The 135,495-nt window shown below is 38.3% G+C and overlaps 1 protein-coding gene across 1 annotated transcript; it reads left to right on the top strand.

The window, feature by feature from the left end:
* Positions 1-24,037: 24,037 nt before the first annotated feature.
* Positions 24,038-119,578, top strand: SYBU (syntabulin). The gene is made up of 7 exons (XM_044668833.1): positions 24,038-24,061; positions 25,818-26,019; positions 50,414-50,611; positions 99,726-99,834; positions 113,055-113,255; positions 115,579-115,728; positions 117,133-119,578. The coding sequence occupies exons 1-7, from the start codon at positions 24,038-24,040 to the stop codon at positions 118,244-118,246; spliced, it is 1,998 nt and encodes a 665-aa protein (XP_044524768.1). The 3' UTR covers positions 118,247-119,578.
* The last annotated feature ends 15,917 nt before the right edge of the window (positions 119,579-135,495 follow it).

The following is a 135,495-nucleotide window of genomic DNA, read 5'->3' as shown; positions in this document are numbered from 1 at the left end:
AGGGAAACAACAAATTGGGAAAAAATCTTTATAATGAAAAACTCTGACAGGGGTCTAATCACTCAAATATACAAGGAGTTAAAGCAATTGTATAAAAAATCAAGCCATTCCCCAATTGATAAATGGGCAAGAGACATGAATAGGCAATTTTCAGATAAAGAAATCAAAAGTATCAAAAAGCACATGAGAAAGTGTTCTAAATCTCTAGGAATTAGAGAAATGCAAATCAAAACAACTCTGAGGTATCACCTCACACCTTTAGCAGATTGGCTAAAATGAAAGAAGGGGAGAGTAATGAATTCTGGAGGGGATGTGGCAAAATCGGGGCATTGATGCATTGCTGGTGGAGTTGTGAAATCATCCAGCCATTCTGGCTGGCAATTTGGAACTATGCCCAAAGGGCTATAAAAAAATGCCTGCCCTTTGATCCATCCATACCATTGCTGGGTTTGTTCCCCAAACGGATCATAGATAAACAGACTTGTATGAAAATATTTATAGCTGTGCTTTTTGTGGTGGCAAAAAACTGGAAAATGAGGGGATGTCCTTCAATTGGGGAATGGCTGAACAAATTGTGGTATATGCGGGTGATGGAATACTATTGTGCTAAAAGGAATAATAAACTGGAGGAATTCCATGCAAATTGGAGAGACCTCCAGGAAGTGATGCAGAGCGAAAGGAGCAGAACCAGAAGAACATTGTACACAGAGACTGATATACTATGGTAAAATCAAATGTAATGGGCTCCTGTACCAGCAGCACTGCAATGACACAAGACAGCTCTGAGGGATTTATGGTAAAGATGCTACCCACATTCAGAGGAAGGACTGCAGGAGAGGAAACATATAAGATAAACAATTGCTTGAATGCATGGGCTGAGGCAGACATGAATGGGAAATAGACCCTGAACAAGGACACATGTTACAACCAGTGGAAATGTGCGTTGGCCATGGGTGGGGGGAGAGCGGGGGGTGAAGGGGAAAGTAGGGGCATAAAGTATATAAACAGATTAAAAACGAATATTAATAAATGTCTAATTTAAAAAAAAAGTTTGGCCTAGACTAGGTCAAAGAATTCCCTTCCAACTATAAATAAATGACTTTTTGTATTGCTTCCTGAGTGATTTTACTAATGTATTTTTATGATCACACTCCTCATTTGCCTAATAAATAAAGCTTAAAGTATTGATAACCAGTATTCAAGGCTTTTCACAGTATAATTCCAACAACCTTTTATCTTTATTTCACACCATTTTTTACATTCTCTATGTCTTATGTACTAGACTACTATGTACTCTATGCTCCAGCCAAAGAGAACTATTCTTCATCCTCTATTCTTACCCTCCCCAATCCTATCTCTGCATTCTTGATCAAATCATCAACCATTCTCAGAAAGAATAATTACTCTTCCCACCTCTGGACTATGGAAATCCATTCTTTCCTCCAAGGTCAAACTAAGGGGCCACTTTTATGAAACTTTCTCAGCTAACTCCCTTAGTTTGAAATGGTCTCCCCTCAAATTTCTCATAAGACTTTACCTGAAACTTGCCTTTATAGTTATTTACTACACTTGAGGGAAGAAGCTGCCTTGCTTTTCCAGGTCTATCTCTAGCACTAGGATGGTCCATTGTACATAGTAAGTCCTTAATAAATTATTTTTCATTCATTCAGTGCCATTATATCATGGTTATTTACATAATGTTCTCCATCATGTTCCTTGAGAATATGTGTTTGTTTCTATCTTTCTGTCTACTAACAACCAGAAAAGTTTCTTGAATCTAATAATTTAATAACTATAAACGAAGAAAAAAAACAGGCTGCCAGAAGTAAAAGAGTGAACATTAGGAATCTAATCAGAATAATTATTGTTTGCTCCACCTCAGCTACAGAAGGTAATGGGTAGTCTCAAAACATAAGAATAGTTTTGAGATATTAAGTTACAATAATTAAAAGCCCTAAATAAAAACCCTCAGACTCATAATTGCATTCTCCTCTATTCTCCACCTTTCACATATTTCTTCCCTGTGGATCTGCATCTTTGAAGTTAGCAGAGCTCTGTGGGAAGAGCTACTTGCATGGAGATGTGCTGAGAAAACAAATTAAGTAATGTATGTGTAGGAATTCTTGGCTGTTTCCTCTGAGACAAGCACAGTGGGTTTGTAGAATAAGGTCTACTTGTGAAATAGAGTGACTTGTTCAAACTATCCTTACTTAAAATACTACTTGATTTATTATTTAACTGTTTCTCAAGTAAATTTGCAATGTAGGAGACACAGAAATAAGAATCAATATATTCAGGTCCCAATCCTGGCTACAATGAAGAAATGCAGTTGATAAGAATTCAGTTATAGTTGCTGCATCTTTTCAGTATTTATTTCCTTAAAAAGCAATATAAATATGAATTAAAAAGAAACTGCATAATATTTTTATTGGACCATATTCTTAAGACTTCTGAGAACCTTGACAACTCTGAAATTCTATCATTTATTAATTTCCTCCTGAAAAACAATGACTAATTCTTTTCCCAGGAAAACAATGCCTACTGGAGCCAGTAAGAGGCAGAGAAAAATGGTGCCCCCCCTTTTTTTTTAAATCTTACCTTCCATCTTGGAGTCAATACTGTGTATTGGTTCCAAGGCAGAAGAGTTATAAGGGCTAGGCAATGAGGGTTAAGTGACTTGCCCAGGGTCACACAGCTAGGAAGTATCTGAGGCCAGATTTGAACCTAGGATCTCCCGTCTGTAGGCCTGGTTTTCAATCCATTGAGTCACCCAGCTGCCCCCTAAAACGGTGCTCTTTTTGAAGAGACCACTCCACAAGAATAGCTCAAGCACAAAAGAATGGGCACACAGGAGATGTCTTGGGAGAATCAAGGATAAAGTGAATATAGTCTCAGATCAAGAACAGTTAACAAACATGATGCAGTCAATGGGATGTGCCTGGTTAATAATTTTTAATAATAATAACCACCATAGTTGTAGAATTCTTTAGGGTTTATAAAGCACTGTACATACATTCTCTCCTTTGATCCTTCCAACAACCCAGCAAGGCAACAGTTATTATTAATCTTGTTTTTCATACGAGGAGACTAAGGCTTGGAGAACCTGCTTCATTATCATACAGCTAGTATCAGGCTAGGCATTTGAACTCACATATTTCCTAATTGCAAATAAAGCCTTCTTTCAACAACATTATGCTGCCTCTCAGGAGTAGTGGAATTAGAAGGAAATGGAATATTATCTTGTACAAGTATTTCATATTACATATAAGGAAACTGAGGCTCAAAAAAAAAGGTTAAATGAATTGCCAAAAGTCACACAGTAGTTAATGACATTGCCAGGATTTCAATCACTTTTCATCCTGAGCAAAATGGCTTTTGGTGATTTTCCTCCAAAAGAAAAAAAGATCTAATAGTCTGCCTGATCTTTTTTATCCTGGGTAGGTAGTCTAGAGGAAAATCATTGCTTAATTTTCCTTTTATTGGCATTTGAAAAGTCATTAAGGCAAGGAACATTATGACATAGGAAGGGAATAAACAATCACTGTAGCGGGAATAGATTAGAACTATGTTCCTGGAAAATTATAGGAAATTCAATTTTCTTCCATCTGAACCTTAAATTAAGAATCATTGCCAAAGGAAGAATGGCAGTGTGGTCCAAAAGGAAAAAAAGGTACTAGCCTGAGTCTCAGAAGACCCAATATGAAGATTAGCTATTATTATTTTTGAAATCTTAGGCAAGTTATTTCACATTGATAGGCCTCAGTTTCCTTATCTATAAAACAGTAGGATTAAACTAGGTGATATTTTCATTCTAAAAGTAACTATTTTACTAAAATAGTTATTAAACAGAGACACTGGCACCCTAGATGTTGAGAGTTTACACAAGTCTATCCCTACTTTTGAAGTAGGACAATTTATTCAGCTGTCTCCTAGTTAAGCCCACCCACTATACGCTGTTATCCCCCAGTGACACTAAAGCTGAAGCCAAACCCTCAACTGGAAATTTTGGAGCTCAATACAAGTAGCACAAAATATTCCCTAAATCAACCCTGTAACTCTTGATGATAAAATAATGAAAGAGATAGTTAAGGTAAATTCAGTTTGATGGATGAGTATACTACTGTTGTCTTCTGGGTTAGTGTGAAAGGGACAGTATAGGACAGGACTTAGAGGAGCTCCCCTAGAGTTTGCAAATCACTAAAGGAAAAAGTCAGGCCATTTATCTATTAGCTTCCAATTTTAACCAGTTATTCTAAGTAGATACTCAAACTTAGATGTTTCTAGATACTGAGGGAGTGTAATTACTTTCAGTGCCCCCTTAGTTCCAGTGCCTTGGGGGAAATGCCAGCTGACCTGTTCTAGTTACAACTTTAGCTGTGGCTCCCTTTAGTCCTGTGACCCAGAAAGTAACCCCTAATGCTAAGGGCTATACTATACTGACAGCTTGTTTCTAAATATGGTAACAGTGGCAGTAATGACAAATAGTACTGATTAGTGAATGTCATCGACCCTCATAAACATCTTCTGGACAATTAGAGGCCATAAAAACGTGAACAATTACATAAAGGATGATTCCAACTACAGACATCTAGAAATAGGCTTGAGAATGCTAAAAAGTATATTATATATAGAATTTTGTTCTTTTCATATCATTAATGATGTAGTTTTTCTAATCAACTACATAACAGAAATTGTTATTATCCATTTGTCCCAAATTTAAGGAGCAAAATGTGAGATGACTGCTCAGAAGTCTTACAAAGATGTCCACCAAGGTGTCATGAAGGAGGAGAGACAAGTCTGTGAAGCCAAACTTGCATCATAAGTCATCACAACTCACTTCCTCAGATTTACACAAAATCCTCGATCCCAAGCAGTACAAAGATTGATCATGGAACATGCAGGATACTCAGGAAAAGACAGAAAAGCTACTTCTTTCCCCAGGATTAGTTGCCAAAGCACAGTAATTCATATTACCTAGAAAAGTGAAAATATAAAATCCTACTCTCCAGCCCACTCCAGATGAGCCACTATACACTTCTTTCTTGATTCTACCATTCCCATAAGCTATTGTCCTATATATATCCTATATGTCCTATAAAAAGTGAGTGATAGAGATCATACCTATTAGGCAAGTAGGTGGCATAGTGGATGAAGCACTAGCCCTGGAGTAAGGAAGACCTGAATTCAAATCCAGCTTCAGGTTCTTACTAGCCACACAATCCTGGGCAATACACTTAACCTTTATCTGCCTCAGTCCCCTCCTCTGTAAAATTAGGATAATAATTGCACATATCTCCCAAATTGTTATGAGGATAAAATGAAGTAATATTTGTGAAGCATTTTATAAACCTTAAAGTCCCATGTAAATGTTAGCTATTATTATTAACAACAACAATAATTTCTTCTCTCTCATAGCCAAATTCCTAGAAAAGAATATTTATATTTGGTTGCTTCAATTTCTTACTCCTCAACCTTTTAGAATCCAATTTCCCACCTTATCATTCAACTGAAACTATTCTATCTAAGGTTATCAATGATCAATTAATTGCTAAATATGCTGGCTTCTGCTTAGTCCTCTTCCATGATATTTATGCAGTATTTCATATTATTGACTAATCTCTCCTCCTCAATTGTCTATGATATTGCTCTCTCCTTTCCTTCTACCTGTCTGATCACTCTTCAGTCTCCTATGATCCAGTTCACACCCACAGTTTTTTCCAGTACTCTATCTTGAGCTCTCCTTTCTTTTTTTTCTCTACATACACTGACTCACTCAGTGACCTCCTTTGACTTAATAACATTTCTATGCAGTTGTCTCCCAACTCTCTATATATCCAGCCATAATCTGTCCTGAGCTTGTCTTGCATTTCCAACTACCTACTAGAAACTTCCAGTCTGCATGTTCTTAAACTCAACATGTCCAAGAATCGCTTTCTTCCCTCTCAAACCGTTCCATCTTCCAATTTATTGGATGCAGTAAGATGCAGTTAAAGAAAACCAATTTGGAGTCAGGTGCCACTAGTTCAAATCCTAGCACTACCATTTGCTATCTACATAACCTTGGGTAAGTTTCCTACCCTAATATTGCTCATTTATAATATGAGGAGTAAACGGCATCTAGAATCCCTGCTAGCTCTAGCTCTTCGATCCTGTAATGATATTTTCTTTTGAGGGAACCACTTTCCTTCCCATACCACTCAGATTCACAATTTCAAAGTCATTTTTGACTCCTCACCCTCTTATCACCCACTTCAATTAGTTGCCATTTCTTATCAATCTCTTGTAACTCTCTCCACTCCCATGGTCAATAGCTTAACTCAGGCCTTCATTGTATCTGGCCCAAGAAAAATGCAATAGCCTTCTTGCTTATCTCCCTCCCCAACACCCCACCCCAGGCTCTTCTCCAATCCAACCTCCATGTAGCAGCAGATTATTATTGCTAACACACAGATTTGATCAAATATGTCATTTCTCTGCTCAAGAAACTCCAGTAGGTCTATATTGTTTTATGATAAAATGCAAACTCCTTTTTCTTGCACTTCACAGTCTGGCTCCAGGATTACTCTTAGACACTAAGCAGCTAGGTGGTGGACCAGGGTGCATAAAGAGGTGGGTCCAGTCAGGAATATATGAATTAAAATTCAGCCTCAGACACTTCCTATTATGTGATCTTAGATAAACCATTTAACTTCTCTCTCCCTCAGTTTCCTCAACTATATAGGTTGACTAGGACTCACTAGCTAAAATGCCTGCTTCTTCCTTTTGGGGCCTTATAGCAGTCCTGCTGCCATCTTCAATAGTTAATAGCTGCTTTTCTACCCATCCCACTCTAATTCTCTTGTTAAGAGTTGCTGAGCATGAGTAGCATATCTGAAATTCAACTCTGAGATGTAACCCAAACTGATCTCAACACCACTCTGCCTCCTCAAGCTACCATGATTAACTCCCTCTTGAGAATACTATTTTCACCAAAACCCTGGGAAGATACAATGGACTATTTGAATATTCTCAGTGAAAGCAGCTTACTGGTTCTGAGGAATATATGTGGATATATTCTAATTAGTACCTTAGAGCTAGCTATGGCTTGCAAAATCCTGTCTGCTATTCCTACAATATCTATAATTCAAATCTGTCTTATGCCTTAGATGAACATCCCTTTGCTTAGTTATCCCTCTGATACCTTTTTCCTTATTCAGTTCATTCCCAGCACTCCCCAATCCCTATCTTCCTCTAGCTTCCTTTTCCACTCAACACTCTGAAATTCTCCTCTCCACAACATACACCTTCACCCTGGCTCTCTTCCATCTTCCTTGCTCTTCCCTGCTCACTGAAGCTTAGCTCTATCCTTGAAACATCACATCTATAGATACCTTCTTCAAGGCTCTTGCACATTCCCTTATACTCATGGCTAGATAGACACTCCCTCTTCCCACCTCACTCAGCAAACACCTCTCTTTCTTTTAAGTTCACTCTATCTTATCTATATTCTTATTTTTGTCACATATTGGGCCTCTAAGTCTCTACTTCTGCACCCCAAAAAGTTCAAAACCTAGATAATGGTTTTCTCCACACCATTCTAGTCCCAAACTCCCTGAAAAATATATGGTATAGAATTTTACTTTAAACTTTATTCCACCTTCCATCTGATAATAATCTATGTTGAAAGCTTATGTGGCTCAACCACATTCTTTAGAAAGTACAAACTTGATTAGGAAGTAGAGCAACTTTGGACTCAGGATCAGAAGCAGATTCTTGGAACTCCTGACTCTTATCAAAACGCAGATCAAGGGCAACTTTGTTTGGGCGGCTTTTCCCAAACATTTGTTTCTGACCTCCTTGTCTTGTAGTGTTTCATATGTTCTCATCTATAAACATGTTATTTCCTCCTGAAAGAATATAAGCTTCTTGAAGGTTTCCAGATTTTATTCTTTCAGGATTAGCATACTACCTAATACAGAGAAGGCATTGGTGATTGCTTGATTACTTTATTTCTATCTGCCTTTTCATAGATGTTTGCAAACCAAAGGATGGAGTTATATCAATAACAAAATCTATTCCTACTCAGAACCAAAGTGCTATAACCTGCAAAGGTTTTAGAAAGAATCCATTGAAAATTCCACCTTCTGCAAGAAACCTTTCCCAGTCCTATATAGCATACTTCTAGTGTCTTCCCTCTGAGATACTGGCATTTACATTGCAGACATCTTCCATGTACTTAGTTATATGCATGTCATCTCCTCCATTAGAATCTGAGTTCCTTGAGGGGAAGGACCTTGTTTTTGTCATTCTTTGTGTATCCACGCCTTATTACGGTACCTAGCACATACTAAGCATCTCCAGGCACTGAGCCACCTAGCTGCCCCAGGAATTTCTTATTCAACTGGTATTTATATCAGTCCTTCATATAGTGCCAGATATTATAGAATACATCAGTAGTATCAATGGATTAATTCTTGTTTAATTATTCTTCATCTGGCCCATCATTAGATTATGGTCTAAATCACTGTTATTTCCTCTAGGGATTAAAGAGTACCAATACTCATTCACAAAAATATTATACCTTCAACTTGTGATGGCTTTTAATATGGCTGCACATCTCCTCAAAGTAAAAATATTCTATGTTTTTTTTCCCATCTTTCCATTTTTACTATGAGACAGTGTTTAACAAGAGAAGGAAATAAGCATTTATTCAGCTCTATACCAAGCACTATGCTAAGTGGTTTGCAAATATTATCTCATTTGATTCTCAAAACAACCCTAGGAAATAGGTGCTATTGTTATTCCCATTTTGCAAGTGAGGATGGAAGCAGCAGAGGTTAAGTGGTATGTTCAGGGTTATACAGCTAGGAAGTGTCTGAGACTAGATTTGAAATCATATTCCAACCTTTAGACCAATGCCCTTGATTCTTTGTAAATTAATTGATAGGGGAAATGAGGGTTATAAATATACCCACCTGGGAACTGTAAGATTCATATTGCAGAGTGGAATTCTAGCTGCAAAAAGCGGTTTAGGCCACAGCTCAGAATTCCATAGGACCCCCAGAGAACTCTGAGAGAGGGGGCAGTTAAGGTAGTTAAGGTGGTTGGAGTCCTGGGTGGAGAGTGGGCAGGTCACACTCTGCTTGCTGAGTCTTGGGTCCTGGGTTGCTCTTGGGGCTTGAGGCTTGAATCTGAGCAAAGCCATTTAGTTCCTAGCTGCCAACCTGCCTTACCTTGGTTTGACATTTAACTACATTACAGTTACCTCTGCTTCGTTATTTAGATATAGAGGAAGAATATTTATAGGGATAGAGAGTGGATTAGCTATTCAGGTTACCTTTCCCCTTTGGGGGGAAGGGCTACTTGGACATAAGAGTTTGAGGGCTTCCCAGACCTTGTCAATCCTTATTTGATCTTCCTTCCTTCCCTTCCCCATGTATCATTAAACCTTTAATCAATTGGGAGCAGTGCCTGGTTATATTTAGGGAAATACTCACAACTTCCTCAAGATGAGTTCCTCCTGCTTTGTAGTCCAGAAGTAAAGCTCATCCTCTGTGTTGTGAGCTTCAAAGACATCAAGCTTCTCCTATTCTCTCCTATTCAGTCCTGTGGGGAAATAGCTTAAAGAAAGTTATCATCTTTAGGAGTTCAGCCTTTCCTAAGTCTGTCCTGGCCCTATAGTTAACAAGTCTGTCCACCATTATCTTACAGTAACTGATTTTCCAGCTGTCTAGTGGGAGGAGAAAAGTGAAGGAGCACTCAGCAAGATCCTGCCCCTCCCTTCTATTCCAAGCCTGTTTGTGTGTGTGTCCCTCCATAGATCAAAAGATTAGTGAGACCTGATTGCTACAGACCCCTGGCATCTTACAGCTTCCCAAATACAACAGAACTGAACAGAAAATATGTCCAGAAAAATTTAAAACAAAATTAAAAAATCTTTTATAATCTGTGATGTCCTTTGCCAAAAAGTTAACCTCTTTCAAATGATGATGTCATATCCCCAGGGAACTTTAATTGCCAAAAGGATACAGTGAAGCTTAGGTTTATCCAGAACATGGAACAGAAGTCCAAGGAGCTGTGAGATATTCACAATAAATGCAGTAAAGATGATCCCACCAACTTCACTTAACTTTGTTTGCAATCAAAGAGATCAAGAGTGAGGTTCATCTTGGTACCCCAGCCTTTACACAGTAGAGTAGGTTTTCATTGATGGGGTAGGAGGAACCTTGAAATGGGTATTGGTGGCAAAGACATAATCAGGAATTAAATTAGTTTTACATGGAATTTTAAAACCTTAGATCAGATCTTTTTCTGTACACACAGGCCCCAAATCAGTACCAGGTAATTAATAGTCCCAAGAATAGATTATCTTAGCCTAGGACATTATACCAGAATTTTGTTAGCTTTTTTCACTTGTGGTTGCTCATGAATATGATAGCCTGACCTTGCCAGGGAGCAGTTTTCTAAATAATACTTCTCAGTAGATAGGAATAGAGAGCAGTAGCAGATAGGCCTGAAGACCTAAAGACCAGACGATGGTAGGAGAGAGTGACTCATCAATAACTAACCAGCACAAATACCCAATGGAATCAACATGACAGAACAAAAAATGGTATGCTGCGCAGTTGCTAATGGAAATATGACACTCAGTTGAAAACAGGAAAGAAGTGGAAAACATCACCAGAGGATACTAAGAACTCTGAAGTGTCTTAGATGGGAATTATTTTTATCTTATATATTCCATAGTCTCAGTATCCTTGGAATAAACCTTTACACATGATCCCTATGTATATAATCTCTATACATGTTCCGTATTTCCATAAAGTCTATGATCATGGATCCTTCCCCAATGGTAGTATAATAATTGTTATTCTGTTTGTGCATGGGGGAAATCTTTTCTTCATACTTTATTGGTTAGGCAGTTTGATTAAATATCTTTTGACAAATGTCTTCATTAGTATTCTATTTAAGATTTTTGCATCTATGTTCATTAAGGAGATGGGTCTGTAGTTTTCTTTCTCTGCTTTTGACCTGCCTGGCTTTGGAATCAGTACCATATTTGTGTCATAAAAGGAATTTGGTAGAACTCCTTCTTTGCTTATTATTGACAAATGTCTTTGAACCAATGTAGTCGCTAGCTGGCTGGTAAAATAAAACACATCATCAATGGGGGCTGTTAAGCTAAGGTTTTGAGTTGGTGCCAGGCTTCAGAATTGATATATTTTAAGAGAGGTACATTTCCTGTCTAGATGCCAAGCATGATAGGTTCATCTTTTCTCCTGTTTTTTGCCTTTATGTAATTCTCATCATCTGAGTGAAGCTGCTTCTGATACCATCCCTCTGTGCTAACCATGGCATTTAAACAATCAACTAAAATGTTTAAAAATAATAGCTTGTTCTTTTATAGAACTTTAAAGTTTGCAAAACACTTTACAACCATTATCTCATTTGTTACTCACTATCCCTGTGAGATCAGTGTTGTTATTATCCCTATTTTAGAGATAAAGAAACTTGGTGCCAGAAAGGTGCTGTGCTTACAGGGTTATACAGCCGGTATCTGAGGCAGAATTTGAACTACGGTCTTTTTCATAACAAGCCCCTAACTCTATCCACTGAGCCACCTACCTGCCTGAAACAGAAAGGAGAGTAGATAGCTAACAACCAGAAGTAGCCAGAACTGTATCTTATTCAACACATCCGGATCTTATTTAACTCCCTAAGAATCTACTAAATAGTCTGTCCTAAGATTGGAGATTAAAGGGAAAAAATGCAAAATTGACCCTGCATTTCATTAAGATGATATGATATATATTTGGTCATAGAGGGGAGCTTTGGTCTAAGTACTAAGTAGTCACAAGTGCTACAAGTGGAACTGTAGAGTAGCTCTTTCCAGTAGCAATGCTAATATTGATTGGATTATTATTCCCTAAATAAAAGATAGAAGGACTGGGGGTGGGCAGTGCTTGTGTTCACAGTACAGATGGAAAGATGACTAGGTTCTGGTATCCAGGTAGATGGCCTAGAGTAGCTAATGCATTGAGTTGAGGTGACAGGCATATGGTACTAAGGATGGAAACATCCCAGATACCTCTTCCCTCAAATTATTTTTTATTATTATTAAAAGCCTTGGTAATTGGACACCCATAGTGTACTTCCAAACCCCTAATCTCATCCCAGGGAAAACTAATCCATTCAGCTTTGGAACTCAATGTAGAGTGGAAATGATATGAATTTGAGAGTCCTCACCTCAACTCAATGCATTAGCTAATGATAAAGATATAAAATAGTATAGTTCTCTCTCCAAGGTTACTTCCTCAATTGTCACTCAAATTGGCAGGTAAATATCAAAAGTGACTAACTATATTTCCCTATTAGAGTTCCAGAGATATCCCTAAAGGGATGAATTTTCTAGTACTTTTTTCTGAGTCCTATCAATGTGCTTCCTATTGATAATCAGGTAGACAGCTTTTAGAAAGGATATTTGCTTTGTTATTAATAAGGTCAATTATACTTATAGTTTTCCTAGTATTAAACCAGCCTTACATTCCTGGTATAAATCCCAGCTGATCATATTGAATTATCCTTCTGATTTATTGCTGTAGTATCCTTGCTGATATTTTATTCAAAATGCTTGCATCTATATTCATTAACGAAAATTGGCCTATAATTTTCTTTCTCTGTTTTTGCTCTTTTGGGCTTAGGATCAGCATCATATTTGTGTCATAAAAAGAATTTGGTAGAATTCTTTCTTTGCCTGTTTCACAAGTAGGAATATAAACAATTTGAACTTATTGGATCTCTTACATTTTCTTTCTTGTTTACCATTTTTATGATTCTCCTTAGTCACCATCAAATTTTCTACTTAGGTCTGTTTTTTTTTCTCATCAAGATTGCTTGAAAATCGTTTTTATTATATGACCATTTTTTCCCCTGAAAGAATATACTCAGTTATACTGAGTAGGTGATTCTGGGTTATAAACCTAGTTCCTTTGCCTTACCAAATATCATATTCCAAGCTTTCTAAAGCTGTAATGTATGAGCTGCTAAATCCTGTGTAATTCTGACTGTGTCTCCATGATATCTGAATTATTTCTTTCTGGCCACTCATAATATTTTCTCCTTGGCCTGGAAGCTCTTGAATTTATCTATATTTTTGGGAGTTGTCATCTGGGAATGTGTTTCAGAAGGTGATTGGTAGATTCTTTCAATTTCTATTTGACCTTCTTGTTCAAGAATATCAAAGCTTGAACAATATTTTTCTTTTATAATTTATTTTAATATGGGGTCTAGGCTTTTTTTTTAACATTGCTTTCAGATAGTCCAATAATTCTTAAATTATCTTTTCTGAATCTGTTTTCCAGGTCATTTGTTTTTTCAGTGGGACATTTCATATTTCCTCCTGTTTTTTTCATTCTTTTTATTTTGTTTTATCATTTCTTGATGTCTCATGAAGTCATTAGCTTCTAGTTGCCCAATTCTAATATTTAAGAAATTATTTTCTTCTGTGAGCTTTTAAGCTTTCTTTTCCATTTGGTTAATTCTACTTTTCTTCATTGGATTTTTGTACTTCTTTTTTCCATTTAGCCAATTCTTTCTTTATTTTCTCTTCTCCATTTTTTCTCTGCATCTTATTTTACTTTTGAAATCCTTTTTGAGATCTTCCAGAGCCCGAGAATAATTCACATTTTTCTTTGTAAGATTTTCTTTGATGCTGCTTTCATTTCACTGTCCATTTCTGATTCTGTGCCTTGCCTTTCTTTGTCTCCATCATACTTTTCTATGGTTATGTTTTTTTAATAGTTGCTCATCTTCCTAGCTTTTTTCTCCACTTTTATTTTTAACTTAAAAGTGGACTCTGTTATCCTAGTAAAGAAATCACTCTCTTAAACTTCAGTTTTTCCTTTCTATTACCCTTAGCTCTAGTTCTGGGTTTCTGCAACTATCAGTTCTTTGAAAGTGGTATGATGGCCTATGGGCTGGGAGCTCTGAAAACCACCTCCAGTTGTTGATTCAGTTTCCCCCATGGACTGATAATGACTTACAGGGCTCAGAACACTGTAAGTTACCTTGTACTGGGTCTCAGGGCCTAACCTCAGGTTTAGACAGGGGCTTTGGGCCTCACTCTGGGCTTACACAGACCAGGTGCACTGCAAACTGCCTTGTCCTAGGGCTTGGGGCTTCACCTTGAACTTAGGTAGGGGCTTAAAGCCTAACTCTGGATAATGTGGGAGGAGAGAAGGAAGTTATTTCCTTTCCCCCAGGTCCCCATAAGAGAAATTCCCTTTTAGGAGTCCTTCACTGCAGGATTTGACCACAATCATATCACCAAACTATCTTTCCAGGTTTTATACATAGTACCAGTCATTGGCTGATTCTTTCTCATTGCATCCTGTGGGGGAAGTATTGGAAGGAGTGAGAAATTAATTCTTTTCAAGTTGATTAAAGACTTGTTCACATCTAGTTCACACTTTTGACTGGTTCAATCTAGCTGCCAGGTATTCTCTAATTAATGAAATTGAGGTAGAAATCCAATCCTACAAAAAGTTTAAAAGGAATGAGGTAGAGAAAGAAATTAAAAAGTAGAAGTTATTATGAACAGGAAATGAATTTGAGAAATCTAGACCCAAGAGTATTGAATTTGACATTAGAGAATAGCAACTTCAAAGTCTATCTCTACTTGCTACCCATGTGACCTTGAGACAAAAATCCCTGGACCTCTCTTTCCTTATTTGAAAAACATGAAGATTAGACTAGATGACCATGAAAGTATCATCAAATTTTAAGCTTCTGATTATATAATCTTATAAAGTAACACATTTTTGAGTGATGGTCAGCTCAATGCTATGATTATCTCTATAAGTGGAATGAAAGTGTAGATTTGGGAACTGGTTTTGATGAACTGGGAGGTAAAATAGTTCAAGGGAACACAAACATGAATATTGAACTCCTTGAAAAGGAAAGAATGAGTTGGAGGCTGAAATTCAGCTCTTGACAACTCTGGACCATGAAAGACTATTAGAGTAAAACTTAAATATAGAGAAATTACTGAGTAGTGGTTTCAAAGGAATAGTCTAGAAGTGGAAGTGAGGAACAAGGACCATGGATATTCATCATCCTGTCCCAGTGCATCAGGGAGAAAAAGAATCTAACAAGGGTGCCTATGAATTCAATAATTTCCAGAGAAAGTTAGAAACCTGTTAATGCAAAAATTATAGAGTCATATGAAAAAATTCAGACTGTCATGTTGAGGGAGAGAGGATGTTGTTAACAAGAGAGTAATTGGTTCCAGAGGATACAAGGAATGGGAAGGCAATGGGAAATATTAACTATGGAGCAATAGGGCCATAGTTGAAAGGGATGAGAATAAGGGAGAGGTAGCAAAAGAAAAGAGACTTTTGTAGGCTTAAGGGGAGCAGGATCTAAGCATTTGGCCACCACAGTATGGAGAAATAAGCAGATGTCAAAGTCTCTAACCTTCAGGTACTGGGATAACTGTGCATAATGTCTCTGGTTGCATAGTCACTTCCTCACAAAGTTGTCAACATTTTCATCCCAACAATCAATAACTAATGGTTGGTGAGAATCAAATCTGGAACCAAAAATTCCATCATTCTTTCTCCCTACCTTCTAAAGGATGAAAAAGACCATAACTTATCTTCTATCAATACAGTGAATTATCACATTACCCTAACAAGAAGCTACCTCTCTTCATAGGCAATATTGTCAAATCAAGCATGAACTACCCCAATTCTCCCAATGAGAAATTATCCAAGACTGATCATCTACAAAGACATAGGGTTACTTCTTAAAATTCACTTTATGATGGTCAAAAAATGACTGAATAATAGAGAAAGATGCTTATAGAATACGAGGAGCAGCACTGTTGAGTTGCTACAGGAAGGATCATAGTAATCATTCATAAGGGACATTCTCGATGCCCCATTGCAAGGAGAGTTCCTATAACTGTTATCTCAACTTATAATACCTTTTATAAAGTAAGTAGAAAAGGGGGAGACAGCATTAACACTTATCCTTGCTATAATTTGTGAGAAAGAAGCACATTGATTTCTTGCTTCCAAATAGGACAAGGACTTGAGTGAAAAAAAGGTAGACAAAAATATAAACACACTTCATAAGATGATATCCTAACTACCCTCCTTGGGGAGCTGACAGACAGATCCACTCATGACAATACTGTGGGATGTGGGAAAGTAAACCCCAATTCACCACAGCCAAACACTGCAAAATCATTTGGGCCTCCCCTGCGTATATTTTCCTACTCTCTAACACACCCTACTATATGAGTCCCAAAGATCAATTCTTTGTTCATTCATTCCTTTGCAATCTGGCTTCTCTACAATCACTATTGAAATCGTTCACTTAAAAGTCATCAATGTCTAGTAAATCATCACATCTAATGCATTTTCCCAGCGCAAAGATCTTTACTTCTTTGTAATAGATGACATTGCTGACCACTCCTTTCTTAGGGTTATTCTCTCTTCTCTTGGCTATAGCTCCCCTATTTCTCCTCAAATATCTTACCATATCTCTCTGTCCTTTGCTGGTCCCTTCCATCATCACCATCTTCTCTCACTCCTTAAGGCAGGCATTTTAAAATTCTCTCTTTGACTTTCTTCTCTCTATTCTTCATGGCAATCTTATTCACTTTCAGTTTCAACTCTCACATGTGCAAAGGGCTCCTAAATCTATATCTCACTCAATAAACTTTCTTTCAAGCTTCAGATCCTCATCTTCAAATTCCTGCTGGAAGGCTCCATTTGGATATACTATATGATTCCAATCTCAACATCCTAAACCAAGCTTATTTTTTTCTCAAAACCCACTATTCTGTCTAAACTTACTATTTCTCTCTGTGATGCTACCACCATTAATTTGGCCTCCTATGTTTAAAAACAAAACACACACACACAAAAACTTATCCTTACCTTTGATTCTATTCTCTCCCACCTCATAAGCCCACATCTACAACACATTGGGAGATGAGAAACAATATCTCTGTTTATTACAATGAAGCCAGAACAAGCTACTCTGAGCCTAACCAACTATCTACTTTGCTAATTCATTCAACATAATACAAGACTTCCTGAAGATGATGGGCATGTTAATAAGTTCTGTGGATTCTACGTGCACATCTCTTGCATTCATCCACTCATCTCCATTTCCATTGCCACCACCCTAGTAAAGACCTTATGTTCACCCACCTGGACTATTGAAGTTGATTACATAAAAGTCTTTCTGACTAGACCAGTGATGGTGAACCTTTTAGAATCTTTTTGAGACCATGAGCCATGCCCCACCCCACCAGACCAAGTGCCCCACCCCCTGCATTCAGGGACAGGGACAGGCTCCTAGCTGCTGATGCCTGGAAGGAAGCCACCTCCTGCCACCAGGGGATCTGCTGCTGCATCCAGCCACACCTGGGGTCAAGCAAGGAGGCTGCTACCAGGCTTCACTTGGCCAGAGAAGACTAGTAGCATCAGAAGGGTTGGGGAAAGCTGCAGGGAGGCAGCTCTTATTACAACACGGAGTACATGTCCTTGTTGAGTCCAATTCAAATGCAGCCCCACATGGCCTCTGCTGGGCTTTGTGGCAAAGATGCAACCTGGGTGCCTTTTAGGCTGCTTATATTTGCATAACAATGGTGCACCCATGACTCAACTCACCTTGCTGGGAGTTGGGCTGCCTATTGGGCTGTGAACCACCTTGGAGTGGGAGCAGGGGTCAGAGGAAACACAGTTAGCCTTTGGGGAAACAAGGTCATCTCCCAGACTGGTGGCTGGTGGAGAAGGAACAAAAGTGGAGATCTTTTAGGGAGTGGAGCTGGGCCCAGTGGCTGGACAAGGAGACCCCCCCCCTTTCCTGCTACCCTGCAGTCCCTACTCCCCTAGACAGGGGAGGGAGAAAAGGAGGAGAGTGGCCTGAGTGCTCCACTCAGAGGCATGGTGGAGAGGGGGAGGGGAACAGCTCCACAGGAGTACCTCTTCCTTTCTAGTAACTAACTCTTTCAGGGATGGCACATGTGCCCACAGAGTGGTCTCGGCATATCATCTTTGGCACACATGCCATAGGTTCACCATCATAGGACAAGCTTCTCTTCCTGCTCCAAACTATCCTCTACATTGCTACCAGATCTAACATCCTTATACATAGACCTAGTTGTTTTTTTGTATTTTCTAGAGTTGTAGGACTGCAGGAAGAGAAAAAAGAAAAATTTCTTCCCTTCATGTACTGAAGATTCCTGGGACATGTATATAACAGGGAACCTTAATAGACCAGGGCCTTAGGCAGACAAAGAAAGGAGATATTGGAAGACATATTTGCATACCCCCAACATGAACCTGAAAATTGGTCTGCACATGTATCAGCTTATATATCTGACAGAGCTGGGATCTCCAACTCCAAAGCCTATGCCTTTCCACTGTATTATGCTGCCCCTCATTTAAGAGGTGAGGAAACTGAGACCCAGGAAAATTAAATTATTTGTCCAATGCAGTAAAGAGCAAAGCTGGAATTAAAACCCTATTCCTTTGATTCCAGAGAAAAATGTCATTTCAAATGGTTTTTTTCCATTCATCCACACTGCTATTCCATGACACGTTACTTTCCAGCTTCATCCCACATTTCTCTTGTCCATGTACCCTGTGCTCTAGCCACATAGAACTTTGTGCCCACTTCTCATGCACTTTTTGCCTTTACTCAAGATAAACTATTTTTACCTAGAATGTTCTCTATTCTTCCCCTTCCACTTGTTGAATACCTAAGTATCTTTTAATACCCAACTCAAATACCACCTCCTTCTTTATCCTCCCAGTTTATAGCAACTTCATTCCCCTTCCGTATCTCTGCCTATTTGTATCTCTCATACATTTATATATTGTCTTTTGTGATAGTTACTGTTCCTATTTCTAGATGTAACTTCATAAGAACAGGAACTGTATCTTATCTAAATTTTTTAACACAATCATTACCACCCCAAAGACCCTACATGTAGTTAGTGATTAATAAATATTTATTGGACTAGCAAAAACTGGACATCTATGAAAAGCCTGATAGAAAATAGAAAAACTCATTCTGCTACAAAGGGAAAAAAACTAGCATGGCTTAGATTGCAATACTTTTCATGTCGATGATGTAAACCCTGTCAGCTGATCTGTGCTGCTGTGCCAACAGCAGGTTAAGTACAGAGACAGTACACACACACACACACACACACACACACACACATACACACACACAGCCTGTGCTACATCAGGGCTGAGAGAGTCCAGGAAAAGAATCCAGCATAAATAGGTAAGATTTGATGGGGAAATATTTTTGCTTGGGTGGGGCAGGTAGGAAGAGAGCAAGGAACCAGTTCAATTTTATGATGTGCATGTTTTATATTTGCTTTGCTGTGTATTTTGTATTTTTTCTTCTGGAAAATCAGTATTCTGAGGTTGTTAGGTTTTTTTATAAATAATAGCCTTTCCTTTCCTTGATTAGCTTTAAGATGACTTCAAATTATACCTTACAAAGTTACTGCAAGACTCAAATAAAATACTGAAAATGGGGATAAAAAAGTGATATATACAAACATCCAAGAAATGTACTATTAAGATTGACTGACTGTCAGGCTGACTGCTATTTACAAATACAAATCGACAGATGATCCCAATATCTAAGGCTGAATTCTATTTGTCACACCCAAATGCCAAGATGCCACTTCTCCTATACCTCCCCAGGATTTAGTTTTAGCTATTTTTTCTCTTTGGCAAAATTTAAGGGAGTTATTCTTCTGTAGCAGCTGATCTTCTATACTTCTTTAGATGAGAAATTAATCTAGCTTTAAAATAATTCTTAAAATCATAGCCTCTACTGTAAAAAAAAAGCAGCCATTGCAGATGGAAAGATTCTAGACAAGACGAATCTGATGTTCAATGTTGGATTACACTTTTTTGTGGTTAAAATTCTAAGACTGTTAGACATTTTAACTATAAAGAATACTTGAATAAGTATAAAGACCAAAAAGCCATTATGTGTCTAATTCACTTCAGAAAAAGAAGCAGGTATAGGTTCCCAAATTACAGAACTAAGAAGCCTATGAGTCCTAAATTATGTCCCTTTTCCTTGGCAGGGTTGCTATGGTGACCAGCCCGCTGCTGCAAAGCCCCTCTGATTCCTGTACTTCTGCAGTAAAAGCTTCCACTGAACATATGTTATTTGCTTGAAACACACACACACCTTATTATCAAAAAGAAAGGCATATTTGGTTCATTTTTTAAATGGAAATTAAGCCTGTGTGCTTTATCATATAATAGTCTCAATTCTTCCCTCTTGGATTTTTTTATTTTGGGAGGATTTACTCTATTTAGCCTCTGGGGAAATTTCAGATTTTCTTTTGTATTTTGTTCTAAAACTCTTCAAATAATCAAAATAACCAACATAGTCTCTCTCATGGATTATTGGAATTAGAGGAGACCTTAGAGACCATCTAGTTTAGTCTATTCTCTCCCCTGACCCCATCCTCCCCATTTCTCAGATATATAGACTAAGAATAGTCTGATGAAGTAGAAAGAACATTGTGCAGTATTTAGGGTCTGATGACTTGGATTTGAATCCTAGATCTGCCTCTTATTACCTGTGACCTTGAGCAAGACACTAAATAGAGAGATGATTACTAAGATGATTTTCCAACCCTATAGCTATTATCCTATTATTAATGGTTTTTTTTAAATTTTAGTTTCATACCACCTCTCAGCTTCAGAAGCTTATTTTGCTATTCCTCAAATATTTTTATGCCACTGTGCTCAACCCCACCTTGGAATATTCCCAATTTCGTAGTAATTAACTCCAGGCTCAGGCAAGGGCAGAGTATTGTGAAGTAGATAGAGTCAGCCTTGGAAGAAAAGAAGGAAATAAGATATTATTAAGCAGATACTATATACCAGGAACTGTACTAAACACCTTGTAAAAACTACATCATTTTATCCTCACACAGTGATGGTGAACCTTTTAGAGACTGAGTGCCCAAACTGCGACTCTTATGCCACATGTGAGCCACTCCCTTAACCCAGACAAGGAAGGGAGGAAGCATTCCTATTGGACTCCTCGGCAAAGGTGTGGGTGATGTGAAAAATGTCCTCAGGTGCAGTGGAGATGGGAAGATCAGCCTCCTCTTGCATGAGTGCCATAGGTTCACCAACATAGCCTCAGAGTAACCTTGGGAGATAAGTGCTATTATTACCTCCATTTTTCATGGGAAGAAACTGAGAAAGAAATTAAATTATTTTCCCAGAGTCACACAGTAAGTTTCTGAAGATGGATTTGAATTCTGGTCTTCCAGATGCCAAGTTCAGCACTCTATTATTCACCACGCCACTTAGCCATTTCTTATCTTAGAGTCAGGAAGGCTTGGGTTCTTGTCATGCCTTTGAAGTAGTCTAGCAGTTCTCTTGGACTATAAATTATGGATGAATTGTTACCTGCATTAATGTTAAAATCATTGGTCTACAATAAAAAAAATCTCCAGGTTACCCTTTTTGAAAATACTCAACTATACAATTCATCAGAAGCCACCATTTTTCTTAAGTTGTTTTCTGAGATAGCATTAAATTACATCAAATATGTATTATACCACTGGAAAAAATCCTAGACTACACTTGTCATAGATGTAGATCTCAAAAAAGACTTTAGAGATCACCTAATCTAACCCCCCTCTTTTTACAGATGAAGGATGATGCCCCAAAAGTAACTTGCCTAAGGTCACACAGGTATTTACATAAGTGTAATCAAGTTTTAAATCTACAATGGATAAGTAGCTATATCTGGAATTAGAAGACTTGATTTGAATACTAACTCTTCTAGCATCTGTTTGGCCTTGTACAAGTTTCTTTACTTCTCAGAGCCTCAGTTTCCTATTCCATAAAATAAGGAGAGTGAATTAAATCATCTTAAAAGTCCTTTCCCGCTCTAAATTCATAGTCCTGGTGTCAAAATCCGGTCTGCTTTACCTTAACCACTTTTGCATCAGGAAACCCAAATAAATGGGACAGTAGAGACACATTGTGGAGGGTTAGTGGGAAGAGATTGGATAAAGCAGTAGTTCTCTTTCTTTAGCTTTCTTTTTTCCCTTCTCTTCCTTTTCCCTGTCCATTTCTCCCACTTCAAATGTAATGATCTGGTTGGGCACTTGATTGAAAGTAGGGAGAAATACTAATATTCATGGGAAACATAGAAAGGCTATGACATTTCCACAGACACAAGGAAGTTATGGATCAGACAACATGGCTATCCACCATCCATCACTCACAAAAGTCACCTGAAACTCCAAAACCACACACTAAAACAAATATAACCCAAGCCCAAAATAAAAATAAAAAACTAGGGACAGCTAGGTAGCATAATGGATAGAACTCCAATCTTGGGGATTGGACAAGCCTGGGTTCAAATCTAGCCTCAGATACTTCCTAGTTATGTGACCCTGGGCAAGTCATTTAACCCTAACTGCCTAGTCCTTGTTTCTAATCTGTCTTAGAATTAATACTAAGTTAGAAGGTAAGGATTTAAATTTTTAATTTTTTTTTTAATTCAGAGGTTTGATAAGAGTGGAACATTTGACACCTTTCACCCTCATAACTCCCCCATCCCACAGTCATTTCTGGAAAATATTTCATTATAACAAAATTCCATCACAATCAAAACATTAAATGATCCAGAGAACTTCATTCACTATTCCACACATCCCTTGTTCTTCAATTACCTGACTCCAGGACATTGACTTGAAAAAGGATATAATATTGTGTCAACCTTACCTTTGTTTTATCCACCTTCCAAAAATGATGTTTAAACCAAAGTGCCTGGAGCACAGTTTGACAGTTTATATTTATGTAGAAGACAAAGACTGGGCCTTGCCCCTGTTGAGGTGGATTACATAGTTGTAGAGTTGAGTGGGAAAAGGCTAGCTAATCTGTCCCTTCATCTAGCTCTGTTTTCCCATCCCTGGAAACTGCAAGCACTTTTTCAGGAGGCAATGCCAAAGAACCAAGATCCATTTGATCCCTCAAAGGAATTCATGGAGTTAAGGGAATTGAGCTGTTGTCAGGCCTGCAGTACAGATCTGGGTGGGAACAGGCTTTGGACAGGGAGAAAGATTTCCTTCCCTCTCTTGGATGAAAAGATCAACCAAGTGGATAAATAATACAAGTAAGTGGCAGAGGAATTTAAAAAAAGGAGAGAAAAAAGAGGAATGAGATGAGGAGAAGCAGAAAAGGGGAGGGCGGAGAAAAGGGAAGGAGGAGAAAGCCAAGGAGGGAGAGAAGTACAGAACAGTTTAGACTCCCCCTTCCGACATTACAACTAAAAGCATTGCTGTAGCATTTCTCTTCCCCACCTACCCTCGCCCATCTTTCTCCCTCTCCCCCTAAAAAAGAAGTACCAAGAGAAGGCAGCCAGGGAGGATAACACCTCTCCTTAAGATACTGCTAGCCCTCTCCATCACACCTCCCATTTCAACTTCCACACGGATCCCAGAGGGAGAGAGGCGGCCCTAGTAGGCTGGTGATACCAAACTCCCCAATCTGGCAGTGGCGCTGGGCGGAGGAGCCGAGAAACTTCCCTTGCCCTACAAGCAGCTCTCAGGGGGAGCTTGGAACTTCCTGTCAGGTTGGGGAGAAGCCCCACGCTGCCCTGGGCGCTGCTGAGTCCCGGGTCCCCAGGAGGCAGTGGTGACGGCAGCTGCAGCTGCGGCTCGGGAGGAGCCGCGGTGCCTACGGTGGGTGATGGTGGCGGCTTCAGCAGTGGCAGTAGTGGCACCACGTGTCCGAGCTGGGGCGGGCTGGCGGGGGTGGGAGCAGGCTGGGTTCTCACTCACTCGCAGGGCGAGCCAGAGGAGCGCCAAGGCTGGCCGCCCAGTCCACCCTGCCGCAGCCACAGCTGCAGTCGCCGCGCCCAGCATCCCCTACCCATCTTAGCGAAGTGTCTTCTCCCTCGGCTGTCCGCAGGTGTCTCCTCCTTGGCAGCAGAAGTATAAGGAGCTAGGCCGGGCAGTGGCGGCAGCGGGATGGGGCCCCTCCGGGAAACCAAGGTAGGAGACATCCGTGGGAGGCAGGGAATGGGCGCCAAGCCAGGGGCCACCTGGCAGGGCAGGTGGGCGGAGGCCCAGGTGGGACTCTGCAGAGTAAGAGGCGGGGTTTGGGGAAGGGGCGGATAGGGAGAGTGAGATGCAGTGAGGGATGGTCAGAGACTAGAGGCAACAGGGTTAGGGCAGAATGAAGAGAATGATTTTAAGGTGATGAAACCTCAACAGATGAGGTCAGGTAGAATGGGAAAAGATTTGAGAGGCTTGACATCAGAAGAGTTAAATAACACTGAGGAATATTTATTGATGGCCCAAAACAGGGATTTTCAAAGCCCGTAGATACTTGCCGTAAAGAATTGTAATATCTTTTTATACGTTGATAAGACATCAGATAGATAAGCAACTGAGGGATAAGGATTTAGAACATTACTGACATTTCATGTTTATTGAGTGAACTAGGCATCCTGCAGAATGCAAAAATCCTGATTGTTAAGATGATTTTGAGCACTGCTGCAGAGACTACAGAGAACCTCTGGAGTGGATGCTTTGGCCCTGTATATAGGATGGCATGTGTAGGAGGGACCAGGAGCTTATTGAGGCCTGGGACTTTTCTTTGAATTCCCACTTTGTGTAAAGCTCCCAGGGCTGCTCCTTGTTTATCTTGGCATTGACCCTAGTTAGCCCATGTTGGAAAAAAGTAGGAGGTCAGGTTGTGAAATGCTGTTGATTTCCTAATTCAAAATTTTTTCTTTTTTTTTCCCCCTTCAATGGAATGGTTGAAGGAAATCAGTGGAGTTTTTCCTTCCAAAAAAATAAAAAATCCATATAGGACCATAGGGTTGCAGGAATTTTGTACAAATGAGATTCCACAAATATAGAACACATAAAAATGAGCTACCTTAGAAATAACTAGAGGAGAATCTAGCCAATGCCTAGGCAACCCCAAATGGGGACAGCATTCCCAAATGCACAGGTTTAGCTATGGTCCTGTTTAGGGTATTTGTGAAGAAATCCAGCCTTTATAATTAATGTTTTTGAGTAATCTATAGCTATGATTTTGATCCTGTGGGGAAAAAAAGAAGAGAAAAAATTTACTTCACATGAGCATAATGTGAAGAAAAGAATCCTAAAATCTAAAATGAAAAGTGAGAATAATCTCTCTGGGTATTGGATTTTTGTTTTGTTTTGTTTTCATCTTGGCCCAGAGCCTTGAGTACCAGGATATTAATGAATAATTGAAAGGCTAGCTAGAAGAAGGGGGATTTGAAAGATAATGTTGCATTATAGATCAGGTGAGGGAGGCAAGAGGTTGGTTGGGAGGGGGGTTGGGTGGGATACAGTTTGGGAAAGTATGTGGAGAGAAAATTTTGGAGGGAGAAAACAAGTGACAGAACTAAGACAAGGCAAGAAAAATGAGGGGAAACTGAAATGATAAACCAGTGTTGAGAGTCTATGAAGAGAAGAAAAGCTTGAATTTCATATAAAGAGTCAGAATGGAAAGAAAAGGAGGAGATAAAGTAGGAATGACTTTTTAGTAAGATATAACCATGGAATCATTCTGCATGAACAGTTAGTAGGGATGCCTGGTTGATGGGGCTGGAAGTAGAGGTTGAGATGTTTGTTATTAAATAACTAATATAAGAAAGAATAATCACCTTCTTCAGGTGATTCCTTATTCAGACATTCTACTTCTCACAGTGGGAGAAATTGTGTTGTTTTGTTTGTTTTTTTAATTTTCATTTTGATGTCCAATTTTGAGAAGGAACATAGAGGGCAGCATCACGAGAAGGAGTTTTCCCGAAGCCGAATTCCCCGATTGATCCTTCGGCCTCACCTACCCCAGCAGCAGCAGAAAGTATCTCCAGCATCTGAGTCTCCCTTCTCTGAGGAGGAAAGCAGAGAGTTCAATCCCAGCAGCTCTGGACGGTCTGGGAGGACGATTAGCAGCAACAGCTTCTGTTCAGGTACTTATTTGACTTTCACCTATACCCTAGTAAAATGAATACTCCCTTTTTGCTTAAAATTAGTTTTCACTGGAATTCTGCTTTTGCTTTAATCTATATTTCTTTCCATGAAAACATACTTTGGAATTTTAAAGTTATTTTATTGTTTCTTTTATAAATAATTGAAGAAATATTTTGAGGAGTTTCCCTTGACTATGTCTGGGAATGATGTTTGCTAGAAATCCCTATAATTTTGTGTGCTTCAAAAATTGAGGAAAACTCTAGGTTAAGGAATTCATGTTCACTGAGGCCTAAATTATTATAACATATGTTTGTGTCAAACCTGATGAAGAAAGTGGTTTTTATCATTATGGAAGCAACTTAAGTTTATTTTAGGACACCATCTCTAAGTGCATGAAGAATTGCCTATTGTTGTTGAATAAAGCATGATATAGAGGAAAGAATGTTGGACTTGGGTTTCAAATCTTGGCTTTGTGACTGGCATGTATGTTCTTGGGCAAGTCACCCTCTCTGGGCCTCACTTTCCTCATTTGTAAAATGTACAGGTCTGGCCAGGTGACCTCTGAGCTCCTTCCATTTCTGAATCTGTAATACCATGATTTGATTTCTACCCATGAAATATCCTAAGAACTTTGTCATCTTTCTAGAGAAATGCTGTATAAGAGTCAATATGACCCATCCCTGTGATTTAAGAGGAATATTTCATTGTCATTCATTTATTATGACCTATTTGGGAAGAAGTGAACTGAGAAAATGGGCCTCTATTGAGAATTCATGTGAATGAGTACTAAACACAAAGTGCACAGCTTTAAACCTTTTATAATTGGATTAAAACCAATTCAGGGGGTAGCTGGGTAGCTCAGTGGATTGAGAACTAGGCCTAGAGACGGGAGGTCCTAGGTTCAGATCTGGCCTCAGATACTTCCCAGCTGTGTGATCCTGGGAAAGTCACTTGACCCCATTGCCTACCCTTACCACTCTTCTGCCTGGGAGCCAATACACAGTATTGACTCCAAGACAGAAGGTAAGGGTTTAAAAAATAAATTAATTAAAAATTAAAAAAAAATTCAAAGAAGTATTTATTAAGCACCTATGTATTCATGCTTGACTTCCAAAATATAAGAATGTAAGATATAGTCCCTGTCTAATAGAAACTTAAAATAAGCAAAGGAGATAAGTAAAATAACCATCATACAAATTAGAGCATGATAAAAGGAAAAAGGCAAACCAAAGTGATAGGAGAGATTCACAAGAGGGAGACTGTAAAATTCTATTCCATTCACAATAATGTCTGGTATTCATTTAGATTTCCCAAATGCTTTATATGAATTATCTCATTTGATCTTCACAACAATCCCATGTGTTAGATACTATTATTTATCACCATTTTACTTCAAGATAATAATATTATCATAGATTTAGAGACTGAATAAACCTTAGCAGTCATCTAGTCCAACTCCCTCAGTTTATAGATGAAGTAATTGAGGCTTGGAGAGGTGTTTCCCAGTGTCACAGAGCTAGTATAGATCTGAGTTATGATGGGAATCATATAGATAGGATTAACTGTCCCCTTCCCTATTTTTAACTAATCAAATCAAGAACTTAAGGTACCCTTACTTAACACTAAGTAAGAGATTTCAGCAAGTCACTTGCTAACAATTCCAGAGGCCACTGCCCCGCCCCTGGGTAGTGCTAGGCAAATTGAAAGACTGTGATTGGTTCCTGTAAAGTGGAGAAGTCCTTGGACAGGATGTTCAAGACTTTTTATAGTCCTTTTCCATGTCATTTCCTGTACCTTCCCCTCTTGCAACTCTCTTTCTTAGTGTCAAGTAGGGGTACTTTAAGTTCTTGATTTGATTAGCTAAAAATAGGCAAAGGGAGAGTTAATCCTATCTTCCCAGAACCCAGAGCTTCTTATGTCCCATCTGGCAATTTAAGTTTGTCTCCCTGACAGTGTATTTCTCTATCAACTCCACACTCCTATATTTTCCAATGAAAATAACTTAAAAGAAGTCTGAGTGGGAGTTTTTGCTGGTGTAGTATTCAGCTGATAAGAGAATCATCTGAAATCTTTCTCTGCTCTTCATGAAAAAAAAAAAAGATATGCTCTGTCTACCTAGTTATTTAAAGTATGTTAATTGAACATCTTCAGATTGTCTGCTTAGTCCTAAAAATTTCTACTTTCTGAAGATTGCTTTTCTCACTTGAATGTGTCTGAGTTGAGATCAAAAGGAAACTCTACTGCTCAACTGACATGATGTTCCCACAGTGGAAAAGGGAAAACAAATTTCCTGGGACCTGGGTAGTATTTGCAGAATGTTAGTGTTTACTTTAACTGTGTTTTGGACTTCAGCATCCAACTGTGTAAAAGAACTCTAGAATCATCACTGCAAATTGGCAGAATGAGCCCTCTGTTTTGTTTATATAACTAAATCTTTGCATGAAATTCTAATTTTATACATGATGTGTACTCCAAATAAATCAATTCTACTAGGCTAGACTTCAGGCCAACCTCAGCTTGAAAAGTTAGCCACATTTTCAAAATTAAAAAAAAAAAGGACAAACTCATAAAATGGTGAATATTGTTCATGAATCACTCTGTCCAAGAAGCATTTCCAGAACTGCCACACCCTCCCTGGGGATCTGTCTTCCACTAACATTAGAATGTTATACAGGGTAGCCCAAAGGAGAAATTAATCCTTCTGCTATTAACTAGCTGAGAATGAAATGACAGGAACTTATAATTATTAGCCTTGACAAACTCATTTCTCCATCTTTAGCCTTGCCTCTGTCCTCTTTATCAGATTTCGCCTCATGTCTCCAAACAGAATTACTTCTATCTCCAGGCCCCACTCTGTCTGGATCTCTCACAATGATTCCCTAAGGATTGAGTCTTACAGATTTTTCTTCTTTTCCTTCTTTTCCCCACTTCTGATGTGACCCAAAAGGCTTCCAGTGCTTCTCTTACTAAAACTAACAGGAGCATAGCATACTAGAGCCTTGTTAATAATGCTTAAGGAGGTCAGATGGTAAACAGAAAGTAAATGGGGAGCCTCAAGCAGTGAAATAGAGAATATCAAATATATCCAAAGAGCAAAAGAAAAAACTTGCTTTTTTTAAAAATCTCTTCCACCTTAACATAAAGAAGATAGAAAATGGCTCTTTACCCAATCATGGTACTTTGGTCAGAAAAGATGGTACATATAGATGAATATAGTGGTCACTGCTTGTGAAACAACAATATTACAATTTACTAGTTACATCGTCCCATAGTCTACTTTTTTATGAGGCAGCATGATCATTCTGCACTGACTTTTCAAATTTGCAAATTATTTTATTCCTAGTATGTTGAGGCCATTGGGGAAATTTTCTACCCAGTCTGTCCTCTGTTCCAGGCTTTCTTTGATTTGGAAGTAAGTCACAAGCACCAGAAACACACTTCGTAACACCTAGCTACATAGCTGACTTCTTAAATAGCCTTGGTCATATGTTTTACTTCTGACACCCATTTTGGTAATGAGACCAAGTATATATAAGCATGCACTTCTGTGTGAGTACTTAGTTCACACTGACCTTACACACTGGTGGAGGGTACCATTCCTAAATGTTTGCCTACAGAAATACGGTGCTTAATAATAAGTTTTCCAGAAGAGTGACCTTCAGGATACTTGCTTATATTTGTGTCAAAGATAGTCACTGTCAAGAATAGTTTGGGGCCCAAAAGATGGGTTAGTTTTTTTTTTTTTTAGCTTTATCGACATAGTCTATACTACATTAATTTCTTTGTTTTCTCTGTGCTATCCAGTCTTAACTCCATTTTCCTTCTTTCCCTATTGCCTTCTTCAGGCTTGAAAAAGGTTTTTTTTGGTATTGTCTTCTTTCCTGAATTCGATATCATTCTCAGCTATGTTTTTCGCTTTTTTCCTAAACCATTTTCTAAGCTCATTTTGCCTGTATCCCTGAAGAGTTTTCTTTGTAAAGGCTTTCAATGTGCCAAGGAGGGCTTTCCATTAATTTATTTGGTATCTTTTGCACTTTGACCTCATTCCATCTTGAAATGATTTTGTTCTTTGTGATGTATATTCTGCATGCAATTACTGAGATACCAACAGCAGTGCAGAAATAATGATTATCTGCTTAGCTGGAGACACTTAAATTTGTGTTGATTTGGAGGCCTTTGTTGTCCTACTCAGAAAGAGTGCACATAGCACCTAATGCATTGTCAGCACTTAGCATGTAATAAATAAATGCTTTGGAGACCAAATATTCTCAGCTATTAATAAAAACAAGACCAATTACCTTAATCATAAGTGGTTTTACTGGGCTTCTTAAATGTATTCATGTTTTTAAAATTCTAACTTTTCTGTATAGTGTTTTTTTTTTATATTCTTTTCTCTGTCTTCCGACTTTCAATATATCTATAAGAAATGATTTGGTCAGCTTTATAGCTAATGCTATATAGGGCTCTGACCCTCATTTATTAAGAAACATTTTCTATTGTTTAAATTTGTTTATAATGCTGTCCTTAGGACAGCATACAAATTATGGAAGCTGATGACCTGTTTGCATTTGGAGGATACATATCATCATTCATCTGATGCAATTTACAGCATGCTGTGCATTCCTCTTTCCTTACTATGGAGAATAATTACTCCTTAGAACAATGAGGCATATGTATTGTTGGGTATTAGCTAGTTCTCCTCAGGGGCACTTTGTAAACATGTCAGGTAAAACAAATCATATAATGGAACTTGATTTTCTTGGGATTGATGAGTTGAAATTAATATTTAGGCTATATTGGTAAATTTTCCCCTTTCATAAATTAGTTTTATTTTCAGCACCTTGCTGACAAAAGACATAAAGATGGCAAATATCCTTCCATCCCATAAGTATAGGGATCTAAGATTGCTAGATTAGGAGTTTGAGGACCAAGTTTCTAATACTGGATCTACCACTAGTTGTATGATCTTGAGCCAGTCACTTTACCTCTCTCATCTTTTTTGCTACTCTGTAAAATGGAGATAATAATGCCTGCCTCACCTAACTCATAGTGTTTATGTGAGGAACAAATGACATAACACATAGAGAAATACTCTGTGAGCACATAAAGCATGGTACAAATGAAAGATCTTAATATTTTGGCAATAGTGGGTTCTTTTTAAAATAGCACCAAATCAATAAAAAGACTCTCTGGGATCTGGTCTAACCAGAGGCTTTCTGTGGCATGATCTTGAGGGTATTTTGATTTTTATATTGTATGTTCAATGGCAAGAAAGATTTTTTTTGTCTGCATGTGCCAGAACCCTGGAGGGAAGGCCAATTAAAGGAAATTAAAGCCTGATTGATGCCCTGCCACGAAATGACAATGCCTCCAAAAATTTGCCAGGCACATACCCACCAAAAGTATTCCTAGTATGATTTTCCTTTTGTCCACTTGAGGAAGTTGTGGCATTGTATTGTAGTGGCATCTAGATGTAAAGTTTAGAATTGAGCTGTCACTAAAAGTGAGCTTCGTGGCAAGATTTTACTGTAATTAAAAGAATGACAACCAATTTGGAAGGGAGTGGCCAGGCAAAGAATTGTTTTTGCTACAACTTTTGAACTATTTTAGACAAACAATATCTATACACTGTTGAGAAATATCTTGATGGAGGGGTGGGGAGCAGGGCTCATATCCAACAATATTAGAAATAATTATCCAAAAAAGGTTATAAATAAATAAGAAATGTGAAAGTGAGTAGGATGTATATGCAGAATATTTGTGGAAATGTGGCAACAGACAGAAAGATGAGTGGTTTTAGTTAGTCATTTTTTTACCTGATCTACATTTTCATCCCCATATGGAATATTTTCTTAAAATTCTCTACAACTTGTCTTAGATAACTGCCCAGAGGTAATGCATGACCTTATTAGACCCATGTCTGAAAGGTACATTGTGAGAGCTGATGGAAACTATGGTCTGTAAATAGCAAAACTAGTTCATATTTGTGTGTGCTGTGTAAAGAAATCAAATACACATTTGAGATAATTGCCTCACTCAAAAACCTTGCATTTTATTGTAGAATCTCCCTCATCCCACAGGTAAATACAGAATATATAAAAAATAGTTATTTAAGAGACATATGGTGACTTCTATATTTATGAGGGAGGTGGTACTTAAGCTGGACCTTGAGAAAAAGAGAATTAGGAGTTCCAAGAGATAGAGGTGAGGAATGAAAGTATTCTGATCATAGAGTACAGCTTGTGTAAAGAAATGGGATGTTGTTGATGAGGAATAACAAGTAAGCTAATTTGATTGGAGCACAAAGTGTGTCACAAACAATCAACCTAGAAATATAGGCCAGAACCAGATGGTAGAGATCTCTAAATACCAAAAAAGAAGTGTATTTTATCTTCAAAGCAAAAGGGAGCCACTAAAGCTTCTTGAGTAATAGATATGGTTAGATCTGTACCTTAAGTATCAATATGGCAGCTATTTGGAGGATAAATGAAAGAGAAGAGGGATTGATTGCAAGGCCAATTAGAAGGTTAGTTCAATCTATCACTCCAGTTAAGAAATGATGAAGGCCTTTGACAGAAAAAGGGAAGTTAGGAGGAAGGTGGATTTAGGGAGAAAGGTGATTTTTATCTTTGGACATTTGGAATTTGAGACGCCTATGAAACATCCAGGTGGAGATGTCCAGCAGGCAGTGGAAGATGCAGGACTGGATCTCAGGAAAGATTTGAAAGAATTCTTTATAGATTCAGGAGTCATCTACAAAACAGTGATAGTTGAATAGATGGGAGAAGATAAGATCAACAAAAGAATGTAAAGATTGGAGAAGAAAGAGTACAGGTTGGAGGCCCAAGAATGGATGGGGGACTTGAATGGATATCCTACAAAAAAGACTAAAAAGGATCAATCAGATAGGAAGGAGAACCATGAGGGAAAAGTGTCACAAAAACATATGGAGGAGAGAATATACAGAAGGTGAGGATTATCAAACAGTCTTAGATAGTTCAGAGAAGTTAAAAAAGAATGAGGACTGAAAAAAGTACATTAGGTTTTTCAATGAGGAGATCATTGTTGACTTTGGAAAGAAAAGATTAATTGAGTAGTAAGGACAAGTTGTATTTCAATGAGCTGAGCAGTAAGTGGCTGATATGGAAATGAAGGCAACAAGCACAATCCTCACAGTTTATTACACTCCTCAGTTTTCATGACCTATAATTTCACTCTTTCTCTTAGACACAGAAAAGGATGGTTAGACCTCAAGAATTATTTATAGGTCAGCTTTAATATTTTGAATAATGAAGCTCTTTTCTGATAATTACAAGTCCTTCCATATTTCTCTAAATAGCACTTTTCCCTAATCTTTGCTTATTCCTAATGTCTCCTAATTTCTTTGATCTAACCAAAACCAAATTCTTTTATCCATCCCCATTTTCTTTAGTCCATCCTCATTCTCCTTCCATAAGAATCTTGACCTTAGTCCCTTTACAATTACCAGTTCAATTATATATTGTTGTCGTTATCCCCATTTTCTAGTACTATCTATAAACAACCAATCCTTGCGTTCCATAACCTTTTCTCAATTCTTAGCCTCCTCAACTTCTCTACAGGTTTTGTTATCAATGATTAGTCCTTACCTCCTGGATACTCTCCCTGGGCTTTTATGACACGACTCTATCCTAGTTTTCTTCCTGGCTGATTACTCCTCAGCCTCTAACTCTGGGGTTATCACTAAAGGCTCTGTGCTGACTCTCTCTTCTCTTTTTCTTTCCCCTTCTTCTTCTCCTTTACACTCTTTTCCTTAGCTCCCTCGAGTTCAAATACTTTTACTATACAGGTGACTCACAAGTTTGAAGAATAACCCCAATCCCTTGAGCTCCAGCTTCATGTGACAGCTGCCTAATGGCTCACCTCCATCATTACATCCTATAGGCATCTCATATTCAACATATCCAAAACAGAACTCAATATCTTCCCCTTAAAACCCATCTTTCCTCCAAATTTATTCCTATTGGGCATCATTTTTTCATTAAGCCAATTTTATAATCTAAGAATAATTTTTAGATCTTTTCTTTCTTTCACTTGTCATATCTAATTAGGCACCAAGTCTGATTGATACTTTGGCCACAAGATCTCTCATCCATCTACTTCTCTGCATTCAGGGTGCCACTACTTTAGTAGGCCTTATCAAGACTCACCTGAACTATTGTAATAGCCTTCTCTTTTATTTCCCTGTTTCCAGCCTCTTCCCTAACTAATTCATCCTACATTTGGCTGCAAAAATCATCTTCCTAAGGCACAGGACTGACAATGTCACTCTCTGGCTCAAAAACCTTTTTTGATTCCTTGTTGACTCTGGGATATAAACGCAAATTCCTGCAGTATTTCTGACTCTTCCTAATCTGGATGCCAACTACCTTTCCAATTTTATTTTGTATTTTTCCATTTTGCGAATGTTTTGTAGTATTGCCTTTCATTCCAGTCAAACTTCACTACTAGCTATTATTTGGATTTGGCATTCTAACTCTTGCTACCATATGATGACATAAGCTTTCCTTCAAGGCTGAATTAATGTCTTCCTCACTGACATTTCTCCAGAATCTTTGTTTTTCTTCAGAGTTGCTTCCCTTGTACATAGTAGGTCCTTTTTTTTTAACTTGTAGAATTGAAAACAAGGAAATAATGAATCAGCATAAAGGTAGGACTATTAATCAGTATAGCATAAGTGAGGCTATTGGGTGTTTGTTTTAGCTTAATGTTTTACTTGTGGCCTTTGGCACCTGTCTTTAGTGCCTATCTTTAATCCTACTTTCCCTTCCCTTTATACTCCCTTGCCTTTTAGTGGCTACACTGTAAGCAATAATAAAATTTTTTTTAAACCCTTGTACTTCGGTGTATTGTCTCATAGGTGGAAGATTGGTAAGGGTGGGCAATGGGGGTCAAGTGACTTGCCCAGGGTCACACAGCTGGGAAGTGGCTGAGGCCGGGTTTGAACCTAGGACCTCCTGTCTCTAGGCCTGACTCTCACTCCACTGAGCTACCCAGCTGCCCCCAATAATAAAATTTTTAAATGCTCTTTTTTTACTGGAGGAGAGATATTTTCTCTTTTTTTCATAATTTATCACCTTTCATGTTAGTTTTAAAAGACAGTGCTCTAAGAAAATTATTGGGCTTGCGTAATTTTTTCTCCATATTCAAGTTCTTTCAAAGGATCAAAATTTTAGGTTGTATTCTGATGTTGATATAGTACTACTTCCTGCAAATAACCAATGTTTTTATGTAATTAATAACCGTAATATGTATTATTCATGTATTAGCATATTACTTACATCTGTATATATTTTCACATATTTTCAGGATTTTACATTTACTTACAATGTATTTTACATATATTATAATATAATTTTTGAAAGTGGTCAATGTGGAAATTTGCTTTGCCTGACTACTTTTATTTGTTACAAGTGTTTTGTTTTCCATTTTTTCTTTCAATGGGAAGGGAAGGTGAGAGCAAGAGAAAATAGAATTTTGTTGACTGAAAAAAATAAAATTATATATTACAAAACCATAAATTAAGGCATTGATTATCATAACAATCTCATGATGGGGAGGTAATATTAAATGTTCCTACCCTCCTTTACAAATGAGGAAACTGAGGCTCTGGGAACATAACCGACTTCCTTTAAGTTAATATAGCACATAAATGGTGGAGCTAGGACTTGAACTCAAGTCAATTCATGTCAAGTACACTGATCACATGATTCACATTTTCTACTGGAATTTGCCTTTCTTCACTCCTTATCTTGATTTTATCCTCACCTTCTCTAGATATGGAATTTGAGGAAAATGGAAGTAGTATACTCTTAAGGGAGGTCACCCTGTGATGGTATCAAAGACATTTGAAAATAGTACTGCCCTTGGAGTCAGAAGACCTCAGTTCAGAACCCAACTCTTTTGATTATTCTCTGGCTGACCTGGGGAAAGTCACTTCTAGGTTAATTTTTGCAAAATGAGAAGATTGGACTATGTTCCCTAAGGTCCCTTCCTGCCCTAGATCCTGTGGTACTTTTCACATTTTCCAGAGAAAGAACTCAGGCAACTGAGGACCTAGAGACTTATCTAAAATCACTCACCATTTTTTTTTACTGAATCTTATCTTGATGTCCATTGGTTTCATAATTCTATATTTAATGACTGTATTGGAGTCTTGTCAGAAGACTAAAGATTTAGATCAGAAATTATTTAGAAGCCACCAACATCAGCAACTTTATTTTGCATTTGATGGCACCAAGAACCCTAAGAGGTTAAATGTCCAAGAATACACAAGTAGTATTTAGCAGAACTAGAATTCAAATCTAAGATCCATCATACTTTCACTGTAATTATCAGTTTGTGACTTTTTATTGTTGAAAAAACAGCTGATGGGGACAGTTGGGTAGCTCAGTGGATTGAAAGCCAGGCCTAGAGACAGGAGGTCCTAGGTTCAAATCTAGCCTCAGACACTTCCTAGTTGTGTGACCCTGGACAAGTCACTTAACCACCATTGCCTAGTCCTTACCATGTGTCTGCCTTAGAACCAATACACAGTATTGATTCTAAGGTGAAAGGTAAGGTTTTTTTTTTTTTAAAGAAAGAAAAGAAAAAATAGACAATTGAATGGGAAGACATTAGCTGAAAATTTTTTCAATGATATCTTAGAATCCAAAGGTATCAGAATGGTATGCATTTTATAACTTTAGATGTTAACTTTGAAACGATAATGAATCCAGTGTTAGAAATTAAGCTGTTGCAAGTTATTTTGTTTTATGGATTTTCCTTTTCCAAAATATTTATGATTTGCTTAAGGGCTTCCTTTGCTGATTTTAAGTTTTGGACTTTCCAAAATGGCTAGTGCTGCTACCAGTTTTATTGAGCATCTAGCCAAGACATTCTAGGAAGTTTTTTAGTGGCATGCTCTACGAATTAGAAAGGAACCCCAGAGATCAGATTAACCTTTTAGTTTGGCTGCTTGGTCTTTTCCTTTTCCCAGTGAATGGCAGGCATCATTAGCTTCCAGGGGGCATATATCTGGGATAGTGTAAGTAGAGTCCTCATGCACCAACCATCTGCACTGAATGTTCCAGCAATGGCTCAGCTGACGTGAATGAAAGCCAGTGAACTTCAAACGAAGCATGGTTTTTGCACATATATACATGTGCCAAGTTATGCTTTTGCTAAAATGGTTTTGAAAGTTTAGCCCCATTTTTTTTAAATTGTGTTCCACATCTAGCCATAACGAAATGTCTCAATGTTTTCTGGCCCCTCTATCTCCCCCCCCCCCAAAAAAACCCTTTTCTTCTGTCCAGGTGTTATTGAAAATAAATTCTCTTGTTATTATCTTGTTCCCATCCTTAACATGCTCTTAGGAAAACCAGTTGAACTCTTAGGCTGGCATGTGAGTTTAATTTGTATGTATACCTAGGTTTCTAAAGAAATAGGAAGCAATTTTTAAAAGTCTAATATCATATTATTGAATTGCTTGATAGGTAGAAGAATAGAGCTTCCCATCACAAAACTGACTTCATGAAACCTAAGGGCCCACTGTTAGGATGGCAAGTTTGGTACCCAGGAATTGCCATTGAATTAACAGATGGATATTACTTTAAACAGCTTTAGCATATGAAAATGAGGATTTATCTGATAGCTAGAATTTAGACAGTAATTTAAGGTTTGCAAAGGGCTTTGCCTATAGTATCTCATTTGATGAGGGAAAAGATCCACGGAGGTTTAGTAACTATTTGCATACAATGTGATACATCATGTGTACAATAACTATACTACCAAGCAGAATATAAACATGCAATAATATAGATATACAGTTCAACAGAGCTAGAGGAAGGAGATAATTCTTGTTGGCAGTCAAGGAAGGCTTTAGAGAGGAAATGTCACTTGAATTGGGACCTGAAAAGTGGGAAAGATTTGGAATAATGTGGAGAAGGAGGAGGAGGAAGGATTTTCTCTACAGTAGAAACAGTCGAAGTAAAAACACTGAGGTAGAAAAGCCTGGAGTATGTCCTGGGAACAACAAGTAATGTATTTTGGCCAAAGATTAGTGTTTATAAAGGGAAGTGGTGGAAGATAAAACTAGAAATATGAGTTGGGGCCAAATTGTAAAGTGCCTTAATAAATGCCAGAGGAGGGAGTTTATACTTAATAACAAATAGAAAAAGAAGTCTTTATTTTTTCCAAATAAGAGAGTGACATGGTCGTTCATTAGAAAGATTAATTTATATGGGGTAGATCAAATACTAGTAAGAGTGGGAAACAGAGAGACAAATTAGGGAAATATTGCAATAATCCAAGTAAGGGTGGAGGAAAAGGGAAATCTGGGACAGTTATTTTAGAGGAAGGAACAACACTTCTTAGTGACTTATTTAATGTAGCATAGGATTGGGGGAAATAGTCAAAGTTGATTATGAAGCCTCAAGGGAGAGTGAGGTGCCATGGGCAGAAATGAGAATTTTTAGAGAAAATGATGAGTTTGGCTTTGAATGTGAGAACCCAGAGATGCTGGTGGAGCATCCATGTAGATATAAAAAAGGAGATAGTTAAAACCTGCTGGTCTGGATCTCAAAAGAATGGTCAGAGCTAAAGATTTAGATCAGATAGAGAAGTCCAAGTTCAATCCATGAGAATGGATGAGATCCACGAGGGAAAAAATAGAAAGAGAGAAAAGAAAAAAAAAAACATTTAACAAGGCAGAAAGAAGAACCAGCTAGGAAGATCTAATGGGGCAGTCAGTGTGAAGCTGTCCACCGACTTCATGAAGATTCCTAGTGGGTAGGACACTCAGAAAGGGGAACCAGGGAATGAGAGGAAATGGATTATGGGTTAAGGACTAATGGAAAGAAAACATAAGGCGAAAATGAAGACACGTAGACAAAGGAAGTTCTGGCATAAAGTAGTCAGACAGCAAGTAAGCTCTGGTGGATAAGAGCTTCCATGGTTCCATGAAGCTCTGATGGTAAAGAGCTTAACTCTTAGCTGACATACCTCTCTTTTATTGGAGTTACCACAGTATAGGGGAAAGGGAAAAACAAGTGGTCTGATACATTGGCACTATGAGGTAATCATCATGAGATACAAACTGTTGGAACCTAAAACAATAATAGGTAGAGCTAACACCTAGATCAGGAATCCATATGCTTTAAGGTCTTGGTACATATGTTTATTGATTGTTATTGGTAAAATAAGGAGACTGAGAAAACCGACCAGTCTTCTGGAGTGTAGCCTTAGGGAAAGGCTAGGAATTTGGTGAGGTTGAGGTTCTATTTAACTCAAGGTTACAGAAATGAATCATAAGCAATACAAGAGTCAGTTTTTTGAGCCTTCTTAAAATAATATCAAGATTAATGTATACCTGGATTGCTACAAGGAGATGCGCAAATAACTATAACTAAATTAAATCCAAATAGTTGATATAAGTACAATAAAAATGATTTACTAAAGGGATGATTGTTTACTTTTTTTAATTATTTATTGTGAAGCAGAGGTAGAAATGCTTGTGGGAAAACTGTCACTGAGCCACTATTGACAAAGGTATTTTGTGGTGTCCAGCATTTAGAGCAGGCAGAGAAGCAGGAGCAGAACAAGCATAGACCAGTATTCTAGAAGCCAAGGAATGAGAAAGTCTCTAGAAAGGAGAGATAGGAGGCAGATTTCTCAACACTTAAGGTACTAAAAGAGAGGTCAAGAGGATTAGAGTTCAGAAAAGGCCCTAAATATTTAGAGATCATTGACCTTTTGGGAGACCTTTTTTAAAAAAAAACCTTGCATTCTAGGGTCAATTCTGTATATTGGTTCTAAAACAGAAGAGTGTTAAGGGCTAGGCAATGGAGTTAAGTGGTTTGCCCAGGGTCTCATAGCTATAAAGATTCTGTGCAGATTTGAACCCTAGACCTTCCATCTCTGGTCCTGGCTCTCAATCCACTGACCTACCTAGCTATCCCCTGGGAGACCATTTTTGAAGAATTTAAAAGAGCTGAAGTAAGATTGCAAAGGATTAAGTAGTGACTTAGTGGAAGGATTGAGCTCCAGAACTGTAATCAGGAGGTCCGAGGTCCTAGGTCCAAACCTGGCCTTAGACACTTCCTAGCTATGTTATCCTGGGCAAATCACTTAATCCCCATTGCCTTTCTACTCTTCTGGCTCAGAGCTAATAGAAGGTAAGGATTAAAAAAAATCTTGAGTATCCCTTCACTGATCTAGTTTTAGGAAGGTCCTTAAGGACTTGGGGGGGACCACATATATGTTATATACACACATGTACATGTATTTATTGAGAGACAATGTGAAAGACAGAGACAGAAGGAGTTAATTTCAAGTTTTGCTTCTATCAAATACTAGCTGTGGATCCCACACAGAGGGCAAGTCAGTTAACCTCTCAAAGTCTCAGGCAAATCTCCAAGACTATAAACTGCAAAGCAGAAACAGTTTTGGTCCAGAAAGTTTTCTCACTGGAACCCTGGGCAAATCAACCTCCCAGGCATATCTAAGACCGTTCACTAATATCTAAGACTATTCATTACACAGAAAGTACTGCCCAGAATTGTCACTGTGAATTTTCCTTACTTGGCAGATCTCCATATCAATGAAATGACAGGTTCATCCTCTGCCTAAATCTAGGCTTCCAGAGCTGCTCCTCCACACAGCATCCCCTCTGTCCTCTCATCTAATTTTCAACTGCTTTTATAAACTAAGAATCCTAAAAATCAGGAGACTACTAGAGTTTGTAAAAGGCTGTTTAGCACTTCGTTAATCCCATTCTCCCATTTTATAGATAAGGAAACTGAGGCCCAAAGAGGTAATATGATTTACCCAAGGTCACACATCCAGTTAGTGGCCAAGATGGCAATTAAATTCAAATCTCCTAATTGGTTCTGTTTACACCCCTTTGGATGTCAACCAGACCCTATTGATTACCAGAAAGAAAGAAAAAAATCCTGAAATGAAGTAAATAGGCTGAATATAGAAAGTAGTGAATATCAGACCTCTCACCTATAAGAGTTGACCTGTGGGGAAAGGTTATTTTTTAAATAGATGTTGCTATAACCTAGTTCTTGCTGAGTTCTGGCCTCATTGCAACAGCCCTGGGCTAGAAAGAAGAAAGAATTCTAATATGGGCAGAGCATCAAATCCCTGGCCGGGGAAGGAATACATACTTTCAAGTGGATTGTACCAAGCAACATGTTTCAAAACATTGGGAGATTGGGAATGTAACCAGCTACAGAAACAGTCAGTTTATTGGGGGGGGGGGGGGAAGAGGGAACAGGGAGGAGAAGGAGAAGAACCCAATTGCTTTTGTTTCCTTTTGTTTTAATCCCACCCTGTTTCTTGTAAGAATATAATGGAGTCAGAGTCTGGAGCAAATCGCTTATTGGTGCCTTTGGCAGAAGAAAAGGAGCTATAAATGTAACTTGATGGCAGGAAAATCCTTAGCTTTGTGAGCTTTTTAAAGAAACTGCATCCTTCTCTTTCCTTTAGACTGCCAAGACCAACACACCCTTTTCCTAAGGTCTTAGAACTTCTCTTTATGTCAAAATCAGCCTGAAATTTATACTTCTAGGCATTCCTCTAGAAATTAGAGGTAACCCACCTATTTATTTTTCCTAGCTAGATCTTTCAGCATGTCTGTGGTATGTTGGCATCTCTGCTGTTTTCTGACAAGGAACAATTTCCTCACAGTGTCATTAAAATAATTTCTCCTTGGTATTTATCTATAACATTGTCTGTTGAATTGAGTAATAAATTCAATTCTTTTTTTATGCTATAGTTTTTCCTCCATCCAAAACTACTTGAGGAGAGGGGATATTAAACCACAGAATATCACAGCTAAAGTAAGCAGAATGCTTTCCACAGTCCATGATCCAATGTACTACATTTTAGGATCTCAAGATTTGAAGTCTCCCTGTATAATTCCATCAGGTGTCAAGTTTTACAGAATGGTGTAGCTTCATAAATCATTGTTGGCATTACTGTCTTTTGAATTTGAATCTCATTTTCACACATTTGAGGGTCTGTGAATAGAGTATATATATTTTTTAAATCTGAATTTCCTCATTTCAGTGTAGGAGACTCTGCCCTTTCTTTTTGGTGCAGAAGCAAGACTGGCACTTGTTTATTGTTGTGGTTCCATACTGAGCCATACTGTTCATGGGGTTTTCTTGACAAAGATACTGGGATGGTGTGCCATTTTCTTCTCCAGTGGATTAAGGCAAATAGAGGTTAGGTGACTGAGGCCGAATGTGAACCCGGGTCTTACTGACTCCAAGCCCAGCACTCTGGATATTGAGCCTTCTAGCTGCCTCTTGCTTATAGACAAAACCATAACTAAGAATTTTGATGCCTAGGCCAAATTGGAGTGGGGTAGAGAATAGTAAGAAAGAGGGGAGGAAAATAGAGGACAATTGGCTTCAACCTGACCTAGGACCTCTGATGATCCTCAACCCCAGGAATGAGGGAAAAGTGGGAAGAATAGCAAGCAAGAGACTTGGAGATGAAAGAAGATGACACAAGAGAAAGAAAAGACAATTAAGATACATACTTAGCAGAAGAGCGCAACCGGAACAAATGTATGCCTCAGATGATAGTGCATCTGGGTCCCGTACCAGTTTTTCTACCCTAGTTATGGCTCTAATTTTACCATCATTTTCAGTTAATATGTATTGAGTGGTTTGTTTTGATCATAGCACATTAGAATTACAGTAAAGTCTCTTGTTTAAAAGAAAGTACCATAATAAAACCCTGTGTTTCCTATACTATACTAGTTAAAAGATATTTATGATCAGTTTCCAGAGTAATTAGACTATTTATAATTTCATGTAATCTGGGGAGACTTTGTAATTTGTCCATGGCTACTTGACAGTGTCAGATTACTCAGGATTAACCCAACTGCCTCAGTACTCCACAGAGAACCATTCACATCAGCATAAACTGAGGACATTTCATGTAAGGTTTTGAGGCCTCCACAATTGTGCCATATTGGATCAGAATTCTCTGGTCCATCTGGTCTGACATTCTGCTTCTAGCAGTGGTACCGGATGCTGAAGAAAAGCCAAATGACAGGCAAAGCCCAACTCAGCTAATTGTTCAAAACTGCACAGAAGGAAGCCAAGCACACACGACTGGGTAACACCCCATTGAAATTGGCCTCTTTTCCCTTGCTGTGGCTCTAGTTTGCATAGATTCAGATATTCTCCCTGTACAAGGAAAACTAGCATTGTTTCTGTTTCTGGAGCTGGATTGCTTTATGCAAGTTGAGCTGTGGCCAAAACAGGCAAATGTCACAAGGTTCTGTGAGTAATGGTCCTGACAGATCTTCTTTGGCAAGCAATGTGCTGCCATGCCATCATTGCTGGCATAGTATGAGGGTTGACTTAAGGACTAAATCACAAAGCCAGTGAATCACCCTTTTTTATACTCTGTTCCTAACATCTAAGCACCGTAATAAATAACTGATTGATTGCAAATAAATTGATTCAAGATAAAGAAACCTCAGCATGCAAACTAATTAATTTAGCATGATTTCCTTTAAGCAAATATGCCTGGCAATGATAGATAATTTGAAACATTAGGTAGAAAATCTTGTGGGAACATTGTTACAAAAATGCACAAGAAAGCATTTTTGTAGTGTTTTGGAAACAATCAATCAAGGATAACAGGATTTTTCTAAGGGTATAGACAAATTACTAGATTAGATCTAAAGAGGTGATAGTATTTTACTTTCCAATAGAAAAAATAAGTTTCATTCTGCTGAAGAAGTAATTTGGTGAAAAATAAGCCACAATACCAGGGTACAGAAGTGACCCTATTTATTTTTCAGAGCATAAAGGAGTATAGAAGAAAAAGTTTAAGACCCAGGTTCAAAGTCCTGTTTCTGCCCATGTTCTTAATAGACCTTTAGGCAATTTGATTGTTCCTTAATTTTGCTTGGTTCTGAGGCAGTGGATAGGATGCTGGGCCTGGTGTTAGAGAAAGACTGCAGGCCATATCCTACATATGTATTAATTGTATGACCCTGAGCAAGTCATTTAACCTGTCTGACTCAGTTTCCTGAATTGTAAAATGAGACAATAATAATACCTATTTCCCAAGGCCATTGTGAGAATAAAATGAAATATCCATAAAGCATTTAGCATAGTTCTTGGCACACAGTAAACACTTAATAAATGCTTATTTCCTTCCTCCTTATTTAAAGCAGTTTATAGGAATAAACAGAGTGAAAACAATAAGCCATTTATTTTCCATAGTAGACTATAGATTTGTCATTTACTAGTGGGTCTAAAGGTTTAAAAAAAGGAATTGGTAAATTGATTGATTGTTCCATTTATATTGGTGCCAATGTCCCCTTGTTCCCATAACAAATGTTTTATAATAAAATATAGTTTGTGGTTGTTTGTCTAATGTAAACTAGTGAATCAATAATAAGCCTTTTATAAATGGATTCTTATTATTACTGTACTTTTGTCAATCATGATCTCATTAAGTGGGAATTCCCATTCATTCTTTGAAATTTTTATCTGCTATAGTTGTTAATTTTTTAACCATTGAACATCCACCTGCTTAGAAGCTTTCCTTTTTTTTTTTAAGGAATGATGGGATACCACTGGGGCTGTCCCTCTGTTTAACAAGAATATCAAAAACAACAAATAACTAACCTACCTTTTTCTAGTCATCCATATACTCAGTGTCTTTTATACCACTTTTCATATTTATGTCAGTATGTTACACATTGTAATCCACTATGTGACTTAACACTTTGAACCATTTGTAATTTTAATTCTTCTGAAATCATGATCTGTGATTCATAGACAAATGCCATCACTAGAATAGTGCTGTTAAATAAATGAGTTTTTTCAACAGAGAGCTATTTTAATTTTTTTTAATTCTTCACAATTTGCTATCAAGCAAAGTGTCAAACAATGTGATATATATGTATATATATGCATATATATATTTACCCAAGTGCTCACCAATTATGGAAGATACCGTGTATAAAAATCTAAAAAAAAAAATGAAAGAAAGAAAAGTAAAGGTTTCTCTTTGGATAATAAGGTTATCCAAATGCTTTTCTCCCTGGGTTATGTCATACAAGTTAATGGAACTCTCCATCATCTCCTTAATGAAATGTAAATGTAAAATAGATTGGACTAACCATCCACATGGTAAAAACAAAAGGGATGAAAGCATTTATGCCCCCATCTAGACCGAAAACTCCTTCAGTTTATGTGTATTTGTGTTTGAGAGAGAAAGCCAGAGAGAGAGAGAGAGAGAGAGAGAGAGAGAGAGAGAGAGAGAGAATATGAATGTCCAGTTGATTGATTATTCTAGCTGCAGTTTCAAAATGTTCACTTATGGACTGCTATGGTGACCCCTGGGCTCATTCCCTTGCTCCCTAGGACTATCTTGAGATATATTAATTACTTAACCAGCTAAGTGGAGTGGAATGCATTGTTTGGCCACAAGATGACACTCCAGTTATCTTTAAATAGTTTCCTTCTCCCACCCTATCCTCTTACTACTCTCAGCTCCAGCCTCCTTGGCTAGCCAGTGACTGATCTAGCTCCTAGGCTCAATGGGAACATAGAAGATGAGATGTAAAATGTATTCAAAATTATACCAAATATAAAATTCAATTATCAACTAACTTGAAAAAATTTCCAATTGGCTGAATTCACTCCCTTAGACATTATCTTTCTAAAATTTGAAATGTCACCATTAGTGACCATGTGATTTGTTAGCTGAATTATTTAGCATAAAAATTCAAATAAACAGTAAAACACTGGGTCAAATAGAAGCCTACAAAACTGCTGCCATTTGGGTCATTCCCATCCCAAATTCCTAGTCCTCCTTTCAGCTGGTTGCAGAAAAATGAAAAGGAAATAGAATTAGGCAAGTTTAAAAGTAATGGGAACTTTCCCCAGCAACTCCTCTGAGAAAGCAATGGGGAGAAAGAAATTGTGAAGTGAAATTCCATTCGATCTCCCTGGTGGCAGCAGTTATTTGGTCCACATCACATTGCTGGGCTTCTCATCTTGTGGCTGCCTCTGTTCTGCTCCAGTTTGACCTCATCAGCCCCATCTCCAAGAATGGTTTCACAAAGAGCTCACAGTTCACATCTTGCTTTCTCCTGCTTTGGCTCCAAATCAGGAGTTTGGACTTCCCAATGGCTTCTTTTTCTGTATCCATTTCTAAACCCCAGAAAATTCTAGGCAGACATTTCTTCAAAAGCCAAAGAAGTGCTCGAATAGGAGAAAAAGTAAAAAATTCTTAAACACTTATTATGTTTTAAAAATTCTGCTAAGCATTGAGGATATGAATTTTAAAATAATGTGTATAAATCCTACTGTAAAGGAGTTCACACTCTGAGAGAGACAGAACATATGAAAAGAATAATAAAGTTTGTCTTTATTGATGATAAGGCCCAGGAATCTTTAGGTTACATCACTGCTAAGGTGACACAGGGGTCTGGAGGATGTAAAAGACTAAGAAATTATTCTGGTGTTTCTAGATGGTCTTGTTACCACTGTGGAAAGATAAATGGATAGACAGACATATATGATCCAAATAGATAAATAGTTATACTTACCATTTTATATAGCACTTTAAGGCCTGTAAAGTATTATACAAATATCTCATTTTATCCTCACAGCAACTCTGGGAGGTAGTTGATATTAATATCCCCATTTTGTAGATAGTCAGGGGTTAAATGACTTGCTCAAGGTGCTAACTACAGAGAGAGAGACAGAGACAAAGAGAGAAAAATGCTAGCTATTATAGATAGATATTAAATAGACATTACAATTTTTAAATGAGCTCTATATTAAGTATCAGAATAGATTATATTAAAATCTATGCACCAATTTGGTAGAAATGTATCTACTCCAACATTAACATGAACAGTAAGATTTGGTTTTAAATACCCAAGAAATTCCTTTAAAAATAAATAATAGCTAACAAGGAAATAGTTATAATAAAAATACTTAGTATCATAGATTTAGGGTGAATGCATTATATTTATATATTATACTAACCCTAGGAAGTAGGTAGTATTAGTCACATTTTACAGATAAGGAAACTGAGATCTAGAGGTTAACTGATTTGCCACAATTAGACAGCTATTATGTATCCGAAGCAATACTAATATCCTATTTCCCCTAACTCAATTTTGGGAACTCCCTATCATCCTAGATTTCTCCCTCTTTCAGTAAATACCAACTCCTATGGATAGATACCATCTCAAAAATCATAACTTGAACCCCCTCTTTTCCATTCCCATGGTTCACAATTACACCTTAACTGGGCTAATGCAATAGCTTTTTAAGTAGTCTTCTTACCTTTCTCTCTATCGCAATCCATCCTACTACCACCAGATTAAACTGTGTAATATATAACTCTTATTACATCTCTGTCCAAAAATTACTGAGTCCTCATTGTCTACTAAAGTTCAAAGACCTGAGCATAATGTTCAAGGTTTTCCACAATTTCTTTCTAAACTAGCTTTCTAGGCTCTCTTCTACATTCTAATTTTCCCCACTCATTTTTCTTCTTGAGAACTCTTCCTCTAACTCCAAAGGATGAAACAATTAGCAAATTTAATCAGGTCAAGTGATTATCAGAATTTCATTTTAAGTTATGTTATTCATTTTCATTTACTATTCAGGTTACATAGAACCTTGAGCCAAATAAGAAGTCATGATTTTGTAAGATATTTTGCTTTAGAACAATAAACCATACATTTTGAAAACATGTTTAAAGGGTCATCATAAGGTTCGTCTGTGTACTGCTATAAATTGTTATTTTAAAACAATAAGGCTTTTGTAATTCATGAAAAAATTAAAATGTTTCCTAGACTCAAAGAATAAAAATTCAGATACCGTGATAGAAAAATGATAGTACGGAACCAGAGGCTTCTCTTGTAATATAGCTCACATAAAGGAATCCAATTAGATTGAATAATAGTAAATATTTGGCAGAGGACCAATCAAAATAAATAAAATATAATTTGAGCTTTTATGATGTTATTTGTTAAATATACAGTTATACCATGATTTATGCTGGTAGTTTTCATCATTTTTGAGTATGAAGACCTCTGTTTTTCATGCCCACTTCCTGATAAATGCTTGTTGATGAATTGATCAGTTTATCAAGGAAATAATTTTCTCTCTCTCACATAATAATAAGTTGAACTTATTATTGTATATCGAATGTATATATTGTATATATTGAATGAAAAAAATAGAGATTTTTGGACCCCTTGTAAAATAACTTCAGTTGCCCATATACGCACAGCTTGTAAGCCAGGAACTGCTATTTTGTTCAACAGAGATGTTTCTGACAAATTTTCAAGCTGAAGATACTGAAGTTGAATATTATATTAAGTCCAGTAGAAGAACAGTGCTTGAAAGAATCCCCCTGAATAAATAGCCTTTTGTAGAGTAAATAATCCTTTTCTAATGTAAATAACCATTCTCTAGTTGTCTGTTTTCTAAGTTAAGGTTTTCAAATACCCTACTTTATTAAAATATAAATACAGGATTCTACCATAACAAAATATCCAGAGTTGAGTAACCTATGCAAGAGGCATTTATAGGACACAGATGTAATCCTTCTTTTGACTTCCTGTTTGAAGAGGTCTTTACTAATTATATGCATTAATTTCTCATCATGAATGTGGTAATAGCATACAACAGAGAAAATAAGAAAAGCTTTTTAGTTGGATATAAGCTTCATCATGCTTATTTACTCCAGATGGCACGGTGTCTGGCTATGTGTGTGCATGTGTGTGTGTACATATGCATGAGGTAGACACAGGGCTAGTTTTTCTTATAAGCAAAAGAAGCAGCTGCCCTGGGCTTTATGAAGGATTCATGCTAAGTCTAAAAAAGAGCAGGGGAGTTAAAGGCATTGCCTTTCAAGCACTCATAATGAACAGATAATCAGTTCTTCTGCAGGATCACCTGGCTTGACAGAGGTGGCTAGGTGGCTAGGATAAAGTCGAGGACTTAGTCTCAGGAAGATGGTCCTTCAGAATCTTCCCCCAGACACTTATAGCTGTGTGATCTCAGGGGGAGTCTCTCAGTTCATTTCTTTATCTGTAAAAAATAGAGATAACTCTAGCATTTCCTTTGTAGGATGTAAATGTAAGGATCAGTTAGTCATTGAACATTTATTAAGTGCCTAGTACATACCAGGCACAGTGCTAGACCACTTGGGGATATAATGAAAGGCAAGCTCACAATCTAGAGATTAAAAGGATCAAAAGAGATAATATACCTAAAGTGCTCTGTAAACCTTAAAACATTATATAAATGTAATAAATAAAATATAAATAAAAATAAAATGTAATAAAATCTGTTATAATTAATGTTTGAGTAACTTTGTCTAACATAGAAACTGCTCTGAAGATCTCTTGCTAATTACTATAGGCTATTAAAAGCAAACCAAAAAAAAAATTATCAAACCCTTCAAAAAGTGTATGTTAAGGGCAGCTGGGTAGCTCAGTGCAGTGAGAGTCAGGCCTAGAGACGGGAGGTCCTGGGTTCAAACCTGACCTCAGCCACTTCCCAGCTGTGTGACCCTGGGCAAGTCACTTGACCCCCATTGCCCACCCTTACCACTCTTCCACCTATAAGACAATACACCAAAATTAAGGGTTAAAAAAAAGTGTATGTTAAGCACTTACTATATGCCAGGAATTTTACTAGGTGATGGCAAACCTATGGCATGGATACCAAAGATGGCACACAGTGCACTCTCTGTGGGCACACAGCCCCCCTCCCTACAGACCCCAGAGCTCATTACTAGAAAAGCAGAGGGACTTGGGCAGAGTTGCTCCCCTCCCCCTCTCCACCACACCTGATGATATTTTTCATATTCCTCCACCCTCTGCCCAGCAGCCCAATGGAAATGCACAGGGATGGGGGTGTAAGGAAGGCAGCTCACAGGCAGCAGAGCTGGAGGGCAACAGAGAATTTGGGCTACTCCCCTCCCCCTCTTTACACTTAATGAGGACATTCCTCACTTCACCCACCCCCATCCCCTCCACCCAACAGCCCAATGGGAGCGCTTCCTCTCTCCCCTGTGTGTATGGGGTAAGGGCAGGAGGGAGGGGCATAGCACTCGGTCGGGGGAGGGGAGCTGGCACTCCATCTTTAAAAGGTTTGCCATCACTAGTCTAGGACTTTCATGTAAAGTAGGGAAGAAAACAACAAAACAAACAAAACAAAAAGGGGCATTCTATAAAAGTTTGCCCAAGACTACAGTGAGACTGGGAACATTCACTCATCTATATCTATACCTCACCTTCTTCTGTTTCTACTGTATTCCTTGATTAACTGTCAGCAATTTTTTTTTGTCTTTTTGTAGATGACACTGGGTGCCCAAGTAGTCAATCAGTATCTCCTGTGAAGACTCCCTCAGACACTGGAAACAGTCCAGTAGGCTTTTGCCCTGGAAGTGATGAAGACTTTACCAGAAAGAAATTTAATATTGGAATGGTTGTTGATGGAAATACCCAGTCATCCCGATATAAGAAGGAACCAAAGACATGTCTCACCAAGCCAGGTATGTGTATATTTTATTATACATGCATAGACACACATATACATACACATACATATGTTTTATATGTGTGTATGTAAATTTGTGTGTATATTTCACTGTCCATTCTTGACAATTAATTCTTTTTTTTTTAATAAAACCCTTACCTTCCATCTTGGAGTCAATACTGCGTATTGGCTCCAAGGCAGAAGAGTGGTAAGGATAGGCAATGAGGGTCAAGTGACTTGCCCAGGGTCACACAGCTGGGAAGTGTCTGAGGCCAGATTTGAACCTAGGACCTCCCATCTCTAGGCCTGGCTCTCAATCCACTGAGCTACCCAGCTGCCCCCCTTGACAACTAATTCTAATTAAGCAATTAATACACACTTCTTTCCTAAGTAATATAGCACATGTAGGGCTCATAAATGACTTCTTTTTTGCTAACAGAAAGAAAAACCAATGTTATGTTTCCATACTTGTTCTCCTGAAGCAAAGTAATTTCTCATTATGGAGAGGGGGGGAAAAACTAGATCCAAGAAGCTAAAACTCAGCAATACAAGAAAGCAACTTAATGTCACTAAGTCTGCACTTAACCACACTAAGGTACCCGGGGCTGTACGTCAGCAGGTCAGACTATACTGGTTATCTGATTATTACCCTGTTCTTTAAAGTTACGAGAGTGTGGTAATAGAAGATGAAATGCAGTAACTACTCAAAAAAAAAACTATCAACAATAATTATTTCAATTCTATTAGTTAATAATGCATTGAATGTTAAAGTATATAATAATTCTAATCAAATTTAAAAGTAAGGGATATTGTCATTATTAAAATTTAAAAATTATGGGCTTTGATGTTGAGATTCAGAAGAACAGATCAAATATTTTAGACATCATTGTCTTTGATGTCCAAAATGACCGGCATTACCAGTTTGCTTCTCAGCCAGAAAAAGACTATCTATGACTTACATGTATCTTCAACTTTATGGACCATCTCCTGATTTCTGGTTAGTGATGATGTTACTGTCTCTAACTGTACCTATTTGCAGTTTAAACTCCAAGCATCTTCATTTTATTAGGGCCAAAGCAAAACGATCTGTGGCTGCACAGTCTCTGCTATCTGCTTTGGTCATTCCTGAATAATTGATGTCCATGCTACACTGACTTTCAATTCTTCTTCAAAATGCTTTTGGACATTCAGAAGAGCAGGTAATTTAATGTCAGGTGTGAAACTTCTTGTTCTTTCAATATTTGGATTGAAAAAAATGAACAGCTTCAAGCAGAGGCACATTTATTCTAAGGGAGGTCATAGCAAATGTTAATTGGGATGAACTAATTTAGAATCTGATGTTTGTAGAGAGATAAAAGAGAACCAGATATTTATATAATGAATGGTTTGAAAAGAATATAAACGTGAGAGGAATGTTGGTCAAAACAGGTTAGGGTATTCATAATCATCAGGCAGAAGAGTGGGAATGAGTCACTGAGGTACATGAAACAATAGCAAAAAGGAAAAAAATGTCACTGTACATGGGGGAGAGGAGAGGAAAGGAGTATGTGTTCAATGAAGAATTCAAGACCGATTACCTAAAAGGAATTGAACATTACTCCTGTCAGTCCTCTCCTCAGAACTCTTCAGTGGCTCCCTATTGCATATTAAATATGATTCAAACTCCTTTGTCTAGCATTGGAGACCCACCACAATCTGCCAGCACCCCACATTTCCATCTTTATCTCAAATTATACCCCTTTGGCTTTCAACACTCTACCCAAATTGCAATATTCTCTGCGGTTGAAAATGGATTGTATGTACTCTTACACCTCCATGCCTTTGTTCACATTGTTTCCAGTGCCTGGAATCTCTCCACTCTAGAAAAACACTGTGTCATACTGGAAAGAGCAGTAAATTATGAGACAAAAGAACTGAATATGAAGTTTAAATTATCTATGTCTTAGGTTTGTGAACAGAGGCAAATTATTTAACCTCTGTGTGTTTTGGTTTCCTTGCATAGAAGATAAGTAGATTAGGACTAGAAGACCTATATAGTCCTTTTCCTATCTGGAGGAAATAATTGGAAGAATAAGGAACTTGGCACAAGTGGAGAAATAGACTCCACCAAAAAAAAAAAAAAAACCTAGACCAAATTAAATTCAATGACTTCCTAAAACAACAAGAAATATTAGAATAAAGTCAAAAGACTGTAAAAATAGAAGAGTATGCAATATATCTACTCTTAAAATTATCAAAAATAACTTAAGAATCACTGGACTTTCTGAAAAGTATGACCAAATTTCAAGAAGTTATAAAGGAAAATTTCCCTGATCTATTAACAATGGATATACAAAGAAAAATGGAAAGCGTACACTAATTTCCTCCTAAAAGAAACCCCAAAATGGGAAAGAAGAAAGAGAGAACATCATATAGTGCCTGCTATGTTCCAGGCATTGCGTGCTAAGAACTTTACAAATATCTCATTTAACCTTCATAAAAACCCAGGTGAAGTAGGCACTATTATTATCCCCATTTTACAGTTACAGAAATTGAGGCAGCTGGAGGTTAAATGACTTGTCCAGGGTCACTTAGCTATAAATATCTAGGGTCCAATTTGAATTCAAGTCTTCTTGACGCTAGGCCCATGGCTCTATACACTGTACCACTTAGGTGGCTAATGAATGAAACGAAATAAATGAAAACTCCCAGGAATGTTACAGCCAAGCCAAAATGTGTAGCTTTCAAGTCAAAGAAAAATACTAGAAGCTACCAAAAAGAGTTCGAGTATTAAGGAAACACAATCAGAGTCACATAAGACTTAACAACTACAATAATAAAAGATGGAAAATCTTAGGATACAAAATTCCAAAAGCCAAAAGATAAGGGCTTACAAACAAGATCTTACCCTGCCTATATATATATATATATACACACACACAAATGGAGCTTTAATCAAGAAGAGAGGGCTTTTAGACCTTCTTGAAGAAAATACCAAAATTGAGTAGAAAATTGGTAAGTTAAATACATTTCAATCATTAGAAGGGGCTATATAATATTGGAAAATTTTCTAATTGGGGAGAAAAGGAAAGCCTTCAGAATCCTTAATATTTTAAATAGAGAATAGAGACCATAAAGAAAATTAAATAAGACAAATAGAGGGTCTGGGCATGTTTTCTTTTAGTTTTAATGATCTGAAAAAAGCAAAAGGAAAGTAAAGGAAAAGAGAAGAAAAATGAATAAACTAGGGAAGAAATGAAGAAAGGAAGAGTGGAACTATTTCTCATAATTGGGGTATTAGGAGAGGACGAGGATAGGAACATTGAGGAAGAAGTAGAGAAGTAGGTATCAAATAAATCCCCAATTTATCTGAACTAGAAAAAGGAGGGCTAAAAATACAAATAGGGATGAGTGCTAAAATACATTAAACTGAGTTGTAAAAAAAACAGGTACTAGGAGATGGGAGTTTAAGAAGAAAGATTGATTCAAGTTGGAAATAATCACAAAGAAGTTTATTAAGTTGCCCATATTAAAAAAAGGAAAATTCAAAATAAATTATTAGAAACTATTTGTCAAATTACGGGGCAAAAAAATGAAATTAAATGAAACAATATTTTGTTGTTTTCAGCTGTATCTGACTCTTTGTGACACTGTGTGAGGTTTTCTTGGCAAAACCAAGAAATGATAGTTTCCTTTATGATAAATAGAAAAAATAATAGTACCTATCTCCCCAAGGTTATTATGAAGATTAAATGAGATAATATTTGCAAAGTACTTACCACTGGAATTGTTTGCCATTTTCTTCTCCAGCTCATTTTACAAATGAAGAAATTCAGGCAAAAAGGGTTAAGAGACTTGCCCAGGATCACACAACTATTAAGTGTTTGAGGCCAGTTTTAAACTCCTGAAGATGAATCTTCCTGACTCCAGAAAGCATCACTTAGATGCTAAAAAAAATTACAAAAATATTAGAACCATATTAACAGAGCAAGACCAAGAAATTGAGAATTTGAACAATACAACCTCAAAACAAAAACAAATTGACACAGCCATTAATGAATCCTCAAAGGAAAAATATACTAAGTAGATTTACAAGTTAATTCTATCTGACATTCAGGGAAAAATTAACTCAAAATTTACAGAAGCTTTGCAAAAATAGAAAAAGAAGATATCCTAAAACATTCATTCTGTAATACAAATATGTTCTTGGTGCTTAAACTAGGGAGAGACAAATCATCAAAAAATAAATTATATACCAACATCACTAATGAACATCTATATAAAATCATTAGAAAAGAAGCTAAAATAACACATCAGAAAGTTTGTCCAGTATGATCAGGTAGGATTTATGCAAGAAATGCAATATTAGGAGAACTATAAACATAATAAATTATGTTAATAACAAGAGCAACAAAAATCATATGATTATATCAACACATGTAGAAAAAGTTTTTGACAAAATATGTCATTAAAAAAATAAAACACTAAGCAGATCAGGGCACAGTGGTGCATGTCTGAAATCTCTACTATGGCAGGGTAGGAGGTAATTGGAGGTTTACAAATCCCTTGAGTTTCAGAGTTCTGTGGGCTATGTTGACCGTTATCCATACTAAGTTCAGCATTAATTTTGTGAGCTGATGGACGGTGAGGGGCAATTTCCAAGAGTAGAAAAAAAAATCACACTATCAATTACCATATAAAAAATGCTCCACATCTCTAATAATAAGAAACATAACAATTACAGCAACTCTTGCGATTCTAACCTGATGTGCATCAGATTAGCAACAATGACCGTTGTTGAAGGGAGGGCCTATAGAAGATGAGAACTTTAGTTCTTTTGGTGAAGTTATGAATGGGTCTAGTGATTTTCTAAAGCATGTGGAACTACACTTTGAAATTCACAAAATTGTGTATACTGAAATATATCACTTCTAGGCACATAGGCCAAAGAAATGAAAGAAAAATGGAAAGGATCCATGTGTTCAAAATTATTCATACCATCATTTTTTATTGTAGTAAAGCACTGAAAACTGAGGGGAGAAAGCATATGAATGCAATATAATATTATTCTATAAGAAATTACAAAAAGCATAGTCTCAGAGAAACCTGGGGGAAATTGTATAAACAGATGCAGAGAGAAGTGAGGTTTTTTTATTTAAAAAAATTACAACATTAAAAGACTTCAAAGCTTTGATCAATGTAAAGAGCAACTGACTCCAGCAGATGACCTGTGATGGATGATTCATGGCCCCCATCTCCTGACAGAGAGGTAATAGACAAGGGTGTAAAATGAGACATATTTTGTCCATAAAATAGACAGCCAATTGCTTATTTGTAATAAGGAAAGTTTTGCTGTTGTTTAAATGGAGGAGATGGCTGTATGATGGGATGGCAGATAAAGATGAGAAAGAACAAAAAAATGTCATTGAAGCATTTTTTTAAATACACAGAAGCAAACAAAAGGAAATTCAGAGTGAGACAGACAGATGGGACAACTCTGACACTAACATATCTAAATTATGATATTCTTTAAAATATCATAATAGAGGTTCATGATTTCACTTATAATCCTACTTTCTGTCCTTTTTGGAATATGAAAATGTTGATATTTATTGGCATTTCTTAACTCAGGAGCAACAAATACATGTACATGCATGTATGGGTATATATTTTAAGCAATTCAAGTGCTATCTTCTCCATGAAGCCTTCCTTATACCCTCTGCTCTGTAATGACCTTCCCCCACTCAGACTTCACATATTACTTTGCTTTGTCCCCATTTGGTGTCAGGATAATGGATTTGGAAGGATCTTTAAAGGTCATTGAGTACATGTTATAGAAGAGGAGACAGATACCAGAGAAGTATGACCTGCCTAAGGTGACAGAGTTTGTAAACAACAGAGCTATAATAAAAAAAACAGTTCCTCTGATTCCAAATCCAAGTATTCTTTCTACTATACTGGCTTATTTATGGATGTCTTATTTCCCCCCTAAACTTAAAGTTCCCTAGGGCAGGGATCATTTTATCTAAGTCTAAATTCCCTAGACAAAAGGCACTTCATAAAATGCTTGTCATCATGTTTTCATAAAAGGAAGGCTTTTTTAAAGCAGAAGCTTTTTCATGAGTGGGATATAAAAGAAGTAAGGAAACCAGAAGCCCGGGGCTTCTACTTCAATATGAGTATCACCAAATGATATAGGGAATTAGAGGAATAATCCCTTTGCCTTAGAAATTCTGCCTTAAGGTATTGGTCACCAGGTAGGTCCTCACCTGCACCAAACATGAGCTTTGTACTTCAGGATACAAGAGCATCCAGGGCAGAATCTGAGCTTCTACATAATCTTTATTTGAGTAAGAGAGAATGTAGTGTTGTCCTTCTTGATTGAACCTGAAAATAATCATATATAATGTTACCTGAAACTTATAAAAATTTATAAAACATGAAATTCTCTGATGTATAGTATTCCTTATTCATTGAGGCTACAGGGCCAACCTCAAAGTCAGGAAAATATAAGCAGATACAGGCTATGTGACCCAAAACAAGTCATATAGCATCTCAGTGCTCCAGACACTTCTCTAATATTATAAACTGCAAAAGTACCAACCAGCATTAATAGAAAGAATCTCCTTTTCTGTGAATTCCCAATATTAATGAAATCATGGAGCCTATCCCTAGTCCCTCTATCAGTGATTCCCAAAGTGGGCATCACCACCCCCTGATGGGTGGTGCAGTGATCCAGGGGGGTAGTGATGGCCACAGGTGCATTTATCTTTCCTATTAATTGCTATTAAATTTTTTAAAAATTAATTTCTAGGGGACTAAGTAATATTTTTTCTGGAAAGGGGGCAGTAGGCCAAAAAAGTTTGGGAACTACTGCATCTAGATAAACTCTAATCCTACAAAAAGTATCTTCTTGCTTAACAAGAGTTATTCATCTTGCTGAGACTTGATCATTTTAGGACATTAGTTTCCACAGGGGAAGGACAAAAGACAGTGGAGACCAAACTAGAATCAGAGCAAAAAGAGTAACCCCTTATCCACAGCTTCCTTCTCTTCATTCTCTGTAGACATAAATATCATTGAGTAATCCATCAATCCTACAAAGGAGCTAGAAATGTTTGGGTTTTGTTTGTTCATGTTATTTAATATAATATTTTGTAAATAGCAACAAAAAGGAATATTTAATTACTTTTTTGCTTAGGACAAGTTTCATTATTTTTTAAAATATATTTTAAAAGGAAACTATTAGTATTTGAGAAAAAATGTGCTTATTGACCTACCATTCTCTAAAAGTTCAGAGGAATGAATCTGTCAAATTTATCACATCATGGTAGAGGAAGTCATGGAAGTAGAGCCCCTAAATGATCCTGTGGCAGAGGCAACTGAGAGGTCAATCATTCAACTCCAGGAAAAAGCTGAGATCTGTGTCCCTAACTTTTTGCTTCCCTTAATTAAGAGCCAAAATGGCCATATGCAATGGGCTTTCAAACTCAGCCAAAAATAAACCTTGAAATGTTGAGCAGATTTTGTTTGTTTTCAAAGAAATTATGTATATTATAATCTGCATTATTTCCCTGTAACATCACAGAATTAGAATTGCCTAGCTATCCAGGTGTTTGATGGCTCACTAATATAAGCATTAGGTAATTCTAAATCCATTTTATTAAAAATTTGCTTTTGTAGGACATCATATTGTGAATGGATGAGAAAGAATTCTAATAATTTGGATCTTTAGATTGAGAATGTTGTTGGCATGGTAGATAGAGTGCCAGCCGAGTTCAATTGTGGCTTTGGACACTTACTAGCCATATTTAAAATATATAGCTAGCAAGTTACTTATCATATGTCTACCTCAGATCCCTTATCTATAAAATGGGGATAAATAATAGCCCCTATTTCCCAGAGCTATTGTGAGGATAAAAACCTCATAAAAGATTTTGCAGTCTTTTAAAACTATATAAATAGTTCTACAAACGCATTATTATTATCCACTAGTTCTGTGGTCAAACAACAAAACTGCTTCATTTTGTTGATCATGTATAGAACATGATCATGTATAGAACTGTTGTGTTTTTTGGGGGGAGTGGCAAATGTTGTGCCCTAATGCTAAAATAAGCACTATGCCTGCTGCGCAGAGACTCCACATTAGGATTTCCTTTCCTACCTCTCTACATACCCAGTCTTCCTGGCTCCTTGATGAGTCTTCTGAAATTTTAGTGTCCCTCATTTTGGTATCCTATAGATTTAATAAAAGTGGTCATCCCCTAAAACAAAGACACAAGCATTTTGCTAGAACTCCAGTGTTTGCATATTTTCTGCCTATTATCCTGCTTTCCTTAAACTCCTACTTGGTTCGTGGTGAGGTCACAAATCTGTTAACGTGGTGAATTTTTTTAAATATAGAAATGAATATCCTAACTGCATTGCCACTTTCATATGTTAAGTAATATTCCAGTGGTCTAACAGTGTTAGTCTAAGCAACTAATTTATTCCTCAGAAGTATCCTATCCCCAGAGAGGCTAGAACTCAGTACAGTTTAACAAATACATGTATTATATCAGATATCTACAGGATACAGAAAAGTGGAAGCAGGCACAAGTGTTAAGAAACAAATATTTAGGAAATGTGGTAGGAAAACAGATGAAAAGGAACTAGTTTTGCTTAGGCCCACTGTAACTTAAAACACTGGATTTTTTTAAAAAAGAAGATCATTCAGAAACAAATGTTGAAATCTCCATTTAAATGGCAATATTCTAACTTTACCATTTAAGCTAAGTCTGTATTTCCCTCTCATCAGATACAGGGCTGTTACTGAAATTGGAGACAGTGCCTAGCCCATCAACACCCAGCTTACAACAATAGCTCAAGATACAATCCTTTCAAGTTATTTCCCATGTTTCACAGGGCATTTGCAAGAAGCCTCAGAAAGACCTTACTAGTGCTGTGATTCATCAACCCCATTTCCTTAAATAGATATAAACAATTTCACACACTACAAAAATGAGCAGTGATCCCAGTGTCCATATGTCGGGCTCCCATCACCAACATCTTTGCCTCTTTGGTCTGGGCTGACTCATGTGAAATAAAAGCAGCAATGCTTCATTTAATGCAGATACCATTTATCTAGCAACTTCAGCTATCTAGAACAGAGCAGATCTAAATAGAAAAAGATGTTTACTTGTTTGTTTGTTTGTTTGTTTTCAAAAACCCTTACCTTCCATTTTAGAATCAATACTGTGTATTAGTCCTAAGGCATAAGAACCATAAGAACTAGGCAATGGTGGTTCAGTGACTTGCCCAGGGTCATAAAGCTAGGAAGTGTCTGAGGCCATATTTGAACTCAGGACCTCCTTTCTCTAGGCTGGACTTTAAATCCACTGAGCTACCCAGCTGCCCCATTAGAAAAAAAAATTCTTTTTCTTATGAAAATAGAAGAAACAAAGACTGTGCAATGATGTTTATGCATTTTATTCATGAGAGAGACCCTAAGGCCCTCACAAAGGGCCTAGTTATATACTTTTATCAAACCCACTCAGCCAAACTTGGTTATCTGGCTCCTCAGCCTATAGAACCCTAGAAGAAAAATCTGAGGAAAGAAGAGGACTTCAGGAAGCTGGGGTCAACCCACTAACAAGCAGCAGAGAGGGAGGAGAGAGGGAAGAGAGACAGACAGAGAGACAGAGAAAGAGAGAGATAGTGACAGAGAGACAGAGAGAGACAGAGACTGAGTGACAGAGAGAGAAATGGAGAGAGAGGAGAGAGAGGAGAGAGAGAGAGAGAGAGAGAGAGAGAGAGAGAGAGAAAGAGAGAGAGAGAGAGAGAGAGAGAGAAAGTAGAGAGAGATGACTACCATTTTGAAAAGGAAGGAAAAAGAAAACTATTAAAAGTCATTGTCCCAAGAGCTTGATTGAGTTTAGCCTTTGTATCTCTAGCATTTAACACAGTGCCTCCTACGTAATATTGTTGTACCCAAATTTTAATACCTAGCCCAGGTTCATGGCTGAAGGAAGAATCACACTGACAATGCAATATGCAAGAAGAGGCTCATTCTTTACTAGCAATAATAGCTAGGGTCGCTAGGCAGAGAGGAGTGCCTGAATGACCCCTTGGAATTCTCAGCCAAGAGTTTATATAAAAATGTTTGGGGAAGGGGGTTGGTACATACATAATTATCAAGGTAGTGTCAGGGACAGGTAGTCAGGAAGCATCTTGGGGGGGGGTTCAGGGTCAGGGGTCTGGAAGTATTTGGCAAACATAAATTAAGTAGGCAAATATTGTTAAGCAGGCAAACATAGACAAACATTCCTCAAGAAGGTTAATATCCATCAGATAAGATAGCTTCAGTTTTAGGTTTATGATAGGGGGAGATAAGGAAGACTGTACTGGGAAACATTGGGGGCTGGGGGTAGCTTGTCCAGGCCAGAAATAGTTCAGTAGACTGCCAGACTGATTTTTAAATCCTACAATATACACATAACAAACATTTGTTGAACTGAATTGAAAAGCAAACATCACAGTTCAGAAAGCTGAGTATTCAAGTGCCATTTAGTGTCTTACTGCCTTTGACAGCCCTTGTAGGCCCAGAAGGCTTCTTACCCTAAAAGCACCAAGTTGAGATGATGATTCTAAACCTGAGCTAGCCAAGAAAAGGTTGCATAATTTTTACTCCTCCATTAGTGAATAAACATTTTTAAGTGTTCACCATATAGTAGGAGGCTAAGCACTCAGCTCTTTTTCTTGTTGCTGTTCAGTCTTGTCCAACTTTTCATGACCCTATGGGGCATACTGTTCATGGGCTTGTCTTGGCAAAGGTACTGGAGTGGTGTGCCATTCCTTTCTCCAGTGGATCAAGGCAAACAGAGGTTAAGTGACTTGACCAAGGTCATGTAGCTAGTGCCTCAGAATGGATTTAAATTCAGGGCCCAGTAGGTCTATCCATTGAACCATGGAGCTGCTTTGCCTGGTTTCAACACCAGGGAACAATTACTCAGGCTGAATAACCCCTCCCTGATTTCCTGCCTCTCTTTATATGCAGTCTCACCTCAATAGATTGTAAACTCCATGAGGTTTTGGGACTGTCTTTTTTAATGAATCATATCTCCAGCACTTTGCACAGTGTCTGGCACATTGTAGGCATTGAATAAAAGTTTATCGGATTGGCTAGAAAGAAAGTCAAAAACACAGTTTCTGCCTGCAAGGAGTTTATGTCCTAATGGGGTAGATGTGAAGGGGGAAGGGAGGAAAGAAGGGAGAGACAGAGACAGAGACAGAGACAGAGACAGAGACAGAGACAGAGACAGAGAGACACAAAGACACAAAGACAAAGACAAAGAAAGAGAAAAAGAAACAGAGAGAAAGGGAGGAAGATAGATAGATAGATAGATAGATAGATAGATAGATAGATAGATAGATAGATAGATAGATAGATAGATAGATAGAGATAGACATATAGACAGAGAGATAATGTGGACAGAGGAAACAGATAACCAAGCTTGGTCAAATTGAGTTTAATAAAAATATAGCCAGACTGTATAAGGACTTGAAGAATTTGTGTGTATGTGTATATGTATATACTATATGCTGTATTAAAGGAAAGTTATAATAAAAGGAAGGTAATCTCAGAGGCAATGGAGGAGAGACCCCAGCAAAATCTCCAGCAGAAGATGGAATTTGAGATGAGTCTTGAAGCAAGCCAGGGAAGCTAAGAGTCTAAGTTGATGAAGGAAAGCATTCTAGGTATGTGGGGCAGCCTGTGAAAATGCACTGTCAGGAGATAATCGACTGTCCTTTGAGGAATAGCAAATCAGCCAGTATTGCTTGATCATAGAAATAGTGTATGGCAGGGAAAACAGGATATTGTGAAATATATCTTAGAAATATTTCCAATAAAAGTAAGTAAAACGAAATCTTGATACCTAAAGTGATAAACCTCAGTTATCTGGAAAGTTCACTGATGGAGAATACCATATTCCCTTAATGATACTGAGTACATAGGAGTTTTGATATACTAATAATTTGCACTTACTACTTATGGGTGGGGAATTTCTAGTGTGGTATAAAAATGCAGGCAATCATGTGCCTACATTAGCACAGTGCCTGGCACAGATAGCCACTTAATAAATGTTTAATTGTAATTGTATTATGTAGTTTTTTACCTTGGACATGAAAAAAACTGATGAAAAAACCTGTCAAGCAGTATTCCAATGTGTATTTATAAGAGGCTAATGGTAGACCTAGATAAAAACTGAAATCTAATATTAATAAGTATTTCCCCATTGTAATTAGCAGAGTTGTGGCCCATCTCCAAAGAAGAAATTTATAGTCCCTAAGGGAAACTATGACAGTTGAGAAAGAATAATTTATATAACAGGCCTTCTCATTTTCTGTTTAGAGAGCACAGTGTCCCAAGATTTATGAATAAAACTAACGCCTTCCCTATTTGTATTGCTTGCCTGTTTCTGACAATGCTGGCTTTTAGATGCCACACAGAAAATCAGGACTATGTGACTGTTTGGAAAGAAAACAGCAAGATGACTTAAGTCCAACTGATTTGGGGATAGGTGGGGTGGTAGAGGAGGAAAAATTGTCAAGAGTTCTGGTATTTTCAGTCAGCCAGTCAACAAACATTTATTAAGTTCTTACTATGTGCCAGGTACCATGTTAAATGCTAGAGATATAACGGCAAAAACTGGCTCCTGGCTTCAAAGGGTTCATAATTTAATGGGAAAGACAAGAAAAAATTATCCTTAAAAGATGCATATATAGTATAAATGAATGGATGGCACTGAGTCTTAGGGGACTAGGAAGAGCCTCCATAGGAAGGTAGAAAGCCTGAACTGAGTCTTGAAGGAAGCCAAAGAAGCCAGTTGGTAGAAATGAGGAAGAAGAAAATTCCAAGTATGATAACCAGGCAATAAAAAGGCATAGAGTCTGAGATGACATAAGGTGTTCAAGGAATAGCAAGAGGGTCACTTTTTTTGGATCCTAGAGGACATGAAAGGAGTAAAGTGTAAGAATAAGAAGACTGAAAAGGTAGGAAAGGGCTAATTTGTAAAGTGCTTTAAAAGCCAAATAGGATTTTCTATTTGATTCTGGAAGTAATAGGAGATTGAGGTGGGATGAGATGGCACAGGCAGACCTGAGCTTTAGGAAAATCATTATAGTATCTGAGTAGATAATGGCTGGGAACATGGAAAAGCTTAAGGCAGGGTGAAATTGTCACAGTAATTTTGTATGCTTCTGATACATATTGATAATACTCTTTGACACAATCTCAGGCATTTTCACTATAAGTGTTTAAAAGTAGTTTAATATTTCCACTCATATTGATCAGTAAAATGTCAGTGCTTTCCTTTTGAGAGTGATTACTCATTTAATAATTGTCTACAGTTGTTTATAATTTATCACATCCACAACAGAGATCAAATCTAGGCAATGATGTGTAATTTTGATTTGTAGAATATGATTTCACAAATGCTCAACTCAAAGTTTTCGATATTTGATCTCAAGTAATTTTCCCTGTTTTTGTTAAGCTCCCAATCAATTTAATGGGTACAAAATGGGACTGTAATAGTCTTTACATAGGAAAACAAGTGTATCTCAATTCTTATATTCCCAGAGGAAAACATCTTTAAATTCTAGACCTTTGGGGATATATTACATATGTTCTGAAGCACCAAAATGAAGATCTGTTAAATGCTGGCTTGCTAAGGGCATTCATGTTTTAAGGACTAAGTAGTATTGATTGCCTGCCTATAAACAGGCAGAAGTACACCATATTCAGAAATAATTCAGTGGATTTAGCCTCTGTCAGCAGCACCATAGATCATCTGAAAGGATCCAAGTCTGCACTTTTACACACCACTCATTTGTAAATACCTATTATTAGCAATGTTGTTGCAAAGTTTGCATTTTCCTAGGTCATACAGTTTGGGGAAAAGGTTCTTTTAGGAATTTTTTTGCAAGTGCTGTTATTTTTGGAATGTCATGCTTTTCTAGAAGGGAAGGACTGGGTCTGTTCTATAGTTCCTGTCACAGCAAACTGAATAGTTAGATACTTAATGAGGTAATTCTCCCCAGTGTCTCTTAAGCGACTACCTGTTAGCATTAGGCATCTTTGCAAGTCATGGTAATTCAGGTCCCTGTTTAGTAAGTTACTGCTTTAGTATTCAAGGTTCTTCTCCCCATGATTTGCCGTTATGTAATGGATGCTATCTTCCATTACCTCACAGAATTTCTTCATATAACACCAAAGAGTTCTGACATCCAAACAAAGTTGTTTGGGGTCCAGAAGAAATTTGGAACTACATCCAAAAGGCTTTAAAACTGTCCCTTTGATCCAGCAATAACACTACTAGGTCTGTTTCCCCCCTCCAAAAAAAGGGAGAAAAAAAGAGAAAGATGGTAAATGTACAACAATATTTATAGCACCTCCTTTTGTAGTAGTAAATATTTGGAAATTGAGGGGATGTCTATCAATTGGGCTATGTCTGAACAAGTTTTGGTTTATGATTGTAATGGAATACTACTGTACTATAAGAAATGATGAGGAGGATGATTTCAGAAAACCCAGAAAAAAAAACCATATAAATTGATACAAAGCGAAGTGAACAGAACCAGAATTATACAAGGTAACAGAAATATTATATGATGAACAATTATGAATGACCTAGCTATTCTCAGCAATACAGTGATCCAAGACAATCCCAAAGATTTAAATCATTTAAAATATCATTCACCTCAAAGAACCAATGGAGCCTGAATGCAGAGTAAAACATATAATGTTTCATTTTCTTCATTTTTTAAGTTTGAGATATCTTCCACAAAATAACAATATGGAAAAATGTTTTACATGATTGCACATGTAAAATTTATTAGATTGCTCACTATCTCAGGGAGGGGGAGAGGAGACGGGGTAAGGTAAAGGGAAAAAATTTGGAATTAAAAATTTTTTTAAATGTTAAATATTGTTTACACATATAATTGGGGAAAGAAATAAAATATTATTTTCAAAACCCTATGCTCTAATAAACCAGTAAAATATATTTTTTAAAAGAATATAGCTGTCAACAAAAGAACCAGTGTATAGAGTTCATTTGGAGTCAGGGTATATGGGTTGAGATCCAGGTTCAGAAACAGCATAGAGAGGAAGTCTGGAGAGTCAAGAATGCAACTGAGAGGAGAATTAAGACATGGCTGGCATAAGCATACTCCTTAAAATGGAAGTTTGGGGAAGAAACAGGCCATCAGAGGCAAAGGCTGCTGGGTTGAGAGTATATCCCAATGTTTAACTCCAGAGATAAAGTGGGCTTCTAGGATAAAGAGATTTTTATAGTATTAGTAAAGAAAGCTTGGAGAGTCAGAAATGCATTCTGCAGAGAAATGAATGAAAGACTCAGTAGTTGAAGGAAAATATTCTTTTCGTTGAAGAATTCTTGTGATATTTGTCATCTCCCTTTCTTGGACCATAACTAAACCACCCTAATCCAAACCCTTGTTACCTCTCTTCAGGATTACAACCACAATCATCTCCCATCTGATTTCCTTATCTCTAATATCCCAGTGCTTCTATTCATTCTACATTTTTTGGTGGAGCACACCAATAATTAGTGTGAAAGAACTCCCAGTGGGTGGAAACTTCCTTCATGAAAGCAAATGGGCAACTTCTCTGTACTTCAGGGTATTAGAAAGCTGCCAGAGCACTGAAAAGTCCCTTCCATTTCTAAATCTATGATCCTGTGGCCCTCTTGCATAATATTTCCAGTTTAATTTTCCCTGTTCAAAGCTCTAATAGCTGAACTCCTCTCCTTTAGAACCTTGAATAGCTCTCTAGTGTGGACTGAATAAAATCCAACCTCCTTAATTTTGTATTCAAGGCCTGCCACTCTCTCACTCCAGTGGATCCTAACAGACTCATTTCACAGAACTTTCTTTTAATACACCCCACACAAAAAAAGAATCTTCTTGCCTAGCAGCTTTGGTTTATTGCCTAGAATTTTCTCTTCCCTCTCACTCAGTAGAAATCCCACCCACTCTTCAAGAAAGACCCAGCTGAAATCTCCCTCTAACCCTGAAGCTTTCTCTGATTCTCCCAGGCAGAAGTTATCCTTCTCCCTCCTGAGCTCTGATCCCGCTTTTGTTTCTTTTGTGCTTAAGACACTATTATGTATTATGTTTATTTGCCTACATCTCTTATGCTATCCAATCCTGTCTGTACCAGATTGTAGGTTCCTCCACCCAAGGGCGCATATCTTTTTCTGTGTTTTACCCCCTTTTGTGCCTAGCAAAGTGCCTTACAGAGAGCAGACATCTGATAAAGCTCATCTGGTGAATGAAACCTGCTTCTCCTTAAATGCAAGCCTATGGTAGGTTTCAGCTGAGATTCTTTGAGGATATGAATGATGAAAATCATTCTGTGAAGTAGCACTCACCCCAGGGTTCCAAGGGGCTCTTTCTCTGGTTCCCTAAGGTTCCCCTTGTTTATTGTGACTTCTCCTCTAGCTGCCTGTCAGGTTGGGTCAAACTTCCCACCCAAATCCTGAAAGACGTTTGTCTGTCTGTATGCCAAGGAAGCATTTGCTTTCTTGGGTTTTCTCAGAAAATGGATGTTCTGAGCTCATGGGAGCCGGCATTTTGTACAGAATACTGCATCCTCCCGGGTGGGGCTGGGGGAGAGAGAATACACTTTTTACTGATAGGCCCAATCTTAGTCTGCCTCCTGTTGCTATGGTGCCGGGCAGATTTGCTTACTTGACCTGCAAAGGCAAGGAGGCTCGGTCTCCATGGATACACCGCTATGAAACTCCACTCCACAGAGAGATGAAAATGCACATGGTTTGTCCCTGCCTGAGACAAAGCACCCAAGGACTTGTCTGCAAGGACCATGCTTGCATTGGCAGGGACCGAAGCTCACCTTTTAAGTAAGTAACGACGCTTGGACCGGACTATCTCTGTTTCTGTGGGCAGCCCCGTGGGTTAAAATCCATACCTCTCTCGCAGGGGAAGAATGGAATGGACAAAGCCAACTTCTGGCCTGCCTTCCAGGAAAGCCCGGTAGCACAATTCCATACCCAACTTGAAAGGAAACCTTTTTAAGCCACTTGGGAATAGCCTTTGGGCAAACCTAATCTTTTTTTTTTTTTTTTTTTTAAGGGGGAGGGAGGGAGGGAGAGTGGATGAGTGCTTCACATTTTCTAATTCTATTCCTGAGAGTCATAACTTCTGTGTTTGTAAAGCCAAACCAGCCATCTCCCAGCGGCGTGCATGCCCAGGGACAGCGTGAGCACGGCCATAAGGAATTCTAATTGGCATTACGTGTGCAAATAGTTCACAAATGGGCCCGGGAGTTGACTGAGAAGCCACACACCCGCTATTAGAGAATAGCTGAGTCATGTGACAGGCTTTCAGTTGTGTAGGAAAATTATTCGAAGCAACATTATCCTGACACCTTTGGGGCTGGTCTGAATCCTAACTTCCTGCTGCTCTTGTGGTCCGCGGGTAGAGTCCCTTTGCAAGTCTTCTCTGGCCCATGAGATTCACTTACCGGTGCGATATATTGAGTTTGATAACACACTTCCCCTTGGACGCTTCGCTTCTCCAAACGTGTGAAACAAATGAGTTGTCATAAAGGGGTTTTCATGTGCTGGGCAAATATTGAATTCCTGAGGCGTTCAGATTCATAAATGGAAACAAAAGGAAAGGCTGGCGTCCTAGGCTGCCGCTCTAGGAGTGGAGGATAAAATGTTTACATATAGACTGGCCATGGCTGATACTTAGCATCTTAAAACCGGATGCTTCACCTTTCCTGGTGTTTTCTCCTGGAGACTATAGACTGCACGAGGGCAGGAACCATGCATTACCTAAACTCCGCCCAGCTCAGCAAGGCGCTCTGCACACAACAGGAGCCTGCTAAATGTTTGTTGAATCGAATTTTATGTGAGACAACATTATTTCAGTTGCATCGACAGAAACTAGGAATGGAGCTGGTTTTCAGATTGAATTAAAAAAAAAAAACCTTTTACCTTCTGTCAGACTCAGTGATAAACTTAAGCTTAAGTGGGATAAGAGCTGGGCGACTGAAGTTAAGTGACTTGCTCAGGTTCACACAGCTAGGAAGTATTTTTGGTCAAATTTGAATCCAGTACCTCCCATCTCCAGACCTGACTCTCTATGGACTGAAGTACCTAGATGTCCCTTCAGACTAAAAATGTTTTAATGTATATTGGATATGATGTTATCAGACCAAATTGTTTTTCATCCTTGTCTATTAATTTCCTGCAGTGGGGACAAAACTTTGAATTTGGCAATCCACATAATTCTGACTCTGTGAGAGCTAGTATGGCCTTATTATTCAGTCCTTTTTCAGATGTGTCTGATTCTTCATGACCCTATCTTGGGTTTTCTTGGTAAAGATACTGAAATGATTTGCCATGTCTTTCTCCAGCTCATTTTGAAGATAAGGAAACTGAGGCAAACAGGGTAAGTCACTTGCCTGGGATCACACAGTTAGAAAATGCTGGAGGCTGGTCTTCCTGACACCAGGCCCCGGGTCTCTATCCACTTTGCTATTTAACTACTCTGTATGGCCTAGATTACAGTGTTGGCCAACCTTTTACAGATAGGGTGCTGGGCCCCACCCCAACCCCCATACTTAGTGCAGTGCTCCCCCCACTGAGTGCTGGGTACATCCTGCCCCCACTTATCCCACACAGGGGAGGGAGGAAGCACTCCCATTGCGCTGTTGGGCAGAGGGACTAGGGATGTGAAAGACCGGGGGGAGAGGGGAAGGGGAGCAGCTCCACCCAAGTCCCTCTGCCTTTCTAGTAACAGAACTGGGGTGAGGGGAAAGGAGGGAAGGTTGCCTTGTGCCCACAGAGAGTACTCTATGTGCCGTCTTTGGCACCCGTGCCATAGATTTGCCATTACTGGCCTAGAAGATAGAATCCTGGACTTGAAGTCAGGTCTTAATCCACCAACTGCTTATTAGCTGGGTGACTTTGGGCAATTCATTTAACCCCTTGTAGCCTCCATTTCCTCGTCTATAAAATGGTGATAACAATCCTACTTCACAAGGTTGCTGTGGGGAACAAATGAGATAAGATATGTATGTGTATATTATGCATATTGCTCTGCAAATCTTAAAGCACCATAAAAATGCTACATTGGGACGAGTTTTAGGTCAGCAGATTAAAAACACAATATATAGGTTTATATCTATATATACAGATATATACAGATAATAGAGTATCAGAGAGAGTGCTAGGCAGGAGAAATTGCATCCCCATCCTGCCTCCCTTAATAGTATTATGAGCCTGAAAGCACTTTCTATGATCCTCAGTTTCCTCATCTCTAAAATGGGAATAATAATAATGCCTGTAGTATCTGCCTTGCTGTGAGGATCAAGTGAGATTATGTAATTATAAAGTATTCTGTGAATCTTAAACTATTATATTAACTGCCAGCAATTATTATTTTTAATCAGAATGTTCAGTGATAGATGAGAAGAAGAAAGGAAGATGGGATCCCTCTTTGCCACAAAGAGTTTATACCTAGAGTCCCAGAAACCTCATTCGCCATGCCTTCATCAGTGCTTCTTGCCTATTTCCCTAAAATGTTCCATTGTAGTCTCTGTGTTTAACATCCTCTATATCAATATACCCTAAGGAAACTCAGTCTCCTCTAGGTTCTAACATGTAAACAGAACCAAAGGAGATTTTCTTGAAAAGAAAAACAGCACTTAACATTGGCTTTGTGCTCTGACAAGTTGGTATGGTGGAAAGAATACTGCACTGGAAAAGGCACACATAGGGCAGGTCATTTCACCTTACCAAGGCTGTTTACTCATCTTCAAAATGGATATAATAAAACTCATATACACATATATGTTACATATAATAAAACTAAAAATGGATATAATAAGACTGCATAGGTTGTGAGAAATTATGATTCTAAAAGTGCTTTGTAGTCACAAAGTATTATATAAATAGGATTTATGACTTCTTCACTTGTAGAAACATTTGCTGTAAACCCTAAAATTGGTTCTACAGCTCACTTCACCAAAACATCTTCCCTGCTGTTGTTCAGTTGTTTCTAGTTGTGTCAGACTCTTTGCAAACCCCATTGGGGTTTTCTTGGCAGAGATCCTGGAGTGATTTGCCATTTCCTTCTCCAGCTCATTTTATAGATGAGGAAACTGATGCAAACAGATTCATGTAGCTAAAAAGTATCTGAAGCCAGATTTGAACTCAGGAAGACAAATCTTCCTGACTCCAGGCCCAGTATCCTATTCACAGCACCACCTAGCATCCTTTCCCTACCCCAGTCTATGCAAACACTGAGATATGCCAACTTAGAAAAAGTGAAGAGGCCCAGCTCATAATAGGCCTTTCTCTCCCCTTATGTGTGTGACTTGATTCCTTGGTAAATATCCCCTGAATACATTGATCCTGCAAGTATAATCCACATTTAATAAAATGTTTGCCCTCATATGATCTCCCTGGAGTGATCTTTCAGTGGATTTAAAAAAAGAGAGATAAAAAAGAGTTTAGGTCATAACATAAACATGTGGTTAATGTTATTAACTTACTCTCACAATGTGACAGCTGGATTCTCAGTTATACTTTTAAGCTCACTTCCTCCCCAGAAAGGATTTCTGCCATCAGTCAGAGAGTAAAAAGCATGTTGTAAGAGTGTTGCTTTGATTATGCAAAAAGTTTGTGAGAGAAAAAGAAACGAAGAATGGGAAGGAATGATTATCAACTGGTGATTGCTTCACACAGCCACCGCCTGCCTGCTGAGCCCCCCTGCCTTTGCACCCATCCAGGATGTCATCTTATCCCAGAAAAATATGAAATCCACACCATATGCACCAAGCCTGCTGGTGTTGGTTTAAAAATGCATGAATAGTTGACCTAGATTATCATTTGCAATTTTTTCAAACTTCATTTCCATTTCCCATCTCTCCCTCCTGGTATCATCTGTGCCTTCCATCTGCCTGCCTTGGGATGAGGAACACAGAGTCTGAGGTAGCCAGGGCTCCTTTGGCTCTGAGACACCAAAGGTATTTTTAGCAGTGTGGTTTCAATTTAAGCCCAATAGTTTGGAAACTTAGATTAGGTTTATTCTATACACAATCATCTATCTGTCTCTCTATTTATAATTATATACATCTAGGGACTCTACCTATATAGGAACACACTTATACAGACAGATAAACCTGTGTGTGTATTTGCACATGTATATACAGGTATGTATGTTTTCTATAATCATAATCACATAGGAAAACTGACTCTCAAATCATCTAGTTGGAATAAACAAAATGTAATAGTTTAGGAAAAATTTTAAGCATGCAGCACATTCCTCCCCAGCGTCTTGACCTTTAGGACTCATACAACAAGTTTGTGACCGAGCAGGATTCAGTCTCGTTGGCGCTGTAATTAGTGTATGTGTATGATGTGGGTGATGTCATGGGTCATGTGTCATTTACCACATGCTTGTCATAGTCTTGGTGTTGCGAGGCGGGGTTTGCCCTGCCCTTTGTGATGTACCGTGGGCAGAGTTCTGAGGAATCAATAATGGCTCGGCTGGCCATCAGCCCTTATTGCTCCCTCAGAGGAGCTGGCAGCTGCTGCAGGAGGGAGGGCCACCCTCCTCGCATCCATTGTTAACAGAGGCATTGTGCTGGGAAACTGGGCCATGTCTTTTGGCCCTTGTTGGGTGGAGTAAGCACAGGGCCATTTCCTTGGAAGACCCGGTTACTGCATAAGCCACAGATGTGGTAGCCTCTTTCTCGGCACAGACTGGGGAACTAGGCAGCAGCTGACTTGGCTCCAACTGCTGAACCTGGGCTTAGTTTATGGCCTGACATTGGAAACGACTGTGCTGTAAGAAATATTCTTTCCTATGTTGTAGGGGGCATTTGATGATTGCTGTAGGGAAATGGTGCTTGAAGAATGGCTGGGACTCAATGCCCTGAGATCCTACCCCATGCTCATATTTTTTGATCTTGTGATTCTCACTAGAAAAATTAGAACTTTAGTAATTGTGGGAGGCGAAACAACATGTATATATCACACAGCCTTAAAATGCTAGTTCATAAAAGTGACTAGGAAATATAATTTTGTACTCCCAAAATCTTGGGTCTGTGGAAAAAAGTTCAAGCCTTGGAATCGGGAGGAACTTGGTTTTGGATACTAGCTCTAGATACTTAAATAATGAACTGGGTGACTCTAGAAAGTCTTTAAACTTGATGTGATTCTGTTTCCTTTTCTGTAAAATTTTCTGTAAAATTATTATCCCTATTTTCTATAAAATAGGGATAATAACTTATACTGCTATTATACTTTGTATGTTTTTAAATGATGTATAATTGTGTTATTATCTCATTCTCATTATTCGTTATTATTATTATTATTAATGAGGATCAACTAGTGTTACCTTTTTAGGAATTTGATGACAATTTTGAGATTGTTAAAGGATCCTATTACCTAGCTTCCCAGCTTTCCAATACTTCTAGCCTCAGCCATTAATAAATATTAATACAACTTAAAACAGTAATTCAGGGGATTTAGCCTCTTCATTATTATCATTCCTGCTCAAGAGAAAGCCCAAGTGACTGACAAGCCTACTAAAATGGTTATACATACAAAAGGAGGAAGAGGGCAGAAGCCTAATATAGTTATATTAAAATTTTTATTTAGCCTTGTTCATTAATGTTTCCTTTTGAGTTTAATGAGGGGAGTTCGACCAAGTGATCTCTGTATTTAACTGGAATTGGATTGGGAAATGAAATTAAGACTGTGCGGGTGTGGGTGTGAGTATATTAGTTAACAGGTATATTGCATCATTCTTTTCATTTGATTAAATTAGGAACATAAAAATTGAGATGACTTCAAAGGACATGGGATAGTATGGAGAAAACAGATTTATGACAGATCAAAAGCATGCATTTATTAAGTGCCTACTATGTGCCAGGCACTGTGCTAAGTACTTTATAAATATTATCTCATTTAATCTTCACAAAACCCCTGGGAGATATGTACTACTTTTTCATTCCCATTTTATAGTTAAGAAAATTGAGGCAGACAGGGGTTAAGTAGCTTGCCCAGGGTCAAGTTGAGGTTGAATTTTAATTTAGATCTTCCCTGACTCCAGGATCAGCTCTCTATTTACTGGACCATTTAGTTGCTTCTAGGTAGGATGTTGTATGGTGTGTTGTGTAGAATACTCAACTCAGGGGACAGAAAATCTGGGTTCCAAATAGACCTCAAATACTATCTATGGGACCTAGGGCAAATCAGAACTTCAGAGTCCATTTCCTCATCTGTAAAATGATGAGATCGGACTACACAATCTTTAATGTCCCTTTAGTATTTGATTCTATGATCTAAGTTCAATTAGATGGACTCTGAGGGCCCTCAAGTTCTGTAATTCTTTCTGCTTTTTTGACAAGCTTTCCTAGATAAGATACTTAGCCCCAGGCAAAAAAAAATTTCATGGAAGGTCAAAATGTTATTAATTTTATCAGTAAACATAAATGACATGTTTATTAAATCTGTTGACAGGACCTTTATCCTTTTAGTCACGCAGGTTTGTAACCTCTTTTCTCCAAGGCTTCTAAGGACACTTTCCCTTTTCACATTTGCATTGTGGTGTCCCTACCTTTTTTCAAACCCAATTCTTTCCTGACTCTCCCACTTGTCAACCTTCTCCCAGCTCTAGTCACTCTGTATTATTTGCATTCCATCCTGTATTTATCCATGTCTCTCTCCAGTAAAATGTAAGCTTCATGTGGATAGGTGGCACAAGGGATGGCTAAGTGATACAGTAGATAGAATGCTGGTTCTAGAGTCAGAAAGTCTGACCTCAGACACTTATTAATTGTATGACCCTGGCCCAATCACTTAACTCCTGTTTGCCTCAGTTTCCCTAACTGTAAAATGGCATTGATAATAATAGGACCTGCCTTCCAAGGTTATTGTGAGGATCCAATGAGATAATAATTACAAAGTGCTTAGCACAGTATCTTTTACTTTTGTTTTCTTTTTTTTTTTTAAATCCTTATCTTCCGTCTTGGAGTCAATACTGTGTATTGACTCCAAGGCAGAAGATTAGTAAGGGTTAGGCAATGGGGGTTAAGTGACTTGCCCAGGGTCACACAGCTGGGAAGTGGCTGAGGTCAGATTTGAACATAGGACTTCCTGTCTCTAGGCCTGGCTCTCATTCCACTGAGCTACCCAGCTGTCCCCTACTTTTGTTTTCTTATACCTAACTCTTAGTACAGAGCCTGACATATAATAGATACTAGATAAATGATCACTTAATATTATTTTAGTGTTTTATAGTGATAAAAATTTGTCCTATTTGAGTCTCAAGACAACCTTTCAAAATAATACTGGCAACTAGGTCGTGCAGGAGATCAGAGTGCCTGCCCTGGACACAGGAAGATCTGTATTCAAATTTGGCCTCAGACACTCGGTAGCTATGTGACCCTGATAAATCACCTTACCTTTCTGCCTCAGTTTTTCTGTTTCTAAAACAGGCATAATAATATCAGCTACCTCTCAGGGTTATGGCAAGGATACAATGAAATAAGATTTGTAAAACACTTACAAACCACAAGATATTATATAAATGGTAGCTATTATTATTGTTAAGGGTAGTATTAACCTCATTTTAATAAGGAAATTAAGGTACAAAGGGATTGTGACTTGCTTAAGATCACAGAACTTATATGTGGCAGAACAAGAAGTTAAATGCTAATTTTTTAACTATCAATCATAAATCAAACCTGACTTTTGCCATGATTCTACGCTACTTCTCAAAAAAGTCTTGACAGGTTGGAGCAATGAACCAGATTTATTAAGGTAAATGTTAACTTCTTAACAGAGGTTCAAAAATTAACTTCCCAAACATGATATTATAAAGAAGCATTTATTATATATAATACACATATTATAATATACCAATACATGTACCAATTTAGTACACACAATACAATATATCAATATATGTATTATTATATACTAAATTATGGCTAGATTTAGTATACAAGGGAGACTTTATAGTATATTAGAGCAGATGGGATTTTAGAGATCATCCAGTCCAACTATTAATTTTACAAATAAAGAAACTGAGAGGTCTTGAGAAGTCAAAGCAAGAAAGTGACCGAGTTGCTTCTTGAAATGAGGTCTTTAGACTTTAAGACCAGTTTGTACTACCCCATGCTGCCTATCAAACACTGGAAAATGGCCTGGCAAGCCAAATGAATTTAATGAGCCAAATTTAACAATATGAAATTGAAGAGGGGGAAATGTAAAAGTTTAACTGGACAAATACTGTTTGAGGGAGATACTTGGCAAGCAGCAATTCACATGACAAATGACTTACATGAAGCTCAGCAATGTGGCTTGGCCACCAAAAAAACCACAATACTTGTATGGGCTGTATTAGTAGAAGTTTACCTCCAGAACAAGAAAGATGATAGTCCCTTGGCACTCAGAACCGATCAGACTTCATCTGAATGACTATGTTCACTCCTAGAGTGAATGGTCTAAGAAGCATATTCACAGTCGAGAATCATTCAGAGCACAGTGCCTGCGATGATAAAGACCTTGTCATATCAAGAATAATTGAAGTTGCATGGACCATGCATGGAATTTGTTAAGGGACCTGGGTTCAAATCCCAACTCTACTCTAACTCCACGACTTAATCTACTCACTTACCATCTTGGATTCTCAGTTCCTCATATCTAAATTGAGTGAATTGGAGTAGAAAGCTTCTAAGATCCCTCTTGTAGCTCTAACTCTATCTTCCTGTAAGGGAAAAGCTAGGAGCAGCTAGGTGGTGCATTGATAGAGTGCCAGGCCTGACATCAACAAGGCCATCTTCCTGAGTTCAAATTTGGCCTCAGACACTTACAAACTGTGTGACCATGGGCACGGTTAAGGTCACCCTTACCCCTGTTAGCCTCAGTTTTTCATCCATAAAATGAGCTGGAGAACGAAATGGCAAGCTACTCCAATATCTTTGCCAAGAAAATCCCAAATAGGGACGCAAAGATTTGGACATGACTGAAAAACGACTGAACAACACCTAAAATAAGGAGAATAACTTGGTCTGGAAAACTATTCTGGAAAAAATCACATGTGGATATAACAACCTGAGAGGAAGGAATGTTGAAAATGTGTAGAATCAAGATTAAATTTAGTCTTCAAAAGGAAGAATTAGGAGCAATGCATGGAAATTACATGAAGGCTGATTTTGTTTCAATATAAGGAATAATTCTTAAATCAAGCAGCAAAGAAAGGGAATGGGGTCATCCTGTCAGTTAGTGAGTTTCCTATCAATAACAACTTAGGGCTTCGATAACCGCTTGTTAGAGATTCAAGTCTCAGAGGTTGGACTAGACATATTCTTCTTTGCCATTGCTAAGAAATTTTAATCATTAACATTTAGTAATTACACTTCAAGGGGAGAGCTAGATGGTTTAGTGGATTGAAAGCCAGACCTAGAGGCAGGGGGTCCTAGGTTCATATACTTCCTAGCTGTGTGACCCTGGGTAAATCATTTAACCCCCATTGCCTAGCCCTTACCACTTTTTTTTGCCTTGGAACCAATACACAGTATTATTCTAAGAGGGAAAGTAAGGGTTTAAAAAATAAAAAAAAAAATAATTATACTTTAATGCCAAGAATAAACTTTTTTCCCTTTGGGGGCAAAAAAACTAATGGTTTTTCAATATAGAATTTAAAATTTCTTCAAATAATAAAAGTGAGAATTGAGATGGAAAGATTAAAAAAAAGTTTATGATCAAAGTAGTGTGGGGCAGAAAACCTTGTTGAATTCCAGCCACCCTTTCACTTCAAGCGTTCAGTCTCCCTCCTCCACAATTCCAATTGTCCAAATACAGTGTTCCAGGTGGTGAACAGTCTGTTGAGTTCTGTCTGTGCTTTCCTGCTTTTGTACATAGTGTTCCAAACTAGACTTTTTTACTACAGTACAATATATATTGTTTTATAGTTGCTTTCCTGGGAGTTGAGTACTTGATCAAACACTCTGTGTTACCTGGCTACCTGACATTTTTCCTGTTGAACATTTTACCTGTTATTGTTTTCCTATCCTCTTGTAGCTCAGTTCCCCCAAATGTATATCTGAATAAACATTTTGATTCAGTTTGATTCAATTCAACAAACTTTTTTTAAAGTTTTTGTTATGAACAAGTCATTATATTTGGTACTGGTTATGTAAAGACTGATATAAAAACAGTTCCTCTACTGGTCCCTCCATTGGATATTGCCTCTTCCCCATGGCCCCAAAATACTTTGAATTTATTTTTAATATATTTATGTACTGAACCCTCTCCTACCAGAATGTAATCTCCTTAAGTCTAGAGCCCATTTATTTCATTTTTCTTGTATTTCCAGGTGCCTACTTCAAGTGTCTGGGAATTAGTAAGTATTTAATAAAGGCTTAATGATTGATTTATTGTTTTCCATAATGTTGGTAATGTGCTGTTTGGAATTTTTTCTATCATTGGATAAAGGCTTAGTAGAACACTTATTAAATTTGTAGGTGAGAAAAAAAAATCAGTCACATGTCAAAAGATACCACTATTCAGTCAGAGACAGATCACAGATTTAGAGCTAGAAGGGATCTTGGAGATCATTTAGTTCTTTTACAAATAAATGAGGAAAGGAATTCATCAGTGGCGGAAAAGTAAGAAAATAAAAGTGAAATGGACTGTTATAGGCTTGAGTGTGATCCCTGCCTCACTTGAGGTAAGTTTATCATTAAGGAACCATTTATTGGGTACCATAGGATCTTAAATCATTGAGTTAGAGTTAAAAGGAATCTTGGGAATCATCTGGGCCAATCTCCTCATTTTAGGAATGAAGAATTGAGGTTAAGTGATTTGTCCTAGATTATACAGATGGTAAATAACTGAGACAGGATTTGAACTCAGGTATTCCATCCCCAAATCCCGAATTCTTTTTACTGTGCCAATGTTGTTGAAGTGATTCTTATTTGAGTTCAGGTTGGAATTGGTGGCCTCCAAGTCTCCTTCTAACTTTAAAATTCTGTATTATCATATTTTTCATTTTTCTGATTTGTCAAAATAGGCTCAGTGTTTACCTTGTAGATCTTGAAAACTGGCAAAATTATCAAATTTATTCAAAGTATTTGTGATTTTATGAAGAACAATGAATAAGATGGGCATGAGCAGGCTGCAGCATATCACAAATGAGGAACTGTTATACAGAAGTGATGGAAAAGATATCACCGGAGAAATGTGTGACAAAAAGTTTAAAAGTGGAGCAGCCATGTAGCTAGAGCAAAGGTTTGTGCAGAGCCTGTGTGGGTGCTCATTGGTGTCCTTACAATGTCAGGATAATAATAATTATTATTAATAATAATAGCTAACATTTATATAGAACCTACTGTGTGCCAGGCACTATGTTAAACACTTTACAAATCTTACTTCATTATCTCATATTTCATGAGAAAGCTAGGAAGCATTCTGAGTAGACCATCCCCTTCCTTCCATGACCATTTAGTGAAAGACATGTATAAGAGTCACACAGATTAGGTAAGCATGGATGGATTATGTTCCTGAATAGTGGAGGGAATCCTTGGGTGACAGTCTAGTTTATTTTTGTAATCAATTCATTTAGCATTACTTTTACACAACTACTGACAGAATTTAGAAATTTTCACAAGAGAAGCAAATCAGCCTGTCATATCAAGAACAACAATCCTTTATTATGGGTGAATTTTAGCTTGAATAAAGAAAAACTTGAGTTAGAGAAGAGGAAGATGCAGAAAAGAAAAGAAGACAAGAGAGGAGGGGATGAGGATACTTCATGATCACCTTCCCTCAAAAGCTATGGCTGTATCTTTGGGGAATATCCAGGTCTTGGGGTAGATGCTTATCAGGCCACAAATAAAAACTCATTTCTTAATTATGAACTCTGTGCAAAGGCCTTGGGACAACACTGGAGAAACAAGACAGTTTTTCTTCTCAAGGACCACCCATTCTAATGAAGGAAACAGAGCACATAGCAGAATTCAGCTAGAGGAAATGGAAAGCCTTAATAGTCCATAGGGCATAGCAGCAAAGCAAATAAATAGCAAGGCCCCGTGTTTCCATGAGAGGGTGATGCAGTTTGACTAAAGTGAAGAGGGTTGGTAACACTGATGTGGAAACATATCTTTAGTGTCATGTCAGTGGATTTTATATATGTGTATACACAAAAATGCACACATGTATTTACATGCATATACATATATATGTGTGTATACATTTCTGATATTGAACTGTTGGATGGCAATGAGGAATTTCACGCTGAGAATTTTTATCCCTTGGTCTCTGGGGCCTGCAGAAAAGGCCTTTACCAATGTTGTTTTCCTAGATGAGGATCATAGAATCAATCTAGTCTGGGTGGCATTGGTGCTCGTGAGTAATTCAAGCCTGGGGCCCTACGCAGTCACCTCTGCCTACCTGACTCTTCTGCTGGAGAGTGACATGGAGTGAGTGGTTGGTGTTGGAATGATAGTTCCAGTGAGACTCCCTGTGTCCCCATCGGGGCAAGGATCAGGGAGAGTGGACCTAGAGCAAGACCCATGGTTCTCTTGAGGTCTGGAGCAGCCACTTCTGATGGAGAGGGGTTGATCATGCTGGTCATGGTCTGGTTGATTTTGCTCAGGATATGGTAGATGGAGAAAGAAGAGTAAGCAGAGGATCAGAGATCTAGAGGTAGAAGAGACTTCAGAAGTCATCTAACCCAATCTCTTCATTTTTCACATAAGGAAACTAAGTCTCATTGAGGTTAGTGACTTGATGGAGATGTTTAAATATGAAAAGGCAAAGGTGGAATTTGAATCCACTAAGATGTAACCTCTGGACCTGATACTCAGCAGCCTAGGTCAGACCCCACACAACAAAGTCACTGAGAGATGAAGAAAGGCCAGTTTTCTACCTCTGATATGGCAGGTACCAATTAGCCAAGAAGATGAAGTTTCTAATAAGGCAAATTCTATAAATGAGGGATTCTCCCAAGAGAGCGGATAGGGCTGCAGTATCAAGCAGGTAGAGAATACTTGCCTACAGCATAGCCAACCTATCTATCACCAGGAAATTGGCTTTAAATGGGAGGTTTGTTGTTTGTTTTTGGTTTTTTTTTTCACTTCTACAAGTGGTTGTGTGCTTATATCTGTAATTTAATTCATTAATAAAAGTATTTTCTGAAACTAGAGAGAGAGAATGCCTTATTTATGAAGCTATATTACAACTGCTGCAGAAGTTGCTGCTTAAATTCATGCAGAAAGAATAGATATCCCTAATTTGTAGTTATAACCAAAACTCAAGAGCTACCTACTTAATGGTTTATAATAACGTTACTTTTGAAATGTAGCCAGTAACATACTAAACTTTTCATCCAAGAATTAAGATTTCAATCAGTCAATTAGTAAGTATTCATTAAGTGCCAGGCTCTGTGTTATGTGCTACGGATATAGAGACAAAGAATGAAGCAATACCTATTCTCACGAAACTTTTCTCTCCTCTAATGTTAATGGTATAGGTTCATGATATATGGTTAATGGTATAGACTCAGGTCTTTGGGCTACTTACAGTGGAATGATCTTGGTTTTAGTCTCATTTCTGAGAATGTATTAATTGGGTTTTATTTTTAAAGGAACAAAATAAGATATAATAATCTACTTGTAGCTACTACTGAAACTTGATTGAAATTGGTTTTTCAGTGGTTTAGAATTCCTTTTGCAAGAGTATGACAGTAAACATCTCTTGGGAAAATGAAAATGTTGTTTTCCCACATCCTTGGAATTCTTTGCTGGTGTAGTTTATTTGCTTCTATGATGCATTACCCATTGTAGAACTTTTTCCATTTTATCTACAGAATAAATCATGGGACATATCATAACTTGTTCATGTCATTAATATATGGCCACTTGATAAAGATTTGTTTTTAACATATTGAGTAAGCATTTATTAAAAGAAAAAATAGGGTAGGTATGCTCAATTTCTTAAATTTTCATGGATGCCAATGCTTGAAAAATAAATAGCATAGGATATTTGGCTTGATCTGCATAGGACCATAGGTTTAGATCTGAAAAGGGCCAAGTATTCCAAAACCCGTCCTTCAGTAGAAGAGACAACCGAAGTTCAGAGTTTAAATGCATTGATAGAATTTATGTTCTTTATAATCAATCAACAATTATTTATTCAGCCCCTGCTTCGTACTAAGTACTCTAAGCTGGCACTAGAGGTTCAAAAAGAAAGAATTAAATGATTCCTTCCCTCAGTGAGCTCATATGTTATTCTGAGAAATAAGTACATATAAAAGTATACAGGGTAAATATAAGGTAGTTGGAGAAGGATAGAGCATTCCTTAAGGGTAGGAACTTGTTATTTTTATTTTGTATCTCACAGTGGAAATGGTAGGTAGTTAATAAATTCTTGTGCAATCTTTTCCCTAGGTCACATACATAATAGATCATTGAGATGGGATTTGAACCTAGGTCCTCTGATTCCAAGTCATGTGTTCTTTCCATTATCCTGTACTTTTTTTCTATCTCTATCTGAAATATCTTGATTTATAAATTTATCACCAAAATCCTACTTCACTACTGTATTGGGGAGTGAAGGTAACCCTGGGCTTGCTAAGGGAACTCTCATAGAAGGAAAGGTCTAGACGAGCCTTCCCCGCTGGAAAGGCTTCCAATATGAACCCAACAATGGTCCATGGTTATTTTTCAAGAACTATCCCTGTTAAGTGTGAAAGAGCTTATCCTCAAAGGACTGAGTACCAGCTGTTGATTTTTTTTCAGTCACAAACATTCATGAAAAAGGTTCTACTTTGCATCAGACTACGGGAGGCTTTATGCCCCTGAAAATGGAGCCTTGAAATAATGAAGTATGAATTTTCTAAAAAGTTCAGAGTGTTGGGAGCATCATGAAAAACCTGACTTTCTTACTAAGGCAAGATTTGCCTGTGCCTTGCAACCCAGAGTGTTAAATAAATGTTAATGGAATTCAATATGGACATCCCTTCTTTGTTAGATAATCAAAAGACAAGTGGCCTGGTTTGGTTTTATAAATTCCTCAGAAGTTCACAACTTGCACTTGCTGAAACTCAGATGATAAAACCAAAAATCTGTTAAACCAGAACCTCCTCTACTATAATTACCTCTTTTGTAGGGGTCTGATATCTGACATTCCAGAAGCAAAGATGATATTAGTTGACTTGGGGAGTACCAATTGCATGAAAATTCACGATTAATATTTCACCTAGTATTATGCCATATAAATTAAAGGACTCCACTTTACATTTGAAATATGGCAACTGAGACTCAGGCATCCAGAAGTTATGTTGCGATGTGTATCCATGCATTATTTCTGATTATATTTAAGCCCAACTGTATTGAGATCTGGAAGGTGGCCAGCCATGAAGCTGCTGAGGGAGGCCTTTCAGCCAAACTCTCAAACATGAGTGAGAACACAGGAGGGTAAGTTTGGAAAGCAAAGGAACATGCAAACCAGCTCGCAGTGGTATTTTGACCCAAGCTGAGTTGTTCTACTTTATCTCAGCCGTTAGCTAAAGCAAAAAAGTCAACTCTAAAATAAATGTTTTCACAAAAAAAACCATAAAAACACCTACCTTTCCTTTTATTTCACAAGGACTCTAGACAGAGGTTTTTGCCTTCTCAGATTGTTTAGTGAGACTTAACTCTCCAGAGGTGATAGACACCTACTTTAAGATGCAGCTTTATATCATCCCTGTGGTTTAAGCTTGGGATCCAGACATGACACTGTAGATGGGAGGTGAGAATATAACCTAGAGGTCATCAAACCCACACATTCCATTTTATGGATAAAAAAAATCGACAAAGAATAACCAACATTTATATAGCACTTACTATGTGCCAAGTCCTGTGCTAAGTGCTTTACCATTCCTATCTCATTTGATCCTCACAACAACCCTTGGAGGTAGATGGTCTCATCAGCCCCATTTTGCAGATGAGGAAACTGAGGCAACTAGGGACCAAGTGACTTGCCCAAGGCCACACAGCTAGTAAATATTTGAGGCCACACTGAACTCCGGTCTTCCTGACTCCAGGCTCAGCCTTTTATCCACTTTCTCTTGAGGCACCTAGCTGTCTTCATAGCTGACTTCTAAACAGAAGCAAGCATCCTTACACAGAGCCTTCTTAGAATCCAAGAACCATAGCCATGTCCTTTTTTTCCTTTTTTTTAGGCAATTTACCTGTCTTCTCTGAGCTTCAATTTCCTTCTCTATAAAATAATAACATTTTAATTCCTAGGGTTGCTATTTATTTATGTGTTTATATTTAAATTCTCTTGAGTTTGGGGTTTTGTTTTTTTTTATTTTTTGACAGAACTCATGGTTCCATTAGTGCAGGAAAAAGACTGATGAGGAAAGGCCTGTTCTCAATGCAGATCTTTACCTGCTTTTCAATGTATAATCTAAGAGAGTTTCCTGGGGCACTGAGAGAAGTAGTGACAAGTCAGGATCACACAACCAGTTATGTGTCAGAGGCAGGGTAGAATCTTCCTAACTCTCTGGGCTCCTTCTCCTGAGTTATATCATCTCCTCCCAAATGTAGCACAGTGATCTACATGTAAAAAGTGCCTGCTACTCTTTTAACTGAATTGAAGGGGAAAACAGTTCTGGGGTACAATGAACAGCAGGGGACTACTGGTTTAGAATTTAAAACTTCACTGAAAATATTTTCTTACCGTTCCCTTTGGATTATAAATCATCAAGTGAATCATTAGAAAATTCTTTCACTGATGTTGCATAAATTTCCAACCTAGTCCAAATGCCCCAACGTATACTAAAGAAAAGACAGCCCAGAAAGAAAAGCATACATGTCAGCAGTTTCTTTTGTGTAAAGGTTGAGGGGGAGGGAAGCAGGAGAGGGGAGAAACATGAATAGTTGGGAGGTACATTTCCAAGAAAATCAGGGGGAAACTTGAGAAAATTCTTTTTTTGGGTTACAGAAGGCCTCTGTGTCTCTTGAATGAAGAAATGTTAATGATGAACTAGCATAGTGTAATATGCTTCTCACACTATCCTTGAAAACTGGTGCCAGGTTACAAACAGTAGTGCTCTTAGGATCTCACTCTCTCTTACTCCTAAATCAGGGGATCTTAACCTTTATGTGTGTCCTAGATCCCTTTGGCAATCTGCTGAAGCCCAAGAACCTCTTTTCAGAATAATGTTTTAAATGCATGACATAAAATACAAAAGTTTACAAAGGAAACCAATTAGACCAAAATAAATTTATCAAAATATTTCACAAAACAAATTAATAGACTAAAAATCCCTAGAATAACTAGAACATTAGAGATAATCACAAATTTCCTAAATCACAAGATAGAAACTTGGCCAGTTTTGCCCAAATAGTTATATTTCTTTTGTTGTGGATTATTCTGAAAAATATTGGGTACAAAAGTGAGCAGAAGTGAGTAGTTAGAAGAATTTTGAACATAGATAATCATGAAGTTTTGAAGAATGGGTCTGGTAGGGGTTTTAAATGAGCATTTAACCTACAGCTCTTATTCATGTAGAAATCATATTTACCAAAGCTAGAGCTTTTCTTTGTATGAGATTCATAGAGCCTTAAAGGTAAAATTGAGATATTTAGTATACCTCAGGGTCTTCCCCCTGAATTGAGAACTTTTTGTGATTTAATCAATACTTGTTGATATATATTCTAAAGGGAAGGGGGGAGGGCAGGAATGCCACCTCTTCTCCAAGATATTCTCTACTCAAAGTTTAAGCATGATAACTTCTTTTCTGATGTGGCTAGAGATACCTGCCATTATATGGGGGAGGTTGAGTCTGATTTCTTCTTCAGTTCAAAATGTGTTTCAATTATGTTGGGAGCCTGCTTTCACTGGACAGTTTCTCTCACCACCTTAGATGAGGGTATAAGCCCTTGTCAATCAGCATGCTATTTTCATTAATATTTTATGAATTCCCTCATTCATTCGACAAATATTTATTTAGCATTTACTCTCCACATGATTGTGTTAAGTACAGCAGCCTGTGCAGCAGTTTAAAAGGGACAGTCTTTATCCTCAAGACACTTACAGTCTCATACAGGAGAAAAGATCTGACCTCCAGCAACAACAAATTCAAGGCAGCATCTGATTAATGCCTCATACTTTTTTACACGTGAAGTTCTACAGGGTTCAGAGGACTGGGGGAGAACTTCTAGATGAGATGATCAAGGAAGGCTTTGTGGAAAAGGTAACATTTTAGCTGGGTCTTGAGTTATGGCAGATTCCAATATGCAGAAGACAGAAAGGAAGAGAGAAAAGGAATTGTTGGAGAAGGAAATAGCATAACCAAAAGCAAAGAAGGAGGGAAGAATAAAGTGCTTCTAAAATAGTAAGTACTTTAGTTTTGCTAGATAACTAACTGAGAGGTAAAGTGAGATAGCTTTGGTGCAGCTGAAATGCTGCTCTGAGGACGCTATACTTTCTTTGGTTGACAACAGGAAACTTAAAAGTTTTCTGAGAAGAGTCAAAATGATCAAGGAAGTGCTTTAAGAAGAATGAACAGTCATCCATGTGTAGGATGAATGTGGTATATGTTGGGATGGGTGACCATTTAGGAGGCTTCTGTAATCTTTCAGGCAGGAGGCAATAAGAACTTGAACTAGAACAACAGCAGTGAGGAAGACATGAGAGAATCTTGAGTTGAAAGTGAAGAAAGACCTTGGTGGTCATCTAACCCAAAATCCCATTCCATGCAAGAATCCCCTTTTCATTACCTCTCAACAGGAATTTATCTGGCCTCTTTAAACTAATCAAACAGATCTCAATACCTCACAAAATAATCCATTTCATTTTGGGATTACAAGTTCTTAAAATTTTCATTTGTTTTGTTTCTCTGTATCTACTGGTCCTAGTTCTGGTCTTCTGAGTTACACAGAATAAATCTAGTCCTTCCCTAGAATAGTGCACATTTTAAATGATTTTGTTTTCCTTTCTCCTCCTCTTTCTCCTTCCACCTACCTTTCTCTGACTTTCTTCCCTCTCCACCCTGAACACACAAAAATCTTATTTTCTTCAATCTCCATAATACCAGTTCCTTCAAGCTCCTAATATAATCTGGTCCTGGTCATTTCCCCTGGCTATATTCCAATTTGTCATTGTTCCTCTTAAAGGGCGGAGCTTGTAATAAAGCTCAGAACTCCAGATGAGGGCCAGCCAGTACAGAATATACTGAGAACTACTATCCGTTCTCATGGAAGGCTCACGTATGTTTGTAGGAAGAGCAAAAGCAGCCTGAGGAAAGGCAATGAAAGATGCCTCAGAAGGGAATTACAAATTATGAGAAATGGTGAAGGGGTAGGCAGCCTGGGAAGGGATAAAAGGCAGAAGTAAAAAATTCAGTCTTGGAAAGAAAATGGATACTTCTTCCTCCGCTCTTCTTTATCTCAGAAGCCTTTCCTCAACCCTTCAACCTCTTGAAGCTATTGTCCCAGAGGAGCTGTGGGAAGGTAGGAAATGCTGTATGAGAATTTCCATTTCTAAATTCCGCTGAACACTCTTAACTTTCTGCCTCCAGATCTATATCCTACAATGATAAGAACTGGGAAGAGAATTAAGGAATGTTCTTTTGTATCTTCAAGTATTTGTATCTTCAAGCTTCTTAGAAAATTTACCATTGGGGGCAGCTGGGTAGCTCAGTGGATTGAGAGCCAGGCCTAGAGATGGGAGGTCCTAGGTTCAAATCTGACCTCAGACACTTCCCAGCTGTGTGACCCTGGGCAAGTCACTTAACCCCCATTGCCTACAAAGATATGGGTTTAAAAAAAAGAAAAAGAAAATTTACCATTACATAGATGATCTTTGATTCTATGGGATTTCTCTAGCTTATGGATCAATGAAGTCTTTTGTTTTTTCTTTCTGTCACTTTGACCCTGTATATTTATCTATATGTGTTCTTCACTTTGGAAGAAAAGTCAAATCACATATATGAGGTGATAAGAGAGAAAACCAAACATAAAAGTTTCTAGCATTTCCTTAGGTCAGTATATATATTCAACCCCACTCCTATATTTTTTGTTTTTATATCTATAGGGTATTAAATAATGAGATTTAATGGTCAAAATTATGATTCAGAGTCAGCCCAGAAAGATAAGATTAAATTATGTTGATCATAAAGTATATGTATTTGGGAAACTAAAGGACATCATGAAGAAAAACAAAGTCAATGCAATGCCTGTCTAAAAACATTTCATTGGTTGTAGAGGAGTAATAGCTTTGGGATTTTTGCCATGGAAAAGGTTGTTCTGAGAGTTAGAAGATCCAGTCCCAACTCTGCCATTGCATGTCAGTGTTGTCATATACAAATTATCTCTGTTCTTTAAATCTCATTTCCTTCATATACAAAATGAAGCATCAAAAACAAATTCTCTTTAAGGTCACTTCCAATCCCCAAATTCTATTATTCTATCCAATTGGTCAAGATATCCACTTCTACAAATAATAATTAAAAGTTATTCCTTTTTTTAAAATTGTTAGAGATACAACCAACAGCAACAATAAAAATAAAATAAGTATACAGACTAAGGAATAAAATCATTCATTATCATTTTAATGAATTAGTAGACAACAAACAAGATACATTTACTCAGACTTATTCCAAGTCTATCCGAAGTACCATTATTATCTTTAGTTTGCTTTCTTTTTGTATGTGGTTGTAACAGCTCTCACAAACAAGGCCAAGGACTTTTTTTACATTAGCTATCAGTTTGTATATAGCTCTGGTCTACCTGATTACTTTGTAATCAGTAGAATATTATTAGCTCCTTTAGGGTAGGAATTGTCACTTTTTAATTTATATCCCCAGTGGCACAGAGTAGGCACTTAAGAAATGTTCATTGACTGATTGACTTCATGTTGATTGATTTCTACATTGATTGATTTCTCCATTTCCATGTATTTTTCATATTTTATTATACTTATGGCATCATAATATTCCAGTGAAGTTAGAGGGCTAGAAATTGGGAGAACCTGGGAGCAAGTTACTTCATCTCTCAATGTTCTAGTCTCAGCACTTCTTTTAATTTAAATTAGGTAGAAGAGTGGTAAGGGTAGGCAATGGGGGTCAAGTGACTTGCCCAGGGTCACACAGCTGGGAAGTGTCTGAGGCCGGATTTGAACCTAGGACCTCCAGTCTCTAGGCCTGGCTCTCAATCCACTGAGCTACTCAGCTGCCCCCTAGTCTCAGCACTTCTGTAAGCCTCTTGAGTTTCAGAGAAGGTACTGACCAACACTGGCAGTAGGAGCTCCCTCTACTATTAAAATCAGAGGTCCAGTTCTTATTGTAATATTCTAGTGAATCCTTATACTATTGTGCCTTTAGCCACTTTTCATTTGTTGGACACACAGTTTTGTTTTGTTTTGAGTTAAGAAATCTTTACTTGAATGAATAAGAAATCATTGACTAGAGAAGCTTCTATGCTTCTGGGCTATGTATTATATTTTGTGGGCTCTTTAAATGTTGATACCCTGGTACAGATTCCTTTTTTAAAATAATATTTTATTTTCTCCATATTGATGTAAAATAATTTTAACATTCTTTTTTTTAAATGTTGAGTTTCAAATTCTCTTCCTTCTTCTGATCCTCCCTCTCTCAGTTCCTCCCTGTTGTCCTCCCTCCCTGAATTGGCAAGCAATCTGATATAGATTCTAGATGTGTAATCATTGTAAGAGGAGATTTTAGGTATTTTATAGATATATATTTAAATTGTGGCCGCCAGGAATCAACAATGCAGATTGATTCCGTAATTAAATTAGACCCAAGTCAGGATCCGGTTAAGGTAGTTTATTTACAGTTAGGAGGGTAAAAGGTAGGGAAATAGAGTGAGGGAGAGGCTAGTCCAGGCCTGCAGAGGCCTGGATGGAGAGAGAAGGTTAAAAGGCTAAATAAATAAGGCTACAAGTCACAAGGCCTAGCAATCAGATAGGCTAGAGCCTACTTAAAGGTAGAGTTTGGAAACGCCAAGGTAGGCCAAGGAAGTCAGCCTAACTTACCCACATGACCATTCTGAGTAGAAGCTGCCTGAGGTCTCATCCCAGCTCCCTCAGCGCCAAGTTCAAAGCCGTAACTCCCCTCACAGGAAGTAACCAACATACTTGAAGAGATAGTCACTTCCTATGGGTCCACCTCTAATTCAAGTGGACAAATGGCAGCTTCTACACTGATTTGGACTGCCCCAAAGGGCAGTCCCTTGTTCTTGATTTGTTACTTATTGTCACATGTGGGTAACCCATCTCCCTCCCCACTGAGAGAGGCAGGGATGATATCATCTCAGGTAGGTAGAGTTTAGGCTATGAATGGACTAGAGCTAATTCTATTTACACATCATGTAGAATATTTTTCTATATTAATCATGGATATATATAGTAGATAGTTTTCTTGTAAGCAAAAAAATTAATTTTACTATTATGAAATGAGAAAATATTATTAGGAAGTCATTGTGGCTTAACCTACCTTCAGTGGGTAAGGGAAAAGCTATAAAATTAAATATTCTCTGCATATTAATTTGGGGATAATTACTTGCATTATTTAAATAAAAAGATTGCCTTTACATACTTGAAATAGGACATATTCCTTTGTTTTCCTTTCTTTTTTTAAAAACTCTTACCTTCCATTTTAGAATCAATTGGTTCTAAGGCAGAAGAGTTGTAAAGACTAGCAGTGGGGGGTAAGTGACTTACACAGGGTCACATAGCTAGGAAATATCTGAGGCTAGGTTTGAACCCAGGCCCTCTCATCAGACCTGGCTCTCAATCCACTGAGTCACCTAGCTTCCCTCCATACTCCTTTGTTTTCAAGTATTTGCAGATTAGAGACTCTAGTCAAATCAAAGGGTTTACAGCCCCTATTAATTAAATATCAATTCAATACAACAAACTCTTATTAAACACATTCTTTGTTCTGGGCTTTGATGCTGAGGTTTCAAGGAGATTTAGAAATGACTAAGAGTGTCTGTCTTCAAGAAGTTTTTACTTTAATAAAAGAGATAGGTAATAAAAGAGATAGCCTGGTATAGGGGATAAAGAACCCATCTCCAAGGCAGGATGACTTGGATTCAAGTGCCATTTGTGACTTCAAGTTCCTTCTCTGACATATACTGGTTGTGTAACTATAGGGGGCCATGCCTCTATATGATTTTTTGGGGTCCTGAGCGGCGTGGTGGCATAGGATGGTTAAGGCAGGAGAAAGAAAATGAGAACAACTAGACTAGTGGTTAGCCCATGCTGTCCCAAAGTCTGTGGGCTTGGGAGTTTATTATATACTGGTTTCAAACAAAGAACACAGCTATGAAGGGGTAACAGATCATACATAACCCATTAAAGTCTAAAGAGTAAAGGCATAAGTACCAAAACAATGGCCAAATTCCAACCATCAATTAGTAGGGATAATTCTGGGAGAGGAAATATTTTTATGGAGATGCTCACTTATTGAGTTCTGTCTTCCAGGATTATAGGCACCTGGACAAATAAAGTCAAGACTAAAAGCACCATACTTTATCTAAGTATGCAGACTTATCTTAAGTAATGTTTGTTAGGGTTCAGGCTTCTTAATTATCAAGGAGAGGAATCATTAACTCAGTAGATGCTGGTCTGCCACTTCAAAGTTTTCCAGTAGGAGTTCTAAGAAAGGTGGGGATCAAAACTGAGTCAAAAGAGGAGCCTCAGATTTTTATCTTAGATGGCCCATTCTGTCTGCATTCCTGACATGCAGTGCAGAAAAATCATACACACAGTTTTACTTGCCGATGATTTTGTAATGGGATCCAGATAAAATATCTGTTACAGACTCTGTTTCTCTAAATGACTCCTAATAGCCTCTTGGAGGGATCAAGTTGATTTTGGATTAACCTACCTGCTGGTACCAGAGCCTTTTGGGGCTCAGGTGACCAGGACCAAACACAAAGACTGCCTCAGCCTGGATTGGTCACATAGGGAATCCAGATAACAGGCCCTAAATTTGATCCTATTTCTCCAAAGGCTTTAATACATAGAATGGCTTCCCACATGTAACAACTTCTCAGGGCCTTGGGAAATGTTTTAACCCTGTATAGTTAGTTGTAGAGCAGGTATTGATCTGAATCAGTATGATTGTTCCACTGGCATTTTTTATTTCCATGATAGGTCCAGTGTTTGTGTGTGTGAGACAGAAAAAGGCACACACACACACACACACACACACACACACGACTGACAGAGACACAGGATAAAAGCAACTAATTTTAATACAAAGTGGAATACAACTAAGTCATGAGTAACATGCAAAATCCTCTGTGTCCAAAGAAGGAAAAAATAATTTCAGATTGTTGGAACAAGGAAAGCTTCCTAAATACATTGTATGTGATGGAGTTTGAAACATGAGTAGGATTTCATCAAGTAGAGATAGGGGAAGGTAGAGAGAAACTCCTGGGCATGGAGGCAGGAAAGCTAAGGATTTCAGGGAGGCCTGGGAAGGAGTAATATGATGTAAAGTATCTACTGTGCTCATCTAAGTAGAAGGAAAATATTTAGGTAAAGCACACAGTTTTTCAGGAAGGCACATCTGTACAATAAAGTATACCACTATGCCCTTATTTAATGATCTCTCTCTTTTCCTATTTTTCACTGATCTTTTGTTCAAATATTCCCTTTGAAGTCTATATCCATAAAGAAAGATTTCAGTGAGAGGCTTTGCCAATAACAGTTCTTTATGCTGTGAAACATTAATCAGAATATCAGGATGCTACCCAGAAACCTTTGTCACTAAGAGCAATTACTGAATCTACATTAAAGCCAAATCATTTTAGCAGCATCTACTGATAATTACAAGGCTGACCACCACTCCAGCTGCTTCTTAATGGTTATACTTGGCTCCTTCAATTCAAATGGGTCCTGTCTCCTCCCTAGAGACCTCTAAATAGGGAATCAGCAGGAAACTGGGTTGTTTTATGCTCTTTCTTCCTGAAGTTATATGACTAACCTAAATGAATTCGATGGCCTTATTTTGGGAAAGGAAAGGTTTGGAATTTTTTAAAAAGACTTATAAAACACCTTACTTACTTAAGAGTTCTTCTTTCCAAAGTGGCTGTTAAGCACAAAGACTAAATATCCAGATCCAAACAAAGGTGATAATATTCTAATGGGAAAGGCACTCTGACTTACAAATTAAATTTATAGTCCATATATTATTTTTCTTGCCTAATGTACCATGATAAGCAACAAGCACTTATTAAGCACCTGCTATGTATCAGGCACAGGCACTGCACCACACGCTGCATACAATGTTTCATATTCTCATGTTATTTTATTTGTTTACTTTTTATCTTGGAATAAGATGCCAAGAGGAAGCCCCTAAAGAGGGGAATACCTACCTATCTTCGATCCACAGAGCACCAGGAAAGTATTCTCTGTGTTTTAGAAAACACCTTATATTATGTGATCACTGAAAAAGGAACCACAGAGTTGAGAAGCACTGAGAGGTCACCTACACCAGTATTTCAAACGTATTTTAGGTAATCAGATTACCTAAATTCTCTACTGTGAACTCTTGAGTTCTACAATATGTTAACCTTTGTTGACTCAGAGTATGAGATGGGGAATTAAAAAAAAGATAGCCAGGAGAAATAAAATGAAATTTGATGGACAACTCTTAAAACTGATTCATGTATCTTGGACAAATAATATATTTGAACAAACGAATCACAGAATTGAGCAGGAAGAAGAGAGGTTGACTTTAGGAAATGATGCAGTGCTTTGAATGACCCCAGCTTTCTCTCATGAGGCCCATCTTTTACCATTAATATTTATAAGACGCTTATGATCATGTAAGACAGATATTTCCACATGGATTATCTAAATACATAGAAATAGCTTGTGGATGGCACCAATAGATATCTCTAGAATCTAGCTCACTTCTCTCCAAAGGAGACTAATTTCCATCTTGAAAGGAGCATGTGAAGGCCATAGCTGGGCACTTGCTTTTTTCTGGTCCTATCTTCTAAAGAAGTATCAGGCCAAGATTTTAGCTAGCTGTCTCCTCAAATATTATTGGTCTAGTCTAAGGGAATGAGTCTGACTCAGAAAGTAAACCACTTTCCTGGTTAATCTTTTTGTTTTTAGGCCCTTATCTTTTATCTTAGAATTGATACTAACCAAGGCAAAAGAGCTATAAAGACTAGGCATTTGGAGTTAAGTGGCTTGCCCAGGCTCACACACAGCAAAGAAGTATATGAGGCCAGATTTGAACCTAGAATGTCCCATTTCCAGGCCTACCTTTTTATCCATTGAGCCACCTAGCTGTACCTTTTTCAGTTAATCTTTTTTTTTTAAACCCTTGTACTTTTTGGTATATTGTCTTATAGGTGGAAGAGTGGTAAGGGTGGGCAATGGGGGTCAAGTGACTTGCCCAGGGTCACACAGCTGGGAAGTGGCTGAGGCCGGGTTTGAACCTAGGACCTCCTGTCTCTAGGCCTGACTCTCACTCCACTGAGCTACCCAGCTGCCCCCTTCAGTTAATCTTAAAGGAGAAGGTAGATTATATTCTTCAGTTTAGTTCTTTTCCATCAAACCCCTGAATGTCACATTCCCTGAAGAATTAAAACTGAGGTTTATCCAAAGGATAGTAGAAAGGTAGGAGTAATACACTATCAACCAAGAACTATGAAAGAGAAGTGAAAATAGGTCATTAGAGAAATATATGACCAGAAATGTAAATAGATCCATGTGGGAAGAGTGAGGCATAACTGATCTGGATAGTCTGCAGACTGCACTGAAAGACATCAAAAGTCAAGAGATCCAAAGAAAGGCCTTTAGCACTTTCAGTGAGACCTCCTGTGAAATATTTTCAGGAAAACATAAATAAAGAATATGCGATTTGGACAGGAATGGAGGGGTTGCACATTGCAACAGGTTCCCTGTTGGAGGGAAAACCTACATCAATGAGATCACAGATCCATCAAAGTAAGGTTTTAAAAAGTAAAGACTTTCAGTATTAAACATTGTATGGCCCAGTTAAATCAGCTATCTTTGGTGTTAATCCAAAGACCAGTGATTAGGGGAGGAAAAAGCTAACTAATATAGTCCACCTTCCCTGTAGATGCAGGGGTGACTTCTGTAGGATTTCTGATGGATGGTCATCCTACTTCTACTTGGATGATGTTGACATTAGTGAGGATGATTCACGCATCCTTTTTTTTTTCCCAACAACATATGATGTCAGGAGAGATTCCCCTCAGGAAGCAATCTTGGATACTTCCTAAATTGTTTGGTGTTCCTTCTATGACAAATTTGGATTGCTACTTCCCCTGACTTCAGAAATTCCCTATAATGGATTGTATTGGTTGACTAATCACTCAATCAACAAGCATTTGCTGAGTGTCAAAAATTTGCCTTATGCTAGATGCTCAATTACAGACACAAAAGTTAAACAGTACCTGTCCTCGAGGACCTTATAGTCTTATCAAGGCAGTAGTATATTCACACATAAATATTGGAAATAAGTATAAAATAAATGCCTGATAATTGGTGGAGGGTAGTCAGCAGTAGTTAGGGGAATCAGCAAAAGTCAAATATAGCAAATGAATACAGATTCACCGTAGTATCATGTATATTGTGTTTTATTCATTCACAAATAAGGAGTTTCTCACTTAGTTCAGTAAATCAAGATGAATTACTTGCCATATTAAAACATCTTCTCTACTGTTCTTTTTCAATGAGTATGTGAAATGCAGGGCCGGGAGGCAATGTAGAACATGCAGTATAGTCTGCATAGTTTTTCTCTGGAATAAGAACCCAAAGACTAGTTCCAAGTTCTTGCTCTACCACCCCTGCCCTATCTACCTTATAAAACTGTTTTGAAGATGAAGTGAGGGTGTGCTTTTGATATAAGGGTGCTTTACAAATGCTAAACAGTCATCTAAACTGGAAATCTCCCATATATTCTAACACAGGAGGCTAACATAGCTTAAAATTGGCATAATTTCTCCACATCCTTTTACCAAACCAGAGCAAAATTAGTTGCTGGTATATTGACTGATTCTTGGTACAAATCTCTTTCAGATGTGCTGAGGATAAAATAGAAAATTACAGTACAAAATAATTTTGGACCCAGAATATACATGGGGGGCTATGTTGAGCTCCAGTAATAATAGAGATATAGAGCCAATTTATATCCTCAGGGCTTGCAATTGATGGCAGATCAGGGGCATGATGAGGTAATAATGGATTTTCATGACTTGTCTATTCCTGTGCTGGGTTTCTCATTTTCTTGCAGACAGTTAAATTATGGTATTTGGGTTTCTGTTTACTTTCGTTAAGGATGTAAGTAATGTTCAGGCCCTCATTACCTCTCAGCCTGAACCATTCCCTTCTTACAAGATTTTCCCTGCTTCCAGTAACTCACTCCTCCAATTTATCCTCCAAGCCTCACAAATGAACCATCCTGACACATAGCTCTGATTATATTACTTCCTTGCTCAGAAACTTATCCTGGTCCTGGATTGCCTACCGAATAAAGTATAAATGATTTAGTTTGGCATTCAAAGCCTTCCAGAATCCTTCCTTTCCAGCCTTATCCTATGTTACCCATCCTTCCATAACTTTATGTATTATTGCCCAGAGATATTAAACTTGCTGCCATTAGTTTGCATACATGCAAACTCCAGAGTACAAGTGCTACCCCAGAAGCAAATTAAAAATGTAATTGGGAAATATTAACAAAATAAATAAAAATACAGTACAATATAATGTTAATTCATGATTTTCTAAGACATTTTTGCACCTTTTCATGGCCCCTTTTCTATTTGAGTTTGACAACACTGATCTAGCCAAAGCAGAAAGCCCATGTTTTCCCACCCTACAATGACCTCCATGCTTGTAATGTTTTCTTCCTTTCCTTACCTACTTTTGGAAATTTTACTTATTCTTCATTAAGCTTTCCCTGATTTTCCTCCACTTTCATCCTTTCATCTCCCCACCAGGGATGATGCCCCTCTCTCTTCTAAACACATAACACTCTGTATTTCTCTAATGCTTGCATCACATTCCAGTTTGTATTATAATTACTTGTCTCCCTGATTTTTCTTGTCTATTAGAGTATGAGTTTATTTGAAGGCAAGAACTAGTGAATTTATGTTAGTTTCTGTCCCAGGCTAACATAACAGATTACATATAATTGAACATTAACAAATGTTTGTTGAATGCTGAATGCTGTTTACCTCTTAGTCAACATGCCAACAATTCTGCTCTTTAGCTATGCTTAGAGAATTGGCTTTAGACAAATAGACCAATATCACTCATTTAATAAATCCCGGTAGTAACAAAATCTGAAATATGGCAGGCTTAATTACATTGTTCAGAGCCCATTCTGGATTTTTGTCAATGCTATAAATCTGTAATCATTGGAATTATAAGATTTTCCACTTTTGCCAAGGTATGACTCATAGATAGGTAAACTAAGTCTCTATCTGATCTTGTTATCTCAACTTCAAGCCTATTCTTTTAAAAAATATTTGATTTTTTTCTCCAATTACATGTAAAAAAAATTTTTTTAACTTTAAAAAATATTTTGTTTCAAAATTTCTTCCTCCCTTTTTTCTCCCTCCCTGAGAAAGGAAGCAATCTGATCTAGATTTCACAAGAACTTCAAGCATATTCTAAAGAGCAAGGTTCTTGCAGGACACTTTCAAAATCAGAACAGGCATGGTCTTTGGGAGGTAAGAGGAATGCCAATCCTTGTAAATCTCTCACTTCAGCTTTCTTCTTTATATAACGGGAGTTTATAAACATTTTCTTGATGTGATAGAAGTAAACACATTGGATGTGGAATCCCAGGATCATAGATCTAGAGCTGGAAGGAACTATCTGAACTAACCCTTTCATTTTACAAATGAGGAAAATAAGTCCCAAGGACTAATTAAAGATCACACTAGTAGGAGTTATCAGAAGCCCATGAACTACATTGAGGAAACCTGAATTCAGGACCTATTCTGACCCTTCCTAAGAAGTCACTTAAACTATGGAAGCCATATTTTTGTTACCCATAAAATGGAGCTAATAAAATTTGCACTGCCTACTCCCAGGGTCAATGAGACAAAAAAAAAAGTGCTTTCTTAAACTGATGAAAACATCATCAAACCATGAGCTGTGATTATGACTTTAACCTCTGTTCAGGTCTGTTCTTGAGCTGTTTCCCCACAGTGTGTTTGGACCTCCCAAGCAGAAGTGAAGGGAAGATTAATCTCTCTTTTTTCTTGCCAAGTGCTGCCCTTTACTTTGGTTGTCAAAGTTAATAAAAAAAAAAGACAACTTTTGTACCATTGAGCTTGTCTAGCTATAACTCGTCCCCACCTAACTTGGTTATTCAGGAGCTGGTTATTTTATGACTTATCAGAGACATTATCTTTTATTTCTTTCTCTTCCTATTATCCAACTTCTTTCTGACTCACCTTCCAGCCCCCCCACCCCCCCCCCCAGATTACTGTGGACCATTGAGTCCACTGTAAGGTTTGAAAAATCACTTTAGGGGGCAGCTGGGTAGCACAGTGGATTGAGAGTCAGGCCTAGAAACAGGAGATCCTAGGTTCAAATCTGGCCTCAGACACTTCCCAGCTGTGTGACCCTGGGCAAGTCACTTGACCCCCATTGCCTAGCTCTTACCACTCTTCTGCCTTGGAACCAATACACAGTATTGACTCCAAGATGGAAGGTAGGGGTTTTAAAAAGGGAAAAAAAAAAAGAAAAATCACTTTACATACATTATGATATTGGCTGTAATAACCCTGTCAGGTAGGTGGTACTATCATTATTCCTATTTTTCAGAAAAAGAAAATGAATTCAAGGTATAAAAAATGCTACACTAGCTCATGTTGAGTAAACCAGTTTATCTACCTTTGAAAGAGATACACACATAGAAACACACCCTATTTTAGTATGTCTCCACAAGTGCATTGGATGTTCAGTCAACCTCTGCATCTCTTTCCTACCTCTTAACCACAGAGATTTTCTATAAAATAGAATCATTATAATGATTTCAAAATGTTGCTTTGTTCAAAATAGACTCTAAATTTTCATTGTACCACAGAACTTGTTTCTCTCCAAGAAGATGCCCCTAACCCCTCCTAGCTCAGTGCAAGATATGATTTTTAATTTTTAATTAGTTTAATTAATTATTTTCTTTCACTTTTAAATAATTTCTAAACTAAAAATAAAAAGCCCAACCAAATAACCTTACCCTCATCCCCTTCATTTCGGCCTCCCTCAAGTCTCTCACCACCACCAACAGAGCCACCAGCTTCACTTTTATTTTATAGGCTCATTTAGACCAATTCTAAACTTTCCCTTCATTCTGGTGGGTTGGGCTGAACTGTAGCAGTTTTCCTTTAAAGAACTGAACCCGGAAAGAAAAAAAAAAGAAAGAAAGAAAAAGAAGCTACCAGTCAGGGAAAGTCATAATCAGATAGTGCTGTTTCAGGACTAACAACAGAAGAGCTATCTGGAGTCCAGGCGTTGTTGCTGGTTTGCTTTGGAACTGTTTGTATGGCATCCAAATCTTAATGTTCCGGATTAAAGTATGGCCCAGTGGCTATATAACAGCCTGAAGAAAAACTCTCTTGGGGGAAAGCCTTACTCTTTGACTGCTTAAGTATGTTTTTCGTTTTAGTCCAGAGAAGGGGAGGCGATTTACGGCGGGCAAGGAAAGAGCTCCTCGCCCTCAGCGGGGACGGGGCAGGGTGGGAGCAGAGGGGGATTCTCATTTCAAGGCTAAGTGTCGCAAGACTGATCTGCTCGGGACCGGGCTTGAGCCGCCTTCATGGAAGCTACGCCTTCCGCCAGGAGATCATCTTGTGCCCGCTTCTTGGTTTGTCCGCTTTCCGCAGAATGCCAGACGGCCAGAGGAGGCTGGCCTCAGGCCACTTGACTGTGTTTGCACTTTGAAAAACACAGAAACAGAAACCGCGCCAGGGCTGCGGGACACCCCGGGACTGGCCTCGGGGGAGGCAGCCCCAGGGAGCGGTTTCTTTGGCCAAGTCCATTGCAACTTCCTTCACCTCCCCCCTGTTCCCTTTTGTCTTTCAGGTAGCGAGGCTGACTTTAGCTCTTCGGGCAGCACGGGCAGCATCTCGGCTCCTGAGGTCCATATGTCCTCCTCCACTGCTGGAAACAAGCGATCCTCTTTTCCACGCAAGTAGGCACCATCCCTTGCTTCTCTCAGTTTCTAAATCACTTTCCCGTGGGCTCACCTGTAGCAGCTGCCGCCTCTCGATCTAGCGGGACGATTTTCTTCTTGCCGTTTTGGCCTTTTTTCCCCCCTTCTGATCACTGAGGTTTCTGAGGGCTTTTGATAAATAATAAATGCATTTTACTACACCAGTGATTCCATACGCAGCCCTTCTTAGGTATGGACTGAAAGAGACTTCCTTCCCCTTATTCACTGGGTCTGCATTTAGCGTTCTGTCCCTTCCCTCTCTCACCTCTGGCCTTCCCCACCTAACTGGAGCCAGCACTCCTCCGCGGGCCCCCCCACACCCTGTTTCAGGTCCAGTTTTTCACTGTCTCCTGACCCTAGTTCCCCAGAGGCCCCAGTCGGAATTTCGTGCTTTCACCTAAATAGCTTTGGGGATTGGGGTGGGAGGGGTGAGGAGGGTGTGAATGCGTGGATAAGGCTATCAGTGCCAACCGCATGGGGACTGAGCTGGCCTCTCTTTTCTCACTTGTAGTTGGGAAAGGGGCCTGGGGGATATGTGAACAGGGTCCTCCCGCCTCCAAGCCTGAGGCTTTATCAGCTCTGCTACCTAGTAGTCTACACCTGTGTCACTGCCACTTCCAGACCCTGTTCTCTCTCTTGTTCAACTCCTATTAGAGGCACAGTGAGTAGAGAACCAGGCAGGTGTCAGACCCGAGTTCAAATACAGGCTCAGCCTCTCAGTAGCTGTGTGTCCCTGGGTAAATCACTGCCTCAGTTTCCTCCTTTGTAAAGTAAGATGGAGATGATAATAATACCCCCTGCCTCCCTGGGTTGTTATGAGGACCAAATAAGAGAATATCTGTAAAGTGCCTGACCCCATGCTTGGTACATAGGTAGTACCTTAAAATGTTTTTCTTTCCTTTCTTTACCTCCCCAGCTTTTAGACATTTTAGAGTGGGTTCTTCTTTTGTGTCATGGATTCCCCTGTACCACTGGCAGCCTAATGATGTCTATGTATCACTTCTCTGAATAATATTTTAAGAATTGGCAAACAAAATACATAGGATTAAGTCTAAAGTCCTATCCGTGTGCCAGGCATTGTTTTAAGTGCTGGAAAATCCAGAGAGGCAAAAATAGGCCCTTCACTTAAGGTGCTCACAGTCTAATAAGGAAGACAGCATGCAAACAACTATGTATAAGCAAGATATATACAAGGTAAATTGGAGATAATTTCAGAGAGAAGGTACTAGTATTGAGGGAAAGTCTTATTGCAGAGGGTAGGACTTTAATTGAAACTTGAAGGAAACCAGGGAAGCCAGACAGTAGAGATAAGAAGGAAAAATATTCTAGGCATGAGGGACAAACAAGAAAATGCCCAGAGTGAAAGATGGAGCACCTTCTTGAAGGAACAGCAAGGGGGCCCATGTGGCTAGCTCTACAGGTACATGGAGGAGGGCAAAGGGTAAGACAACTGGAAAGGTAGGAAGGCACCAGGTTGTAAAGGACTTTAAAAGCCAAACAGAGAATTTTACATTTGACCAGTAAGGATCCACAGGAATTTACTGAGTCGGAGGAATGTGGTGGGGTTAGGCCTATGCTTGAGAAAGATCACTTTGAGAGCTGAATGGAGGGTCAACTAGAGAAAGAGTGTGAGAGACTTAGGATGATACCTAGGCCTTGCTCTTACATGACAGGGAATATGGTAGTGCCTTCCATAGTAATAGTTAAATATTACATAGTAATAGTAAAAGAGGAAGAGAGGAGAACTCAAAGGAAAAGATAATAAGCTCAATTTTGGACATATAGAATTTAAGATATCATATAGAAGTTGGAAATGAGAAATTAGAGGTCAAGAGAAAAGTTAGGACTTAAATAGGTCTGAAGACCACTTGCACTGAGATGACAATTGAAGACTGATCACCATGTGAGAATATATATTGGGAGAAGAGGGTCTTACCTTCTATCTTAGAATCAATATTAAGTTTTAGGCAGAAGAGCTGTAAGGGCTAAGCAATTGGGATCAAGTTCCTTGTCTGAGGCCAGATTTGAACCCCAAACCTCCCATTTCTAGTCCTGGTTCTCTGTTCACTGAGCCACGTAGCTGGCCCTCTAGGCTTGAGGAACATACATATTCATTGGTTGACACTTGAATGAAGATCCCTAGAGAGACAAAAATATCTAGAAAAAGAAGATGCTCAGCAGAATCAAAGGTTTTGAAGAGGTGGAGAAGATCCAGAAAAGACCATTAGATCTGGCAATTAAATCATTGGGGCCAGCGAGGTGACTCTGTGGATAAAGAACCTTATCCTGGGGATAAGAGGTCCTGAATTCAAATGTGACCTCAAACATTTTCTAGATGTGTGGCCCTGGACAAGTCACTTAATCTCAGTTGCCTAGCTCAACCCTCTTCTGCCTTGGATCCAAAACTTAGTACCAATTTTAAGACGAGAGAAAGAGACAGACAGAGAGAGAGAGAGAGAGAGAGAGAGAGAGAGAGAGAGAGAGAGAGAGAGAGAGAGAATATCATTGGTAACTTTTTGAGAGAGAAATTGCAGTTGAATGATGAGGTCAAAAGCCAGAATTCAGAGAGTTTAGGAGAGAATAAAAGGGGGAAATAATAAAAGCACTGACTAACCATAGACAGCTTTCTTGAGGAGTTTAGCCACAAAAAGGAGGAATAATATAGGATGCTAGCTAGTAGGGATGGACAGAGCAAGAGAAGGTTTTTAAGGATAGGAGGAAACATGGGTATGTTTGTAGGAAAGCAAGGAAACAGTTTGTAGACAGGGAGAGTTTGAAGATTAGTAAGAGAGTGGGAATGGTAGGAGCAGCAATTTGTTAAAGAAAATTCAGTAGAACGAGATGAAGGGTTAGAGATGGGCCACCTCATGGAGTGAAACAGGCTTGAAGGAGATAGTGAGGGAAGACATCTGAGTAATGTGAGATGAGATGTGTGGAAGAAGAGGAAGTCTTTGGTGAATGAACTAAAAATTTTCAGTGAAATATGGACTTAGATTCCCAGCTGACAGGTTTGGGGGAGGAGGGATGCTAAGGGAGATTTGAGGAGGGAACAAAAAATTTGGAATGGCCATTGTGATGAGTGGAAGATATAAAAAGATTGCCTTACTACAGTGAGATGTCAGTGGGATTATGTAACAAATTTGTGGTGGTCTTAGTCGACATGGTTTCACAAGTTTCTTCAGCTTTGTTTAGCACCTTGTAGATAGGAGCAAAGGCATTAGATGGTGGAAATGATCCAAAACTGGCTTGGCAAGGCATGATCAATGATACAATAAGCTGGCAAATGACTAGAGTGAAGATATTATAGAGTTGTAAAGGTCACCACATAGTCAAGGTAGGAAAGGGAGGAGAATACAGCCAGTGGTGGCACTGATGTCCTGTAAAAGAATTCGAGAAGTGTTACAAAGGAAAACAATTATATTGTAATAAATATGTATCTTTTCCCGTCCAAGTTCAAGGACCTCTTAAGAGACTATAGATGGGGGCAGCTAGGCAGCTCAGTGGATTGAGAGCCAAACCTAGAGACAGGAGGTCCTAGGTTCCTCAGACACTTCCTAGCTTTGTGACCCTGGGCAAGTCTCTTAACTCCCATTGCCTAACCCTTACCACTCTTCTGCCTTGGAGCCAATAGTATTGACTCTAAAACAGAAGGTAAGGGTTTAAAAAAAGAGATCGAGAGAGAATATAGATGTTGTCGAGGTTGTAAACTGTTATAGAGTTAATTCATGCCTTGTTTTGGAATTGAACTAAATATCCTCTGACACTACTCCCAATTCTGGGATTTCCTGATTTTAAACAACAGATATAAGCCAGTAGTCCATATGGTCACCACTATGGCTTGGGATTTGGAGGCTTGAAGGAAATTATGAAATAATGAGTGGAGAGAAATAGGGACTTGTCTCATATGTTCTCATATGCTCTCTAGAAGTCTTTTGTGTGATTATTTAAAGCAAGAGGCATCATAGTATATAGTGGGGAAAAAAATACCAGGCTGGGAGTCAGATCTGAATTTGCCATTAACTAGTTGCATGAGCTTAAATTTATTCCCTTTGAGTTTTCATGTCCTCTCTATAATAATGATGGGGATAATAATAATGGCAATGACAATAATAGGAAAGGGACTAAACCTGTGATTTCATTGGTAACAAGAATCTTCTAGGTGAAGAAATGCCCTCTACAATACAGATTGGTACCTTCTCTGAAACCCACCATCTTAGAGTGTTGCTTAGAACAGTGACATCTTAGAACAGGGATTTATCCAAAGTTATTAGTTCTAATATTCAGTGTTTCTGAATATGAGGACTTAGAAACAGAAAGACATCATCCCTGGCTAATTCAGGAGTCTAGAAGAAAAGGACCACCAGAAGGAATGACCTGGCAAAACCCTGTAGAAGGGAGCACTAGGTTAAAGAGATAATGTGGGTGCTGGGGAAACCAAAACAAGAATAATGACTTTGCTCATGCTCAGGAGGAACTGTCATATAGAAGAACTTGGAAGTTTTTCTTCCAGCCCTGGGTTTCTGTGACTATGATCCTAATGTTTCCATTTGACCTAGAGAAATGATTAAACTTCTCAAAACTTCAGTTTCTTGTACCTAGCAAGAAAATTATTGCCATTATTTCTCAATTGTGGTGATGAAATTTAGTTAATTTTTTTAAGGGAGCTGAGATTCTAAGTACAGTGTATTATTGTTCAAAACAAAGCTGGGAACAGACAAAACCTGTAACAGGAGATTGTAGCCTGCAGGAGAAGAGAACGTTATCTCACTACCCCAAACACCCTATGCTTTTGAAATCGAGTGCCTCTGAGGTCACAGGACAGAAATATAAACTTTTCTGTGTGTCACTTACAAATAACACTTATTCTTAGACCATAACATTTAATTTTAACCTGTTCTAGAAATTAACACATATCCATGAGACCAGTAACACAGATAAAGGAGACAATTAATAACATTTGCTTCTCCTGCTTTCTTATTGTTGTTGTGATGTTGTTGTTGTTACTATTCTTTTTTTAAATTTGCAAATGAACTTGTGTTTTGGATTAAATATCAAGGTTAAATCAGTCAAGTGAAACATCTGTGGGATTGTCCTAATTGCCAAATTCTGTTCTGATTCACTACCATCTCCCAAATCTTGAATGTCTAGACTGGCTCCCCCTTCCCCCAATACCTGGAATACTCTGGTTTCATCTTCATCTAGTGTCCCAGGCTTCCTTGAAGTCTCAGCTATTCCCTTCTTCTGTAAGAAGCCTCTCCCAGTTCTCCTTAATCTTAGTGTCCTCTGGGACTACCCTTAATTTATCCTGCATGTATCTTGTTTGTAGATAGTTATTTGCACCCTATTAGATGGTGAGCACTTTGGGAGCAGAAACTGCTTTTTGCCTTTCTTTATATACCCAAGGCTTAGCACATGCTTGGCACAAAATAGGAGGCACCTAAATAATCATTGACTAACTCACTGATTGATTTTTTGTGGTTGAACAATTAGAACACAGCTTAATGTTGGGGATAATCCATCTCTCCTTTGAAGAATCGCTGCCCTTCCTTGGGTTTCAAAGGAAAGTATTTTCTTAGTCTATGGCTAGAGGAAAGATCTACAAGAGGTAAATGGAAGAGAAAGAAGGAAAAGTGAAAAGTACAGGTAGAATCAATAAAGATATATTAGGGGAGGATTTTTACGGAGCCAACACATACCTCTTCCTGTCTATAAGCTGTATCTTCAAACATATATCATAATATTATATATTTATATAAGGGACGAAGAGCTTAGAGGCCATCGTGTCTAACTCCCACATTTTGCATATATAGAAACTGAGGCACAGAGAAGTTAAATAACTTTCCCAGTGTCATGTGGCTAAGAAGTTTCAGATGCAGGATTCAGACTTGAGTCTTTCCCATTTCCAAATGCAATGTTCTATCCATTATGCAACCCAGCTACCTTTTTTTATCCTTATCTTCTGTCTTAGAATCTATACTAAGTATCAGTTCCAAGGCAGAAGAGCAATAAGGACTAGACAATGAGCATTAAGTGACTTACCCAGGGTCACATGGCAAGGAAGTGTCTGAATCCAAATTTGAACTCAGGACCTCCCATCCCCAGACCTGGTGCTCTCTCCAATGAGCCCAGCTACTTCTAAGGATTTCTCTTTCTCAGCTTTCAGCCATATTACCTGTGTGCCCTTAGCAGGTTGAAAATATATACATCTGTACGTGTATGTGTATAATGTCTGGGTATCTATTTTTTTTTCTCCTGGGGACAAATAGGAAGGCAGACTTTTAACCACTGAATGGGCCTTACAGAAAGCCTAATGAAAGAGTACAATAGTCTGGGGTGGGATCTCTAAGGAGGCCTAGTGTTGATGTAGGGGGGCTGACAGGGGGTGGAAAAAGACTGTCCAGGAAAGCAACCTCAGGAGCCCCGAAACATGTGCACAAATTGCTCTCTCCTTAGTGTTCCTCGTGGCCTCCCCACTGGATCTAAGCATGTCCATTCTCCTCCCAGCTGGGTCTCCATGCTCTCCTCCCAACTGTCTTCAGGCATGCCACCCAGCTGTCCACTCTTCCTCAGCTTCATTTGCTGTTTTATACTACATGGTCCACCTCAGACCACAGGCAAGGGTCTGGCCTGGGTCCTCTTGTCCTCACACTCTATTCCCTCACTTGGTGACCTCAGCAGCTCCCATGGGTTCAATTATCACTTCTATACGGTGAGCCCCAGATCTATGTAGATTGAGTTTGTCTTTCTCCTGAAAGAAAGTTAAAAGAACTGAATGAATTTGAAAAATGAAGAGTTGGGATTGGGGGCAACTAGGAGGCTCAGGGGATGGAGAGCCAGGCCTAGAGATGGGAGGTCCCAGTTTCAAATCTAGCTTCAGACACTTCCTAGCTGTGTGACCCTGGGCAAGTCACTTAACCCCCTTGCCTAGCCTTACCATTCTTCTGCCTTAGAACCAATGCTCAATATGGCTTCTATGACAGAAGGCAAGGGTTTATTTAAAAAGAAGTTAGGGTTGATAAGAGTTGGCAAAGAACTGTGCATAGAGGGTGAAGAAGAGGGAAGAATAAAAAATAAGCTCTCTCTATGTGTATATATACATACACAGAAATACATAAGTTACAATGATAACTTACTGTAAGCTATCACACACGTGGGAGAAATAAACGCAGAAGTTCTTGATTTATTTAAATTTGAAGATGAGGAGAAAGAGCGGCATTTTAAAACTACCCAATTTTCTACACTAGGCATTACAAATAGCATCTTGAAAGTTGCATCCAGGCAGCTAGGTGGTACAATGGATAATACACTGGATTTGAAGTCAGGAAGACTTTAGTTCAAATCTGGTCTCCAACACTTATTAACTCTATGACCCTGGATAAGTCAGGGTCATAATCTTAATCTCTCTTTGCTTCAGTTTCCTCAGCTATAAAATGAGAATAATAGCAGCTTCTACCTACTGTGATTAATGTGAGGATTAAAAAAAATGAGATGTCTGTAAAGCATTTTGCAAACCTCAAAGGGCTATATAAATACCAGCTGTTGTTGATTGTTAAACTACAGGAGATAGAGATCTTGTAACATGGACGATTTTGTTTTGGTTTACACAAGATGTATTCTTAACAAGTTGTTTGTGGTTGTTCAGTCATTCATGTCTGGCTCTTCATGACCCTGTGGACCATCCTGTCTGTAGAGTTTTCTTGGCAAAGATACTGGAGTTTGCCATCTCCGTCTCCAGTGGATTAAGACAAATAGAGGTTAAGTGACTTGCTCACCATTGCAGTTAGTAAGTGTTTGAGGCCTGATTTAACCTAGGGCTTCTTGAATCCAGGCTGGGTTCTCTATCCACTGAGCCATCTGGCTGCCCAATGAGTTCAATGTGAATCTAATTTTTGTATAGGTAATCGTGAAAGAAAGTATAGCTAGAAAATAGCTGGCCTGTAAAAGATCTGGAGATGTTGATGAACTTGCAAGGCTCAGTAAGAGCCTTGTAGGAATCATCTTTAGGCTGTTTATGTATCCCTAGCATTTAGCACAGTGCCTGTCACATAAAAGATGCTTAATAAATACCTGTTGATTGACCGACTAATGTGATGGCAGCCAAGAAAGCTAATGCAACTTTGGGTCACACGTAGAAAGACTTCGTGTCTGGGAATGAGATGTTCTGATAAGCCAGATCTGGAGAATTCAGGTGGGTTCTGCGTTTTAGGAAGGATGTTGATTAGATGGAGAATCTCCAGAGAAGAGCCTTGAGTTCATACCAGATGAGCCTACGTTGAAATTAGGAATGGTGAGCCTAGAGAAGAAAAGATTTAGTGGAAACATGGCATGTGATTCCCCCCAAGATTTGAAAAGCTGTGTGGAATCAGTCAGCCCACAAGCATTTATGAAGCATGTCCTAAGGACCAACACTGTGCTATACACTGGGGTTATGCATGCAAAGAATGAAACAATCCCTCATCACAAAGAGTTTACATTCTAACTGAGGAGACAAGTACATTTATGAGTTTTTCCATCACAAATTTAAAGTAAATACAAAATAGTTTTAAACAAGTAGTTTGAAGGGTGGCAGGCACTAGAAGGTAAGAGAATTAAACAAACCACAAGGAACTCCTCCCACCTTTAAAAAACAACAACAACTCTTACCTTCTTTCTTAGAAACAAACTGGGTATTGTTTCTGAGGCAGAAGAGTGGTAAGGGCTAGGCAATGGGGGTTAAGGGAGTTATCCAGGGTAACACAGCTAGGAAGTGTCTGGGGCCGATTTGAACCCCAAACCTTCCATCTCTATGTCTGGCTCTCAATCCATTGAACCACCTTGCTGCCCCTTGAACGTCTCTTAAAGGAAAAGAGGGACCTTATAAGATAAAAGAAGGCAGGTATAGAAGTTGGGAATGTGGGATGGTCAATGGAAAGTCCAGAGATAGGAAATGGATGTTATGGAGTTAGTTTGGATGGATCACCAAGAATAGAAAGAGAGCAATGTACAAATGCAAAGTGCTTTAAAAGTTAACCAGAGAGGTTTACATTTTATTGTGGAGGCAATAGGAAGCCACGGGAGTTGATCAATAAAGGTAGTAGCATGGTCAGATCTATTTAAGAAAAATCATGTCGGTAGCAGCGTATAGGATAGAATGGAGTGATGAGATTTGAGGCAGAGAGACCAATTAGGAGGCTGTTGCAATAACCTACATGAGAGGTGATAAGGATCTGAACTAAAGTAATAACTATCAGAGACAGGGGCTACATGCAAGAAATGTCGTGGAGCAAGAAATGGCAAGACTTGCCAACCCATCAGATATGTAGGAGTTCAGGAAAGTGAGGAGGCAAGAATAATGCTAAGGTTGTGAACCTTCAGCCAGAAATAGGGAAATTTAGAAGAGAAGCAGGTTTAGAGGGAAAGAAAAATTTTGCACTTGTTGAGTTCGAGATGTTTCTGGGATATCCAATTTGAAATGCCCACAAGGCAATCAATGATGACTTTCTTTGTCTCCATAGAGCTGAGCATGTAGTAGTGCCTAGCATTAAGTAGGTACTTAATAAATGTTAATTGATTGATGGACAGATGTACGTATAGCTGGCACTTATGAAAGAGACTAGGTTAGAGAGACAGAATAAATATTATGTTTGTTCTTGACCTCCTAGAGCAGGAGTAAGAACAGTTGGTAGAAGATGCAAAGAGGAAGATTTTTGGCTTGATGTAAAGAAAATCTTCCTAACAATTTGAGCTATCCAGAAAAGGAATGGGCTTCCAAGTAAAGGCTGATTGTACATTTGTCAGGTGTAATTATAATAGAAGCTAGCATTAAAGTTAGCCAAGTGCTTTCTATCATCTCGCTTGATCCTCACAACAACCTTCTGAGATTGAAGATATTCTTGTACCTATTTTATGAGGATATGAAGAAAGTAATTAGAGTAGTCAAGCGACTTGTCTTTTTTTTTTCAAGGTTTCAGTGTATGAGGTGGACTTGCCTAGGGTTTCAGTGTGTGACGTGGAATTTGGGGAAGGCATCCAACCTCGTTGTCCTGACCCCAAGTCCAATTCTATATATTATGCTACACTACCTTGAGGGTACGTTTTAGAAAGAATTTTCCCCCTCATATAAGTCAAGCTTGATGTTTGTTATTTTCCCTTCCAAATCTGAAATTCATATTTGAACTTCCATAATGAAGTTTACTATGTTGATCCTTTAGTGATGGCATTTGTCATTTCAATAACAAGCCCCTAACTTACCTACTTAACTCAGGACCATGTCTGCTTTTTCCATTTGGCTTAAAGTTGTGTTGTTCAAACCCTATAGACACAGTTGTTATCCACTTTCTTTCCAAACTTTGATTTTGCCTGGAAATTTGTCCTGTTTGTGTTAGGAAAGAGCTGGGTTTATTTATGCCAGATTTTAACTGAAACAGGAATAATAACCTAAGCCAAAGTGTGCTTTCCCTTCCTCTGGCTACTTTATAAAGAGCCCTTCCTACCACAGGACTCTTAAAGTTGGTTTGTCAAAAAGCCATCAGGCCATCTGTTACAGATAAAGTGTCCCTTCTCACGAGAGGGAGGAGTGTGTTAAAGCTGATTTCAAGACAAAGCTTTTTTTGTTTCCTTTTTGGGGATGTTACAATTTATGTGCATTATTCTATATTGTTAGCTAGATGAATATACTATTGTTTTTTTAAACAAATTTATTTCTGGCCCTACATAGAAATCTCATATTGAATAGAGGGAAATTTGTAACCAAGATGGGAAAGGGGATTGTGAAGCAATAGGCAAGAAGGACCAAAAATTTCCTTTCTACCTTTAAAGTTACTGTAATTCATGATGGCCGAGCTAAGTAGGCTTCTTCATCCACATAGTATCATCTCAGAGAGACAGTGTTACAATAAGATGTAGTTTGGTATATTCTATAGTCCATATGATACTGCATGTGGTATTAGGAACCCTGAGTTCAAATATGCCATTTTATTATCTGGATGACTATGGGCAATTAGTTCTTACTCTTTTAACCTCAGTTTTCTCACCTATAAAATAAGAAGTTGAATTACTTCAGTAGTCCCAAATTATTTTATGTAGTTAGAATCCTTTCTTACTAAAAAAAAAACTCATATCTCTTTCTTCCCTACCCCCCAACACACTTTTAATAGTTGCACTGTTAACTAAATACTTCTTGAGAAAACTTGTGATGGCAAAAAAAAACCCAAACAAATTTTATCAACAATAAACAATAAACAAAATAGCAATGTTTTAAAGTAACTTATTTTTTGAAATCAAAATATTATTTCTATCTCCTAAAACTATGTTATAGAGAAACTGTCAATCTGCCTTGGTAGTGGGAATCTCAACACTAGAAATTCCCTACATTAATCAATGTAGAGTAGTTGCTTTGCTTTCTTCAGCTGTATTTATTACTACATTTCTTAGCATAAACTGATCTCCTATTTTTTATAAATAAATGTTTTTGAACACTGTAAAAAAAATCACAGGTTTGGACCCAGAAAATCTATAAGCACATGTTTATCCAATCCACAATAAGTATGTTTGATCATTTATATATTTGTGTATGGATTCCTAGAACCCTTTTCAAAATTCATTGGACCCCTAAATCTGTAGATTGGGAATCACTGGACAAGGTGCTCTATAAAGTAACTTCTAACCCTTAATTTTCTGTGAACTGGGAGATACTTTCTAAAAGGGATTCGTGTAATTTCAACATTATGAAAAAGATGACAGTAGTTGGCAAGAATTGCTGGTGATGGAATAGAAGGATACAAACTTTCTGAAATCAATACATTAGCAGATTTGAAAAAGCCAAAATGGAACTTCTTGAGTGTTGGATATTAAAAACTCTACTCATTGGATCAATACAGTTATGCTCTGGGATGCCTAAATTTCATTTCAGTGAATGGTGGCCCTGAGAGAAAGACATCAACATGAGCTTTGTCTTAAGAGTTAATAAAGAACTATGTGTTATAATTGAAAGCTTTGCTGTCAACCAAGCCATAATGCCATCAACTGCCTCTCAATACTGTCCCAGCCCCCTTCCTCACTGCTCCTTGCTATTTCTGGGGGAGACTCGTAAAGGTGGGGCACAGTCCCATTTTAAAAAGAAAGATTAGCAGATTTAGCAGTCTTCCTTGGCCAGGAGGGCAATCTGAAACCACCAGGTGTTAGAGAGAGATTAGCAGCTAATAGAGGCTCTCTCTTTGATTATCATAGGAATTGGAAGATTATTGCAAAAGGGATAGCTTTGGGGAGAAATGTAAGCAGCTGTTCTAAGTATTTTGTACAGGCATAAATCCTACTTTATGCATAAGTCTTTATGTGTACAGTTTTTCAAATTTCTTATTCAAAGAGAGTTCTGACTCTATCCCATGTGATTGTAGAGGATATCTTTTATAGCATTGTACTTGGGTTTGGGAAATACATAGTAAAGGGTGGCTATTTTAAAGAAAACAAAACAAGAGAAAATATAATTGTCTTCAATCTTTGACTATAAATAAACTAGGGAGTTGGGAAAATAGTTGATTAGGGATTTGTGTGGGGAGTTAAACAAAATATGGACCTACAAGTCAAAATGAATCTCATTAGTTTTCCAAATATTAAATGGATCCATCCCAAATATAAATTATTTGTTTTTACTAAATTGGAGCAAATTTTTCAATATCGATATATTCTTCATATGACAAAAAAAAACCTTTGTATTTCCTTTTGTTAGATTCCCTAGATTGGAGGAAAATACACTTAAGAGTTTCTTGAAGGTAGTAGAATTTAAGCCGCCACTATATTCACAGATCATCAGTTCACGGATTTAGAGATAGAAGAAATCTTCAACGTTATCTAGGCTGACCCCCTCATTTTACAGCTGAGAAAACAGAAGCCAGAGGGGTGACTACATTGCCCATTGGTAGTTAAAGTGATGGAGCCAGGATTTGAACGAAGTTCCTTTGAATTCATATCTAGCATTCTTTCTCCTACACTATGACCTCAAAGAGGGGTGGGCAATAGTTCCTTGGAGAGAAAGAAAGGAAAACTCAGAGAGAAAGAAGAATGACCAAAAGGATCCTGAGAAAGCCAATTTGACTTGGCAAATATAGAGCCCCTATCCATTGTTAGCACTTGTTTTTCCTAGTTGTTGTTCCTTAGAGGAAGAATTAAACAACAAAATTTTGTTCAAATAACTTGACATTTTTGATCATTGTTCTTTGTAGCCGTGGTCCCCATGGACGGAATAATGGATCTTCATCTCACAAGTCTGGCAATAGCCCACCTTCTCGGGAGAAAGACCTTCTGTCTATGTTGTGCAGGAATCAACAAAGTCCTGTTAATGTCCACCCAAATTATGGGCCTTCATCCCCCAGTAGCAGTAATTCTGGCTCATATAAAGGAAGCGATAGTAGCCCAATCATGAGGTGAGCTCTTTTGTCTTTATATTAGTTCTTGGTTTATCCTCTTTGATGAATTTTTTCTTTCTTCGTTTTTCTTTTCCTTTCTTGTTCCTTTTTTTTCCAAAAATCCATATTAACCAGACAACTACATAATCATAACATTCTCCACTGGAGGTCAGCCAGTAAAAACCATCACAGAAATAGTTTTGTTCAATAAGGACTTAATGAAAAGAGAGGACAAATGAAGGTGGGTTTGTGGTTGTCAATGAACAGTTAATGAACTAAAACATATTTGTTAATAAGCACCTACTTATATGCCAATTATTATGCTAAGTGTTTGGGATGGAAATACAAAGAATGTAACAAGCCCTAATCTCAAGGGGTTAATATTCTAAAGGAAGAGAAAATAATTACATATAAAAGTACTGGTATCCCTTCCACACAGCAAGGTTTGGGGGCACTGCTATGATCTGGAAAATTCATGTAAAATTTTTTGACTCTCCCTTCAAATCAGAGAAGAAAGTCTGGGTTTTTTCTTTTTCTATTATGGGTGCTATACAGTGCCTTATTATAAAATTTGGGTTAAGTATTTCCTTATAGGCTATATGTGGGCAATGTTAAGATGTGTCTACATTTCTAGCCATTAGGTGTCATTTGTTGGCTTTTTTGGGGCAAACTTTAACTTTTTACTTATTTTAACTTTAAAAAAGAAATTTTATATATATGGTGTTAAAAGATAAAATATGTTGATATTATATAACATTATGCATATATTTTATACATTTCTGAGTGTTCATATTTTATGTGCTGCTTCTATAATACTCCCCCCAAATTCCCATCTATTTTCTTATTCCAACCTGTAATCTATTGAAATTGCAATGGAAAAAGTCACAAGTGGGGAAATAAAACATGTATATACAGAATAAATGTAAAGAGAACAAATATAAAGTAGTGAAATATAGTTTAGAAGGGAGTGCACTAATGGTTTAGGGACTCTAGGAAGGCTTTATCTAAAAGGTGATGTTAGAGTCAATCAGTAGTCAAAAAGCATTTATTAGGCACCTGCTATATGCCAGGCACAGAGCTAAATACTTGATTTGTGTCTTGAAGGAGAACATGGATTCCATGAGGCAGAGGTAAGGAGACTATATTCTAGGAAGGGCAGACACCCATTCTACAGAGAAGAGAGCATCATAGATGAAGAGCAGAGAGAACCTCAGATCACACAGAATTTGGAAAGAAGAGTCCTATTAGTTTGGGGCCACATAGTAAAGGCTTTAAAAGCTAAACAGAAGAGTTTGAATTTTGTTATAGAGACAATAAGGAACCATTGGAGTTAATTAAGTAAAGGAGTAACAAGATAATGAGGAAAATCTTTTTAGCAGCTACATAGGAAAAGGACTGGAGTGGGGAAAGATCTGAGGCAGAGAAACTTTTTGTAGTAATCCAGATGAATCTCACTCCTTTCCAGTAAATGAAGGCAGCTTCCCAGTAGTACTTTGCCTCTCAGAGGTAGAATGGGTAGATTCAAGAGCCAACATGTCTTTCTTCCTATGAGACTCCTCATTCTCTTGAGTGGGCACCCTGCTCACAAAGGAAATATTCGACTGTGTGCTTGCTCTGAGATAGAGACCCCAAAGTCACCCCTGGCTGCCCCACAAGTCAGTGGTGAGGACAGGAACAGAGCTGAGGACTCTTGGCTTTCAGTCCAGAGATGCATCATAGGACGCTCCATGTCTCCTTTTAAAAATCAAGCCATTGTGAGAGGGAAATAGCATTGCTTTCCTTCAGAATAAAAGGACTTTCACATGGTGCAAGGGAAAAAAAATTTCTAGAAGAAACCAGTTCTGACCACAGCATATACCCACCCCAAGGAACTGCTTCTGAGGGGTTTGAATTTAGCTTATTACAATTGGGATCTTTAGACAGACACTTTGCACAAGGGTTAGCTCCCCCCCTTCTCCATTCTCTGAACCCCTTCTCTTCTATATCTCATTGTCCTTTTACTATAATGGCTTTTTACTTAGCACAAGTGATAGTCTTGGCATGGAGACAGTTGTACATTATTTTGGACGAGATCATTTCTTTGTATTAGAAATGCTTATTTTTGCCCCTTAAGCCTTAATTTAGTGGATACTGACCAAGTAAATAGAAAGATTTATTGTCCCAAGACTTGTAGCTGCATAAATTGTAGACCACCTTCCCAGATGAAGTCATCCATTATTACAATGCAAGCACCAAACATACTGAATCTGTTCTCTTTAAGCTTATGGGGTTTTGTGTTAATTTTATTTTATAAGAAAGTAAACAGGACAAAACCAATATTTGTTTACTTGACTCATTTCAGGAGGCCTGGGAGGTATATGTCTTGTGGAGAAAATCATGGTGTAAAACCCCCAAACCCGGAGCAGTATTTGACTCCTCTGCAGCAGAAAGAGGTTACAGTGAGACACCTCAAAACCAAATTGAAAGAATCTGAGAGCCGACTGCAAGAGAGGTATAGTAGGAGCACCATTTATTTTGCAAAATGTTCAGTAGTCACTTAATTTTCCATTACAAATGAAGCAAATGAAAAAATAAGAATAAAAGAAATCAATTTTTTCTTTTATTGAAATATCAAAATTAGCTTTAATTTCTTTATCATTTCTTTCAAAAATAAGTTATTGCATAATTTGCATGATTCCAATTTTAAAAGTTAAATTTATTAAAGAAAATCCTCAGTTTTTTTCTGGATAAGTATAACTGGGTAATATTGTCAAACCTCAAATGATAGGTTAGTGTAAAGCTGTTTCTAAAATGAATGAACACTTCAGGGAGCAGCCCTGTACTAGGAAAGGAACAGGCTGAGTACATTGGCCCAACTCGAGTTCTGCTCCCATCTCTGCAGAAATCCTCTTTGGGATTTGTATATAATTTGGACAAGTGATTTCTTTCTCTGATTTCTCTGCTAAAGAGTAGAAGCTCATTATTTTTTAACAAATCTCCAACAGATTAAAAAAAAACAAACCTTTGATATGTTATACCAGTTAGTTGAAAATATAATTCTTCATTGTATACCTCTGTTCTTGAAAGGCACTCCTGGAGGGTTGGTGACCAGAAAATGATTTTATTTTTAGCAATAGCGGTCTATGCAGTGTAGCCCATATAGGCATAGAGGGGTGTGCAATCTGTGTCAGTAAACAGAGGGCCCATTTTGATAAAATCGAAGATCCTTGTAAACTAGAAGAACCTGCGTTTTTCATTCCCATATGTCAAAAGGATTAGATTTGTTCTATTTGGCCATGGAAAGTTGAACATAACTTAGCATCTACTATTCATAAATCTAAGCTATATTCAGTCTGAGGGAAAAACATATATCTAGAGCTGTTCAAAACTGGAATGTGCTACCCAGAGAGGTCACAAATTCCCTATCATTAGAGATCTTTAATCAGAGATGTTGGAAGACTACTTCTTGGGAATTTTAAAGACAATATTCATGTTTTAGGCAGGGTTTTAATCCTGATTTTGAGGCTTCCTTAGTCCTGTTCAATTGTGCATTTCTAGAATATATTTTTTTAGAAGTATGGTCTACTTATTAAGACCAATTTGCTATGGAGAAATAGGATAATCTTCCCTTCTTTAAATGGCATTCTGTCTAAGATTTTGGAAGATGGAATTTGAGGCTCTTTTTTCTCTTCAGGTTCTACAAATTCAGCCTTAATATCTTATAATTATTTCTAAAGCGCATCTATGAAGTTTTTCAGTGAGAATAGCAATTTTTTTAAAGGAAGTCTAAAAGTATTGGTCATTGTGTGAATAAAGGAAAGGTAACAGGCTAAGAGAGTGTAACATTTCAGAAGTCAAACTTCAGATATTTGACTTTACCTTGTTGATTTTGGGGGGGGTTAATTTTTTTTAATAGGGAAACAGAAATTGCAGAGCTAAAATCTCAGTTAGCCCGCATGCGAGAGGACTGGATTGAAGAGGAATGCCATCGAGTGGAAGCCCAGCTGGCCTTAAAGGAAGCAAGAAAAGAGATTAAACAGCTGAAGCAGGTCATTGAAACCATGAGAAGTAGCCTTGCTGATAAAGACAAGGGAATACAGAAGTATTTTGTAGATATAAACATCCAAAATAAGAAATTGGAATCTTTACTTCAGAGCATGGAGATGGCGCAGAATGGATCCCTCAGAGATGAGCAGTGTCTAGACTATCTATGTGATTCCCCAGTGAAAAGTTTACCTCCCAATACTGCCTATGGCAAAATGGCAGATGCACGGGCTTTGGAAGACCAAACCATAGAGGAAGGAGCTGAGAGTGAGTTACTGGCCATTGAAAATGTGGAAAATAACGCAGATTTGTTTGAAGAGATTATGATGGCCACCACCACAGATGCAGGTGACCTCTCCCTCTTACATTCCACATCTGTTTCCTCACCACTTAAAACGAAGGCTTTTGAAATGGTCCCAGTCAATCAGGAGGAAGACAGCACAGTGACCGAACAGGCCATTCAGACTGATGTGGTGCCATATAGCCCTGACGTAGAGCAGCTCATTCAGAATATGCTCAAGTTGCAAGAGCCTCGGCCCTCCAGCCCATCATCCCTCGATGAGTCTGAGGCCGACCTGATAGAAAGCTTCCCAGAGGCCACATCAGCTCTAATGGTTGATCTCACGCCCAGTGATCCAAACTCCGCCATTCTATTGTCTCCTATGGAGACGCCCTACAGCAAGATGGAAGCGGAAAGTCACGAAAACCGAGTCATGAGGGAACTGGATTTCATGGCCTTTCCTGAAGAAAGATTTGGCAACGTCATTCATCTCTCTCAGGCAGGAATGGCGAAACAGTACTGGAGCAGCAGTTTCCTGGTGGATCTTTTGGCCGTAGCAGCCCCCATCATCCCCACGGTCATGTGGGCATTCAGTACTCAAAGAGGCGGCATCGATCCAGTCTATAACATCGGAGCGTTACTGCGAGGCTGTTGCCTGGTCGCCCTGCATTCTCTCCGTCGTACCCCATTCCATATTCAAACCTAGAAGGTTGCCCTCCTCCTATGCCAGTTTGTTCTGTGTGGTGTTGTGCCAGGTAGAAGAGCAGCGTCTCTTGTGATGCTCTGTCCAAGAATGTGTCTTATCTAATGGCAGTCTGTCCTGTCGTTTGCTTCTTGGTATTTGATTTGCACTATATATAGTTGAATGCCTATTCACTGTTTAAAAGCCGGAGGTATCTTCCAAAAGCATGGAGACCTGACCTGGTTGAAGTTGATGTCCCTTAACTGTGGTATGGAAAGCATGCTAATGATCCTGCGGTGTTGTCTGAGGTACCAGCTCTTATACTAGTGGTTCAGAAAGAGGAGAAATAAATAAAGGTTTGCACTTTCAAGGCAGCTGACATAAGGCTGGCATGTGTCTGTCTCCACGCTTTGCCCTGTGCCGTTTTAAAAGTGTGTGGTTGTCCCAGCATTTCAGTGGTCTTGTGCATAGCAGGGGATTGTAACCAAAAATAAAAATGCATTCGTGTAACTGGTTTGGAGAAGTCTTTATAGCTCTTTTAATGTTTTACTTAGATTTGAAAAGCTATGAGTGTTGGACAAAGTTTATATTAAATGTAGTTCCAGAGTCGTAAATGAGCTGTTTGTTCTTAAACCTGTTAATTAATGAAGTTGTATTCAAGTTTACCATGTATTAATTTATTTTTTGCTTATTATATATAGTGTTTTATTGGAAATTATGTTTGTAATCACAAATTAAAAGCATGTTGAAAATGCAAATTAGCGTTTTAATTTAGTGAAATATCATTCTTCCTGAACCACCTAGGAGGATAGAAAGAATATCCTACACAGATCTATCATGCATATGAGATTTAATTGCCAAGGTTGACAGAAAACAGGCCAAATGCATGGTGTTTTCTTTCCTCCAGGGAGCTTCTCTTTGCTCATAGAAATCCCTAAAATAGCTGCTCATGGAGAAAAACTTTACCCCATCTTCAAGCAAACTTGCAAACAGCTTGAATGAGAATAATGAGGGCTGGCATTTACATAGCACTTTAAGGTTTGCAAAGCAGTTTTGTTCTCTTCCTACTATCTGGAATTCTCCCACTCCTCACTTCTGCTTCCTGGCTTCTCTGCCTTCCTCCAAGACTCAATGCTGCCCAAATCCCATGCTCTGCAGGTGGGCTTTTCCATCCCCAACCCCAGTGCCTGTCCTTTGAGATTACTTTCTATTTTTTACTGTATATATATCTTGCGTGTACATAGGTGTTTGCATATTGTCTTCTCCATTAAAATGTGCGTTTCTTGAAGGCAAGGACCATGTTTTTTCCTTTCTTTGTATCTCTAGCACTTAACATGGTACCTGGCCCATAGCAAATGCCTAATAAATGCTTGTTGACTAAACGATATGTACTTCCTCCCTTGTGTGCTACCCCTTCTCTGGAACCCCAAATCTAGACACTAATATATTTGATACATTTCAGGTTAAATCGGTGACTCTTTGACTATGACCTGAGGGAACAGAAAACTAATTAGGGGGTTCTGCTCAGGAAGATTCTCCCCTTCCTAAAAAAAATGACTCTCTGATCTGGAATTGGTCTATATCTGATTTAAGAGTTGCCATGGTTCCATAATGGCTGTGACCTTTGAGATACCCAGAAGAATGTACCCAGGAGTCCCTGACTATGAAGGCTTCCCTCTTCCTGCCATGTCTTCACAACCATGATTCCAGAGGCTACTTTGCACATTCCCTTTTGTCCCTTTTGCCTTCACTCTGAAGTTGTTGGTCCTGGTCCCAGTGAGAGGGTGTTTGATGAGTTGACCTATTTGTGAATTACCAGATGTGGCCCTATATAAAGTAGGTATCAGTGAGCTGTTCTGGTTCCTTATTTCTTTCCCCTATTTCTTTGGGTGTCTAAGGGAAGCCACATGAACTTTGCTTAAACACACATAAAAACACAAAGAAAAGGGAATTCAGTAAAGCTCTTTGCTCTTAGCAAAGGACGCTGACATCTTTATATACTGTAGTTTACCTCATTTAATCCTCACAACTTTGTGAAGGGACTCTATTATTATTCCTATGTTAAAATGGAGACAGTCACCAAAAAGTTGAGTGACTTACCCACTACCACACAGCTACTAAGTGTTAAAAGTAGTGTTCACACCCAGATCTCTCTGGTAGTAAGTCAAGCATTTTATCCACAAGTTCCTTCCCACATAGTTCTCTCTTTCTTGTGAGAGACACTGACTGTTTTATTTTGTTTTTAAATGTGAACTGACTAATTTTCTAGACTTATTTGCAAGGCATCAAAAGAAAGCCAGTCCTATAATCATAAGTCTATGAAAACTCCCTCCACTACTCCATAATAGCAACTCTTATAGTTAGAGAATTAGCTAGGGAATTTAGAAATGATTTGCCTGTAGCCAATCAAGCATTTATTAAGCCCCTACTATATACCAGACTCAGAAGTATGACTTAATGCCAGGACTCCTTGACTCCAAAGCTGACCTGTCTACACACTGTTTCTCAAAGGATAAATATTCCATATAAAATCTCAAAGTATTGTGTGCATGTGTCTGAAATTAAGTAGATGCATGGTCTACCTAGTTTGTGGATCCTAGGGATATGTTATCTACTTACCAACATCCAAGTTCAGAAGGTCCCTTATACATCCTACATAAAAATGGCAAGAGAAATCTGGCTATTGATTTATCATGTTTCATTTTTTTATTAGGAGAAAAAATGGGTAGAAGCTGAGGAGAGGGAAAGAAACGGTGCTTGCTCCATTCTTTTTTTCCCTTGGACCAAGTATGCTAGATATCTGCCTCTTCCTACTCATGTAGATTTTCCCTGGATTCATGTTCAGGAAGTGGCTATTACCACTAACTATAGTGCCACAAACATAAAACTGAAATATCCAAGAACTGCCTACTTAAGCACTATAGGCAATTTGGAGAACTTTATCTCCACCCTGCCTTCTGGCTTAGCTTAGTCAAATGTGTAGAGACTACCATGACCACTCTGCCCTAATGTTGTTCTTGCCACTAGAAGTACCGTTTAAGGTTTTGTCTTTAGCTAGAAGCCCCCAAAGAATTTTTCCTTAAAGCTAAAGCATTAGTTTCCCAGTAGCATTGAGCCACTTGAATACACATTAAAACTGCCCTGGAAATTGTTTCCCTAAATGAAGTGAGTTTTCACACTGAGTTCACCCATGCCAATGAAATTTTGGGACCAGAACTCCCTCAAGAGAAATTATATTTAAAATCAGCCAGTGGAAGACTTGAATCTTCAGATGGGAGAAAGAAAAGGAGAAAGCTGTGGTTGGAGATTGCCACAAATCCCAGGGCTCCTCCATCAGGGCCAGAAGTCCTGGGATTTCCTGCTAAATTTTAGTTATTACTATTTGAGAGAAAGGGTATGCAGGCTTCCTTAATGGACAGTTTAGGATTTCCTTTTTAAAAGTTCAGTGGCTCTCAGCAGGAAACAAAAGAGACTCAAACAGTTATTTGTCAGGTCCATAAAGTTCTCCTAGAACACCTTCCTAACGTGTGATTCTGGGCTACGGTGTCCTTGACAAATGGTCATCCAGATTCTATTTGAACTTTTCCAGTGACCCATAACTTCTTTTCCCAAGACAGCCGACTCCATATGTAAAGCACCTTAATTGCCAGAGTTTCCCTTTCCTTATGTTACCTTAAAATTAACTTCTCTAAAAAATTCCACTCATTGACTAGTTCTTTCCTCTTAGCCCAAGCAGAAATAATTCTCTTCCTCATAACAATTGTTCACTTATTTCAATGGAGTGAGCATCTCATCTTTAGTTAAAACTTCCGTGTTTCTTCAACCAATCTTCATCTAGTATGGTGTCTGGTCTCATCCCCATCCTATTTGCCCTCCTCCTGGCATACCCAAGCCTATCATTGTCCTTGAATTCTGAAAGGTCTTTTTGATTCACAAATAGGATAGTGTCACAATACAAATGGTAACAGAACACATTCCCTCACATCTTGTTAGAATCTGGACTTCAGAGAGGATTAGCTCAACTTTCCTGGAACACCTGCCTAGAGACTCTGATTTCTAAAGAGCCCATCTCTGTTCACACATACATACATGTTTATACCCATATCTCCCATGACACAGATTCAACTCACAGAATTGTAATTAGACTGTAGCAAAAAGTACTTTGCCTCAATGTGCTGACATGGTTGAGGTGGGGCAGGGTAGATGAGGGAGGGGAAGAAGGGTTCTTCCTTCTTCTACCAGAAGATCTACCCCTTTTCTTCCTCAGAAAGGGTCCCATCACTATGGCACTCTTTTCCTGGGTGCATCCTCCCCTCTCCAACCCCAAAGAATCAAAAGCTGGACTATGGATAGGCTGTCCTCCTCTCCCCCCCAAAATGCCTCTACCCATAGGAAAGATTGTTTTCTATAGTGGCACTCCCCTAAGCCTATTCAGTTGGTTTTGCCTCCAGGAGAAAGAATTACTAGTTGTGGTTCTGATAGCTAGCTTTAGAAGGACCTATCTCTTTATAAGAGGCTTTTTTGGTGTCAGCCTGTAATTCCATAAAACTGAGTGGGTCTGGGAGTATCCCCAGAATGAGTCACTTTTCTTCCTAAAGCAGGGAACTAATACCTGAATCCACAAAGAGGTACCTAATGTACTGTTCTTCACATTTCCTCTGGTGAATTTATTTTTAGCTAATTCTGAATCAGAGCTTCCCTCCTCTTCCCCCTCCCCCCCTCCCAGCCAAGGAATAAGACTCCTGCTTATATTATAGTAGGGAAACTATTGTAACCATCCACACAGAGAGTTGGTTCTCACTGGCTCAATCTGAAAAGTAAGATAACTTCTGAGGAGGAAGAACTCTCAATTCTCCTTAAAACACTAAATACTCGTTTTCAAAGGTAAGCAACCAAATAGAAGAGGCTCAAATTTTTCTCTGCCTTGTATCTTGCAACCTTCTTGATGTAAAGAGATGGAAACTGTAATGGTGGGACACCAGGGATGTTAACTATTATTATTAAAATGTGATCTAAATGGTTTGTGGGTTCACATTGGGTTGAAGGAGAGACAGGACCAACCAGGATAGGGAGACCAGAGTTTACTGCCAAGCTGTTAACTGTCAATAGGAATGGCAGTTAGGCCAACGGTCACTCAGCCCACCTAGGCCAGGGCCTATGGAACCAGCAGGCAATAGGTAAAAGTTTATAACAGTTTAATTGAGGGAAACAATAATAAAGGATGGGAATAAGGGATTCTATACTTACAACCTAAGGGCAAACCACAGGGGCAAGGGAAGGACTTGACTACACTATTCTATTGACCTAAGCCAGGCAGGGCCCAAAGGAAACAGTACAGAAGTCACAGGGAAAGCTCCTCCAAACCTGGTTCCAGCCAGGTTTGGTCAGCTCAGCTAAAGGGCCTGAGGATGGCTTTCAATTGGAGTCTCAGGGTAAATCCAAGCATGGTCACAGGATGCCAAGAGCCAACTCCACCAGGACAGATGATCCAAGGTACCCAGGTAGGGAGAGTGAGTTTGCAATGCTGTCCACCAGATCACAAACCACTTCCCCACTTGGTGCTGCTCTGCAGGTCTGTTGTCCACTGCTGTAAGCCTCCACCTCTCAGGATCCCAGGGAATCTGGATGCAGTTTTTCCCTAAATCTGAGATCTCCCAGGGTTAGCAACAGTTATGTCCCAACTACCATGGAGTCTCTCTCAGAGTCCAAGCCCCACTTCCTGCTCCTTCATTCCATCTTGGAATCCTCCAGCCCTTCCTGCTAGGACCAATACTAATACTAAATTAATCTTACTCACAACAAAACGAATCACCTGTGAAAGGTTTGGCAGCTTCACATCCCATCCAGTCTAGAATAAAAACTGAGCAAAGGTAAGAAAACATGATATATTGGACCAGATATCACTCTCCCTTATTTGGGGCGTCACAGATGCTATAAAAGTACTTGGAAAACTAAAGCTTTGAGTCAGAACAAAGGCTACTATAAATAAATCCCCATGGAGGAAATAAGAAATGGAACACAGATTGCTTTTGCTTCAGAAACTCAAGGCGTTGGCTGGTTTTGACAAGATGATCTGATCCTCCTTATAGCACTCTTCTACCCTCTCATAGATTTTAGCCCTGGAAAAATACAAAGAGGCAGGAAGGTGAAAAATATCTAATCGGGTACCACTTGCCCCATCATAAAGGAAGGATGTTTTAGATATTTCCTGGGCTGTATGTGTGCAAACATTCTAATTTATAAGTGACTTTTCCCAAAGGGATGTGCTGACCTTTCCACACTGAGCTGTTTGGGGGGTGAGGAGGGAAGCAAAAACCTCAACAATCCACTCAGATGCCTGGCGTTTTTGACATTTGGAGGCGGGGAGAGGAAGGGAGACTGGGGGAGGTGAGGTGGGGAAAGTCAGTGATTTGCATTTATGCCCAGTCTAAATAGCACTTGAGTCCATTATCTCTGTGTCTTGTGGGTTTTCATTTCTAAAGATTTGGAATCATTTCTAAGGCCTTTTTAAAGGCAGAAATCTTTTCCCTGGGTAGTCAGTTCTTGAAGCGTTTAAAAGAACAATTGCATACTGAGTCAGATCCGTCTCATGATGAAAGCAACAATAGACCATAGGATTGGACTGCTACAGTCACTGACTGGGCAAACAAATCAGAGCTCCCATTTATCCAGAATACAAACAACTGGAAAGGCCAGTTGGATTTTATTTTGCTTTGTTTTGTTTTGAATCTACATTGGATCTAAGGAGAGGGAAATGGCAAATGAATAAAAGACCAGGAAATTATTTTTTTTAAAGCTGCATTGGGGATATGCCCCAGGCTCAGAACCTATTCTATCCTCTCTCCTACACCCTTGACATCTACAATCTACATTATGATATTCATAATGATGCTGCCGAAGCACTGAAAGATTCCCCAAGGACCTTCTGGCTCACCGAAAGATTAAATTATATTCAATGCAGTTTTAGTGTTAAATGATGGACATAAGGTACCTTCTGGCTATGAGATTCTATGATTCAAAGTACATTTCATTGCATTTTTTAGTTCTTTGAATCCCAGCAATTCATGGACAGTACACATGGTGATTAGAATATTCAATTAATCAGAAAACCATATTCCCCAACCACCATTCCAGAAGAATGGAAATGAATTGTGGTTACTATCTTGTCCATTTGTATGAAAATCTTTTTGTAATTTATTGTTTTACAAAATATGTCAACTAAGGCAGAGATACCTTTTTGGTATCACTGGTAGCCTGATAACATTTGTGGACAGACCTCTTTCCAGAAAAAATGTATTTAAATGCAGAAAATAAAATATATAGAATTATGAAGAAATTAAATTATGTCAAAATACCATTTTTAATATTTCAATCAAATTATTGGGAAAAAAACCCAACAAGAATTGATGGTTTGGAAGGTACACTAAAGCCTTCATCCTTGATAGTCTTCATTTCTATAAAAATGACATGTTACATTTATATAGCCTTTATAGTTGCCAAACTACCTGTGATAGAAGTTTTTTTTTTTTTTTAAAGTGCTTCCTAGCTATGGGGAATAGAGACAAGATGGAATACTATGTTTGAGAAACAGAGATAATACCAACATGAGTGTATCACTCCACTGTCCATTAGACTGAAACCAGTTTTTTTAGGGTCTGAAAGATTAAACAGAGGAGTGTATATTTTTTTATCCTAAAGTCAATAGGAAATCAAGTAGGCAACTCATATGGTCAGAGTCATGGTTTAGAGAAAATTCTTTTGGCAGTAGAATATAAGATGCCCTACAGTGAAAAAAGATGTGAATTGGGGAGACAAATTTTGGAGGCTGTTGCAATAATTTGGCTGAGAAGTGATGAGAGCCTAAATTAAGGTGGTTGATGTATGAATGGAATAAAGATCAGATGAGAGAGAATGTGAAAATAGAAATGTCAAAATTTGCTAATTTATTATTCTTATTCATAGAAGGAAACAAGCTTTTTTAAGTGTCTACTGTATGCCAAGTAAGGTGTTAACTGCTTTACAGATATCATTATTTGATCTTCACAACAACCTTATAAGGTAGATGCTATCATTATCCCCACTACAGATAAGAAAACTGAGGCAGATGGAGGCTATGATTTGCCTAAGGCCACACAAATAGGAAGTATCTGAATCTGAATTTGAATTTAGGTCTTTCTAAGTCCAGGTCTAGTGTTGTATCTACTGCACCACTTAATTTAGGTCAAAATGTTTACGTAACAAGTAAATATAAGAGCTAGGATTCAAATCCAGCTCTTCTGACTCCAGATCCAGTGCAAAATCCTCCTATCTACTCTACAGTAAACCCAACAATTTGCCTTCTTCAGAAAATTAACATATTAATCATTTGATCAATCAAAATTGCCCTAATCAGTCCCTGGTAACACTTCTTCACTGCAAAACAAAGAGAACTGCCCTAATAAGCTAGACTTCTTTCCTAATCTTTGGTATGCTTCTCAAACAATTTAGATGGTAACTTTAATGTATAGAAGGTCCTCATTTGTGAATACTTGACGATAGATTTTAAAGTTCCCAACTTAAAAACCCCACACTTTAAAAAGAACTGCTTCTTTTCAATTAATTTCTCTACTTCACTGGATCAAAGATTTAAAGAAGGAGGGGACATTTGAGGTAATCCAAGACAACTCCCTCATTTTATAATTGAGGAAACTGAAGCCCAGGGAAGTTAAGTGATTCACCCAAATATGTAGCTGAGTCAATTGATGCCACTAATATTCTCACCCTCAAAATCTAAAAGTCATCTTTCTTTGACTGTCCCCTGCTGTTTCATTCCAACAATTAGAACTCTGCAAGAGTGGAATGCAGATGGGTCTAGTAATCCCATTTAGTATGGGGAACCAGCAGTAGTCTAGTTTGGCTGGAATGGAGAATATGTAAGGAGGGGATAATTAAAATGAAGCTGAAAAGTAGGTTTGGAGTTATATTATAGAACACATTAAAAGTTAGGCTAAAGATTTTTGAATACAGGAGTAGCAGATTCAGATATATGATCTATGAAGATTATTTTGATAGCTATGCAAAGAATGAACTGGAGAGACTAGAGCAATGGAGGCCACTTGAGAGAATATTATAATAGTCCAGAAAAGCTTGAATAATTCTAATTATTAAAAAGATTTGATTAATATCAAAACCTTCTATACTTTCCTCCTTGTTCTGACTTCCATGATTCTTGCCAATTACTTATATGGCTGTAACAAAGACACTTCTGTGTATAATTTCCTTCTAAAATGCAATATTTGGGGGCAGCTGGGTAGCTCAGTGGATTGAGAGTCAGGCCTAGAGACGGGAGGTCCTAGGTTCAAATCCGGCCTCAGACACTTCCCAGCTGTGTGACCCTGGGCAAGTCACTTGACCCCCATTGCCCACCCTTACCACTCTTCCACCTAGGAGCCAATGCATAGAAGTTAAGGGTTAAAAAAAGTACATTGAAGAATAAAATGCAATATTTGAACTAGGTGACTTCTAAAAGTCACCTCAATTCTACATCTAAGATCCTTGAAAACTAAATGACAAGGTGGAAGTTCATACTATCCCGGGTACAAAAAGAACAGAGTGGCCAAAAGCTCTGCTTAATGTTAGCTTCCCCCTCTAATGTGTAGTAGAGTCAGAGAATGTGTCCCTTGGGCGCAACATTGCTAAGAACTGGTGCTGGAGCCAGGCTAATCTCGGCTAATCTTTCCCTACCATCAGGGGCACTTCATGTTTTCATCAAACACTAATTTTTCACAAAACAACCAGAAGCTAGAGGAGAAGTCCTTGTAGTATGCAAAGACTGAGGATTTGCCTTTTCTTAGGCCAGGAAGCTGGCTGATGGAAAAGCAGGAAGGTAATACTCTTCTCAAGTCCGCAATTATACCCCTTTCCTTTTTTCTCTGAGATGACCTCTCTCCAAAGAATGCGCTTTCTTGATGAACTGTCTCTAATCTCTGCTTATCCCTGCCTCTAAATCAGATCCACAACTTATGGTGTCTTTTTTTTTAGCCATGTCTCAATTATTGCATTTGTGTTATTTCCAGTTATTTTATCATTAAAAAGCTTCCATGAAAATTTTCATATGTACAACTTTTTACCCTTCAATAATGTCCTTAGGGCCAAATCCAAACCACTTTACAACTCTTAGTGTTTTTTCCATCTTGTCTTCTAAAAAACAATCCACAGCTGCTCAAAGAATATAATATTAGGCCTGTTTCTCCATGCTCCTATTGGCATTTAATTTGATCAACTTAATCTGTTTGGTTCTGTCATATTCAGACTCTGGGAGCTGAGAGTCACACCTTGATTGACAGGTGAAGATAGTTGGAGACATTGGAATGTTCCCAGAGACTGTGAGGACAGGAGAAAAGGCAGTTGGGCAGAAATGATATAAATACCCTGGCAGCCCCCTGACAGGGAGCCTGGACCCTTTGTCTTTTGGGGACTCTTTTGGCTTTGGCTTTGGCTTTGGCTTTGCCTTGGCTGAGCTTTGCCTAAACTCTTGCCTTGGACATTTGATCTTGAACATTGATTGACCTGTGGGTCAGATCGTGGATCCTCTGATTCTCTCTGAATCTTTAGATATTTAGGCATCTAAACCATCTCTAGATATTTAGGTATCCCAGGCCTGGGGGGAATCCAGGAAGTGGGTAGGAGAAGAAGAGGGTGGTAAGGATGGTATTTCCTGAAGGCTGTAGGACTGGCACAACAACTAGCAGTAAGAAGCTGAGAGAAAGATCATATTTGTGTAATCCAAACAGTTTGCTTACTCTGGTTTGGCGATGGCCAAGCTGAGACAGAGGAGGTGAAGAACAAGCCCAGCATTACTGAACAGCCTAGAGTCCTGAGGGATTATTGTCATAGATTTAGTGATAGGGTCTCCTATTCCCCAACCCATTTCTGATCATTCCTTTCCCTTGTTAACAACATACATAAATTTTTATTTTTTTATTAAGTTCCTTCCTGGAGTAGTTATTCCATCACCACTCTGCGGAGGGAAAAACACAGTCAGATGAACCAAGGCTAATAGAGCCGGTACCAATAATCAATCAACCCCAGGTGGGAACTGTAAAGATTGAAATTAATATTCAATGCCTCCAAAGTATGATATTTATAAGGATTTTTATTTAAAAGGCCCTGGGGAAGACCCTAACTCACCCTTCACCACGGCGCCTTCTCTCCAAAAAGCCCCAACAACACGCCCACCATTACCATATCAAAAACAGCCCACGAAAACCCACAACCAATAGGAAAAGGCTAAAGGCCTTAAGGGTATGGTGAAAAGGAGTTTGGGTAATGTAGTTTTAACTCACAACCAATAGGAAAAGGCTTAAGGAATTATGGGTAATGTAGTTTTAAAGGGAGTACAAGGTATTTTCAACTTTACATTCCCCCCTGTGATCCTTTGGGAGACAAGTCTCCCCAATGGATCATGAAAACAATCAAATTAAAGTTTATAATAATTCAGAGATAAAAGGGAAATAAAAGGGAGAAAGAACAAAACCAATGTTTGATGCATTGAAAATAAGCCATTTAGGGGGCAGTCCCCTTTTTCTGGCATAAAGTGTCCATTCAAAATAAATACATTCAACCCCCCAAAGTTCAAATTTGCCATGTCTCGAAATTCACTCTGGATCTCTTGGAGCAGTGTGTGGTCTCTGCATGCATCTTCATGGTGTCTTCTGGATTCTGGGAGGTAGTCTTCTGTTCTAAATTAGGGTCTAATTCAAGTCCAAATTTACAGAAGTAACATAGTCACCCAGAGGAGAACAACTTTACATTTCCCCCCTGAGGAAAATATGGGGATACACATGGGAATCACACAGGAATACATGGTCAAGGCATAAGGTATATGAATCAATTCTCAAAACATCAAAAAGTCCAAAGAAAAAATAAAAAGGAAAAAAAAAGAAAAAGAAAGGAGAAAAAAATAACCTCGGAGAAAAATACAGGATATATTTTTTAAAAAATGTGTGAAAGGAAAATATTCTAGGAATAAGAAAAAGGAAAAAAAAAATTCACAAATCAAAGCAGGTTCCCGTAGCAATCCATGTCCCATAAGCTTTGCAACGACAATCACTCACTAACCCAATTTAGCAGCCTGGACTACAGTAAGTTGTCACATCATAAAAGAAATGGAAAAAGGAGACTAGATCTCGAGACAAATGAGAAATAGCATTTTCCGGTGCAATACTTTTCTTCAGGGTTATCTATCCATTGACCTTAAGGGATCCTTCCTGGGCACTGTTATAAAGAAGGGCAGTTATTATACCATCCAGCTGGGTGGCAGGACCCTGGTGTCTCTGCACCAGCTATTAGGGGAACCAAACACAGCTTCCTCAGATTAATATTGTCAGATTAATAATACCATAACTACTAGCCTAGTAGTAGTAGTATCAAGATTACCTTCTCTTATTTTTTTATAACAGTTTTCAGTTAACATACACCACCAGGGCCATATTTTAGTAGATTGGTCCTTAGGCAGCAGACACAATTTGTTGCCAGGACCATACTCTTTCCAAAACCAAATTTTTCCAGCTTGGCCATACCCAAAGGAATTTTTATTTCATTGTCACAACCTTTCAGGAATGTAAGATTACTTCTGTAGGATGTGTTAAAGGAAGACTTTTGCAGGATGAGAAGGCTCTTTAAGCCATTGTTGTTCCACTAGAACAGGGGTCAGCAACATATGGCTCTTTCTGCAGGAGCCATAAAGTCAATTTTTTTCAGGCGCTGTTACAGGAGTGCGCACTGTGAGCACTGTACGTCTCTCACAAAATTACATTTTAAAAAATGTGGCGTTTATGGCTCTCACAGCCAAAAAGGTAGCCGACCCCTGGGCTAGAAACTATGTTGGGATTATGTATATGTTCAGGCTTAGATCTACTACTAGCCTCATGCAGATGTATGGGAGCTTTCCAACGTAAGGGAGAATGATTTGCAACTTTGCAAATGTAGCAAGAGACATGAGTTTACAAAGGAGGATGTGGGCACACACACAGAACTGAAAGAGCAAGTTCCAGAATCTGGGGAAGGGATAAAAACTGAGGACCAAAGACTGTTGAGCATCCGTTGTTCCTGTCCAGCCAGGAGAGTGGAGAGTCCACTTCCTGTGGCAGTTGTTTGTTCCAGAAGGAGGTGACTTGTCTTACCTAATACCTGGAGGTTCCTGTAGTCCAACTAGTGAAAAGATTCCTGAGATCTGTTCCTCCCCTGTCTCCAGTTGCCATCTCCCAGATTTGTGAGTTCCTGATTCCTAATTCCTGAGAGGTTTCCTGACTGAATGTGAGTGAGGGCCAGACCCTGATCAACTCTGTCATTGGGAACAGAGGCCTGCAGCTATCTTGGTCTCTGAAGAAGAGACTGAGAACATGTCTACTCTGACGGACTTTTACTGTTTCTTCAAATTATTTTGAGGACTAGTAGTTAGGGTAGATTATATAGAAGGGGGATTTAGCTAAAGAGAGTAGGATTTTAAGGAGCTTGAAGATCTTGAAGAGGATTCTGTGAGGAATCTGTAGGAGTTGGGTGGAGAAATCAGATTTTAGAGTTAGGGACTCCTTTTACCCTGGTCCTCCATCATTTCTTTTATTTACTATAAACTTAATTTACTGTTTATAAAGAAGAGTCAGATAGTGTTGTGGCCTAAGAAGTAACTCTCAGGCCTACTCAGGCCTGGGAAGTGAGTTCCTCTGAATAATACCAACAACTCTACAAACCCCGTTGAGTCATCTTCCTCACCTATTTCACGAGATATCTATCATATTTATTTTATCTAAGATTCTATTCGTCTCCTTAACTTCTTTCTAATCTTTTTGTTAGATTTATCTAGTTCTGAGAGGGGAAAAGTAAAGTCCTTCATTATTATCATTTTGTTTTCTATTTCCATTTGTATCTTGCTTAGTTTTTCCTTTAAAAAATCTGGATGTTATAACTCTTGGTGCACACAAGTCCAATACTGATAATACTTCATTATCCATAGTACTCCCCAACATAATATAGTTACCCCATTCATCCCTTTCAATTATATCCATTTTAACCCTAATTTTGTCAGAGATCATGACTTCTACACCTACCTTCTCTGGAACAGCTGAAACATGATATATTCTGCACCAGCCCCTCACCTGCACTCTAGATATGTCTCTCATTTTCAGCGTGTTTCTTATAAACAACATATTATCGAGGTCTGGCTTTTAACCTTTCTGCTATCCATTTTCTTCCCAAGGGTGAATTTGTCCCATTTACACTTAATGTCAGAATTACTAGCTTTGTATTTCCATCCTCTCTGTTCCTCCTCACCTCCCCTCTCCCCCTTCCTTTCTTTCTTTCTGCTGTAACCCTCTCCTGATGTCCAATTTCCTTTGACCAATACCTCTCCAATTCACATCCATTCCCCAAAATCCCCCCTTTACCTTCTCTTGCCCTCCCAGTTCCAAATTGTTCCACCTTTCCAAAGGTCCCTCCCTTGTCCTTTCTCCCTTGCCTTTTAATTCTTATACTATCCACCTCTCCAAAAATTCCTTCCTTACCTCCACAACCATGTCCTCCTTTTTCTTGATATGAGTTTAATTCTAAAAATTTCTCTCCTTTCTTGTCCGGAGTTCTTCCCTAATCCCTTCACTTTACCCTTCTGCCTTTTGATATGTGTTTTCCTCTAGGTGTCTCTTCCTTCCCTGCCTTTTCTTATGTCCTTGTCCTTTTTTTTTAATCTACCTTTCCTTCTCTTATTCCCTCAGTCCCCTAAGGGAACTCCATTATCACATTCCCCTTCCTGTTTCTTTGAAAATTATGAAGATTTTTACCCTTATGATTATATATATTTTTCTTTCTTTGTCCTGGGTCTGATGAGGATAGGGCTCTAATACTACCCATCCTCTATCCTCTCTTCCCCTTCTCTGTGGCAATTCCTCCAATCATTCTCCTCTATATGAGTTAGCCATTCCATCCACCTTCTCATCTATTCAACTACCATTTCCGCTCATTCATTTACCTTGACATTGAGTATTCTGTCCATATATGCCCCTTTAAATACTCGGGCAATAATGCCATTCCAGGGGTCATAGATGGCATTTTCCCATACAGGAATAAAAAAACACAAACAAAACTTTAACCTTTTGGGTTGCTTATGATTAGTATCTCATTACCTTCATATGTTGCTTATAAATCAAATTTTCTGCTGCATTCTGGGTTTTTCCCAGAAATAGTTGAAACTCCTTTAGTTTGTTATATGTATCCATTTTTTACCTTTTACTATTATTACTCATCTTTTTTGGATATGTTACTTTTGGTTGTATGCCCAGTTCTTTTGCTCCATGCAATGCTGTTTAATGTTCTGCATTCTTTTCATGCTGTAAGCTGCTAAGTTCTTTGTTGTTCTGACTGTAGATCCATAGTATTTAAATTGTTTTTCCCCCCTTATTGTGTATAGTATTTTCTCTTTACTCTGGGAGCTACAGGACTTAGTGATGATGTTCCTGTGCATTTTCATCTTTGGGTGTCTTTGAAGTTGGGATTGGTGGATTCTATCAATTTCTATTTTGCCCTCTGGTTCTAGAATTTCTGGGCAGTTTTCCTTGATGACTTCTTGGAATATGGTGTCAATTTTTATTTTTGATAACTTCCTGGGAGTCTATTTTTATATCGTCTCTCCTTAATCTATTTTCCGGGTCAGTTGCTTTTGTGGCAAAATGTTTCACATTCTCTTCTATTATTTTGTTTTTTTGATTTTGCTTTGTAATTTTTATTGTCTTCGAAGTCATTAGCTTCCTCTTGTCCAATTATAGTTAATATATTATTTTCTTCTGTGAGTTTCTGGATCTCCTTTTCCATTAGGGTGATTTTTCCTAATTCTCTTGCATTGTTATTTTTTCTAATTTTTCCTCAATCTCTCTCATTTGTTTTTTAAGGTTTTTTTAAAGCTCTTCCAAAAGATCTTTTTGAGCCTGTGGTCATTTATTGTATTTCTTTGCCATTTTTGACATAGGTGTTTTAATTTCAAAGTCTGAACCAAGTCTTCTCAGTTCCCATAATTGCTATCAATAGTTGAGTTCTTTCCTTTTGATTCTTATTTTAGAAGCCAGGACAATACTTAATTGCTGGCTTTTTGTTGGAGTTCCAGGGTTCTTCGTATATTGGGAATGTTACCTCAGGTTTTAGAATTATTTTATGTTTGGTTTTTTCCTGGATCCCTCCTAGTTCAGTTTTTATAGTCTAGGATCAGATGTACTCCTAGTCCCCTGCTCAAATCTTAGTCTATGACTGACCTCAGGTGCTCCAACCAGAGCCCACACAGGCAGTTCTGCCATTGTAACTGAAAGCAGATGGTCTACCTCCTGTTGTGGCAATACCAACCATACTCACTATTGTGTGCTCCTTCCTCACTCTTTCTTCTCCTATTGCTATAACCTAGAATAGGTGTCTAGTTTGCATTCTTTGGACCTCCAAAGTCCCTCATTTGTTAGCAGAGATATTTGAGCCTCTGCCTTTAGGGTCTAGCACCCATAGACTCTATGGTGTCTGTTCCTCCAATCCCCAGCTGTGGACCAGCCTTGGGTCTCTGGAGCTGAGGTTGCTTTCAGGGCCCCCCACCTGCGGATTACAGTTGTATCTTCAGTGGTATCCTTGAAAATGCAAGCTCCAGGGCATTTCTCTCCTATAAGTTACTTGAGGGTATGAAATATTGCTTTTTATTTTCTGTACCTGCATAATTGCATATTGCTAGCAAATAAATATTTATTGATGAATAGATTAAACAGGAAATGTAAAACTAGAGAAACGTTGGCAGCATACACAACCCAAAATAGAAAGATCATTGCAAAGAACTGAGCTAACACAGTAAGTTCAATGACAGAAAAACTTCTCCAGATATTTAGATAGTCTGAACTTATGAAGGTGCTCTTTGGGCTTCAACAAAAAAAGATTTCATTTTTAAAAGTCAATTTTGTGTAAGACCAAAACCCACATATATAAATGCTGGAAACAACAAATCATTGCCAGATAGGTTGTGATTGGATGTTTCTGTGTGGCTTTACAATTGCACTGTAGAATATCACTTTAATATTTGGTATATTTTCTTAAGGCTATTTGTTTGGAAGTGAGGAACAGAGTTGAGAGAAGAAAAATAAACAGAAAATTTTCAGACATTTCAGGATGGATCAATTTACCCTGGGTATATTTTAGCTCATGAGTATAGAGCCAGGGGATTCTTTAATAGGCAGACAAGCATTTTTATTTAAAAAAATTTTTCCCATCAAAAATTTGGA

This window comes from Gracilinanus agilis, chromosome 1 (genome assembly GCF_016433145.1).
Source record: "Gracilinanus agilis isolate LMUSP501 chromosome 1, AgileGrace, whole genome shotgun sequence".
Lineage (NCBI taxonomy): Eukaryota > Metazoa > Chordata > Mammalia > Didelphimorphia > Didelphidae > Gracilinanus > Gracilinanus agilis.
The sequence above is the reverse complement of the archived record's forward strand: the minus strand, read 5'-3'. Positions and strand labels throughout refer to the sequence as shown.

Bases quoted from the DNA above. Each gene is read 5' to 3' on its own strand.
- SYBU (XM_044668833.1), top strand. From the start codon at position 24,038: ATGGGGCCCCTCCGGGAAACCAAG. The intron at 99,835-113,054 runs GTAGGCACCATC...TGTTCTTTGTAG, and splicing joins CGATCCTCTTTTCCACGCAA to CCGTGGTCCCCATGGACGGA. The intron at 113,256-115,578 runs GTGAGCTCTTTT...GACTCATTTCAG, and splicing joins GATAGTAGCCCAATCATGAG to GAGGCCTGGGAGGTATATGT.